Here is a 144,179-nt window from a genome sequence, read left to right on the forward strand (position 1 = left end):
ACCTATTTGCCGGCGTTCTGCGGCACTCAAACCGCCTTCGTTAACAATGTATTTTTCTAATTTGAGGCGTGAAGTACAAAATCACCACTGACTAGAATTTGAAAAGGACTAATTAAACATCTTCCCTTTCCCCATATGCGGTTCGGGCGATGCCATAACTGCTATAGTGCTGAAAAATTTGTGGTGCTTTTGTGAGCAGCTGCATAAAAAAAATTACCTCACCTTCCCGCGAGGGGAACCCTGTGGAGATGCGACGTATCTTGGGGTATCACTTGGTGTTTCCGTTGGATTGATTTTCTAATTGCGTGAAACGTGTGAGGAACGCGTATGATGTATTCTTTATTTAACACGCGGCGTAACGTCGATGAAGTTATGAAGTTCAGCATCGGCTGCTCTCTTCAACCGTTTGCGTTCGGTATCACGTTTACGAAGTCCGGAATCGGCTGCTCGCTTCAATCGTTTGCGTTCAGCATCACGTTCACGCCGCTTCGCAGCCTTGTCTTCAGTGGTGCTAGCATTCCTGTTATCACAGTGATCGGTGCTTGTTACGGTTGCGCGGGCGATAGCAGAATTGTTATGCTCCACTCAAGGTATTGATGGAAATCGGAACTCCGGTGCTGGAACGACCGCGGCTATGACGGAACGTGGCGCGGCTATGACGCAACACAATCCGACACAATCCACTTTAATCCAATCCAATCCAATCCAATCCAATCCAATCTAATCCCATCCAATCCAAGCCAAGCCAAACCAAGCCAAGCCAATCGAATCCAATCCAATGCCCCTCGCGAGCGAGTGTTCTCTATCGGAGAGGAGAGGGGGTGAGCGGCGGAGAGCGCAGCTCGCGTGGCGAGAAGAATGGGGGAGGGGTGTGGACGGACAACAACAACGCCGTATGGAGGGACAAGGCGAGTGAATGAGATGCAATTGCATCTAATACTTCTTGGGGTTTTTTTTTTTACATTTTATGCATTTGGTTTGCAAAGCTTCGCAGAAACGGCAGTTTTTGTTCAACGCTCAGTCATCATCTCGCTTTGGGGTAGTACGCGCACAATTTTAAGTACTTCATAGGAATGCATAGGTGGCTACATCCTGTGGTGGAATAGGTACCTAGTCCACGTTACTTATGCTGTTATGGGGTACATACATAATGTTAACCGACTGCGTCACATTTTACACCGCACACATCATGCTACGGATGTAGTTATATGCTTAGAAGTTTGTTTGTGTATTTCATTTGTCCCGGCTAATAAATTTCCACAAGCAAAAACGAAAGCCTTTTTGGAGGAGGAGAACGAAACAAAACTTGGAGAACTAAATCTATCACGCGGCATCTATATACATTAATATTTTATATATTATTAGTGAAATGGCATTCCTATTTCAAATTATACATTGCAGTTTCGGGATAATCCGCGCTGTTGCCTTTCTTTAAGTTGTGCCTTGTCATAGTTATTCAAGCTCATCGAATGACCTGCCTTCCCCTGCTGGTCCCCCGGTTGCTGTCTCCCGACAGTATTGGTGTTCAGGAGGAAAACCGACTGGGAAACGGGCAGATGTATTATTACTCGTTACTTAGCTATGTCACACTGTCTTCAGTATACGAAAGCAGTTTTGTATAATGTGGGCGTCAAAGAGCGTCGCAGTATATTTTATTGGTATTGGAAATGCTTGTTGTCACGAGAACGCAGTCCATAAACAACGTCGCTTTGTTTTCAATGCTAGCTAGATCCCTGTCATCCGCCGCTGGTGCGATATCGCGATGTCGCCCTTTTCTCCCAGAGCATATTAAGCTAAAAATTTACCACGCCCTATTTTCTACCCACATTAACTATTGCCACTTATTGTGGGGAACATCTACTATGCATAACCTAGATTTAATATTACGCCTGCAAAAGAGAGCTCTACGATTTATTTCAAATGTCCCTTTCAGAGATCCTAGTGCACCGCTGTTTTCCCGACATGAAATAGTTAGCTCGAGGGATTTCTATGATTTCCGTCTACTTAATTCCTATCTTTTTTCAAATGACGAGTTCAGAAACTTCATTACAACAAGTTCAAGCATTACTCTTCAAGCAAGCGAATCTCGCACACGCAGCGGTGACAGGTGGCTCGTTCCCCTTCGGCGCACCGGGTATTTTCTGCAGTCCTTGAAACATTAATTGCCCTCGATCCTTGACAAATTTCAAAAAGATGGTATCGACTACAGAAAGTGTACGAAGGTGAATCTGCGAAAATATTTTGTGGCGAAATAGTTATTGGTCTCAGTTTTGTGCACTTGTATAGGCTTTTATTGTTTATTCTGGTTTCTTTTTGTTTCACACAGTGAAGTGTGGCATGCCTTGGATAACGTATAACTGGTTCTGTCATATTTCAGAATTGTGTTTATTGTGTCTGTATTTTTTTTTCTTTGTTACTTAATGTATGTCATGAATAATATTATCTAAAAGTGTGTACACTTATGCATTGTTGTTCGTATATAGGTGTTTTTTTACATCGGTATATATCTGTTAATTTCACGTATATATTAGCATGTGTATGCTTTTTACCGTTGCCAAACAGCTGCTGTGTTTACGGGCTGCCAGGCACCCTTCAAGTGGTCACTGACCGCTTTTTCGCCTGGTGGACCCCCAACAGTGTAATGTTGGAAATAAACTTGAAATTTCAAACTTGAAACTTGAAAATCTGTCAGCAAAGTTGATGCACACGTATCGCACGCTCTCTAGGCCCACGTTGAGAAGCAACTTTAGCGCAACAAACGTGTTAAATTGGCATATAGCTGAGCTCTTTATTCCAGCCTCAGAGCGGCGTAGACGTCCGCTTAGAGGCCTATTCCAATTTTCCGAAGCAAATAAAAGCGATCAGGGGTGCCGAGTTTGTGATATCTCCCGCGGACTGGTCAGTGACCACGGAGTGCATTGCCCAAGCCACGGAGAAAGAAAAAGTTGGCTGAAACCATAGAGTTGGCCGAAATCATTACGAAACTACCGCCACTACAGTGCGGCATGCCGTGCGCATGGGTTGGCAGCCGCAAGGCAGTGCCGTTTGCGTTGATGCATGGTATAGTGGCACGGCAACGGGTACAACGACGATGAGGGAAAAACGGGACAGCGTGAACACTTTTAACGACAGCAGCGCCCCTATCTCTCAACGTTTACGCCGCTAGTTTTTTTGTCCTCCCGCATGCAGCACCGCTAGTGGTGTTCTAGAGCGGTTTTCTCCATTGCTCGCGTTATGCGCCTGATTATCGAGATTATCGGTCAGTCAGACTGGCTGGAACCGTTACCAGTTTGGTTGTACACTGAAGCTGCGGATTTCTTCATATTCTTGGGGTGTATTTACTGTTCGACGAAGTGTAGTTTTGACAAAAGGCGCAAAAAATGTCAGTGCTGCTTATTTATGTTCTGCTAACGGTTGTTGTTCATTGACTTGTTCACCACTGCTTCCGATAAACATGCCGCTCCGCTGCCTGTTGTTCGTGTGCGAAAAATGTTTTCTGCCTTTATTCACTTAAGCTTACGTGTTTGTGGTTCGGAGTCGGCTTGACATTACTGACTGCGTACGTTAGCTAGTGCTATTTAGAAAGTAGCTGCCGCACGCATTTCTCGAGTCTGCATGTCCCCCTAAGGTGTTGCGTTGCTTAGTTGTATTTTGACGGTTGCTGTACCTTTCATAGGTACTGAACCTTCTCGGGTTAGTCGCTCCATATAGGCACCGGACACTTGAGTTTGCGCGCGACTGCAGCGCCATCTCTCGCTGCCGCTTAGCAACTCTGGGTTATTGGATGTCACGACCGGGCGTTCAGCGCACGTGAAAACACGCGCGCTACGTGCGCTTCGACGTTGTGTGGCGGACGTTTTTTTAAGAAACGTAGTTATAAGTGCAAGTTTCACGGTCCGAAAGGATCAAAATGCTGCACGAAAAAAATATTGGCACGCCGCTACTGCTGGGTGAAGGACTGCCGCAATCGCGAAAGGCAGCCTGCCATCGTTCTGTACAGGTTTTTATGGCAGCCCTGTAGAATAAGCGTTGCAAGAAATGAATTTCAGCACTAAGAAAGCGATGACATTTTTTGTCAGTGGAAGGAGCAAAATTATGAGTGCTATGACTGTTTATGCGCAGCGCAGACATTCAGGGCCGTGAAACTAAAACGTTTGCTTTCAGTGTTCCATACACATCGCGCGCTGCGATGAATCGCATGCCATCGTAGTATTACGGCATCCGCCACTATTGTTTTATCAGCAGTAACTTTTTTTATCGACATTCACGGCACCGAATCGATGCCAAAAGGCGGCACAAGAATATGTTCACAGGACTTCGCGGGTGATGCCAAAAGCAATGCCAAGACGGTCAATGCGCATCCCGCTTACTGCTCTACTTTGTTCCCTGAACTGTAGAGTGTTCGGCCACGCATTCCACGCGAGAGCATGGGAAGCTATCAAAGGCAAGGTTGCATTCACTCGCGCTGACTTCTTTAATGCGTTTTGCGTACTCTGAAAGTTGAGGTTACTATTGTTTAAGCAGTGGATTTGGAGGAGGAGGAAATACTTTTTTGCAGAATTCTGAACGGCCTGAACAAACTGTATCACACTTAGCCGCTAAGACGCCTCTAACATTACTCACCAGAAAGAAGCCGAAACTAAACGGAATCTTCGTAAAGACAACCGCAGCTCCGCAGCAGATTTCAAACTGTGTGGAACTGTGTTTACTTTGTCATCAGCTAATAACGTTTGGAAGGCGTTGTTAATTAGTGACAGCACCAACCAGTCTGAAGAAAGGCAACCGAAAAAGTAACTGTAGTGTGGTTGCGCGAACCGAGTAAACAATCACAAACACGCTTCTGTCGTGGAGCGCCGTTCTATAAGATGGGGTCACTTTATTAGGCTATGATACAAGAAAAAATTGCTGCTGACCTGAATTGGCGCTGTAAATAAGATTCCCTTGCTGAGAATGGGACTTCGCAACGATGTCTGTCCCGTCAATTTCTTTCACGGCGTACACGCGCGCGGGAACGTACGCTCTCTGTAACTTCTCGCGCACGCAAGGCCGACAGGAGTAGTAGTTCAGCCCCGTAATTGTCCGGAAATCCCACAGAAGCACTTGAGACATGGGGAAGCTATTTGCGAGAATAGTTTTCAAGCACGAGACACCTTTGAAAAACAATCGCAGAATCGCAATAACAAACAACCGATATGTGCCGAATATATGAACGCGCGCCCGCCGTCTGGCTCTCACCGACCCTAAGTTAGCCAAGCTTCCGCGGGGCGGCGCTGGGTCTACTTATTCGTCGCGCACACTGAGCAGTGACCGGTCCCTATAGGCACCTACACGTAATAAGACCAGTTGCATTACTGTAAATATGAGCACTTGTAGAACCAAAAGCAGAAGTATATTTGCGAATGTACGTCAATTTTCCGCATTTTGTAATTATAGACGAACAAAAATGTCATTTATTCTTACTGGATACTCATTTTGTTCTCGATTATTACGACTTCTGTTAGATACGAAGTATCCAAATGAAGTGAAAACGCTGATCAAACAATTGACTTTTTCTTGTAAATTTTTCATTGTGTTTTTGGTCCGACAAAGGTGCGGTCGACCATTTGCAATCACACTAGCGAGTACAGTTGTCCGTACCCTGCTCAATGGGTACTTTTCCAGTTCCCGACTTCTTAGCAGCCGCCACGGCGATCTAAAAATAACAGTAGCCCCCCCCCCCCCCCCCCCCAACCAAAAGTCGAACTTTCCTAGAACTGGTGCACAGAATATTCTGGTCCTGCAGTCTCTCCCACACCCGCCTGTCCCCCGTTCCTTTCATATGAATGCCAAGGTAGCAGTCGCACGTTTCGACGACTAATCTGCAGTGGTCGAAGCGCCCCTTTTTCTTTACTTTTTTTTCATTTTCCTTAACTTCCTCACTGGCACCCATGGGCTTTTAGCGTGGTCAGCCTCAAACGTCTTTGCCCCTTTCCTTAGAAAGCCTTTTTTGTGTGCACGTATGAACCCCTCAAGAGCTGCCGAAAGAGAAAAAAGAAAGACCTGCAAGGATAGACAGCATAGCCGCTCCCCAAGCGTAAAGCTGAGGGGTGCCCCTTTGTTTATTTTGATCGAGACGCCTGTCAAGAATTGCGGACCCCCAGCCGGCGTTTGCGCAGATCGCTACTGGAAAAAAGTCCATTGCCTTTTATCTTCCAAGATGTCATGCGCTCTAGGGCTGGTTGAATAATTTGAATCACGCACCACTTACGTCGTGATCAAGCGACTGCGGCATTGGGTAGGCAGCAGGCGGCGCCGATTCGGCGCCGTGCTGTATGGCTAACCGATCTAGTTGCGTCACTGGAGGCGGGTCCGAACCGATCGCCCAACCACCCCCCTCCTTCGCTTCCCCAGAGCCAAATTACTATCCACCCCAACCCCGTTTTACAGCCTTCACACTGATTTGGCAGCACGTGTAAAGTTTTTTATACCGCAGCGTGGACCATAGCTGTCCACGGTGAGAAAAACACCTCTCATTCGAACTTTTTGTTACGCGTGATATTACTTAGCGCAACCTCCACCTTAGTGGAAGCGTGCTAATCGGTGTTTTTCTTACCGTTATTTTTTTCCCTTCAAAGAGTATCAACCTGGCTGCTCGGGGAGAGCCTATTTTTAAACTGGTCATGTGGTTGCCTGCGATACGTTGGCGAAAAAAAGCACTTTGTGGGCAACAGAGAACAAATCAAGACATTTTGTTGGGTGCACCTTCCACCTCTACCTTCCCATCAGCATTATAGAACCCCCCGCTTCCCCCTACCCATAATTTGCAACTGTAACCGCCGTTGTTCTTAGATTATTTTCGCGAGGAATCACAACATGAAAACGTTCCTGCAAGGTCTGGAAACACCTAATTGCACACGAATGTGTAAAGGGAAGTGCGTCGAAATACGGCAGCAACGTAAAACGAGCTTTCGCCCTCTAAACCTAATTTGAGCTATCGGACAATCGGCGGCGATAGTGATGGTGCTCTGGCGGCGAGATCAATTCCACTGCGAATTTGATTCGAGATTTGATACGAAATTCAACTAAAGCAAAACCTAGTAGGGGATTCGGCTTAATTACGTATAAAAAGGTCTATGTGGGTACGGTTTAACGAGATTTCACTGCATTGCTAAGGTAACTAAGCTATTCTCGCTCTCGCCTTGCATCCCGTGTGTATTCTTGCCCAATTTAGTTGTGGGCAAAAGGGGATGTGTGCGCCTTCTGCCAATCCGCATTGTCACGCGAATCTTTTTACTGGGTTATGCATAGTCAGTAAAAGCGTGACTTTACTACCTACAGTTACTAAGTACCTAGTGGGTGTGACGGCGCAGAGCAGCCGTCTGGGAAAAAAAGATCGGCCAGGGCCTCAGACACTATTCCACGCCTCCACAGTCACACAAGAACTGTTTATTTCTCGCTCCAAGCACACGAGGGGTGAACACCCCGCGGCCGCAGGCACGGCGTCGGGTGTCGGCGCGAAAACGAGACGAGGGAGGGAGCCACAATCGCGCGTAAATGCGCCGAAAAGCACGTACGTTATGTAAACACAGTGCGTCACGCCACATTCCCGGTTTCTGAAAAATGCCGTCCCGACATTTATGTTTAACACACCCCTGCGGGCTGTAGACAGGAAACACTTAGTTTTGAGAGTCACAACACGATTGCGAAATCTCCGCAATGGGCGACAAGTATGGCTGCAACTTTTCCACATGAACTATTTGAACTGTTATATGAACTGTCCATGAGTTCAATCTCATAGTTCACTGGAGAAAGACGACACACAATCCGATGAGGACCTGTGAACTTCCGCTGAGCTTTCATGCCGACGGGAGGTACCTTTAGGAGCACCAGCTAGTCTTTTTCAAACGTGATATCCTTGTGGCCCTTGTCGAAGTAGGCCTTCTGCCGTTCTTGCGCCAGTTTGATGTGTTTTTTGATGCCAATGTCCGCGTTTCATTCATTCGCTCACGTACTAGCGCGGCGTAATCTGATGATTCCCGGAGCTCGGCAAGTCCTTTGCAATTGAAGCTGACGTCGAGAGGCAATACTGGATCTCTGCCCTACACCAGAAGAAATGGTGTCTCCCGAATGGTGTCTTGGTAGCAGGTGTTGTAACAAAACACAACGTATGGCAATATATCAGCCCATTTTTCGCCTTCGGCAGTCAATCTGCTGTTCATTTGCTTCAGTGTCTTGTTGGCCCTCTCGCAGAGTCTGTTCGCAGCTAGCTGATAGGCTGTAGTAGGATAATGGTGAATTCCACGGTGCTGAGGGTGTGCTGCCGTAGATTTTGCCATCATCTGAGTGCGACGGTCGGACAGCCATGCTTGAGAATGATGCGATGTTGAATGAATTTTTAATAGTCACGGCTTCTTTGTTGCAAACAGGTTTCGCCTCTACGAACTTTGTTAAATAGTCGATAGCAACGATGATGTACTTGTATAACCGTGACGACTTGAATGGTCCAATAATGTCGACACTGATCATGTGGAATGGGGAATGCACTTCAATCGGCTGCAAGAGACCTAGCGGTGCAACTAGTGAAGTTTTCATTTGTTGAAAAATATCGCAATGGTTGGCAAAGCCTTTGATTTGCTGGTACATTTTCGGCTAGAAGTATTTCATGCGGATGGCTTCGAACGGGCGTCGGGTATCCATGTGAGCTCCGTACTTGCCTCCGTGAAATTCGTTAACAACTTCAGCCCTTTTGCTTGCAGGAAGGCACATCAGAAAGCGTTGGTGAATCAGGCCCTGATCTCTCTTGTAGAGAACGCCTTCGTGTATGACGAACTGAGGTCGTGCTCGCTTCTGCTGTTTTCTGGTACCGGATTCTCCCTCTAACAAGCTGAAGATGTCTTTGCAGAAAGCATCGGCATATTGTGCTTCATCAAAGTTTGCCAATGCTTGGCGTACTTAAAAAAAAATTTGGAAGAACTTGGTGGGAGTTTTCTTCAGAGTGAGAGATTCTAGACAAGCAATCAGGAGGACCGTGTAGTTTGCGGAATTTGTAGATTACTTGAAAATCGAACTCTTGCAGAACAAGACACCAACGGAGTAATCTTTGTAGCGCATCACCCAACAGAGCGCATGATGGTCAGTCACAACTTGAAACTTCCCTCCCATTAGAGAGGGGCGAAGTTGTTCCAATGACCCTTTCACAGCTAACGCTTCAAATTCTGTTGAGGTGTAGTTGTTTTCAGCGCCTTTGAGAGAACGGCTCAGGTAGACTGCAGGCCGTAACTTGCTACATTCTTCCTCTTGTAGAAGTAAAGCTCCTAGACCCAGCCGCGATGCGCCCGTATGCACTTCAACGTTTAACCGCAAATCGCCCGAAAATGGTTTCAGCGGCGGTGGCTCACAAAGGCAAGCCTTTGTGAGCCACCGTAAGCACCGTGAGCCACTTCGTAAGCATCTTGCTGTGGGTCTTCCCATCGGAATGGAGTGTCCTTTTCAACAGCGCGCGCATAGGGGTGGCATGAACGCTGTAGTTTGGTATAAACTTCCTGAAGTACAACGTCAGTCCTAAAAATCACTGAAGCTCCTGGACGTTCCTTGGTGGAGGGAAATTCTTCACAGCTGCCAGTTTCGTCGGATCCGGAGGAATTCCCTTTTCTGTAACGTGTCCAAGGTAAACAATTGATGCACAAAACCAAAAACGCTTCTTTAAGTCCAGCCTTGCGAAATCAGTCGAAGACTTCTTGCAGGCGGCTCAGGTGTTCTTAAAATGCTTTGCTTTAGAAGACAAATTAGTTCATGTAAACTAGAGCGTTGTCGTACTTGAGGTATCCAATCACTGAATTCACTGCGCGCTGACACGTGAAGGGCGCTCCTATCAATCTAAAAGGCACACGAAGAAATTCGTACAGTCCATATTGAGTCACAAATGCAGTTTTTTCAGTGTCGGCCGCATTCATTGGAATCTTGTAAAAGCCTGAAACCAAGTTCATCACTGAGAAGAATTTGCAACCAGTGAGTGCTTGCAATGCGTCTTCGATTCTTGGCATAGGATAGACTGTGTCTTCCGTAAGTGCATTGAGGCACCGGTTGTTGTGACGATTCAGTCTGAGAACGCGAAGAAGACAGAAACCCTGCAGAAGCGGGGAATGGACGAAGCAGAGCGCGCGCCGCCGCCGCCGGGGGCTGTCAACGTGGCCCCCTCTCCCTCGAAAGAAGGGACCGCGGTGGAGGGGAGCGGGGGGCCAGTTGGTTCGTTGAAAGCATGTACGACAGAACGCTGTAACCGTCTGTACTTCTGTATAAAGAAATCCAGTTGTTTTCCTTTGCACTCGAACGAGTAGTGGTGTTTATTGAACGTCGACAGCGACCGAAAGGACCTACACATATTCGCTACTACAATATTTTGGTGCCGAAACCCGGGAATCTTGAAAGATGACCGAACTGTGAGTACATCGGCGAGCAACAGGGATCGACTGCTCCGTTGAACGTGGACGACGATCGGAATGGAGCTACAGAAGAAGAAACGAAAGACTCTGCGGGCTCAAGTAAGTCGACTCGTTGGCGAGGCAGAAAAGCTGCTACCGCTGCCTGCGCCCAGTGTCGAAGAACTTGAAGTGCTGATAGAACGTCTTCTGCTTGTGGAGGCTCAACTGAAGGAAGTGAACGCGGAAATTGAGCCTTTACTGACCGATGAAGACGCAGAAGACGAGTTCACTCATGCCATCGAGTACAGTGACAAGATCGTAACCTGCCTGGCGAGACTGAAAGGCAGGGTCAAACGAAGTTGCAACAATAACTCAGGTGGTGGCAACTCCGAACAAGACAGCAACGCAACAAGAACAAGGACAGCAACGGCGGCAAAAGTCAAACTCCCAAAATTGGAGCTTCTAAAATTCAACGGAAACCGAAGGAATTGGCAGCCTTGTTGGGAGCAGTTCGAAACCGCCATTCATAAAAATTCGGACTTGGCGCCGTCGGAAAAGTTCAATTACCTGAGGGCTGCACTGATCGGAGATGGAGAGGCGGCAATTGGGGGTCTGCAGCCAACATCGGAGTGCTACGATGACGCCATCGACATCCTGCGGCAGAGGTTTGGAAACCAGGCGGCGCTCATCCAAGACCACATCGACAGCCTAATGAACCTAACACCGGTCTCGTCACCACGGAACGTCCGAGCACTGCGCCGCATGTACGACAACGTCCAAGCTCACCTCCGAGGCCTGAAGGCGTTGGGTGTGAGAGAGGAGTCGTACTGCGCCATGCTGTATCTCGGCCTACTTCGCGCACTTCCATCCGACCTCAGCCTGGATTACAACAGAAAGGTGACATCGAGAAATGCGGAAGAGGCCAGCCCTGCGGGAACATCGAGCAGCGATACCAGCTCCGAGACTTCAAAAAAGCCGTGCACCTCGGCCTGCTGAGCGACCTTTTGAACTTTCTCCGCATCGAGGTAGAGACCCTGGAAAATTCCATCATCGAGCGACCTGATGGAACTGGTAAGCCTCCATCTCGCTTCCCTACGCATGAACGTGACAAGAAGCCACAGCAGTTTGTGAAGTCACGACAACCATCAGCTGCCGCGCTGCACTGCACAGTTAAAGGGATGGAATGCTTTCTGTGCAACTCAAAAAGGCATGCCACAAAAGACTGCACCGAAGAAATCCCTCTGACAGAGAAGAAACGCATGTTGCAGCAAGGCAGGAGGTGTTTTAGGTGCACAATGCCGCATCATACAGCGAGAATGTGCACGTGCGTACTGAGTTGCGGCAAGTGTCACGGCCGGCACGCTACCAGCATGTGTGACCCGCATTACACTCCGCCTAAACGGATCTCTGACCGATCGGACGACACGAAAAAAGAGAAGAATCCGAACGAGCCTGTCAGTCTCCAGACTACAGAAAAGGGCAGCGTGAGACCAGCCGTTCTATTGCAAACCGTAACAGCATGGGTTGAGAGTGGCAGGCAGATGAAGTTGGCCAGGCTAATGTTTGAAACCGGCAGCCAACGCACCTTCATAACGGAAAAGCTGTCACGGGAACTCAACTGCAAACTCCTCGGAACGGCGATTCTGGCGGTTGGCGTGTTCGGAGGTGAAAGCAAAGAACGCACCTTTCGGAGGGTTCTGGTAACCTTGAGAAGCCGACTGAATGACAAAAAAATTGAGATCGACTCGCTAGAAACGCCCAAGATCTGTGAGCATGACCTTCCCAGCCCTGATGAAAACATTCTGATCAAGTTAGAGGAGATTGGCCTCTCAGTTGGGGACGATTTGAGTGGACAGAGCGATCGAGACGTTGACTTGCTGCTGGGATCCGACCACTACTGGACTGCGATGACCGGACGGATCCACCGACTGACGGAAAGTTTGACTGCGGTGGAATCCGTATTCGGATGGGCAGTCCAGGGACGAACGGGGTCACGCACAAGCAGAATGAATTGTTCCCAAGCGATCGTGCTGAAGGCAACGGCGCCAGATCTCGAGTCTTCCTCGCTTCTAAGGAGCTTTTGGGAACTCGAAAGTGCCGGAGTCATCGACGCCTTGGATAACGACCCTCCGGGGGAACATGTTAGGCGAAACTTTGAAGCCAGCATCACTCAGTCGAATGGCAGATACGAAGTTGCCCTCCCTTGGAAGGCTGACGTGAGGCTCGCCGACAACAAGCAGGTGGCGTTAAACAGAATGGAGAGCGTAAGGAAAAAACTGTCAAAAAACAAAGGTCTCCTCGAAGAGTACGATCAGGCAATTCGGTTCTATCAGAACAGTGGAATAGCAGAAAGGGTTGATGACGAAGGTAGCGATGAAGGAGCAGCGAAGGTGCTGTATTACATGCCCCACCAGGCTGTAGTACGAGAAAACCGCAGCAGCACAAAGCTAAGGATTGTATTTGACGCTTCATCCCACTGTGCAAACTCAAAATCTCTGAACGACAGCTTGGAAAGCGGCCCGAACCTTAATCCGGATCTGGTCGCCTTGTTCCTGAACTTCCGGACACATCCCATAGCTTTGGTCGCGGATGTGGAAAAGGCCTTCTTGCAAATCGGAGTGAAGGAAGAGGATCGTAACGCGCTCCGATTCCTCTGGTACAAAGACCCTCCGCGACCAAATGAACCAATTCCGGAAATCGAGACTTGGCGAATGACGAGGGTGACTTTTGGAACGACTGCAAGTCCGTTCTTGCTGGCCGCTACCCTTCAGCACCATTTCCAAGCTATGGAGAACGCCTACCCAGGCACTGCACGGACGCTAAGGAAATCGGTGTACGTTGACGATTTGTTGACTGGGGCGGCCAGCGAGGCAGAGGCGAAGCGACTGTATGCCGAAGCGAACGAAATATTCATGCTGGCAGGCATGAGGCTCCACAAGTGGGGCTCAATTAGTGCAGCTCTAACAGGAATGTTTGAAGAGAACGGCGGCGTTGAAAGAAACTTGGGCTAAGTAGCGAACGTGCTGAAAGTGCTGGGAATGACTTGGAAACCCAAGCAGGACTGCCTGATCTTTTCTCCGGACCAAGTGGTCGAGTTCGCACAGCGCGGAGGAGACACAAAACGTTTCGTTCTCCAGACGACAGCCAGATTATACGACCCTCTCGGACTCCTGTCACCATTTGTCGTGAAGGCCAAAATCCTCTTTCAGGAGATCTGGAAACGCAACCTTCGATGGGATGACGTGCTGCCAGAGCAGCTACTGAAGGAATGGATCGCTTGGTGCGATGAGCTTGCGAACCTGAAGGAAATCAGCGTGCCGAGGTATTACGCCACGGAGCTTTTGGGAAACGTGACCCATCGAGCGCTGCACATTTACGCAGATGCCAGCACGGTGGCCTACGGAGCTGTAGTCTACCTCTTAACTATCGACGACACTGGAGCCACAACGACGACACTGCTTCTGGCAAAAGGCCGAGTGGCGCCACTGAAAGAGGTCACCTTGCCCAGGCTTGAGCTGATGACCGGCTTGATAGCCGCGAGGCTGTATAAGTACGTCAAAACGTGCCTCGAGATCGAAGTGAACGAGGTTCACTTTTGGACCGATTCCTCGATTACCTTGCATTGGATAACGGGAGACCCGAGCAGATGGAAATTGTTCGTCCGAAACCGCGTGCAAGAAATCCAAAGCCATTCTCTGGACGCGACATGGCATCATTGCCCTGGGAAGGACAATCCTGCCGACTTGATGACACGAGGTTTGAGGGCATCGAAACTGGTGTCATCGGATCTTTGGTGGAGAGGGCCGGAATGGTTGTCATTGCTGGCGACGGATTGGCCGAAAGAAAAACGCACTGAGCTCCCACAAACCACCTTGAGGAGCGGCAACAACGGGCTGATGTGTTAGAGATTGCCACGGAGCCATCTGCGGAAATGCTCGACATTTCCAGATTCAGCTCGGCGTCCAAGGTCAACCGAACGACCGCTTGGATTTTCCGCTTCCTCTACAACCTGAAGTCCACGGAAAAAAGATCGGGACCCTTGACCGCGACGGAGATCCAAGCAGCGCGAACACACTGGCTGAGAAAGGCGCAGCAGTCGGCGTTCTCGGCTGACCTCAAATGTGTGACCGAAGAAACCAAGTGTCCACGTGATTCTCCCCTCCGAGACTTCATCACCTTCATCGACGACGAAGGAGTGCTTCGGATCAAGAGCCGCTTTCACTCGGCAAACATGACTTACGACGAGCGAAGCCCCGTCGTCTTGCCCAAACAGCACAGATATTCAGCGCTGCTGGCGATCGACGCCCACCGACAGGTTCTGCACGCAGGAGTGAGAGACACCGTCGTCCAGCTTCGTGAGAAATACTGGATTCTGCGAGGCAGAGAACTCCTGAAAAAGGTGGTGCGTGCATGTGCGACGTGTCAGCGTTTCAGTGCTACACCGGGGTGCGCGCCAACGGGACCTCTGCCGAATGATCGGACAACCAGAGCAGATCCTTTCGAAGTGATCGGCACTGACTTTGCGGGCCCACTTTATGTTAGAGACAATGGTGTCACGCGTAAGGGCTATATAGTGCTATTCACCTGTGCGGTTACGCGAGCTGTGCATTTAGAACTGGTACATGACATGACAACTGCGAGTTTTTTGTTAGCTCTCCGCAGATTTGTGTCCCGGAGAGGGCTGTGTAGCGTCGTGTACTCGGACAATGCCTTGACATTCAAGCGCGCCACCAAAGAACTGCTCGAACTGTGGAATGTGTTGCGACATCCAGACGTGATCGACCACTTTTCTAGCGCAGGGATAGAGTGGAAATTCATTGTCGAGCGGGCACCATGGTGGGGAGGCTTTTACGAAAGGCTGGTGCGTTCAGTGAAAGGGGCACTGAAGAAAGTGATCGGGAGGAAAGTTTTGGGCTGGCACGAAGTGGCCACCATTTTTACAGAAGTGGAGGCGGTGATAAATTCCCGTCCCCTCACGTATGTATACAGTGACGTGGGAGAGGGCACCCCCTCACACCGGCCAGCTTTCTCACTGGGAGGCGGCTAACTACACTGCCGACGGAAGTCGCGCAGCAGCCTGCTTCGACGCCCGAGGCACTCCGCGTGCTCTGGAGGCGCCGAAAACGCCGGTTGAACCAATTCTGGGTGGCATGGGGAGCCAAGTACATGCGAGAGCTAAAATCGGCCTATGCTACCGACAGGAAGGAGTCGCCACCTCCCAGAGTGGGCCAGCTCGTGCTCATTAAGGAGCCGGTACCACGCTTGCTATGGAAGCTTGGAAGGATCGAAAAGGTTTTTGAGGGACGGAATGGTAAAGTGCGCTCGTGCACAGTAAGAGTGCCACTCGGCGTAATGTTAACGCGCCCAATACAGCTCGTTTACCCGCTAGAGATGGAATGTGCTTGAGCCCATTCGGTGGGGAGTGTGTTGTGACGATTCAGTCTGAGAACGCGAAGAAGACAGAAACCTCGCAGAAGCGGGGAATGGACGAAGCAAAGCGCGCGCCACCGCCGCCTGGGGCTGTCAACTGGGACCACCGGCGGGGTCCGCGCGCGCGCCACATATGGTTCTTGTTTCACCGGGGAACGTGGCCCCCTCTCCCTCGAAAGAAGGGACCGCGGTGGAGGGGAGCGGGGGGCCAGTTGGTTCGTTGAAAGCATGTAAGACAGAACGCTGTAACCTTCTGTACTTCTCTATAAAGAAATCCAGTTGTTTTCCTTTGCACTCGAACGAGTAGTGGTGTTTATTGAACGACGACAGCGACCGAAAGGATCTACACATATTCGCTACTACACCGGTAACCGACACAAATGCGTATCCAGCCATCTCTTTTTGTTACCAATACCAACGGTGGTGCCCATCGACTTCTGGATGGTGCAATTATTTCGGCATCAATTAGGTCCTTGTTCCTTGCTTTCACGATGTCGCGTTGAACCGGAGATAGTGGGTGAGCGCCTTGTGCGATTGGTTTTGCGTCTCAGGTCGGTATTGTGTGTTCCTCAACAGAACAGTTCCCAACATCCGTACTGGTTGTGAAAAGCATTCAAAGATTTGCTGCGAGGAGCTCCTTGGCTTGTTCGAACTGGCTATGTGTCAGCGTTGAACCAAGGCTCAATGAAATGCATTCAAGTTTAAGGTCTGATGCTGAGCTTCACTGCAAGGGTCGAACGCTGGTTCCTCGATATCCTCCGGATACGGCAAAGTAGTACAGCGGAATATATTCTCTGCTTATTCAGCGCTGATGTCTAACTCTGTGATGTCGGAGACGACTTCAGCCAATCCCACTGTCATGCCAGGAGTCAGGATAACAGGTTGCGTTGAACAGTTCGTCAAGAGAACGTAGAATATTCGTTCCGTTGAGCTTAATACCGCTGGTTCGGGAAGAACGGTTTGTCGCTCAAATAGCAAGCGCGTTCCACCAACCTCCATCTGTACCTCTTCTTCCGATTGGGGTGAGCTAGAAAACTTGACCATTAGAAGCTTCCGCGATGTTGCTGCAATGTGGGTCTGCTTTACAAGGCTAATCTTCGAATGTCTCTGACGCTTAGGCACCTGAAAGGTGTTCGTACCCCTGCCAGTAATGGCTTTCGATGTGACCAGAAACTCATTCCAAAGGAGAATGCGTTCTCTCTCGAGGTGAGGGACAATGGAGGTTTGGCGGAATGCTAGGCCGTCAGCAACAATCAACGCAGTCACTTCTCCTAAATTGATCAGTGGCTGGCCATTTGCTACATCGCAAGCCACACCATGCTCAACCCGCTTCTGACTTTGCAGATGCTGGTGTGCTTCGCCGCCACCGGTGTGTGCCCGTCCCTTCAAGACAAGCCTGGAGCATCCTACCCCCCTGCACCCAGGAACTTAGCCTGGGAAGCTGGCCCCCCCCTTGACGCTCCGGATACCGCTGCTCCGCCAAAACCAGCCCAGTGGCCCACATACGGCTGGCAACCAATCCCATCGATGACATCACCGGTCACATGGCCGGTGTCGTCGCTACAAAACCGCTCCGCCGATGTCGTCAGCCTGGGGCACGACACCGCAAGCCACACCATGCTCAACCCGCTTCTGACTTTGCAGATGCTGGTGTGCTTCGCCGCCACCGGTGTGTGCCCGTCCCTTCAAGACAAGCCTGGAGCATCCTACCCCCCTTCACCCAGGAACTTAGCCTGGGAAACTGGCCCGCCCCTTGACGCTCCGGATCCCGCTGCTCTGCCAAAACCAGCCCAGTGGCCCACATACGGCTGGCAACCAATCCCATCGATGCCATCACCGGTCACATAGCCGGTGTCGTCGCTACAAAACCGCTCCGCCGATGTCGTCAGCCTGGGGCACGACACCGCAAGCCACACCATGCTCAACCCACTTCTGACTTTGCAGGTTAGTTATCTGAACAATTGTAAATCATGTAGAAGCAGTAATCGCTTCCTTATTGCTGTGTCGTGCCCCAGCGACTTTAAATTGCGTAGTATATTGAACTTGTGTGTTGACGCGATTGCTTTTGGTCTGTCTTCTCAATTAATTCTGCTGCTCTCTGGTGACGTGGAACTGAATCCTGGGCCAACAAGAAGCAGTGAAATAGTCGCAGTCTTAGATTCTATCAAACGCGTCGAGGACTATTTAGAAACTATTCGATCAGAGATAGACGGCCTTAAAACTGCCCAAGCTGCCCAGGAAAAACAAATTTCTTCAATTATCAACCGACTCGAAAACCTAGAAAAACCAGAGCCCCAAACCAACAACCCTAGTGATAATAACGATTCATCCCACATAAGCCGCGAAATTTCTGTGCTCAAAGCCGCAACTATTGACGCTAGCAACCGCCTACGACGCAACAACCTTCTCTTTCTTGGTATAAAAGACAACATAAAGGAAACATAGGAAGAGTCGGAGCAAAAGATATCCATGTTTTGCGCCGACAAGCTTAAACTTACTCTTGAACCGGGTGCGATGGAACGCGCGCACCGCATCGGGACCTTTTCAGAAAACAAAACTCAACCTATCATCGTTAAACTAGCCCACTACAAAACGAAGGAACGCATTTTGAGCTGCGGTCGCATGCTTAAAGACACAGACTTCGCCATTAGGGAGGACTTCGCAGCTGCCACCCGCATTGGCGGTCAAAGCTGTTGCAGTTCATCCGCCCCCAAAAATGCGCATTTAAACTGAATCTCGACAGACTTCACGTGGACAAAAAGTGCTACATGTACGACCAGAATGGCGACAAAATTGTAGAAATCAACCAAAAACAGACTGTGCATGCCATAGCTGATGAATCATCAGGTGTGAGCAATAAAACCACCGAATGACGCCCCTCTGTCCATTGTACCTCTAACTCTCGACCAATCCGATCATCAATGTTAAATATAAATGTTGCCTTCACTAATATACGAAGCGTGCTGCCTAAACTCGACAGACTACATAGTTTTATCGAAGCTGTAGAAGCCGACATTGTCGTTCTAACGGAAACGCGGTTACATGAAGGCGTACTAGACCACGAAATCTTCCCGCCTAACATGGGCTTCACTTTATATCGCCATGATCGCATTAATCGTCGGGGTGGAGGCGTGCTCATGGCTAATAGAAACAATCTATCATCTTCTCTTATCACTCATGACGACACATTAGAACTAACCAGGGTGCTAGTCTCAAACGTTGCCCTAAAGGCAATTTTTGGCATCTGTCACCGGCCGCCTGACTCTGAACCTGACTTTTCCATACTTCTTTCAAATTCACTCACCCGGATTAAAGAGAAGTTTTCGGAAGCCCCTAATTTTCTTTTCCATTAGCTGATGAATCATCAGGTGTGAGCAATAAAACCACCGAATGACGCCCCTCTGTCCATTGTACCTCTAACTCTCGACCAATCCGATCATCAACGTTAAATATAAATGTTGCCTTCACTAATATATGAAGCGTGCTGCCTAAACTCGACAGACTACATAGTTTTATCGAAGATGTAGAAGCCGACATTGTCGTTCTAACGGAAACGCGGTTACATGAAGGCGTACTAGACCACGAAATCTTCCCGCCTAACATGGGCTTCACTTTATATCGCCATGATCGCATTAATCGTCGGGGTGGAGGCGTGCTCATGGCTATTAGAAACAATCTATCATCTTCTCTTATCACTCATGACGACACATTAGAACTAACCAGGGTGCGAGTCTCAAACGTTGCCCTAAAGGCAATTTTTGGCATCTGTCACCGGCCGCCTGACTCTGAACCACGGTGTAGGAATATTCCTACACCGTGCTCTGAACCTGACTTTTCCATACTTCTTTCAAATTCACTCACCCGGATTAAAGAGAAGTTTTCGGAAGCCCCTATTTTTCTTTTCGGTGATTTTAATTTCCCTCAAATAAATTTGCCTTTACTATCAACCCCTAGTGCATCCCCGTCTAACGAATCCAAGCAATTCACCCGCCGCGGTGGCTCAGTGGCTAAGGCGTTGCGCTGCTGAGCACGAGGTGGCGGGTTCGATTCCCGGCCGCGGCGACCGCTTTTCTGATGGAGGCGAAAAGCAAAAACGCCCGTGTGTACGAGATTTCGGCTCACGTTAAAGATCCCCAGGTGGTCAAAATTAATCCGGAGCCCTCCACTACGGCGCGCCTCATCGCCTGCGTTGCGTCGGCGCGTTAAACCCTACAATCAATCAATCAATCCAAGCAATTCCTTGATCTGACGCTAAATTTTACCTACACCAAGCTATAACATGCCCCACAACAGGCGATATCACTTTCGATCTTCTTCTAACATCAAGCCCGGATGACATAAAGCGCACAACAGTACTCCCTCGGTTCAGCGACCATAACCTTATCCACAACTGCATATCTCTACCTCTGATTAGAAGGTCTCCAACTGAAAAATTCATAACTGATTACAAACGAGGAAATTTTGACGCTATCAATGACAAACTTAGTTCCTTTCTTGACAGTTTGCGCGGATCATATCAAACCCATTCAGTAAACGCCAACTGGCAGATGTTCAAAAACACGATACTAAACTTAGAAAAACAGTATATTCCGACCATCCGCGTAAAATCGGATTCCAATAATCACTGGTTCAACAAACAACTGAAAAGTCTCTTAAATCGAAAAAAAACGTCTTTACAGGACCGCCAGTCAATGCAATAACCTTTCAGCATGTGAAAAATATCACCTGTGCGCCAAAAAATATATTAAGGAACTACAAAAAGCCAAAGATAAATATTTTTCTTGTGACCTACTATCTGTCCTCCGCTCAAATCCTACTAAATTCTTGCGCATGCACTCTCCAAAAAATCAAAGTACTAACATAGATCTTCTAGACCCAGACGGAGAACCAATGGACGCAAAAAGGTTGCAACCGCCTTAAATGACTACTTTTCATCTGTATTTTCTACCCCTAACACTGCACAGTCCACACGACTACCTACCCGTTCCCCCGGCGCTGTATCCCCCGAAATAGCATTTAACCCTGAAGGAATCGTTAAACTAATCACTGGTCTTAAGATATCTTCAGCGCCAGGATGTGACCAAATAACCACCAAACTTTTAGTTAACACCGTCACAGTTGTTAGTCAGATTCTTTGCCTCATCTTCATGCAGTCTATTGGAACAAGCGAAAGATAGGCCGAATAGTAGCGATCTTTAAAACAGGAGAGCGAACTAATCCAGCAAACTACCGCCCGATTTCCCTGACTAGCATTCCTTCTAAATTACTGGAACACATTATATCTTCTCACATCGCGACTCACCTTGAATCAATAAATTTCTTGTATAACCACCAGCACGGTTTCCGAAAGAACTTCTCATGCGAGACCCAATTGGCCGAGTTTACCCACGACCTACTAAAAAGCATGGATGATAACCTTCAGATTGATGCCATATTCCTTGATTTTTCCAAAGCTTTTGATCGCGTACCACATAATCTATTACTTAGCAAAATTCATTCACTTGGCATTGCACCGAATATTGTCTCCTGGGTTGAACACTTCCTCTCTAACCGTAAACAATTCACCTCTGCCAATATACATTACTCCTCTTTAACTAACGTATCATCAGGCGTCCCTCAGGGCGCAGGCTTATCACCTCTTCTATTTTTAATATTTATAAACGACCTGCCCACAAATATTGAAACAAAACTACGACTATTTGCAGACGACTGTGTCATATACTACCCCATTCACAACATTGAAAACAGTACTATACTACAACAAGACCTCGACACAGTTGCGCTATGGTGCCAAGACTCATCAATGCCGTTAAACCTAAGCAAATGCTAATCGATGTCATTTTCCCGTAAGCGCGCCACTGTTCATCATACCTACTTTATCAATTCGCTTCCACTCGATTCGGCTTCCTCATACAAGTATCTCGGTGTGCACATGTACCCATCTCTTTCATTTGCGCCGCACGTGCAGTCCATCTACTCAGACGATCTGCGCACGCTTGGTTTTCTGCTCCGTAATCTAAAATCTGCACCTCCTGACGTTAAAAAACTAGCATACTTAACATACGTACGCCCAAACCTCGAATACGCATCGTCCATTTGGAATCCGTCCCAGGCATATCTCGCTAACGAACTAGAATCAGTCCAAAACCACGCAGCCCGCTTTATAACCTCACAGTTCTCCAGAGAAATCAGCGTCACCGCCCTAAAACAATCAATCGAACTGCCATCTCTCGCGTCACGCCGCCTCATCTCACGCGTATGCCTCCTGCGGTTTCTTTTTCCGCCCGAAATCAAGACACGAACTTTTACAGCCCCCTAACAGAACTTCTTCTCGCATTAACCATTCTAACCCTATTGCACGAATCAACGGCCGTACATCCGCAATGAACGACTCCTTTTCCCCCCAAGCAATTACACTCCGGAATCACCTCCCCGACACCATTGTTGCCACACCTGACCGCACATAATTCCGCGCAAAATTGGAATCCCACTTTGATTCCACCCAATAACCCGTGGCTGTAGATATATCCTACCAGCGTACTGTATGTATAATTTTTTTTTGCCAAGTTGTTTGTACTCTAATTCCCAGTCAAAACGTTTCTTTTGTTTGTTGTTTGATTCGTTTTTGTTGTCATTCTTGACCAAACTACCATATGCGTATTCAGAACTGTATTGTTTATAATAATTTATTCATATTGAATTGTACAGCCTCACAGCATATTTGTTGCCCCCCCTTATGTAATGCCCTCGGGCCTTTAAGGATGCAATAAAGGAAATGAAATGAAATGTGCGTGCAGGCGGAAACAATTCGAGCGGACTGCCGATGCGGCGAAAGTTTTTTGTTTGATGTTGGTTTTTAAAACACCGTATTGCATTATTTGAATACTGAACCACCTGTCATCTTTTTAATTTGGCAGCGCCGCCACCGGCTATCCACTTGCGACAGGCAAACGTTTGCACTTGTAAGCAGCGTGCCAAACTGAAAACAGATTGCGGTCCGTCTTGGGTCGCGTAATCTTTTTGTTCTAAATCAGAGGGTTCTGAAGCGAATTTATCATTGTTCCGGATTATCTCTGTTCTCGCCCATTGCGACGGAAAGTTCTACGGAACACTAGCAACCAACATCAATTGTTCCACATTAATCGCACGCACATACGTAGGTAATTCACTTCGCCTGTGAAAAGTGGCTTTATCAGTCGCTTAATCTGTGTGGGAGAGTTACAAGGGAAATCCCATTGCCTTGTAATCTGAACATCCCAATACGAAGAAGGTAGCCCATCTCAATGACACGTTATAACCAAATTATTTACGAAACTGCCAGCGTTGAGACAGAAAGTGGAATTTGCAGGTGCGGGAATAGGCTGTAGTACTTGAACATACAACACAGGCTATATAGAGCAAGAACGACAGATTCATAACAGCTAAACGAAAATAGGTTGCGGGTTCAATTCCCAGCCGCAGCGGTCGCTTTTCTGATGGAGGCGAAAAGCAAAAACGCCCGTGTGTACGAGATTTCGGCGCACGATAAAGATCCTCAGGTGGTCCAAATTAATCCGGAGCCCTCCACCACGGCGCGCCTCATCGCCTGCGTTGTGTCGGCGCGTTAAACCCTACAATCAATCAATAAACAAAAATAGGAATGCCAAGGAAAAGAGACAACCCTCACAATCCGCTTTTGCTGTCGCTCTTTTTCGCTTTTGTTCTATGTAGGCTTGTATGTTCGACTTAATTTTTCAAACCGGATCACTTCCACAAGTTTTGAAATGAGCAAAAATTCTTCCGTTAATAAAAAAAGGTGACGCGTGCTTTATGGATGATTTTCGGCCCATATCTATTCTTAAATTCTTGGATAAGGTTCCAGAAAATCTTATCGACACTCGTCTATCCCGCTGCGTTAAAACATTCAACTTACTCGTACATTCTCACTTCGTTTTGTGCTGCCCTATCACTAACATTGCGACTGCGTGCCTAACAGACGAAATTAAATCTTTCATTGATCGCTGCGACGTTGCTGCTGCTGTTTTCTAGTCATGTATTTCGAAATTAGGGGAATCTCAACAGAATTAACCATTCTTAGGGTGGTTTCGGACCTCGCCCATTACGAGGGAACGCGCTATGCATCTCTAGCAATCAACAGCAAAGGTACCGCATACAACGCACGTACCCGCATTGTTCATTTATTTAAGCAATGAAATGCGGGTTTATATTTCGCAATAACCCGCCGCGGTGGCTCAGTGGCTAAGGCGTTGCGCTGCTGAGCACGAGGTCGCGGGTTCGATTCCCGGCCGCGGCGGCCGCTTTTCTGATGGAGGCGAAAAGCAAAAACGCCCGTGTGTACGAGATTTCGGCGCACGTTAAAGATCCCCAGGTGGTCAAAATTAATCCGGAGCCCTCCACTACGGCGCGCCTCATCGCCTGCGTTGCGTCGGCGCGTTAAACCCTACAATCAATGAAATCAAAATTATATTTCGCAATAACCTGCGTAGGAGCGATACAGTCGGAATCATATTGCATGGTGATTGGATAACGAAGAAGGTAGCCCCTTCAAACGACACATTATAGCCAAGCTATTGATGATACTGCTGGGGCGTAGACAACATGTCAAAATTGCAAGTACATGAACAGGTCATAGTAGGAGGGTATTTAACAGCTGCTAGGTACATCAACAACGACTGATGCATAACGGCTCTGGTTAGGCGTGCTGAAATAGAGAAGAATGCCGTAGAAAACGTATTCCCAATTTCATTTATATAGAGGGGATTTGGATATTTAGTCTTGATTCCACGCCTTTGATATCTGCTGAAACAGCGCAGTTGACTACGTCCCGCCGGCGGTCAGCTGCCGCAGAGGGGGTTGCGTACCCGCGACTCGCCGCGGTGTTCACGGGCCCCCCAAAATTAAAACAGGCTAAGAGAGAAGTGCCCGAAAACCACCCGCCTGACACCATCCGGTCAGGGCTTGCTGTCGAGATAGCGCAGTAGCATGCAGGTCCTTCGGTTGTCAGCCACTGAAAATTAATTTTCGTAACTTAATTGACAGCGCTGAGTTTGTGTGGAACGACCGGCCCGGTGGCGTCTTGTGCCGCACGCCGAGTGAGCGCCACTAATATTTGAAGTAGCGGCAACTTTCCGCCCGTGTCGACGTCGCCTAAGAGTTCATAATAAACTTCAAGTTAGTACGGGCATTAGGATCTCGTTAATTAAAGTGAAGTTTTAGTGTTCGCACTGATGTCTGTATCGCGAATACGACCTGCAGGAAACCCAACGTTCTCACTGATGACCATGATGGTTGTGAATGAAGTGTAGCAAAATTAAGCCGCATCCCTGCGAAGCTTGACGAGAGCTCTGATACGTCCTCCGCTAAAGGTTTATGTGCAGCAGTGGTAGAACTGGCGTAGGCGCACCAGCGCGACGTAAGTAGGCCGAACGGGAGGTAGTGACGTGAAGATCAACAGCCGTTACCCATGCGATGACGAAGATATAAAGATACAAACTTTATTGGTTCAGGAATGGTGGGCATGAATCAGGCACATCGGTCAAGGCAGCCGCTGGGATGAGAATGGCCTTGCTCTGCATTTAAGCCTTACGTTATGCCTAGCGTGAGATCTTGGTCTTTAACACCCCAACAGGCATCCACTCAAAACCGTGCTCCCTTAACGCCAAATAGCAGGTACCGATTCGCGCTGGCCACCCGAAACCCAGATGTGAGGCCTACGGAGTGCAAACCCGAGAGTACTGTGACCACCGTATAAAAGTGGGGATTACGCCCAGAGCAGCACGTACTGGCAGTGTGAGATAGCCTAACCAAAGAATTTATCACTAGAAAGGTTCGCGTTCAACCGTCGTAGTCGTTAGAAGAAATGGTCTAGGACATTTATTGTTGTATTGGCTCTTGAGTAATTTTGCGCTGGAGCAACTCGACGATAAAGATTTGTGCGTGACTGAAATGGTTTCTGGTCGCTGTGCAACGGAAGGGATAATATCAACCATTGCTACGCTATCAATCATTACTGCGCCGCTAATTATAATTCTACCTTAGTTTACCTTACTAAGTATTGTACATTTTATAACAATATTAGAGCGACTAAACGTGTTAAATTTGCCAACTGTGCGTATTGGGCTACTGCAGGATGTTTCATATTCGGTTGGCTTCCATTATTTTTTATACCGCTTTCCGTTTGTTCCTTCAGTGAATATTTTTTCTTCGTCTCGTGATATCGATGTATAGGACAAGTTTTCATTTTTAGTTCGTGTTTATATATTATATTTTCTATCTCCTGTCTTTTCCGGTTTAACATTTGCTTTTATAATTTTATATATAAACGAATCAATGCGTTACTATGCCATTTCTGCATTGTTGTGCAGATTCAGATGTTAGTGAGTGAATGTTAAAGGTATCCGGCAAAAAATGCTTACCAATAAAAGACGCCTGACCAGCTTATATCGCAGCTGCAGGTACTACAGACTCAGCGAATGCCGCATGCTGCCACAAATCATGCGGCTCGCTCGTCGGATGCCTAAGGAACCGCACGGTGCAACATTTGAGAGAACCGAAGCATGGCAGCCAAAATCCAGAAAGTAAATACCTATAGTTAGGAGATGTACCCGAATACCCACATATCTATCTCAACAGCAGGCGCGGGTTGTCAGTTGTCGCACCGATAGTTCATCGGGCAGCTGACGTGATGCGTTTTATTTTGGGGCCGTCTTACATGTTACATCCATCTTACATAAATACATCTTACATCTTAACTGATTAACGAAAGATACTGCAGAGACAAGAGTTTTATTCAAGCAGCTGAAATAGGCCTCTCCATGAATCGTTCGTGGAAACATGGCAGGTGGTAATTCAGCAGTAATTAGAACAGCATTCTCAAATACGTAATTACGACGAGTAGTTGGTACGAGAAGTATTTTCGAAGTCTATTTTAGAGGCTAATTGTAGCCCAATTTCTTTCGCTATATAGTACTGCTTTTTCTAACCGTACTCCATCTGCACATGGCTATGTGTAGACGGCAAGCGAGAATTCTGTAACTTTTGGAACTACAGTGTGAACTCAATAATTATTACGACGAAATAAATGTCGGCGTAATGATAGCCTTTATTAGCGGCACATTCCTATTGATCGTTAACAGCAGAGGTTTTAAGCTTTTAGTTCTGCCATCTAGAGTTACCAGAAAACAAGCACAGCCGAGCACACGTGAGGAGCGCCTAGCGTGGTTAAAATATATGCCTTGCCTTTCGATGCGTGAGGACCTCGCATAAAATACCGAAGAAAATACCGACCCCCCGTGAGCATGCGCGTCATGAAAGCGACCGGCTTCCGGCAGCTCTACTTTCCAGAACACTCTACCCAGCAATTGTGGGTGATCTGTCGCGTGCTGTCCTCCTCTGCATTTCATGTGCGTTTGCGCCTGCGTTTGAGAGAAAGTACGCCAAGTTAGAGCTAAGGACGCCGAGTTTGGGAAGCCGGTTACAGCTGATTCTGGCGTGTTTTCACGTGGTTTATTTTGAGAGACACGTGAACGCGAGCGGACAAAACAATCCGGGCATCCCAGTAACAGAGAACCTCAAGGCAAGTTTGAAAATCCATGTGAGGTGTAATGGCCGAGTTACAAATACAAGCTGCAGAAATGACTCCTACGTTAAACTGCGACCTGAGGACCACTGCCAACAATCTGCTACGAAGATAATTTATTTGTGGGTGTGTGCTAACAGGACGCTAGATGCACCATGCACACGCATCAGTACACCATCGCAGTAGTGTCGCATTCAACCCTTAGTTTTAAAACGTACACAATTTTTTTGTTTGACTAACTCACTGCCCTGAGAGATGCACATACCGCATTATCGATGCATTGTTCTATTTGGCACAGAGCTGACTGTGCAAAATATTACTGTATGTGGCCCCCTTCATGAAATTCCTAATTGTGAGGTTGTGGCTTATAGGTGAAGTAAAAGCACTGAGACTTCGATTAACAAGAATATTTTTTCACTCATTTTTTGCCAGCTTTTTTACTTAAATTTGCTGTACCATTCAATCTAACACATTTATTTGAAAATACCCGCATAATATTTTTTCCTATTCACAAGTAAATATAGACATTACCGCGTCAATATTTCTTTGTTGTACGATTCCTTGCAATAAAAATCCGTACAACTGTTTTAACATTAGGACGCACACGAGCAACAATAAAATTTTTACAGTATTCCTCCGCCTTATTTTTCTCTATTAACCAAACTAAGACCCCAGATGTAGTGTGGATCACTAGTGCTCTAGCGTTAGGGCAACGTTTTAGGTTACAAGAAAGACGGTAGTTTTTCCTATATATTGTGCCTTAAAACTTGACGGGCGCGTCAGCAGATCCCATGATAGTTTTTGGCCGGTCATGAAAGAACTTACGCGTACGTCAACCCATACACTAAACTTCATCAGGCAGACCGACCAACCGCACTGCCAACCCGTCGTCTTAACTTTTTTTACCTAATTTTCAAGGTTACTGCTCCTACTTGCTCGCATTCTACACCTTGTATTCACCTATGGTTTCAGCCAGCTTAAAAATCTGAGCTTTTTTTAATGAGGCAGAAGTATTATGAAACAATGAAGACAAAAGCGAAGTTCATATAGAAAGGGGGTTTGTTGGTGCGAACTTGTGCTCTGCAGCAAATCAAAAAAATAACAAGCATGAAGGAACAAGCAACAAAGAGACAAGCACAGATGAGCCAAGACTGAACGATTGCCGCCGTATTTTGCCTACGAAGTCATGTCTCAGTACTATGCTTTCAGAACCATCTAGTTAGATCTGCACATTTCACAAGAGTGTATGAGACTAACGACGTGGTAGAACCTAGTCCCTATCGAAGAATTTTGCCGGGCGCTACAATAGCTGCTCACAAAACATTAAGAAGCTATGTTTGTGTTAAATTTCAGGATTGTAGAGTGTTCGATTTCCCTGCCTGCGGCATTATTCTTACTAAACAGTGCACAAGTATGTAGAGTTGGACTGAAGCACAATGATTTCAACCAAAGTTGAGTCGTCATCCACAAACAACTTGGTTGAGACGTGGCATCGGTCCTTTCAAATGTGCGGTAATGAAGATGTCGAATGCTAGAGAAAAGATCCCAACAGCCACACAAACATTGTTTACTGCTGCTTTCCACAGCACACTAGGGAAAACTGGTGGCCGAAATAGCTGTACGTCTGTGAGCCCAAAACATGTTGCACGCCTGTCATCGCAAGTTGAAATCTCTCAGTGTTGAGGTAGAAGTAGGAACAAACAAGCAATAGGGTGACTTACCTTATCCAGTGTTCAGTTCATCTCTCACCATAACATCCGTTATATTGAAGTATGCGAGCTTGTGCATCTATCCCCGAAGTCTACGCATGCCTAAAACGGAACATTTCAGCGATAAACGCCTCCATATTCGCCTGCAAACAGAGAAGAGCTGCAAGACGCCTGGCTTGAAACGTCCACCTGGCTTGAAAACAAATTACGTCCACCTCCTCTCGCGGGAACCCTGGTGTGATGCTACGCTGAAGGGGGTTCCATTGTGCGTTTTCGTTGGGTCGATTACTCGAATTGCGTGAGCAATCGTCGGGTAATGCGAGAGAGAGAGAGAGAGAGAGAGAGCGTTACGCGGACGACCGTCGACTGAGAGACCGGCCGGAGCGCGGCACTCCGCTTATATGCGCAGCGCGCCCGAAGGAGAGGAGACGGCGGAGAGAGAGGGCGCTGCACATGCTCAAAGCGCGCTTTGGCCGCGCGCAGCGTTGCCCACCGGAGGAGAGTGCGCTGCGCCACGCGCCCGCAGATGTTGGGCGAGAATGTTCGCTATCGGAGAGAGGAGAGGGGGTGAGCGGAGGAGAGACGCAGCTGTGCGGACGCGGACGACGACGACGCAGGAAGGACAGGAGGGCCGCCGGGAAGAGATGCTCTTCTCAGCGTCGCATCCAATAAAAAGGGGGCAAACCAGGTTTAATTATTAACATTGGAAGTTTTCTAAGAACGTCTGAGCAACCTGTCCTTAACAAAATTGCGTTATTGTAGACGGTACCTGGTTGCGGGCATAACAGCTAATGCCGCAGATTGCGCTCATCATTTCTTAGCCGCAGCATGCCGCTATTGTATAATTATCATATCTACGGCTACCCCTGGAACGCTTCAGTATAAAAGAGTTCGGTCGTACTTTTGCTAGAGAGGATGAAAGCGTAATAATGCCAAGAAGCTTTAGTCCTTCTCCTTCGTAACTTCCCATAAAAGAACGCGGGTGTTTCTAATACGCCTGTTTTGAAGCTCGCCAACGCAAGCATTTTTCTAAAGAACGGGATTTTGGCATTAGAGGTGTTTTCCGTTAAAAGTAAACATTGCATAATGGGAAATGCCTTCTTCCGACCTTCAATGGAAACAAAGTGATGTTCAGATTTTTATCACTTCCATACTTTTCTGAACGTGTAAAAAAGCTTTCCACAAGGTGATACTTCAAGTATTATTACTGTATAAAATTAACAATTTTATTACCTAAAAATAAATTATGTTAGTAAGTACTTTTTTGAAATAAAAATCATTACAAAAAATTAAGACGCTGTTATACATCTTTTAAGAATTTTAACTTTCTAAAAAGCTTTGTTGCATACTTTTGTGGCTTTCTTTCGGTTTTTTTTCTTTTGTTAGTAGCAACGGCCAGATAAATCAATTGAAAATATGATTTTGGGCATACACTCCTTCCGAGGACTACCCCCTGTTAAGTACGTTTTGAATCTTTGACGGCCAACTTCTAGCCCTCCAAAAGGTTGGCTCGGTCCGATACACCTAAGGCCTAGCCCACACAAACTTGTAAGTAAAAAAACTCGTTTACTAAGTTGCACCTGTTTCGGTTTCTGTTTCACAGCCCTGGGTATTCGCTGCGAACTATTGCGAGACTTTATTGGTTCCGGTAGTTCACTCATTTTGCCACCAAGGGTCGAGAAATCGCACATTACAAACGGCGCCCCAGCCGGCGCGACCACGCTAGCCGCCTTCAAGAAGAAAACCGATATTTGTTTTTGCTATTGTTGTAATTTGTGAATAAAAAGCCTAAGACACTTCTTGCAGGACTTGGAAAAACGCGATCGTCTAAAAAATACAACCGTTCCCTTCGTGCGCGTTCCGTGGTCACGCTTGAACAATTCAGCCACACATATGAATGGTTGGGCCTTCGTCGTCACTAAAATTTTGATGGGATGTACAGGGTGGCGGGCTCGCGCGCTGCAGCGCTAGCAATAAATATTTTTTCTTGCTTTCTTGGTGTCTCATTCATTCCCGGTTTTGTGCTGCCTCGAAGGTAATGTTTTCTTGCGCCTTAATCCTGCACTAGTTCCGTAATTACAGGTGATAATAATATTATTATAATTATATTTATAATATTAAAAGTTCTTAATTTTTATTTTCAAAAAATCTTATTTATAATATAAGTACTCCTAGAAACAGTATAAAATTTATAAATAGCACGTAAAAATTAGGTTTTTCTGCGCCTGACGCCGTTTTTTTTTTGTATTCTTACTACCCGCTGATCATACGAATAGGAACCCAGTCCACACATACGTGTGGGTTTTTTTTCTGTGTAAAATACTATGAGCTTTCCATTTTTACTTGCCGAAGCATCATTACGAAGGGGTAAATACACAAAATTTATTACTTGTGGCCATTTTTTCTAAAATCTTTGTGCTTGGCACGAAAGGGATACAGGAATATTTTATCGGCACTTAGCCTAACTCGATCTATACTAGCTCATACGCACCAACCTGGTATTGCCGGCCTGTGTGTCTCTTTAGACCAAGACAAGCATATGATAGGGTCAATCATCCATACCTGCTTGCCATATATCAGGCATATGGGTGTCCTTCTGATTTTGTTCAGCTTCTCCAAAATTGTATAATAATTTATTCAATAACCTGGTCATTAATGGTGTGGTACAGGGTGTAATTGCAATTCATAGAGGCGTCAGGCAAGAATGCCCATTGTAGCCGCTTTTTTGTCTTATGGCTAGACCTCTTCATCAGAAAACTCGTCGACAACCCCAAAATTAAGAGACTCCCCTTGCCAGGCACATTTATTCGCGGTCACTAAGGAGAACGTAAGAAGGTCGGATCACAAGAATACGTTCCTCGAGAAAAATAGTTACCCTCGATGCGCAGCCGGTTCAGAAGAACGCAGATTCGGTATACGGGGTGAAATGGTCCAACATAGTAACCATCATCGGCAACTTGTTCATACTCAGATAAACGTACTTACAAGTCTATCACACCCACGTTGAATACAGAGGATTGACATGGAATGGTTTGTAGTAGACCTGTGGGCACGGTTGCCTTCGTTTTACGTGTCAGAAAACAGAACAGGACGCAACGCACTTGGGGACACTCATGGAGAGTCGAGGCCAGATGTACCGACTCATGATACAGTCGTACTGTTTTATTAACCCCAGAAGGCCAGTGGTAGTGCGGTCATTCAAAGATGCTGTGATTGGATTTTGAAGTGAACTAAGAACGCCGAAATGATTTGTCGCTGGTTGGATAACAGCTAAAGTGTTATAGAGTACAATAGCTAGGCGAAATTCTTCCAGTTTTTATCTATAGGGATTGTCGGTAGGCTGCAATATCCCGTCAACGTTATCTATTTTATCACAGTACTTTGCATTCTCTCGTCCGAGGGAGCCAGTTTGTTAACTCGTTCGAGAAAGGTCAGAAGGACGCATTGCCAAAACTTGTTGGTGGAGACCAGGATACTTCAAAACGGGATTCACATGCTTTCTTCAAGACTTGTACACAATGGGGAAATCATACGCCTGTAGCCGGTGCACCGAGAAAACGATGCCACCCGACAAATTATTCATTTCCAAGAACCCGCAAGGGGTGTTATGCTCAGTCACATGCGAGAAATGACGCCAATACAGGTACGACCGAATTTTCGGGGACGGACCGCGCAATGGCTACACATTCTATTTCAGATGACGTGTTGCTCCTATCGTCAGGTTTTCGAAGCCAACATATTCACGATAAAAAGAGTCGGAAGCCAACGAACAACTGAATGACTGGAATTCACCTTGGCACTCATCCGCTCATGTAAATATGGGTGAAGATGCTTTTAGCCGGTTACGTCGTGACGCAATTTTGGTGAACTAAGACACGGACCTAAGAAAGAATTCCGACAAGCCAAGGAAACTTAGGAGGTTTTTCTGCCGAAGAGACAGGGAAAATTTGATTGCGGCGTAATTTTGTCAATATCTAGGAGAATGTAATGATTTGCTTGGGAAACGACACTTTTCGTGTTTAGCTGAAACCTAGCGTTGCCAAAGCTCCCCAAATCTTTATCGGGATTGTGAAGAGGTTTGTCAAAACTCGAAGGGAATACAATGCGGTGGAGATATCACAAACAAGTCTTCCAATTTATTCCGGCTCTAAAATATCCTAAATAACGCTATCAAAGGAAGCAACACATTGGATTTTCCAAATAACATCAAGTTAGGTTTAATAAACCATACGTGAAACGAAGGTGGACTTTACTTTGTCGCCCTAGCGCCTAGAAATTTTTACTATCATCACCGGTGCTCAAGACGAAAGAAATCCAGGGCTCCTTGCAAGGTATTGAGAGCTTCGGCAGTAGGTTGGCTGGGGTAGGCCTTTTCAGGAGTTCTCACGTTACGAGCTCTATAGTCGACGCAAAAAGCCATCCGTAAGTCTTGGTTGCGATGCAGAACAGGTGACGACCGATATCTCGAAGAAGGCCTGATGATATCCCGCTTGATCATATCAAAGACGTTTTATGGGTGGTGGTGGTGGTGGTGATGATGTTTATGGACGGGTGGACCTAGCCTTGCGTGGTATGCCGGCAATTGCTCACCCGATCAGCACCTTTTTACCGCTATGCGCGGGAATTCACCATGACTGGCTGAGGCTTGTGACACGTAAAAATTGCAGGATCAAACGAAAGATGTCCCTCCTCGTGATCCAATGGCCTTCCGGGAAAATTAAATTGTTCAAAGAGGCATGCGGAGCGGCCATCCTTCAATTTTTGTTCATAAGGGGACACACCAAAATGGGGGCGACAAAGGACAGGGCATCGCCGTTATCATGCGATGGCTTGCAAGCACGTATCTCTAAGAGAACAGGAGAAAGAGAGAAATGATGATTGGTGCTTAGTAAACGCGGTTCATAGCTCGTATTCTAGATCTGGGGAGGCAGAAATGAGTGTATTAGTGAATAAAAAGCGCAAAGGCTTTCATTCGTGGTTATGTGTGCCTGAGGAGAGAAAACAGAGTGAGAACTGCAACGGCCTTATCGCGGGAAATAGAAGCGTCAGCAACGCTTTGAGATAGGACAGTGGGCTTAGTGGCCACGTTTACGGTGGCTTGAAAGGCTGTTCAGGAAGAGAAAGAGACAAGGCATACCGGTACTATAAGACTTTTACGAATGAATTTTGCTGCCGGCGTTATAAGTGCATATCCATCGGGAATGCTGTCAGAGGCAATGAAAATGAAAGCTTCTATCGAAGAGGCAGAAAGTTATCCGAACTGCAAAATAGTCTATGCATTGGTTCCTGCAATAAAGACTCAGGCAACAGCCCTGTCAGTTACATAAACGTAGTCGTTTCAGCTGGAAATTGTTGCAGTAGCCAATGAGCGTCTCAAGCTAAAATTATGCGATTAGCACATCGGGCTAGTACCACGGCTGGGATATGGTGACTAATGCCTTAGGTGACAACGCCTCTGTAAAGTGTCCGGTAGTGTTGTACTCATTCCTCTAAAACAGGAACGATAGCTCGTTCCTCGTTCCTTCCTGTAGCCAGAGTCTTTCAATGCTTTACTGGTCACGAAACTTCGGCGCTCGCTTCATATAGGGACCGCGCGCGCCACTACAGGCGCCACCGCCGCACGAAGGTCATCCAGCCGCCGCGCGTGCGGCGTATTGGCCAGCTCTTGGCGTGCAAACACTCGCTGCTTTTGGTGTCTGCGCGCTGATTAAGTGTGTTTTTTTTTCGTAGTAGTTAGCGATGAATAGTCCAGTTATTGTGTTTATCATCTGCCTTCAATATGGTTTTATTTTTCAAAGTGTATTACCGTAGACTTCGGCCGTGAACGGCAACGGCTTCTGTGTGCTCTGGCACAAACGCTCCGCCGTTGTGTTTACGGATTTTTAAATCTGTATTGCTTCTTTTCTTAAAGCATAGTTGTAAATACCACCCATACGGTAGCTGTGTAGTCACGGATTGCTGCGGGCCTATCGATAATACAATTAAAAAAAACTGAAAGGAACCAAGTACGCGTCGTTCAGACTACGCTTAAAGAATTCGTTGATATCTCTGGAATGCACAGAGCACTAAAAGAGATAGCCCAATAGTAGTGTCGTTTCGATGAGTGGGTACATACTTGAGAACATCTAAAAACGCTGCAGAAACGCGAAGGATCAAAACACGAAGAGATATATGTTGCACCATGTGTCTTTCTGCTTCCAGGCTTTGTAATCCTTGCAAAAACAGGAAGCGAAAAAAGAACAATGCAACTGATTTTATCACACATAACCAAAAATTTTAATTTTACGAAGGGAGACAATAGACCGTGGTCCAGCGTACAAAAATTTATTTTTTCGCGCTGCGATGTGAATATTGCCATGTAGCCAAGAACGACGCAAAGCTTTCCTGAACGCAGCGAGAGAGCGATCTCCTGAACTACAAAAGACTAGAATGAAATACAAACGTGGTAGAAGCAGTCCGCAGTATGAAGTGAACAGATGAACGTCGATGAAGAGAGTTGCGCGGCGTTTGCTATGCATGCATTACTCTTGAAACGTTATTAATTTCAGATCCATGGAAATAGGATCGAGAACATTGTCGAAGAAACAAAAAATCAAGTTAGCGACAAGGTGGCACCCTTTCCATATCAAACAATATTGCCCGACGGGACGTACGACAAAAAGAGCAAACGGGCGCTCCGGTTGAAACGCCAGATAAGAAACAGGAATCGGCCACGCGCGGTTAAAAAACAAACAAAACGAACCCTAAGGGATAATTCGCAGAAGTATGAAAAGTAAAAGCACAAGGACGTCCCAAAGCTTTTTTTACACGCGAGCCTGAGCGCAAGGTAATTCAAGTTTGCAAACAGGTAATGAAGCACCGCTACAACCTGACTGATATGACAGAAATCCGGCTTTACGTTAGCCTTGTACAATTCTAGGTCCACGATGCTCTCAAAAGGGTACATTCTTTTTTCCATTCTCACACACAGTGCATTTCCACACACTGTCGCACACTTATAATCGAAGTTGAAATCTCCCGTTGCTTGCCTTGGAATGGCACCCCTCCATTTCTCACACAGCTGCCAGTCGCTCGGTCAACAGAACAAGGAAGCATTTTCTGTGGTATCGTTGTACAAGGAACGACATCCCGGGACGCAACACATGTTCGGAATCGTCGTTGCACTACTTAAGTCGCATCACAAGAGCGCGATATGCACGTTACATTTTTGTCCCGCACAAAACAAACACAACTCGCCGCGGCTCCGCAGTTCGAGCCAGCGCAACGCCGCCCGAGGAGTGACCTTAGTGAGAGGGTGGCTCCAACGCGCGGCGGCCAAACGCAGCATATCAAGCTATCCCATTGAGTTACGGAGCAGTTTCGTGACCAGTAAAGCATTGAAGGACTCTGCTGTAGCTTAGCAAACCCCGGCGCACTTGGCCATAACATCGCGCTTGCTGCGGTCGCCTAAGCATGGCTCCGCCGATCCTCACCTGCAACTGTAGAGCCATGACGTCACTGCGCAACACATGGTCTATAAATGCTCGTGTACAGCGGCTTCATCCACAAAGGGACCGTCAGGTCCGCCTTGTACCACTAGTGGGAGGCGGACCAATTTTCTGATAGCTGAAAAGTAATTAAGTGCATGTGTTTTTGAAGCGCGAGGTTTTCACAAGCATCATTTTAACCCAGTATTAGCCAAGTCGAAGCACTACTGGCGGAATGCCTAAAGAGACATTAGGTAAAATGGCAAAGGTGGCGGCCAGTCAGATGTTTTAAAGCGGTTTAAATTAAAATAAAATAAAAAGTAACAAATCGGTCTGAAAAATCGAGGAAAGAAAAGACAAAATAAAGGTACTAAAAAAAGAAGAACCAAATATAGGCTTAAGAAAGGCGAGATTTCCAGTGGAGCTTGAAACAGCGATGGGGTAGCGAGAGCAGATCGGTGCGAGTGAGGAGTACAAGCAAATGAAAAATTTACTGGCCCGGAACCATGAGACCCAGGGAGGGGCCAGACAAAATGCTCCCTTTATTGAAGCGACCAATCGGAAGTGTACAAGTGCAGTGTTGACTACATAAATGGCATCTAAATTTAATGCACGTTTCCAGTTAACTGGGCATAACAGCTTATATCGAATATTCAAAAACCTTGCCTTCCTCTTCTGGCTTGGCTTCAAACAACCCCACTGTGATAGGTCTGGTCTGGTCAGCTCCCGACCAGTATAATTCAGGGCACCGAAGTCTTCAAGGTCTTGATCTTAATTCGGGCTGTCATTGAGGCGGACTCTTTCTCTTGCTCTTTCAGTTGGTTCAGAGATGCAGAGGACTGGTAGATAATAGTGCTTTCTGCCAAGCCTCGCAAGTTGTCTGTCATGCCTGCACGGGCACTTGTAAGTCCGCAGTGAGATCTCCAGGAAATGCTGTCATCCCGTCTTCCCCAGCAGGATCGCACCGGTGTGCAGCCGACTAATCGGCCCCCCTTGAGAATTCACCAATTCAAGTAAAGAAAACAATTGTAAATTAATGTAGTCCCCAAAAACACATACCAAAATAGAGTGAATACACAAACGTTAACCGTAATACGTTACTCGAGAAAAGGAAATAAAGAAACAGGAGAAATTCAACAAAAATTATAGCTAACAAAGCAAATGTAAATAAATTCGAACAGAAAATATAACAATATATCAGTCAGGTGTAAAAAAAAAAAAAATTAACTCATCAATTAAAGCTGCATAAAAATACTAAAACATATACAATAAATGAACACCTTTTAGACATATTACATTAATAAATCCGGTAAACTGAAAAACAGTATATGTAATGGGAAAGCAAGAAGGAAGATAGACATATGCGTATGCAAGACAGAAACAGTAAAAAATTGGCCGCGTATCTGCTCCTTTCGTTGCAAATGCCGTCAAAAGACGGTAGTCTTTATCGGCTTTTGCGAAGTAAATGCCTCCTTTCGCTTTCCCGCTCACCTCTCATGTTGTTCCTCTTGCGTCGCGCTCCTCCCAAGGTAAAGACGCCAAAGGTTTGCATAAATCATTTTAAATTTCCCGCGTTCCACTGCTCCAAACCGGGTGACTCGATGCGAACGCTGCCGTACGGCGAAGACGCGCGTTAATCGAGGCGCCCTACTTCAGCGTTTATAGAACCGCGTTTCCCTACTCCACGTGTGTTGCAAGCAGAACGTGGAACCTACCTTGTGGAACCTTGCGTAACTGTTGCCGGTTGATTTCTTAAAATGGCCCCAGAAGCTATAGTGGCGCGGGCGACAGCAGGCGACGGCGGAGTGAATTCTTTTTCTGCAGTTGACAAAGTATTTAATTTCGCAAATTCAAGCATGTTTGATTTTTTTATAAAGGAACACTGCAAATATCACTTCTGTATTGATTTGTTGTCTCATATTTGCGTAATGTCTTGTTCTTCTTCAACAATGTTGCAAGTATGAACATTCCACCGGACATAGACGGGTAGATTTAGCTGTGACTATATAAGACTATTGCGCAGGCGTCGTTTTGCTTTGGCCGGGTGGCTGAATCGGGTCACAGACATACAGACATACAGACATACAGACAGACCAAAATTTCTGGGTTTAAGTAGCCCAAGAAAGACTATCGTCTTTAAAATTTCCTCCTCAAGACCAGTACTCATATAAGACATGAAATGTGTTTATGCTAGCACATAAAAACATGCGATATGATTGCAATATACAACAGCATGCATCCCTGCCCATCAGGCAAGCTCAAGGGCAGTGTATGCCTCTTCTTTCATGATACACTACAGAGCACGCCCACCCAAAGAGCATGTTGCATAATGTGTCGAAGTTCCCACCCAGCCTACGTAGGCGCCCGTCAGTGGTCAGATGTCGATGTGGCCGCACCCGCTCTCCGCGTACCAGGCAGGCCGTGGGCCATCGGCCGTGGAAGTTGGGGCTGGTGCCCTCCGCGTTCTGCTAAATCAACAATTCTGAGTGACAGCTATGTGGGAGTAAGTGTTCTATGGTCAGTGCATGTTAGCTTTGCAGGGGCGTTTCCAATATTCGAGGGATGTTCGCTCATCCGGAACCAACGGCGTCTGGCCATTTGCTTGATGTGACGGACGTACGTTTGAAAAAGTACTTCTGATGTGGCCACGCTCGCTTGCCGACCGCCGTCTCGTCGTGCAGCATCAACAAATTTTCCGAGAACCAATTTCTACACAATTTCTGCTACGAATGGGCTGTAGTGTATCAAGAAAATGCTTTATTGTTGCGTTTCGTGTGGGTCTTTCTAGCGTGATTTGTACATCAGGAAGTTGCCATCGTCTGTTTTTTTGCACAATAGCGGACCGATCACCCGAGAACATCAAGTTTGCGTGTATTGATTGAGTGGTTCAAGAAAGTGGGTCTGGGTAGCATATCCTTTCTTACGGAATATAATGAGTGGTTTTTTTCGACAGTAGCGGTGACAGGTTGAAAAATGCTGTTTCTTGTTGTGAACTTTGGGAGATCCCGATGTTGAATTTTAGATATAGTTGGTGCCCGTTCGGCCGGAGTTTATGTCAATTGTGCGCGCTGTGTGGCATTTTGTTATTGTCGCATAGGGCCGCCGGTTCGTACATTTTCACGCGTCTTAGTGCCTCGTTTATACTTTATTGAAAACATCGGAAGATTCCGTACTTTACTGATTCGCATCACCTGCGCATGTTGCTGTGGCTGGTCGCCGTGCGACCTGAGTGACAATGTTTTTTTATGACGCAAACAGGCATGATGACAGCATAATTGGAGAGAAGTGAGGAGCACTATGCGACGGCGCACAGTCGTGTGAGACAACGTAGCATTACCGACATAAAAGCAGTATGAACGAGCTCCAATACCGATCAGGAATTTAAACGCAGTGACTGGTTTCTGGTTGTTTGTAAGAGGGTAGCCCAACACGTGGGCAGTAGTATTGCTCAATCTTGAACCCCATCACTGTAGAACGCTGGAACTGTGTGGACCCGTGGCGTCACTTCTCAATTTTGTTATATGTTGGAAACAATGCTCGTGCGCGCACCGTGGTATGCACTGTAGGTTTGTATTTTGCCATTCCTAATCGTGGGCCATGAGCGAAACAAACTGCGAGGACTGACAGGAAAATATCTTGTATTGAATCGGCAGAGGTGCAACTTTTCATGTCTGTAAGCTAATAAACTTGTTTAAAATTGCTCAATGCATTTCGCATTTCCGATAAATAAACCAACCGTTTACCTTGCCGTTGTCTTTTTGCAGAGTTTGTGCGATGGCCTTTTTCGTGATAAAAATTTGTTAGACTGTCCTGTGGGATAGTAATGGCTGTAATTTAAAGCTTGCATTACGGGGCCCTGCCATTAAGAATTTACAGAGTTCAACAACCGAGTTTACATTTTAGTAAAAAGCCTTTACAATACATAGTGGCAGACATTCACATTTTCAGAGTCGCTTATTCGTGATACACCAATGTTATTCACCAGAGTAGGAAAATGCTGAAGACACTTTTCATAGCGCTTTAGTTTATTTTGATTCAACACCACCTACGCACATTTGCATGTTGTTATTTCTCCGAAAATGGTGACAAGAGCTAGACAGGGTAAGTGTGCGGCTGATAGTTGTTTAGGATGAAGAGCTCTAGTAATAATTGCAAACACATCTGTAGCAGATAAATATAGTTTTCGTCGCTTCTCAGGGCTTCCATGTCGCTAATTACTGAGTACGCACTGTTACTTTTGCCTTCACAGCCGTCGTGAAAATAGGAATCGACCAGGCGGCATATTATCAGAACGCAAAGACAGCGTGTTCGACTAATGTGCTTTAGCTCGCGGGGATTCTCAATGCAGCAGTTTAGCATTTTTTGCTGTACAGAATTTGCCATTTAGTTTTAGAATCGGAGCGCGTCTCTGACACGAGCTCTCATCCGAAGATATTTCCACGTGAGAGCTAAATCCACAACGAATGCTAATACTTGTCTTGGACATGAACTCAGTGATGTAGTAAGCGATGTAATGAGGAGACTGCTACTGGATTCATGGACTGCTACCATTTCGCAGTATCGCTGTTCAGTTTGGATCACAGATTAGTCTTGCACATATCCAATCAATTATTATTACTCCACTTTAAAACTGGGTGCAGTATCTATTTATTAGTTATTCAAAAGGCGAAAGAAGGATCTACAAAAGCTTCATGTTATCTCCCAACCTAAGAACAGGCGTAAGCAGGCGAAGATATAGCAAAGGCATATTCGCATCCGTGTACATGTTATGCTTATGTATTTTAAAGTGATATTGCATGCAAGCGGGACCATTATTTTGCATTCACTGGTGTTCTCTATAAATACGCGGTGAGTAATTGTAGTCATGCTTGAAGAATTGTTTCGCCAAGACCAAATTTCAAAGGTACCGTCGCCATAGAAAATCTTTCTAGAGCACAAATCTTTCAAAGTAGCCCTGATTAGAATAGATAATCGCTCGGACATCGCACCTACACTGCGCCGACAGTGAAATAAAAACCGGCTTTGTATTCCGCATTCCCCATATCTGTTCTTGCTCTCGCCCTAGTTCGCGGAAAGTTATACATCTTATTTATCGTAACGAGATCCCATAAACGCCTTCCCAAGCCATACATCGCCAACCATAAAGTAGAAGATCATAGTGGCTCCAGCTAGTTCCTTATCGCCAAAAAATAAATGCACTTCATCTCTTTGTTTATGGCAGAACCGCGATGGAAAACAGTGATCCGGAGTAGTAGGTCTACGGCGACAAAGACACCAGCACCACCAGAGAAATCAACGGTGACAGTACGGTCTTTACAAATGTCGAGGACTTGAAGGATGTATCTTGCGTCGATACTGATAAGGTGGAACCTGTAGGGGAAGAGATGTTCGTGCAAGCCAGGGAAGGCCACGTGCCTGAAGACATTTTCCAGGATACAGCTTCGTCTTCCGAGCCTGACACGCTAATGCCCGTAACAACCTATACAACAAAAATCTGCTTTCGGCGATGGCGTATCAGCCATGTCCGGATGACTGATTTGTCGTCAACTAAACTACACACAATGCTGCTGTGATCTCCTGCAGTTCCTCCTCTTCGACATCTACAACCGCGCAAAACAAAGAAAGAGACTTTGCAAGTTCGTGTCACGATCTTCTTACTTTGATATCGTGGGTGGAAAAGATGGCCGTAAACATTAGCTGCCCCTGCGCAAACACAACGGACCTTTTGACAAGCATGCGTACAGTCAGTCTGGTAAGTGTGACCATTTCTTGAAGCTAATTATGCAATTTGGGGTAACGGTTTCTGTAAAAGCACAATCTCAAATCAACATAAATATTTACCTAGGTGTCCAATAGAAGGTTATGGGCTTGAAGTGTGATTGTAAACTAAAAGTTGCGTTTTACATATTTTGGCGATAAATACATCGGCCTTGTATCCATTCAATGTCCCTATACGGCTTGGCAAGCACCACACCATCTTCATTTGTAGCTAAGAAATGGCGCGTGAACGTGATCACGACGCGTGCATAAGGCTGTATAGTGTTGCGTGTAAGGAGTGTATTTACGAAAAATGTTTGCCTTGCTATCAATAGCCTCGATATTTGCAAGAAACTAATATCTCCTGGATACAGTAACATATTGAACATCAATTTTGTTCTGAAAGAATTTTACACATGGTAGTTTCGCGGTGCAATGTTGTCACGTACACTGAAGTCAACATGAGAGATGTTTTTGCACCACCTTGATATTTTGAAATCTTCATTATCTGACTCTATTTTTCGAGGACCGTGATTATGTGGCGCCCCACAATGTTTTTATACCAAGTGGTTATTCTTTGAAACCCTTAGAACGCTTATCAGTATTTGGGAGTTATTTATCCAATCTATTGCTCCGACACAAAACAAACTTGCTCCAGAGAAAATAAACTTGGATACCTTAGCGTTAGGCGTACCAATAGCATAAAACACTTACATGGCCACAAGGAATATATGAACCCATTTCTTCGGTTGCAGCAATCACTTAGGCATATAATCAGAAGCCCCTCAATAAATGTTTCGGTACTTGCTTTATGCAACAAGATGTACCATGGGAAATAACCCCATCATTCCTAATAAGCACTATTCCGCTATAATGGTTACATGAACTACTCACAACGAACTTAATCTTTCCACTGGTCATGATATCTTTGATAAAGATAGGCTAAATGCTGGGCAGATATGCTGGTGAATTTATGCCTAACAGAATTTATTTATCGGTGGGCCCCATCAACCAGAAAAATAGTGGAGCTCTACATACATATGCTGGCGCACTCGAAAATTTCTGCAAAATGAAGCCTCGCAGCAGTAACATTGCAAGCCATCTGAACCAAACGTAGGTTATTGTAAAGAAAGAGAATATATTTTTGTTGCGTGTCGTAGCCTTTCCAAGTTGTTTTCATACAAATAAATGCACACACCGGGCCCCTGTTTAATTTGATATTTCAACTTGAAGAGGTTTGGATTCAGGAACAAATATTGCGGAGTAAGATAATATTACATGAGATTTCTTAGTAATGACGGTGGTGTGAACAAGTTGAAAAGTCGCTATTTCTAGTATTTTACTAGCGCCTAAGCTACCCTGGTCTGTGACGTGCTATAGCGGTTTGCTAGAGATGCATTTCCATCTGCTTGGTGTCTTTGGTTCAATAGATACGTGAAGAATATTTTCGCTAGCGCTGGGTTACGAGACTTGCATACTTTATATTTCAGGCGAATTTTTACCAATGAACGTCCGAGGTTCATCTACGTGTCCCGCGACCATTTTGCTTGTTGCACCTCCTTCTACGCGTACGTGAAGAGCTTTCCTATTTCACTTCACGGAGCAGCCAGCTTCGACGCGTTCGATGACGTCATCCCAGGGAGGGATATTTACGGTGGCTGCTTGGACCACCGTCATTCAATATTAGGTGGCACTAACTAATATATTCTCCCATTCATCTATACGACCAGTTAGTGGCGGCATTCCTCTCATTTTTTCCATCGATTGCATTTGTGCGTTCTGGATGGTGTTGGTTGGAGGCCTGCTCCCAAGATTCGCGTAATTTGCACACATATGCCCTACCGCACAAAGGTACCACTGATGGTAAAAATGATTGGTATGAAAACGATAACAATATACCTTCTGTCGACGAAACACAAGTTTATCGAAATAATAATAAAAAACTCCCACCTCCCCTCGCGGGAACCCCTGTGTAGATGCGACGCATAGGCGGAGCGGCGAAGGGATCACGTTTTGTAGCGCGCATAACGTTGAGGGGACTGCGTAAGCCGGTCCCAGTCGATGATGACGTTGGCGTACTTGTAAAGCGGTGTGGACTCAAGTAGTTTGAGCCAAACGTGGATGTTGCTTCCCCGGAGAAGGGCACACCGGTTATATGCGCAGCGCGCCCAAAGGAGAGGAAACCGCGGAAGAGAGAGTACTGCCCATGCGCCGGCCTCAGCGCGTCTGCCGCGGCTATGACGCAACGTGCCGCGGCTATGACCCAACTCAATCCAACACAATCCACTTTAATCCAATCCAATCCAAATTCAATCCAATCCAAGCCAATCCAATGCCCCTAGAGAGAGTGTTCGCTATCGGAGAGGAGAGGGGGTGAGCGGCGGAGAGCGCAGCTGGCGCGGCGAGGAGAATGGGGGAGGGGTGGACAACGCCAACGACGACGACGACGATGACGCCGGAAAGACAAAGCGAGTGAATCAGATGCTCTGCATCTAAAAATAACAGTGAAATCAACCTGCGTATTTTGCGCTTTAGGTAAAATTTGGGTGCAGCCAAAATGGCTTTTTTTGCTAGTAGGGCAGTTTCTTCTATTTGCAATGGTAAGACAGGAACCATGGATGCATAAATTACTTTCTTATCAAAGCCGTTATCATCCACTGTGAAGCTCAATTTGCGAACGCTTCAGGGAGAAGAAAATTACGTTAATGTCTTCTGCACAGACCAGAAATATATAAACGAAAATGCCTCTAAAGCGTGTGCATTTCTTCTTAAGTACAATAAGGACATGTTTTTTCTTGTTTAGTTTTTGGGTAGAAGCATGGCATCACGTGGCGGCACGGCACAAACAATCCAAAAGGTAAGCATTTAAATTGACGATTTTTAAAAACGTTCTCCAACATTGGTGTAAATGTCCAAAAACATGTGTTATAGCGTCAACAGTGCTATTCCCACGGCTGCGGATTGAAGTGCCATAGTGACAAAAAGCGGAGTTTGTTTTAAAGGGACACTGAAGTGATATGTAAACATTGCGGGATTACTAGCGCAAATTGTAGTCCGGAGTCCCCAGGCCATGTTTCGACCACTCTAGGCGCATTTACGCGATTTTATTTAGTAGAAAAACTAATTCGAAAATGCTGTCCTCCTCTCTTTACGCTCGCCCATTTTCTGTGGCGTTTTCGTGTGACATCAGGAGGGGATGAGCTGGCAATTGGCTGCGCGCTACTGCACGGCTCGCCGACCTTCCGCGACCCCGAGTCAGTCGGCCCACTGTTTAGTCCGCCGTCCACTGACGGGTCGTCGCAATTCGCTCGATCAGTTGAAACTAAGCCACAACACGTTCGGGAATGGAAGAATGCGCCTTACTTTACTTCGTTAGTTTGTACTCTGTATCTAGCTCCAAGTCAAGGTCGCTTCACTCAAGCGCTGCAGAAGCGCACATGCGACGGTTCGCTGACTGGTACGCCAGTAGGAAAATATAAGGCCTCTTGAAGGCGGGAGAAGAGTCAGCGAAGTCAATATAGGTACTAAGGAAATTAAATCAACTGATATTTTTACCGTACAGCGTAAAACTAGGGCGCGGGAAGCACTTTTTTGCGCTGGGCGAACAAGCACAGCGGTCAGGAGCACGACTACGCATCTGCGAACGCATTTCCGTCTACGAAATGCAATTGCTAGACGTGAGCTACTGTGGAAACTCGGGCGACGCTTACTGCACGAGCGCAGTACAACAAATAGTCACCTAAGCTGCTTGGAATGCCAAAACTAAATAAAAATGTAAACCGGTTGTACAATATATACCCTATATTAGCAAGGTCTTCCAATCCCGCTTCGTGGCTAAGTGGTCTGGGGTGCTAGGTATGTCCCCGCAAGTGTTTTGCAAGTCACGAGTTGGAATCCCCGCGGGTACGTGCTTTTTATTTTTTTGTAGCTTCACTTTTCTGTTTTCCGCCGATGTTTTCTATATTGAGTTCACCTTTTTTTGGGCCGCAACGTTCATGGCTACACGAACTAGTTCACAAAACGCGCGCAGGCTGGCACTGGCGCGCTAGCGAGTTCTCGTTGGCGTGCTGTTGCCATAAGCACCGACTGCTTGCAGGCAGTGGGCACAGGCCAGAATGAACAGACCCTTGGTCTGGTGCGAACACGCTTTTTACGATACAGGCATGAGGGAGGCAAGCTCCAAATATGGGGGAAAAGCGCATGACATTTGGGCGTCTGCGGGTACGCGGAGGGCGTCCATGCACTGCGTAGGCCTCGGCTAGTGAATGCTACGATTCCAAGCTGTCCTGGGAGGCTTATCTTGTGCGTTTTACAGCCGACAACATGGCAGAAGCGCGGTACGATGATTACTGAGATATTGAGAATGCCCATCCAACAACGCCAGTGGTTATGTTTTACAGAACCGAAACCGAAACCGAAACTTGTTTGATTGCTAACCTTGGGCATTGTCCAATCACGGCGCCCCTAATCCCAACGTCACAGCCTTAGTTGGTGCGGCCGCCGCAAACCGCGCATGGTAGTTTTTCTTCTTTCGCGCTTTGTAAAATAATTACCGATTTTTCAACCGGATAAACGTTGAAAAGTGTGCTAATTTGAGCCAGTCTACGCAGTGCAAGCAAAAACGGGAGTTTGACAAATTCACTTCAGTGTCCCTTTAAACCATTTTCCAGGGAAGTTTATTGAAAGAAACTCAAGCAGATTTGGGCCAACAGTCTGCAAAGTGATAGGCCGCCGTAACATAACAGCACAAAAACTTAGACGTGGAGATGTAAGTAAATGTCCCAATGTACTTTGCTATGTTGATGTTTTCCAACACGGTAATTTGAGGGGACGCCAATCGTAAAATATAGGAAGTGGTTGCTGCACAAAAAACACCCAGTGGATGCGTGGGGGCTCGCACGATACCACGGATACTGCCTGCGTCTACCGGCCGCTGCGAAAGCACTGCTCTGGCGGTAACCGAAAGCAACACAGGTACAACCACACAGCGCCTATTAGCAAAAATGGAACTTATGTGGCAAACTAGGCTGACGACGCTATGCCAATAATACATTGCTTGAAAACGGCTTCACCAATCTTTATCACCCCCGTTGGGGAAACCGTCAGTGCTTTTGTACTCTTCTACTATGTTACGTTTCTACTATTATGTATAATTTTTTGTAAGTTGTCAAACTTAATTTTTTTGCTCGCACTGTGAATGACGCGGCTGAGGACTCTTTCAAGTCACCTTCACCTTTCGTCTCAGCCTTCCCTTGGTTTCGCCGAGAAATAAAATAACTCATCAATCTCAAGGGTAGGGAGATTTGCGGGTTTTACGTTTTTCAAATTGAAATCGCAAAAATGAAAACTACGCCGCCTACTCGGTGCTAAACGAAGCAGTGGCAGCGCTGGTTTTTTTCTCGTCTCCATTTTATATAGCACACCTGAGAGACTAGATCACCTTTCCGCAGAGTTCAACACTAAGGATAACTGGCGTAAAGGGTGTAGGCAATGTTCTTGCTGCACTGACTACTCGTGGCGCTGGACGGCCGGTTTTCTGCTGACGCCCGAACGCTAGCCCAATTGAGCGCTTGTATATTGGGTAATAACACGCTTTGAGAAGAAATAGTTTACATTCACTCGCGCACGAAGCATTGTTAAGTCAAAATTTCGCAAATATAACAAATTTCAATAAATCGTTGAAAAACGTGGCACACGGGAGAAATGAACGCTAATTTGTTGTGTGCTTTGTGCATGAGGGGTTTCGTTATGTAAACTAGGTTATGTCATGCATTGGTTGTATAGCTGCTGAATTGTTTCGAAGATCTACGGTAACCTGAACCTTGCGCTTTTTTGTCTCGCGAGCGACATGCCTGCTGAGCACTAACACATGAAGCTAAATGAGTCGAAGTGAAGCACAATGAGAGGGTAGAAGGTAAGTGGTTCAACCTTTCAGAAAATGAGGACGCAAAATTGGGCGGCTCTATGTAATTTAAAATAAGCTAATCAAATACAGCGCAGTTAAGTGAATTACGTCCTCTGTAAGGAAATTTTTATTCAGTGCAAATAGCCCGTTTAAATAGTCGAGTGTTTGTGGCAGAACCTTCAGTAACGTTTCGGGCTTCCGTGAGCTCTCTTTCCAGTATCTAAATAACTCTGACTTCTCCAAGCGAGCTTTCTACACCCTGTAATAAAACACCGTCCCTGGAGAAGAAAATGTACGACAGCTTCATTTTACAAGTACTCACCTACAGGACAGAACCTTGGAGGCTCATTAAGGGGATTCAACTTAGATTGAGGACGACTCAGCGAGCATTGGAACGCAGCATGACAGGTTTAACATTAAGAGAGAAGAAGAGAGTGGAGTAGGTCAGGGAACAGAAGGGTGTTACGGTCATATTATTAAAAATTATTCAGATGGAATAGATGCAGACAGGGCATGTAATGCGAGGGCATTACATGCACTGCATGTAATGCGAAGAACGTAGACGTAGAGGCTCATAAAACTAAAATATTAGCCGCCTAATAACACTATTTCCTGCTGCCAAACAGGGGCAACTTATTTCATACACCAAGATTTCACAGCCGTTTGCTTGCTTAGAAGAACTTGAGCATTTCAGCGGCGAGTGGCAACCCCGAACAGCCATTTCCTGACACGACCGGGCGTTCTCTGCCACCTCGACGCTTTTATTTCGCTTTCGGCTCAAATTTTTCGCATACCCGAGCTGCAGCATCGGTGTGCGAATGATTTTTGTCAGCTTCCCGTCGATGATTTGAACAGAACATACCTCTAGAGAACAAAAACGTGTGATAGGGATTGAACATGAGGGTGAATAAGCAGTGCTTCCGGAATCAGCGTATGACCGTACGTATTCTGGTAAATTTGCTTCTTTCGAAGTCTTTCCGATTCAGCGCGGCGACCATTTAGCGGCGCCACTGAAGCTGCGCAGGAAATTTGTGCAGCTAATAGATTCCGCACAGGCAGACACTTCTTTTGTGGTGGCCCACTTCACACGTTTGTTGCACGAGCCCTTCGCCCTAACGCTGATTGCTAGTGCAGCTAACAATTGCGTAATCACGCCCGGACGAGTAACTCCTACACATTCCCAACTAAAGGCAATGACGGCAATCTGCCCCAATTATTAAAATGAACATCAATTGGGGATTAAAATTCGGGCGTCTCGCTTGCATGGTTAACCGTAGCCTCACAGGCAACCCCCGTCAAGACAAAGCGCTTGTGCGGTGGCCCGCCGCCTTAGCCGGTTGGGGAGAGAATTTATTGGCAAATGTGAGAGCTCTGGGACGCTTTGAACGTTATCTAAAGTCCTGTTGAACTTGGCGCTGCTAAAGACCGAATCACCGATTTTCGATGCCGCTTGCACGTCTGATATCCTCGCGCGGCATGGAGCAAAAGCGTGAAACTGCGACGTCGTCTGCTCACCGCGCAATCCCCAAGAAGTGCCCGCCAGGCGGTGCTTCGATCGTTAGAAAATGGCCGACCCGGAAACATTCTAATGTATACCAGTTATAAAAGCGGGGCACAGTGAGCACTGGGTTGCTGCGGATGTTCGCTCATCCCAACATTTAAAAAATTTTCCCCGATTTCCATTTCCATCTTGCGGATATGGCTGTTCACCAGCATTGTTTTGGTGGCAACAAGGGCTTTTGTCAAGACATTGCGAGCCGCAGGGTGTCCACCAAGACAAGTTTTAAAGATGGCCTGTCAAATGCCGCAAGCACAATTGATCCCTCTGAAGTACCAGATGAGCGTTTTTGAATTGTAAGGGCCTTGGGTACTTGATGAAGTAGAAAGTTTATTCTACGACACAGCCGTCTCCGAACACCGGTCCAGGAACCAACGATGACGATGGTCAGTCCAAAAGAAGGCCAAGTGTTCCTCAAAGTGTTTGATGATGGGGATAATGTGGAAGTCAAAATAATGAATTTTCACGCTTTGGAGCTTCGCGCTTACAATATTGCCTTCCTTCAAAACTAAAATTGACATTAATAAGTAGCTTGTGTTCGCTTTAGCTACACGCGAATCCCGACATGGAAACCAATAATTGTACAACCCCCATAAACTTACATCACAACTCCGAATTTTTACTTATTATGTGAGTGCACAGAATAACCTTACAATGCCGTCATTTCCTGGTTTAAATTGTCTCCCTCAAACCCTTTCCTTTGACACCACAATACCTTTTGTTCTACCGTTCTAGCCTCTGCGATGAATTTGCGCAGTTTACTCTTAACTAGTAAGGATCTGCGCAATACGATTTTTATGTGCCCCACACGATTTTATTCATCGAAACCTTTAATTTCATACCTCAACACTCTGCCGAAGTTTTTTGCATTTTAACCTATTTTGTGACTTATCATGACTATCGCATGAGGATAGCGAGGGAGTATCTGTTATTTGTCCCAAGTGATTCCCCTCATCAAGACTTTCAATTTGATACCCCATACTTTGCGGTGGCATCACTTTCATTTTTAACCCAATCTATGACTCACCATGACTATGTCAGGATTATGACCGGGAGTAATTTTTATTTGTCTCACGTGATTTTGCTCATTGAGAACTTCAATTTGACTCCCCACGCCCTACTGCACATCACTTTGAATGTTAACCATATCTATGACTCACCATGACTGTGTCACGATAATGACCAGGAAGCATTTTTTGTCCCACGCAAATCCCCGCTACGAGATCTTCAATTCGGTGCGTGGGGACACACTAGCGACATCCCAATCAATTTTAAATAATTGCATGATTCACAGTGACAATGTCAATATTAATACCAGGATTTATTTCTTATTTGTCCAACGTTATTTCCCTAATCGAAACATTTATTTTAAGACCCCATACGCCTACGGGTCATCATTATGAAGTCCAACCTTTATTATTACTCATGACTACGAAGTCATGATTATGACCACGAAGCATTTTTATTTGACCCACATGACTTCCCTCTTCGTGAACTTTCATTTGATATCCGAGATGCCCTAGCGGCACATCACTTTGAATTTTAACCCAATCGGTTGCTGTCCATGGCTTCCGTGTTACACGTTTCGCCATTTTCGATATTTTAGATGCAGAGCATCTCTTAGTCCACCATCCGTCGCCCGGCGTCCGCACCTCTCCTCCGCGTCCCCCTCTCCACGCCAGCTGTGATAACGACGCTCGGCTCGTCTCGTGCCGGCTCAGGAAGACACCGGCAACACTGTAGCTCCAGGAGCTCTAACCAGCTTTGATAACGTCGCTCTTCTCCAGGCCGCTCCTGGCCGCGCGTCTCTCCTCCATTGTCATCTCCTCCAGCTGTATAAAAGCAGATGCACGCGCTGCGCGGCTTTCAGTCTGCCCCGAGACGCCGCCTCCGCCGGTTCTGCTCCGGTGTGGAACCTACACGGAACCCCCATGCTTCGCATCACCACATAGTTCCCTTCGGGGAGATGGTGTAATTTTATCGTATTATTTCTTTTTTTGTTTTGTTTTTTTTTACTTTCGTTTGATGAATTATCTGCAGTTACGCTTTTATAATGAATATAGGTTGAACTTCCGTGATAACTGCTTTTTTGTGGAAATGCAGGGCGTTACACGATCCTGGCCTGGAGAGGAGGAGGGAAAAAAATGCTACGTATCAAAAAGCAAAGGCATATACATCAAATCTTCGCGCTTCAGCGATTCCCAGGGATAGTTCGCTTTGACTCAAGGCGTTTTTTCAGGATGCAGAGCAAGAATGCCCGGAACCGTAACCCTAAACAGCTTCGACGTAAATGAACTGAGCAGTGAGCGCACGTCCCCTCACCCTATCTTGTTTGTTTCGTCATAGGGCCCCGGCACACTAACGAGTCTGGACCGCCTCAGGCATGAACACGAACACGGAGCCTACATCAAGAGTTTGGTATCCAATATATACGTACCATTTCTTGCAACCAGCTGTAATCATCATGTCCAGCAGGTATAGCTGCATTAAATCTGGAACTACAATTGTTTCCTACCTCACAGGAGTTACGGTGTCGTGTCGTACCGAAAGCAAGACTTTGAGCTCGCGAATTTGCCCCCGTAAGATTTTGACCTCACTTAAGTTTTAAAACTCCGAATGCTAATGAAATCAGAGTCCACCTCAGCCCGAGTAAATTCCTAGCACGAGAGAGTTGTGAGTCCATTTTAGTTCTGAATTGATGGTGAGTTTTCATGCAATTTTGAGTTTTGAGTACATTTTGAGTTTGAGCACATTTTGAGTTTTGAGTACATTTTGAGTACTATGTACATTTTGAGTTTGAGCCCATTCTGAGTTCTAACAACACATTACCAAGCCATGTTAGCGGTAATATGCAGTCGCATCGAATACTCAACGCCCTTATCTCCAGCATTACTCTTATTAAACAGGTCCTCAAGTAAGTGAAGCTCACCTAAAACAAAATTATTGGTATTAAAATTGCGCCGCCTTCGACAAACAACCCGGAGCAGACGTCGCATCGATCATTTGCGAAGTAATAAAGATGTCAAATGTTACCCAAACGAGCCCAACAGCTCCTTCATCATTGTTGATAACCGCTTGTGACCGCACATTATGGGAAGAACTGGTGGCTGAGGTATCTGTACTCCAGAAAGCCCAAAACCTGCAGCACGCTTGTCATTGGAAAAGTAAAATGTCTCTCTCTGGAGTCTGACGTAGGAGCGCACCGGCAATCGGTTGATGTAGTTGCATACCGAGGTTCAGTTAATATCTAACAATACCAAGTCTAACAATAACACTGCTCGCATACCAAGTATGCGAGCAATGTGTGTATTTCCGATAGCTACACCTGCTGAAAAAGGGACATTTCATCCAGAAATTTATCAATATTGCCTGCATCCACAGAAGTGTAGCAAGACGGCGCGCTTCCAATCTGCTTTTCGTAAGGGGAAAGAAGGGCGCAAGCTCTGTTGAAATTATTACCATTCCAAGCATTATGAGTTGGTCTGAGCTTTCTGCCGTTATAATAATTGCGATTTTCTTGAAGGGACCAGGTTCCGAGCAAGACAGCAATACAGCAAAGAGCGCTGACCATTTCTGAGCCTTAGTACGCCGTTCTCTGTATAATAAACATGTATACGCCTACCCTCGAACGCTTCAATGAGGACCAGTTCGGTCGTATCTTTGCTAAATAATATAACTGATTATCAATTTCAGCAAGCTTTTATTATTTATCCTTAATAACCGTATATAATTTAACACGGGCTTTTCTAAACATTTGCTTGTTAATATTCGTGAACGCAAGCGTTTCTGTAAAGAATGGCACTTAATATTTAGGGTGTAGGATGATGGAATACATCTAAAACTGTTGAAGAGGCCTTCTTCCGACGTTCGACCTAAAGAATGTGTCTTCCGCATCTCTATCAACCTCCGTAATTGTCCCAAACTGTACCGATCAGGCCAAAAGTCAAATATAAAATAAATACTTCACGAAGGCATGGCATTATTTTTTAATATAGTGAGCGTGAGATTAAAATGCTTTTCTAAAAAAAACTAGAACGCAAGAACAGCTGTTATGACACTGCTTGACAGAAAGCCTCTTTTGTGAAATGCTGGTGCTTATTTTGTTTGTTGCTTTGCCTTTACTTAGATTTGCGTTGTATGCCTCTCCAAAAAATATTGACACTAACTCACAAGGCTAAACTCTCTCTGGCCTTCTCTGTTCCTTAAATTGCGTAAAGATAAACTGAATAGTTCTGTTACCTGGCGGTAAGGTTGTATAGGCGGAAAGTTTATTGAGGTGGTAAAATGTCACTTTGCAAGGTAACAAGAGGCTCTGGTTTTCTTCTTATTATTTCTTGACTTCGAAATAAACAGATTACAAGGCTTATGTACCCGCATACTTCGGCGCATGTATATTTTTGTGAGTGCGAATTTACAATGGCTTATATGGGCATGTCGTAAGCATACAACAGGAGCCCAGTAATAACGCCTCACTAGGAAATGCGAGAGCAGAGGTCTCGCAAAATAGGACAATGTCAACGCCACCGAAAGTGGCTTTTCACTTCTCTCGGTTGATATCAGAACTTCATACGGAAACTGTTTAGGCAACGGTCGGCAAATGCGTTCATTACGAGGGAAAAAATCGCCCCTGCTGTACGCGCTGCACCCCGGCTTACATTTACGATTGTATTTGGAGCTTCCGCGAAATACAGAACACGAGTTCCATAGCATGCCACACGGAGCTTCCCATAGCAATTCGTTTCTGTTCAGAATTGCCATGTGAACTCTGAGAACTCCCCATCCTCTGCATGAGGAGCGGAAGGATGTTTCCATGTATTGTTAAATTTCCCATTGTACTCCCTGCACACACGTGACTGTGCCTCAAACTGCCAGTATCCAATTTTCGTAACGTGTCTAGCATACCTCTACCTAAGCTTCTGGTCTTCAAAATACGGTTGTCCGTGCCTTAAATTCATTCATTATTGGGACAGGTGTTGGCTAAAAAATAGCAACCCAATGTTTTTGTAATCATTTCTCTGCCATGCCATGAATACGAATCGAGAATGGCATTTTATGGGCACCAACTTGACGTCGCGAACATTTTGTCTGTGTACTTCTGATTTGCCAAACACTTCAATCACGTTCAACCAGTGCAACTGTGCAATGGAGTCACCAGAGCCATATTGGCATCCAACCTCTTCGCTGAAGGTGCCAGTAAGTGTGCTACTTCTTCGCACCGACGTCACGTTTTTCCAATCAGAGAGAGTTGAGCGAATCTGAACCTTCGGAAGAGATAGCACAACAACGGCAGTGAAGGAGTTTTTAGCGGCACAAAGTAGCATTCGTTCAGCCAAGGTTTAAATATGTCAACTAATCCATGGTTACGGAAAACTACTGGCGGCGCTGCTAATGTTTATTATTTGTGCTTACAGGTTTTCGAATATTGCTGCATTGATGCCAGAGGCCCTTCCAACTACGACACTTTGAGCCTGGTGGGTGATGTGTGTATTCCTTCCAAAAATGTGCTCTGGGCCCTCTCCTTTGTTTCGATGGGTTCGTTGTGCACGTGGCGCAGAGAATTTGTGGCCGTTATTACTGTTTCTTGAAGACACTGTTACTAGATGGGAAATTTTGCAAGTACTCATTCCATCACTTCCATTAGTTGCTTCGTTTATATGTAACGGCCATTCCAACAGTACATTTTTACTCGATAGAGCAACAAAATTCTAATGACTCAGTTAGATCACTGCTTATAATGACTGCTGATGCAGAAGTATATCTGAAAATTCATAAGCCCTTTAACTCCGTTGGCGAGAAAGACTAGCGATGCCGTTTTTTGTTGTCCTAGAAAGAAAAAAATCTATCAATTCTGAGCAGCAGCATAATCGGTTGTCACAGAATAATAATTATGAACCGGTCAATTCCGCCCCGCTACTCAACATCGTATTTTCATAAGCAAGCACTACGCCATCAGCTTTGTCGCATCTGTTTTGTGCCTTAATCATCATCGTTTTTGGCAGCGGCTTCTCGGCGAGCCTGCGTCCACGTGAAACGAACCCTCGAAGTCGCCGGGTGCCCTGTGCGCCAGCATCGCTCAAGGATTACATAAAACGAAAAGGTATCGAATCGGGTGCGGTGAAATCGTGTCGCGAAGGACCTTCTTTGGCGATTATAGCTTGACATGTTTTATCGTGGGTACTAGCTGCGCAAAGAGCATCAGCGAACAATGGTGACTGGGATGGTTTCTTGTGGTCCCTAAGGAGAATGCAAGGGAGGTAGTGTCGCAAGAATGGGGTTTTTCAACGAAACTCGCTTTCCTTGATGCGCAGCTGGTACGCACGACCGCAGAGTCGGCATACCGTGTGAAATGGTCAGCTGCGGTAACTATTCATCGGCAAGTTGTTCCAATCTCAGATAAACGTCCATACAAGTTCTCTCCGACCACGTCGAATGAAGCGGATTGACATAGAATGGTTTGTACTAGACCTGAATGCTCTGTTGTCTTCTTTTTTAGGTGTTAGAAAAGAGCACGGGACGCAAGGTATTGGCGACACTAGGGTAGAGTCCAGGCCAGAAGTACCGACTCATGGCGCGGACGTACGGTTCGTGGAATGCTAGATCGCCACTGGTAGCGCGGTAGTTTAACTCTTCTGAGATTGGCTTTCCCGGAGAACTGGGCATTTTTCCCAACTCTTCAATGTGAAGAGATAGGGAAAAATTTGCTGACGGCGTTAATATTGTGAACATCGGGATGAACTATGATTTCCTAGCCAAAGGACACTTTTTTGTTTAGCCATGAGCCAGCCTTGCCAAAGCTCCCTACCTTTGTCGACAGGTTGAACGGGCTCGTCAAAAGTTGAAGGGAGTACAGCGATGTCGTGAAGATAGCAGAGTCAAGACTTGAAGTTTTATTCGCGAAAAATAGGGTTGATCATGCGGTAAAGGAGGCAGCGCATCGCATAGTCCAACTTTTGTCGCTAACTGTAATAGATTATATGCTGGAAAGAAGGCGCTTTTTTGTCTTGCACATCCAAATAAATTTATTAGAATTCTGGTTGTTGCTCAGGAGTGAAGAAATATTGCACGCCTCGCTATGTGTTGGGAGCATCATGCATGGCTTGCATGGAGTATGCATCTTTTGCGGTTATTATGATTACAGCCTAAGGATCGGCCCAAAAACGCATGCTTCCATGTTTTTTGCAAACCAGAAAAGCAGGTGACGAACAAGACCTAGACGAAGGCTTTATTGTAACTCGGTCGATTATATCAAAGACGTTTTATTGGTATTCCCGGGCTCAGACTAGAACTGGGCATATTTGTGAAGAGAGAGGACGAAAGTTTTCATCGGTGGTGATTTTTTTCCGAGGAAAGAAATCAGAAAGTAAGAAAAGCTATACGCTTATCGAGGGAAATGGAAGCAACAGCCACGTTGTGAGGTAGCAGAGCGCGTTTAGTGGCTGTGTTCAAGGTGGTTTGAAAGGCAGATGCGGAAGAGAAAGGAACAAGACAAGCTAATACTACAACCCCTTCACCAATGAATTTTATATTACCCATTAAAACACATCTCCATCGGCTATGCTGTGAGACGTAATGCAAATCAAAGCTTCTATTCGAAAAAGTACAAGAAAATCAGAACTCCGCAACAGTCGATGAATTGGTTCTTGCATAAAAGAGGAAGGCAACATCCGTATCAGGAACATGAAAGTAGTGTTTGCAAAAGGAAATAGTAGCAGTGGCCTAAGAGTGTCTGAAAATAAGTTCATGCGATGAGAACCACGAAGATGATATGATGACCAATTTCTTTGGCGACAACCCCTCCTGTAGAGCGTCCGGAAGTTTTAATCATGGTTCTGTTGACACCGTGCAAAGCACAACCACAAGAAGGAGTTCTCCCAATCTCTAGCCGTGACCACACCTTTACATGAATAAAGGATACTGTGCTACCAGTGTCCCCGAACGGTTCAACCGGAATCACATCAACAATAAATTTTAATACATTGCATTGTTGGTATCAAGGTCTAGTCATGTGTATCTACAACGCAGTTCTTGTTCCCAGCACTTCGGATCGACTTTTTCCACATGGTGGTCAACGTTAAGAGAGGCGTGGCTAAACAGGGACACATATCCATAGAGAAGGCTAGGATGATCAGGGCCGCGTAGAACTCAAAGTGTGGCGCTGGTCAGTGCAATTAGAATGACAGCCGGATCGAGAATAAGTGAGTGGCTGCGATAGATAGTCGTAAAGAATCGATTGCCCTCTCGTGGCGGAGAATAATATGCTTACCTCACGTCGTGCTACTCTGTCGACAAAGAATAGAAATATGGCCTGGGCTGCCGCAGTTGTAGAACTTTGGGCTGGGCGGTGGGCAGGATATGTACCGTGTCTAGGGAAAGTGATTAGGGGATACGACGTGGAGATGGAGGCCAGATTAGCACGTGCCGCCTCCGGAAGGGAGACTGGGACATTGTATGTTTTAGAGTCAAACCCGACTGAGTTGGTCCAGCGCAACCATAGACCTTCGGATACGGAAAGCACGTGACCGATGCCAATTCCTCAGTTTTATTTGACATGGGCGAGGGACGAGTTTTGGTGCCTCTGCATCCGCGGTAATATCACTGACAACACCTATTCGAGAATGAACGCCCGTATCACGGAACGCCGCTCGCCATTTTTAGATGCAAGTGAGTCATCCAACGACGTCTGCAGGCTTTGAGCTGGGAAATCTTCCAGTGGTTAATAGCATGACGTGATATCCCGCATGGTAGTCATGTTCTGGGGGCTTTGTGCGTTGAATTCAAGGGGGGAATGGCTATTAGATGTTCTGAACTCAGATTCTCCTTTTTTGAGTGTCCAGAAAGAGCAAAAACGTCTTCAATGTAAAACATGTGCGATTAAGCGCAGCTGAACACGTTTTTAAGCTTTGTCTTTCTGGGTCGGAATGCTGATTTAACATTTAAAATATCTTCGGCAACTGTCCCGTGGACCGAAACTTGCCAGCTAATCATTTCCATGGATCATAAACGATGTTTTAACGACATCCGTGAAGAGATTAAAAACAACGTTCAGTAGTGTGAGCTTCTCGTCTAATCATTTGAAAGAGATCACCCGGTTATATTGCCCACTGTTTCCTCAGTCATCTCTCTTCGGTGATCTCCCACTAATCTTCCAGTCCAGAGCAAGTGGGCTGCTATGTGCTAGGCGCCGTCTCAAGGTTGCTGAGATTACTCTGCGGCTTGCTGATTGGTGAACTACGCGCACGAGGGCCCGAACGGAGCTGCATAGAGAAGCCGGGGAAGGTGTGCTTGGACTGAGGGACAACCATACCACGTGGCAGGCCCAGGAGACGTGGAGGAGGTGTGGGCTGAGAAAGATACCCGTCGACAAGCCGTAGCCAAAAACATGACAATAAACGCGCCATACACGCTTGTTAAAAAAACTATCATTCTTCCATCTCAAAAGATGAGTATTATTTCTGGGGCAGAAGTGGCCAGTTTAGAAGCAGTTTTTAAACGCGTAAGTTGCTGGCACTCACGTTATGTATGATCATAGCGAGAATGTGCGCGCCGACGGCGAGATGCTGCTGACGCATACTGCGGGTCTGTCGAACACCCTGCTCAGTGTCAGGAACTATGGCCTCTTCAATTGCCCGCTGGGTAAACGCACATGCTACCTGCTGCAGTTGCTGAATGGCTAGGGCCTGGTGTGATTCGGAATTTGGTGTGATTCGCAGACGCAGTGGTTGATGTTCTGATTGATTACAGATGCTACTACCTGCGGCTGCCTATTTGCAAGGGTCCGGTTTGATCCGATATTAACGCCTATTTGACGACAGAAGCATTGGCTGTTTTGCTGAATGATTCAAAAAGCGAGAAAGCTACCGTTTACAGATTTTGCCGCACAATAATGATACATCCATTGTCAAAATAATCAGGAAGACTTTACTAAGGCGCGCCTGACAGCCCAGGCGTAGCTTCGGCACGTTGTCTTACAACCAATCAACCAATCAAATCAAAATCCCTGCTCGGCACCACTAAGCAGTTCCTGTTCATGTTGAAGATTTTGCCGCGAGCTTAAAATGAGATAGTCTGTAGAAGATAATGACCAATCATGTATTTCTGGCTGGAGCCACGTTTGTGACTAGGCAGTTATTTCCACTTCTAAAAGGAAACTTTCTCTAGCTGCGTTGGTTTACTGCATCCGCTATCAGCATTTGGGCATATAAATCCTCGAGGGCCTTGCACAAGCTCCGGTCCATTTTATTACCCCCCCCCCCCACTTTCTGCTAAGAAAATATAGGTTTTACACCCTTTCAGTACAAAGCATAATGGTGTTAAAACACTTATCGTGCAACAATTGCACCTCATTGCACGAGCGCCTGTTGAGAAACAAGGCTGCCTCAACTTATTTCTTATTAGAAGCATGTCTTTTGAATATTCTCGTAGCTGACACTTGTGAATCTTTCAGCTTCCAAGATTTCATTTCCCTTATAAACGTAAAGCGCACGATGGCTGTCGTAGAATGTTCCTCTGTGCCGTTGTTATTCTGCAATGTTTGAAAATACCTAAGGGAAACACCAAGTTTTTCTCGGTATTGTCCAGAGAGTTGTCTTCTAGATTCTCTCTGGTTTTTTGTGTAACCCACAGCAATATCTATGGCCAATAAAATATTTTTGTACTAGCGATTTTTGTACTCGTTTAGAATTCTTCACTGCCCAATCACATGTTTCACTAGTTGTGTTCCTGTTACTTCAGTCTTCAGCCTTTGTATCCCTTTGCCTTGAGCGTTGTTACAGTGTTACTAACATTACAACCTAGTACACAGCCCCAAGCGTTGCGGACATGTGCTAAGGCTGAGCTGGAAAGAAGAAGATGCTAGGCAGGCTGTGTCCTCGAGGAGTCTTTGGAGAAGGAAAAAGAGGTTACTGCTAGGGCCAAGATGGTGCTCGCTTCCCTTTAAATACGCGTGTGAAATACACCTTAATTTTTATGTATTTCCCACCGTAACATCTTGGAGGTGGTTTCCAGGCATCCTTTCCCCCCGTCTGGAATCCCAGATCCTGGAGTGTTCGTGACCGTTTATCACGTTACTCTGCAGCAACAACCTTGCTGAGAAACACACATCTGTACATGATTTGTGCTACGAATGTCCCGTAGTGCACTAAGAAGGTGATTTATCGTTGTTTGTTCCGTGTGAGTCTTTCTAGTCGGAATTTCTACATCAGGAAATTTCGGATGTCTGTTTTTGTGCGCAATATTCTCACCGATCAACCGAGAACATCGACACTGCAGCTCTGGCTGGAGGGGTTGCGGAAAGTGTGTCTGCTAACGTAACCTCTATGAGAACAAATTAAGGCTGCCTCGGTGAAAAATTCCGAGACTTCATTTTTGTGTTGTGAACGTAGGCAGCGCCCGATGTTGCAGTGGCGTTGTTGCAGTGGTGATGTTGCAGTGACGTTAGCCGGCCTAGGTATAGTAAAGGCATATTCGGCTTCGGTTACGTGTGCTGCTTTGGTGTTTTACATAATATCAGGTACAAGCGAGATTAATTATTGACGTTCATGGGGATTCTTGACACAATACACGGCCAGTAATTCGTAATCCTGATTAAACTATTCATTCGCCACAACAGAATATCAAAAGTATAGCTCTTAGAAACGTTTACTACAGCATAAATATCTTACATAGCCGGAATTAGAAATGGAACATTGCTTCCATATCGCACCTTCTTCGTGCAGACCAGGAACAAGAATCCGGCTGTTTATTATTAGGGCGTGGTCCTTCCAAATTTTATTTATTTATTTATTGATACTGTCACCCTCACTTGAAGGTCATTACAGGGAGGAATACAAACAAACAAAAAAACAACACACAAGGAAAAAACAGACATTAGGTTTCGTGCTGCCGGTAGTACAATTCTAGCGAACACTCAAACGCTTTGACATTTGAACTAGTAACAGCGTACTCTGGAAGTCTATTCCACACTTCTATGCTATATGGAAAAAAAGAATTCTTAAAGCCATCTAGACCATGCTTATCGTAGAAAGCATGGTCTTATCGTAGAAAGCATGGTCTAGATGAAAGAAAGCATGAAAGAATTCTTAAAGCCACGCTTATCGTAGAAACCGATCTGTGTTTCTCTCGTACTGGCTAGCTGAAACAAATACCAGTTATTTATCTTAACAAAATCCCATAAGGTGTTTGACAAACCTGAAAATGGAAACCAGATAGTATAAGAGGACAGTGGCTCCACCCAGTTCTGTATCGCATGCAGAAATTAATCCTCTTCTCTTCTTTGCCTCTGGCAGAACGGGGATGGAAAGCCATCATCCGGAGCACGACTGTGTCCGTGACCCGGATGACTGCGTCATTTATCGCCCCATTGTTGATCCCACCGATAAGTTAGCACTCCAACAAGATCTAAGGAAGATAGAAGAATGTTGATACAAATGGGGTGTATTTCTGAACGTTCACAAATCACCCATCATGTCATTACACAGGCGTCACTCCTATTCCACGTGCAAATATTTCCTAAGTATCTACGCATTTCTCCTGTCTCGTCCACTACATATCTAGGTCTTCACATTTCTCATGACCTCACATGATCCTCCCACATAAATCACATTCACAGGGACACAAACCATGCGCTCGGCTTCCTACGACGCAACATAAACCTGGCTCATCCACCATCAAATTACTGGCCTTCGAAACGCTTGTTCGCCTTATGCTGGAATTGGCGTTTGGAGTCGGGGACTTGCCGCAAGCTAACTACTGTATTGCCCACGAACCCGTTCAGAACCATGCGGCCAGATTCATCTTTTCCGATTATTAATACCATGCCAGCATAACCCATCTTAAATCTAAAGCGGAATTTCCCAGTCTCAAAATACGGCTATGTACCATAGCAACGCCCACAAATTCTACAACTTGTTATCGTACGACAGCCGCCCCATAAAAACTGCTCACCACCCATCGAATCGCGTCAACCACTCAAAAGCAGTATACCAATCTCACGTACGCACAACCGCCTATCTTAATTCATTTCCCGTCTTCACCGCCATCGAATGGAACGGCCTTGCCGATAGCGTTGTAATTCAAACAAATCCGGCGCATTTCAAAGCTGCCACCGAAAAACGTTTGCACTGATTATTGTTTGTGTCATGCATGCGAATATTTTTACGAGTGTTGTCTATTTTCTTGGTTTGCATTCAATGCCCTTTGTGAACATAGCGTGCTTGAAATCCTCTGTATTCGTGATATGCTTGTTTCGTTTTTTTTTCTTGTTTGTTTTTCGTTGTTCAGTATTTTTGTGCTTCCCCACCCATTGGGCCCTTTCAGGTATCTGTATATAAATAAATAAATAAAAAAATCCGTAAGGCGTGTCGGCAAGGGGCTTGCTCCACTGACTACTCGTGGCTATGAGCTTCCGGTTCACAGCTTACGCCTTACGGCTAGTACTTCGAGACATACTACACATTAGGAAGCAGTAGTTCCTACTGAGTCGTCTAGAAAACATTGTTACGTAGAAATTTCGCCAATATTACTGTGTTAAATATGTGTTAGAAAAACGTGGCATGTAGGAAAAATAAAACGCTAATTTTATTTTGTATATCAGGGGTTTGCTTACGTAAAATTCATTATATCATGCTTTGGCTGTGTAGCTGCAGAAATGTTTTGCAGATATAGGGTAGCTTTGTGATTGGGACTTTCTTTGTCTCGCGAGTGACATGCCTGACAGAGCACTGATGCGTAAAGCGAATACAAGTCAAAATCAATACCAAGGTGGAATGACAAGTGAGTTGTTTCATTTTTTTGGAAGTTAAGGTCACAAGATTGGGTGAGCGCGAGTATTTAAAGAAAACGCGAATTGAGTAGTGTGCAAATCCGTTACTTACGTCTTTTGTACAGAAATTTTAAACAAGGCAAACGATCAGTTTCAATACCACACTTTGAATGGCAGAATCTACAGTATCGTTCGGTTCGTTCGTCACCTCGCTTTCTTGTATCTAAATAACTAATGTCACAACGTTTGACCTCACCAGACGTGCTTTTATGCGCCCTATAATGAATACACAAAACGTAACCTATAACTAATACCATCATGATGAAACTATACACCTCTACGCCTCCAGTAGTGTGACTGTGTGCTTCAATCATCATGGTGGTGATTGCTTTCCCCTTGAGCCTTCTCCTTTCTGTATCGAAAGTTCTCCCTCTTTTCTTTTATAATTTGTCTCGTACTCACCCAGGACTATTTTCACCCGCCGCGGTGACTCACTGACTAAGGCGTTGTTACGCACAGTCCAAGGACACGGGTTCGATTTCCGGCCGCGGCGGTTGCTCTTCGGTTGAGGAGAAGGCGAAAACGCCCCTGTGTTCGAGGTTTTCCTGCGCGTTATTGACCCCTACGGGGTCGATTATCATTCGGAACCCTCCCTTACCGCGACCCTCATCGCTTGTGAAGCGTCAGCGTGGTAAGCCTTATAACCAATCGGTCACGACTGTTGTTTTAGTGTTCTCAGGTGTGTCTCTTTCCGCCCTTGTAAATCCCGAACATTCAGTACGTCTGTAAACGGTATTTGCTTCTGAGTGTAATAAGCATGCTCGTATTACTTCTGTAAGACCGGACAGGGGTATTTCACAAACGTTTATGATTTGAAGGCTGCAGAGAATTCACTAGGCTAAGATTTTGACTTATGTTGCTAACGATCGATGAAGGCGCAAGCGGTAGATATTGAGCTGGCAATCTATAGGACCCTGGTTGGAAACAAGGACCCAATAAATTTTTATTTTTATCTGTTTGCGCTTTCTTGAACTTTCCGGCCTTCTTTCTGTCGGGCAAACTCCAAACTCCGAAGTTTCGCCAACGAGGCATTTTGTACATTTGTAATAACGTATTTTGTACTGGCAGGTATGTTATCTTGGCAGAGAAAAGTTTCATAAACCAATTTATAAGCAGTGTAAGTGAAGAAACTCTCTTTCTTTCGAAAAGAAAAAGCACGATCTCACCTAAAATCTAAATTTTCCAGGACAATTTTGAACAAACTTGGCCCACAAGCGTTACAAATTATGTGTAAAGTATTGTCACCAAGCCAGAGACGCCGTTGTATTCAAGTTAAACACGTTTATTAGACCAAACTTCTGCTCCCCAAACAACTCAAAGAATACACAGGCGGCGAAGCAGCGGTCCACAAAGTGACGTGCGCATACGAGCGTCGGCGAGTCGAATGCCGCGAATCTGCTCTGCGGAAATTCATCCCTCGGCACGAGGGTTCCTCGAATTGTCAAATTGGATCCAGAATACTGTAGATCAACGAAAATTATTCTAGGCTGTTGACTCTAGTTCGAAGCACTGTCCCTATGAAAGGAGATAACACGTCTGGCATAAAGAATGGGACTTCCGCTTCACTTGGCCCACGAATAACCCAGATAACAGCCCGGCGCAGATGGGCGGCAAAAGCAAAGCATAAACAAACAAACCCAAAACATGGTCCCCTATACGAGGGCATCGACCTGATGCTACAATATGAGTCCGAACAAATGACAAACAAAAAAAGGTCTGTCATTCTGCGTAGTAAGGATTTAAGTTTACCACGTGGACGACTTAGGGTCGTGTGCATCGTCGTGATATGCCGGAATCACCATCGGGGATGACTTCGTAGGTAAGTTTGCCAACAGGTCGTAGAATTTGGTAGGGTACGAAATACTGTCGCAAAAGCTTCTGACTGTCCGCATCGTCTGATGGGACTCCAAACCCATACACGATCCTCTGGGTGGTACTCGGCGCCTCACCGTCGGAGGTTGTATCCAGCTGAGGTTCGGCATCCACCAGCTGCTGGTACGTTGTACGAACTTTAGCGACCTGTCGTTCCTCTTCCGCACGCTGAAGGTATCCTTGGACGTTGGCGTTGAGGTCGTCGTCTTCCACGTGGGGAAGCATGGCGTCAAGCATCGAGGTCGGCCGTCTTCCGTAGAAGCTCGAACGGTGTCATCTGCGTAGCTTCTTGGATAGCCGTGTTGTACGCAAAAGTTACATCCCGGGGACTTCGTCCCAAGTCTTATGTTGAATGCCAACGTACATATACAGCATATCTGCGATCGCCATGCTCAGACGTTCCGTTATTCCGTTCGGTTGGGGGTAGTACGCAGTCGTTCTTCGGTGATCCGTTTTGCTATAGTGTAATATTCCTTGCATAAGCTCCGCAGTGAAGGCCGTTCCGCGATCTTTGATTAGGAATTGAGGTGCTCCGTGTCACAGCACAACTTGGTTTTTGAAGAACTTGCGGACTTCTTGTGCTGTCTCTCTCGTGCGAGCTGCGGTCTCTGCGTAGCGCATTATGTAGTCTGTTGCTACGACAATCCTCTTGTTCTCGGATCGTGATGTAGGGAACTGGCCTAGAAGGTCCATTCCAATCTATTGGAAGGGCTCGGATGGAATGGCGATGGGCTAAAGAAGTCCGGCGTGTCTCGACCGTGGCGTTTCTCATCGCTGGCAGTCACGGCAGCTCCGAACGTAGTGGGTGACGTCGGATGTAAGGCGGCCCCAGTAGTACGTCGTCTTCATTTCTCCAATAGTGCGAGCTGTGCCGAGATGTCCGGAAGACGTGTCGTTGCATACTTCCAAAATTTCTTCACGAAAGTGTGAGGGGATGACATGAAGGTAATTCGTTTTCTTTCCGGGGCTGAAATTGTTCAGGACGACAGAGTATTTCAGGCTGAATGCTGGTAAGTTTCGTTTGAACGCCCTAGGCACGGACAAATTGCGACGTCCGAGGTAGTCGTCGAGGTCGGCACGCTGCGGGGCGGCAAGACACTCTCCGTCACGACTCCGCAGAACGCGTTCCCTTCATCAGTCTTGCGGTGGTGGGTCGACGGGGCGCGGGACAGGCAGTCGGCGCGGGAGTGTTTCCTGCCGGTCTTGTAGACGATTGTGACGTCGAACTCCTGCTGGCGCAAGCTCCACTGCCGAAGACAGACCGAGGGGTCCTTCAAATTGGTGAGCCTACACAGCGTATGGTTGTCTGTCGCCAACTTGAACGGTTTTGCATACACGTATGGGGAAATTTTGAAATCGCCTACATAATAGCGAGGCACTCTTTCTCAGAGGCTGAGTAGTTTTTCTCCTTCTTCGACAGACCACGCCGGGCATAGGTGATTACTTTTTCGCAACCGCTTTGCTTTTGCACAAGGACGGCAGCCAAGCCTATATCACTGGCGTCCGTGTGCATTTCCGTTTCGGCATTTTCTTCGAAATGCGCGAGCACGGGCGGGCTATGCAGGCAGTGTTGCAGCTCGCAGAATGCTTTTCCTTTTGTGTTTTCCCAGCTGTAAGGGTTGCTATCTTTCGTCAAGCGCGTGAGTAGCTCTGAAATACGTGCGAAGTTTTCGACCAAGTGTCCGTTGTATGCGCCCAGTCCGAGAAATCGTCGCACGCCCTTGTTATCTTTCGGGCTTGGGAAGTTCGCTGTGGCTGAAGTTTTCACCGGGTCAGGCAGGGCTCCCGCGGCGTTGACGACGTGGCCCAAAAGCTGGAGTTCCTCGTACGCGAAGCGGCACTTTTGAGGCTTCAGGGTTAGCCCCGACGAGCAAATAACCTCAAGTACAAACTCCAACCTTGCAAAGTGTTCGTCGAAAGTTCTGGCGAGTACCACATCGTCGTCGAGGTAATCGAGACAGGTGTGCTACTTCTGGCCAGCTAGCAGGGTCCATGACTCTGAAGCGTTGCTGGTGCTGTGCACAGCCTAAACGGCATCACGTTGAACCCGTTAAGGCCCTCCAGTGTTGTGAATGCAGTCTTCTATCGGTGTCTCTCGTCCACTTCTATTTGCGAGTTGCCTGTCTTTAGATCCATCGGTGAGAAGTGCTCCGCGTGGCAGGGGTGGTAGAGGGCGTCGTCGATTCGGGCAGGGTGTACACGTCTCTTTTGGTGATTTTGTTCAGTCGCCGGTGGACAACTTAAAACCTTAATATGCCGTCTTTTTTCTTCACAAGTACGACCGGCGCAACTCAGGGCCTTTTTGATGGCTGTATAATGTCGTCGCTGAGCATGTCTTCCACTTGTGTCCGCATGGCTTCCCGCTTGTGATAAGACACGCGGTACGTTGAGTGTAGGGTAGGTCGGGCTCCATCTTCGGTTATATTGTGCTTCGCTAGATGTGTCTGACTTAATTTTGATTTCGACGAAAAACATTCGCTGTAGTGATGCAGCAAAGCCAATAATTTGTTCCGTTGTTCTTGCGGTAGCGCCGGATTCACCTCGAAAAGATTCGGAAACTTGAAGGTATCTTTGGGTGCACGTTTAAAGTCGGCGACCGCGATCACGTCACTTGTTTCTTGCGTTTATTCGAGGAACACAATTGCAGCGCCCTTGTTGAAATTCTTGTACTCCTCGGTGAAATTAGTGACCAAAACATTGGATTGGCATTGTTTAACTCCACAATGCCTCTTGCTACAGACACGTCACGGTCGAAAAGCAACCTTTGGTCACTCTCTACGATAGCGTCGACGTCGGGAGCAGCATCTTCGCAGAAGACGGTGATCATCAAGCTTGCGCGCGCCCGCAGCGTGACGTGATCATCGGCAAATCGTTCAACAGCACGGAGTTCGGGGTTCGGTTTTGGAGTCATGGAGCGATCAGAGGAAAAAGTTTCCTACTTATTCTGTAGATCAATTATTGCACCGTCGTCCACCAAAAAGTCCATTCCAAGGATTACGTCGCGGGAGCAGTTAGGCAAAATGACGCACGCGGCAGGGTACGTGTTGCTGTCTACGGTTGCGCGTGATGAGCACGTCCCACTTGGCGTTACGAGGTGGCCTCCTACTGTGCGGACCGTCCCATCTCTTGGTAACTTTCTTCAGCTAGACGCAAATGATTCGCTCATTACTGAGTAGTCAGCTCCGGTGTCTGTGAGGGCGACTACGTCAAAGCCGTCGATGGACAACTGGACGTCGGATTCCGCTTTCCTGGATTTCCGGATCGTCGGTGTGGTGTATTTCGGCTTGTACGTGTTGCCGATCGGGAACTGTGCGTCGTTGTTGTCATCGGTTTTTCACCAGCAGGACCGGTCATGTCCGGTATGTGTCGTACTGTTGGGCTGTCATCGTGTTCGGGAGTCAAGTCAGGGTTAAATCGGGTCTTCGGGCTGCGGGTACGGTGTTCGGTGCGCCCTTCCATCATTGGAGAATTTTCATTTTTCTAACATTGTGTAACTTCACCTCCAGAAGTTGCTGCTTTTATTTTCGCCTCCGTGGGCTGGGGGACCTTCCACGTGAGAAGTCAGCAGTGCTATGGCGCTTCGGTGACTGATGCGGGTAGGGCGACGCCGAACGGTTAAAGCAGGCTTGTTCTCGGTTGGTCTTCCACTGGTATTCTTCGATCTCGGTAGGGCGCTGGCCAGGTCGCCGGCGTGGTGCATCGACGGAGAATCCTCACGAATCCAGCCTCTTCAAGGGCGGCGACGGTAGATGTTTTCGGCCTCTCCGTAGTTGTAGCACAGTGGACGATTGTCGGGCATTCGCCACACTTCTGTCGACCTCGGCGTCTGGTATTAGACTACAGGGGGTCGGGCGGGCGGCAGTGAACGGTGTTATGGCGGGGCCTCTTGACGACGGATTAGAGCAGGGCGGCGTCGACGAAGAGCTGCGGAGTAGATTGTCGCTTGGGGCTCACGGGGTGCTTCGTATGGCGTATAAGTCCACCGTACCTGTTGAACCTCTTCTCGGATGACGTCAGTCAGGGACGTTGCTGCGTGGTTGAGAAAAGCTTCCGAAACTGCTCCCTGACCACTGCTCGGGTGGTCTCGCACAATATATCGGAGCTTACAGTTGCGGCACCGATGCTCTCCGAGAACGGTGCGTTGACCTGGCGGTCGTACTGCCTCGTTTGAATTTCGAGCGTCTTATTCATCACGGCAGTTTCAGACGCGAATTCGGACACTGTTTTAGGCGGGTTGCGGTCATGGTAAACGGAGAGTTCCTGCTTTACTCCTCGCATAAGAAACATCAGTTTCTTTCCTTCCGTCATTTCCGGGTCCGGGCGGCGAAATAGTCGCTGCATTTCTTAAACGAAAATCACGACTGCTTCGTTTGGGTGTTGCCATCGAGTGTCACGCAATCGCGCAGCTCGTTCTTTTCTTACCACCATAGTGAAGGTGTTAAGGAACTGGCTTTTGAATTGAGTCCGGTTGGTCAAAGAGCTCTCATGGTTCTCGAACCATGCTCGAGCTGCATCTCTAAAGAAAAAGAAGACATGCCGAAGTTTCATCATCATCCCACCTGTTGAAGTTGTGGACGTGCTCCAGCTTCTCCAACCATTCTTCTGGATCTTCAGCGGTGGCTCCCTGGCACGATGCCGTCTCCTGGAGCTGCTGCAGGACGATTGGCGATGTTGCATCTCGCACCATCCTGGTGGCTGCAGCGGTAGTTCATTTAGGCCCTTCTGGTAGAAGACCGAACTCGGGTGGTAAACCTTGCAGACGACGGCTGGCTTTTGTTGGACTGGCTTGGCGGCTTGCAGAGGTCGTAGGGAGCATAAAGGGTGCGTACCCAGCACCTCCACCAGTAGTCACGAAGCCAGAGACGACGCAGTTGTCTTCAAAGAAAACACGTTTATTAGATTGAACGTTTGCTCGCCTAACAACTCAAAGTATACACAGGTGGCGAAGCAGCAGTCAATAAAGTGACGTGCGCATGCGAGCATTGGCTAGTCGAATGGCGCGGCATCTCCTCTGCGGAAATTTCTCACTCGGTGCGACGGTTTCTCGAATATTCGAATTGTATCCAGAACACTGTAGATTAACGAAGAATATTCTAGGCTGGTGAGGCTAGTTCGAAGCGCTCTCCCTATGGAAGGAGATAAACCGTGTGGCATAAAGAATGGAACATGCGCTTCACTTGACCCACGAATAGCACAGATAACACAGCCCGGTGCAGCCGTTCCGCACAAACAAAACATAAACAAACAAGCCCAAAACCTGGTTCATGGCTATATGGGCTAGTACCTCCATTAGATAGGTATACAACGAAAGCGCTGCTACTAAAACGTTTGCCGATTTGGTGAGATTTCTAAAGCTCTGTAGAGAAGCTTGCATTAATTAACCCTTCTTATGAAGCCTGCTTCGTTAAGGCTTCTATATTTTGAATTTCATAGCTCGCATGCCCAATGGTTGATCCGCAGCGGAAAGGGTACGGCGTTACTGAGGAGGGTGACGGGCAGCCAATGAAATTGCGCCGCGCTTTGCGGTCAAAACAGTGAAAAAGTAAATCGTACTAGGCATAAAACGAGTATGATTGTTATGAATGGGCCAAAAATCGCGCAGGCAGAGACGAAGGCTCATTAATACGTTGAAGACTATATTTAATAGGATGAAAGACAAGCGGAAGACGTGAGCGTAATACACGACGTGGAAAAGCACACGTCAGTCTGGCAGAAGGGAAAGTCAAACAACGATCGCAGTGACAAATAAGTAAACGTTCTCACGCTTTTGGGAAACGTTTCTAGCAGGCCGGACGAGAAGAGAGACGGCGACGAAGGTTGTAGTCCGCGTAAGCTTCGAGCGCGGTGATGCTTAACCAAGAATGGAAGCACGCAACAGTATGAACGGAGCGTCAGCAATCGGCACAGCAGCGCTCATTTCCACGTAACCAACCCCTGATCCCCCGCTTGTCTTCCAGCCGTCTTCGTTCCAGCTTCCCCGATCACTCACGCGCGCAGCCCCACTTTATTCTCGTCGTAGGTACAGTTCCCGCTGCCTCAGTTGAAGGGTCAATCGCTCGCGTAACGATTCGTCACATTCCCTCCACCTTAAGAAACTTGTTAGAAGACCAAACAACTATTCTAATAGTAACTAATCAGGCGCCGCAATTGCCCACGGGCTACAGCACACTCACGCACAGCTTGCAGTCAGTTAAAAATACATTAAGTGCAAAATGGCTTGTCACCCCTATAGCACATCGCTAGAGTATGGAAGTGGAAGCAAGGTTTATTCTAAAGGTATCGAAGTCAGTTGCTTGTTATATTTCCTCTCGTTGAGGGTATATGCAGCGGGAACTTTGGCATTGTTCCTTCTCGGGCTGAAGATGTCACACCAGCGCACGAACCGCTTAGCGTCCTTTTGCGATTCCGGCCATTCTAATTCCTCTAAAATTCGCTTAGTAGTCTTGCGAATGCCCGCTTCTCGAGCCGTGACGCTCTCATGTGCAGCTCGGAGGATTGCCTCCCTGAAAATCTTCGGCACTACCATCTGCTGTTACGTCTTTATCGTTGCAAATTGACACCCTCTTTATAGAGTCCTCGCTTTAGAGGAAAGTGTAACGGTGACTTAGCGCAGAGCGAGAATCCCTGAGAGTGCGGTCTTTGCGCTACTGTCGGGGTAGTGTAAGACGATGGTAGCGCGTTTAAACATGTGGTCTACAGTATTTCAGTTCTTGCAGCGGCGGAAATGAGATCAACTCCGAAGTCAGTGTTTCTCCCATCTGCTGGAACCCGTTTCATTGGTGCCGACGCCGTCGTATGCCCAGTCAGTATCTCGGTAGTCAGGTTCCCTGACGTCTGGGATATTGCCGAGAATCAGGTCGTAGAGGGGACGACTCATGCAGGCTGCGATAATCTCGCTCACCAAATACCGCGTGTTGACCTGGGTTTTTGCTTGTGGGAGTTCCTCGATGGACCGTCTAGAACAACACGGCCTGCATTTCGAGTGAAACTGTCGTCGCCCCCCAGAGCACAGCTGACGATGGTTCAGTGGCTTCCAGCGTCTGGGAGCACGCTAGGGAATTATCCTAGCATTCGTCCAGGAACAAGTGGCATTCGCTTGGCCAGAACCGGTGAATGGTCACAGCTGGTGTCATCAGAATTTGAATTTCTTCCGACGTCGGGCTTCTGTGGGATTTCGTTATCGGTGCTCTCTTTGGAGGCTCATAAATGGCGCATGCAATAACTTTGTCTTTGTCTCCTGATCCGCTTCGACAATTATCGGAAGAGAGACCGGGCACTCTACACTTATAGCACTTTGCATGCTCTTTCATTACCGTGCGGCATTCTTGCGCGCGGTGTCCGTGACGATCGCATAAAAAACATATAGGTGTTAACTTTCACGGTGTGTTGGCTGCACCCTTCCTAACGGCCGGGTTGTCATTTCGAGGCTTCTCTAAATTCACAAGGATTGGCGCCTCCAGGAAATGGTCCGTGACGTCTGCCAGTACACTCAGGGTGGCAAACTTGCGTTTTTTAAGGGAGACCACTGGTTTTGAGTGGAAGCAGCAGTAAAACTGCTCCGAGATTACCAAATTGCGGAGACCATTGTTGGTTTTGGAAATGTTCGCCATTACACTCCATGGTAGAGGCATACTGCTCGAAAGCCTCACTGCAAACTTCCTTGCCGACTCGCTGTCATCGGGCCGGGCTTTCCAAAAATTCTCCTTGTACCCCGTTGCCTTGAATATGAACCGCTGCAATAACGCTTTCTGGACCTTGATGCATTCAAGCAAGAACTGTGCAGTCATGCGGCCAATCATGATCCGCGCTTCCCCAGACAAGCACATACCGAAGCAGACAGCCTATTTGTCCTGCGGCCACCCCTACCCAGTTTTCAGGCACTCGAAACGCTCCAAGTACGCGTGTATATCGTCTCATCCTTCATCAAACAGTAGAAGGGCCATCCCGGGATTCCCGAACACTACATTTCAGTTGGTTTCGTTCTCGGAAGTAATGGTTGTGGTGTGTTTCTACCTTTCAGGTAGACCCATCTTGAACTCCAGGATTCGCATTTCTCTCTCGGCAGCTTCCTTGGCCCTCTCAGATTCTTTCGTAGGTCCTTCTGCAGCTTCACGCCACTCGTCTTTTTCCCGTTCGGCAGCTTCTCGGGGAGTTACTCCGCTCCGCCCGCTGGTTATCGATCCACTGGCGAAGTTCCAGTCCTCAGAGACCTAGCTGCGTCCTGATCGCCAGCAGCTTCTCGACATGCATTTTAGAGTCTTCAATTACGTATCCTCAAAAGGTTCACTTTTCTGCAAATGTTGCGAGTGGGATCCTGCCAGGCGCTCAATTTATGGTATGAATTGGCAAAGGGTTACGCAGACAGAAACAAACACTGAGTTGCATGTTGAAGACTGTATTTAACAGGATCAAGGACAAGCTCAGCACGAGAGTATAACAGATGACGGGGAAAGACACAACACAGTCTGGCAGATGCGAAAGTCAAAGAACGGTTCGCAGTGACCAATAAGTAAACAGTCTTACGTTCGCTGGTATACATTTCTAGCAGACCGGACTAGTAGACAGACGTCGACAACGCTTGTAGTCCGCGAAAGGCTCGAGCACAGGCATGCTGAACCAGGATCGGCACCACTGAACAACAAAAACCGAGCGCCTGCGGTCGCCGCACAAGCGCCACGATGATGGTGCCCAGATGTGCTCTCGAGCCTTGGCAGAAAGTAGCGACGGTCTTGGTCAAGGTGGCCTGTGGAACAGGCGTCCCACGGTGTCGTATCTAACTAACCGCGCCTTCTTCCGCCACATGGATCCCACCCGTCGTCGTTCCAGCTTCCGCGATTACTGACGTGCGCGGCCCCACTTCGTTCGCCTCGACGCTGCAGTTCCCGCTGGCTCGATTGCGCGGTCAATCGCTGGCGTGGCCACAATGATGTTCCTTGACAAGTCTTAAGCATGAACTTTGATAATACTCAACGTTAAATGTAAGCGTAACATCTCGAGTTCAAATTCCGGACACCGGCACCGGTCCCGGTGTCAAACACCATTACCTTGGGCACAGCTCTCGCTGTGCTCGAGGGCGTGAAAGGGCTGCCCCCCCTGCATTCCACGCGCGAACCTTGCAAGTCGGTTTCGGGTTCCTGCGGACCTATCCCACGTTGTAACTTCCGCATTATTGTTTAAACCGTGCGTCTTATTGGTTAGCAGACTATAACCTGCAGGTGTGGACTTTGGGACGCCCGGAGGGAGTCTGTGATCCTCTGTGCGGTCCAGTGCCATGTGTCTCCCACCTCGGGGAATTCTCTCTTGGTTTCCCACTTGAGGCCGGGGGATGAGGTGCAGGCCCACCGTTCTCAATGACGGCACGTGCAGCGGACCGATGAGGCAGCTGGTGCACGCTCCTCGTACTCCTGGCGAGGGGAACCTCTGACTATAAGCCAGTTGCCCCGCCAGACTCTGCTTGCCCAGGTGCTAACCAGCAGCAAACCACACGTCCGGGTTTCTGCAAAACCAACACAGCAACAATACCATCGTGGTACCCGGAAAGGCAACAGAGTACTCTTTTTATTCAGTGCTCCGGGAAGTGGTTGGTATTTTAAAGCAAAACGTTATGCATCAGTGGCCGCAATCTTCTCTACGTGGCTGGTGGGCTATCAAGAAAGTAATAAATAGTGGCCTAGTTCCCCATACCACCCATAATTTGTTTCTCATCGCATTTTATCTTGATGACACGGGGGCATGGAGACACCAATAAACAAATTAGGCAGTAAAAACCTAATGGCAGCCATTTATAACACCGGTCGCTTGAAATATGTGTTGTTCTGGATATCTTGTGTGCGTATTCTTATGCCTTTCGAAGCGCGGAGAGACTAATCAAGTCTTTTTGAATATATTGAATGCGAAGCATCTCATGTTTGGGTCTGTGTCCTTCCCTCCCTCGTTGTCATTGTTGTTGTCCGCCGTCCGCACTTTACTGCGCATGCGCGTCTCTTCAGCCCTGTGAGCGTTTGGGCTGACGTCAGCGCAGTCCACTATAAAAAGAAATAGTTAGGCGGCGCCCGCTTTCGATCACACGACTCTCTGGCCGCAACGGCAGGTACGTGGCGCTCTTCCCACAGCGCTACAAACCAAGACGGGAGCTTGTGCTGCGAACGCGCCTTATGTCCTTCACTCATTCAAACTACGTCAAGAAGCTACTGATACAAGGAAGGTGCGCGAAGCTGAACGTCAACGGAAACGACGAACTGAAAACTAATGGGAACCTCAGTCGACCCCATGGCTGCTTCGCATACTACTCAGGCTTCCCCTATGGGAAGTTGATGTAATTTATTCGACAATCCTTTACAAAAACAATAGGCAGCGGTCACAGTATATACGCTTTTTTTCTAGCGAGTGGGTCTATTTTTGTCACGTGTCTTGGGGAAAAGGCGTGTACGTAAAGTTATGATGCCAGCTCTGTCGTATGTTCAAGTTGCTGACGCGGTACGCCGGCCATTGCTGGCATGTGCACCTCTCGTGTTAGTATCGCCGGCCACAACACCACTGTAGTTTTCTTTGTTTTGGAAAAATGCCCTCATGACATTATCCTTGGCCGCGATTTCCTGTGTGAACATGCCGCGCTCATCGATTGTTCAGCGGGACTTCTGCATCTGGAGTTACCGGCTTTTGATAGCGACGCACCCCCGTAGCGCATATGCTCCGGCGAATACGTTCGCCTGCCGAGTCAAGCAGCGACCTATGTTCCTCTCGCTACTTCCACGGCGGTTCCTGATGGAGACTACCTTGCCGCTCCCATCGTAGACGTTCTCCTGATGGGTGGTGTTGCCCTCCCACACACTATTGTTACCATCAAGCACAACAGCGTTAACTTGCCTCTCATCAACTTTGGATTTCACACTCAAGTTATTCCCGGAGGACTCACCATCACCACCCTTGCTCCTTTCTGTGCACCGGACGTTTCTGCTTTTGCTTTGAACCATCCGTCAATTCCCCATGAAGTCTCCGATCCGCTCCTTACCACTCCAGATACATTTTCACCAATGATCAGCCTAAAGCTATTACCCGCACAAACCAACCAACTGTGCTGTCTTCTCACATCATTTGCTGACGTCTTTGACTTGAGCGACAAAGCTTTGGGGCAGGTCACCCATCGGATCGACACAGGTGATGTGCTACCCATCCATCGGCGTCCGTACCGTGTGTCCCACAGTGAACGAGGCATCATCCAGAAAGAGGTTGACACAATGCTCGCCAATGACATTATCGAACCTTCCTGCAGTCCCTGGGCTTCCCCATTAGTTTTGGTAAAGAATAAAGATGGCACTTGGCGATTCTGTGTAGACTACCGCCACCTGAACAAAGTAACCAAGAAGGACGTCTACCCTCTTCCCAGGATCGACGACGCTTAGATTGTCTACACGGTGCCAAGTACTTTTCGTCCATTGACCTACGCTCAGGTTACTGGCAGATTGCAGTCGACGAGATGGACCGAGAAAAGACCGCCTTTGTCACCCCGGACGGTTTCTATTAGTTCAAGGTTATGCCTTTCGGTCTCTGCAACGCACCAGCTACCTTCGAACGCATGATGGACTCTCTCCTGCGGGGATTCAAATGGTCCACATGCCTGTGCTACCTCGATGACGTCATTATTTTTTCTCCATCGCCCGAGGCTCATCTCCATCACCTGTCCGAAATACTTGCCATTTTCCGTCAAGCGAACCGAGAACTCAACTCCGCGAAATGTCGATTCGCCAGGCGCGAACTAACTATCTTGGGCCACCTTGTCCACGCAAATGGAGTGCAGCCTGACCCCGACAAAATCAAGGCGGTTAGAGATTTTCCGGTGCCCCGGTCATCGAAAGACGTTAGAAGTTTTGTAGGCCTGTGCTCCTATTTGCGTCGCTTCATCCGAGGCTTCGCTGATATCGCCCGCCTTCTCACCGACCTTCTCAAAAAGGATTCCTTCTTTTCGTGGGGAAGTGAGCAAGCTCAGGCTTTCAAGAGCCTGATCTCTCTCTTAACAACTTCGCCCATTTTAGCTGACTTCGATGTTGCCGCTCGAACAGAAGTACGGACTGACGCTAGTGGTTACGGCATTGGAGCCGTCTTAGCTCAACGCCAAACCGGCCACGACTGCGTTATTGCCTACGCCAGCCGCCTGCTGACACCAGCTGAACGAAATTATTCTATTACTGAACGGGAATGCCTTGCCCTAGTGTGGGCTGTCGCCAAATTTCGTCCATACCTCTACGGTCGACAATTTTCCGTCGTGACAGATCACCACGCGCTATGCTGGCTTGCGTTCCTGAAAGACCCGACCGGACGCCTCGGGCGCTGGGCTCTGCGGCTGCAGGAGTACTCCTGTTCTGTAGTCTATATATCCGGCCGTCTCCATCAAGACGCTGACTGTCTATCGCGGTACCCAGTCGAGCCTCCCGATCCTACAATTTGCGACTCACTCGCCACCTCGGTCTTGTCTATTTCCTCCTTTCAACACCTTGCTGTTGAGCAGCGCCTCGACGTCTCCTTGAGCAGGATCATCAACCGCTTAACCGCTGCCCCCTCCGACCCTTCACTGCGGTTGTTCCGAATGAAAGATGGCGTCCTCTATCGCCGCAATATCTGCCCCGATGGTCCTGATCTGCTTCCTGTAGTACCTGAGCACCTTCGTACAGATGTACTGCGGCAGCTCCACGACCTTCCAAAAGCTGGCCATCTGGGGGTTTCCCGGACCTATGACCGCGTGCGACGCCGTTTCTTCTGGCAGGGGCTCTACCGCTCGGTTTGCCGTTACGTCGGCGCCTGTGACATGTGCCAACGCAAAAAAGTGCCTACCACGCTACCCGCCGGTCTTCTTCAGCCGCTCTATATACCTATTGAGCCATGCTTCCGAGTTGATTTCGATCTCCTCGGTCGGTTTCCCCGGTCTGCGAACGACAGCAAGTGGATTGCCGTGGCCACCGATTATGCGACACGATACGCAATCACGCGGGCTCTTCCAACCAGCTGTGCAACCGATGTAGCCGATTTCCTCCTGCACGACATCATCTTACACCAAGGTGCTCCTCGCCAGCTCCTGACAGACCGCGGACAATACTTCCTTTCCCGAGTAGTCGACGACATCCTCCGCTCATGCGCAACTGTTCACAAGGTTACTACCGCCTACCACCCTCAAACCAACGGCCTCACAGAGCGCCTTAACCGGACTTTAACAGATATGCTGTCAATGTACGTTTCTGACGACCATGGTGATTGAGACATTGCCTTGCCTTGCATAACGTTTGCCTAGAATTCGTCGCGCCTTGATACTGCCGGATTCTCTCCCTTCTACCTACTATTCGTCCGAGAGCAGACGTTACCACTGGACACTCTATTTCAACACCCTCTACCACCTTCCGTATATGCACAAGACGCCATCGCCCGCGCTGACTTTGCCCGCAACATTGCTCGCGTCAGGCTCGCTTCGTCCAAGCGCTCTCAAAAGGATTGCTACGACTCCCGCCACAGCGCCCGCCACTTTGCACGTGGATCCCTGGTGCTGCTCTGGTGTCCTGCACGCCGTGTAGGGCGTTCGGAAAAGCTTCTAGCTAAGTACTACGGGCCCTACCGGGTCGTACGCCAAGTGACTGAGGTCAATTACAAAATCATCCCGCTGGTTCCGTCAGACTCATCCCGCTCTCCACAAACAGACGTCGTCCACGTCGTGCGTCTTAAGCCATACCGCTTGCAACCTACAGCTTTACCCTGACAAGCACCCAGACGGCGCTCCTACCACCGGGGGGTTGTGTTACGAGGCATTAATTAGATTCCCCACAAATAGGACGGCATTCATGTACTGTGCTAGCGGGCATCATCATCAAGGAGAGAGATGAAGAGGACGCTGACGGTGAAGCGCATTCGCTCCCTGGCTTGCGCGGTGCTCTCTTCCATCGTGGTTTGTTATAACTAGCCTCAGAATGAGTATCGTAAATACACCATTTTAAACACAGCTTTACCTTGTGTCAGTATTTTATTGCTCTCCTTATGGAGGATGATGGTAGCTGTGAACCCATTGTAGATATCCTCTAGTATTGTTACTTAATGCTCATCTACCTCCTGGTTCCGTAATGCCTGAATGACTGCTAGGGTTTCGACCGAGTCAAATGCTTTCTCATAATCTATGAAGGCTACATATAGGGGTTCAGTATATTCAGCTCACTTCTCTGTCACCTCGCTGATCGTGTGAATATGGTCCATTTTTGAATAACGTTTACGGAACGCTGCTTGTATATAAGGTTGACTGAAATATAAGCTGCAGAAATTCTGCCCACAAATGGCCGCGGTAACCTCCCATGAATGGCCGCGGAGAGATCCTCGTCAGAAGCTTGTTTTGGGCGCCGGTGTAGGGGGGCAATGGCTCTGACGGTTGCGCAGGGAAGTACCGGACTTTGAGAGGCAAAAGGACATTCGCTTCATAGCCAACTCTCGCCATGTTGTGGTGGCATTCCGTACTACTGCCTCTCGGACTTATCAAATACCGGAGCAGTCTCCAAGTTTTGGAGGTGCTTAGTCTGCCTCGAAGCCCGTCGCAAAGGGTCAGCCGGTTTTCTTTCGCTAGCTTATTCGGGTATTCTACCGCGTTGGCAGTGAGCAGAGAAATTCGTTTCTTGAGTTTGCGCTTCATGTGCTGCTTTTTACACCTGTTCAACAAATTTTGAACAAGGGGCAGAAGAGGAGAAACCAAAATGTCGAGAAGTTTATTAAGAAAAATCCGAAGAAAAGGCAGCCAATACTTTTTTCCACCGAAGAATGGTCTTTCACCAAGCGATTAAGTTATGCTACACACCGTAGAGTGACTGTACAGACCAAGAGGATTGGCAGTAGAAAATTTGATGGAGAAGAAACAGTGCTTGACTTGCAGTACTGATGTCAGCTGCTTCACATCCGACCAAACAGAAAGCAAGACAACGCAGTGCTATTCGTCGAAAGGCACAACCCAAGATAGTTGTGTTGTTTAGCAACTCCTCATAGGCGGGCGCTATGAGTATCGTTAGGGTCTTCTCACCTTTTGTCGTGCGACACGAAGGTCAAGGCTCGTACCGTCACCGGTCGGCGCGGGAGACTGTTGTGAATTCCTTTGTCACAACTCATAGCAGACAACGCTGATCATCATCATTTTCATTATGCTCTTCACGAGCTGTCGCATGCTCTCGTGGCTGCACCGGTTCGCACCCGCTTTCTAGCAGATTCCTTAGAAGCGTCATCCCAAACAAACGTGTCGCTCAACTTTCTGAACACGGAGCCGCATCTGGAGGACCCAGAGTTCCAACAACACCGTTTCTTTATGTAGGTAATTGTATTTTATGGGTACTGGCGACCAGTTGAATACTGTACGATTCTCACTTTCCTTTGCAGGTACGGATGGAGGCATCTCACCAACGTGCTTTTCTTGGCTTATGAGCACTATTATGGGACAGGCGCATTATCGAGTTCCTCGACAATATATTGCGCGGGAACACCTCGAAGACCCCAGCTTATTCGGTCCCGCGCTGAGCGTTGCCACCGCCGACACCATGACGAACATCTGCAAACACGGCGCGGGTCCGTACGTGACCGCTCAGCTATCCCTTGCCCCTCCTAAAGAGGGTGACTTCGCTGCACTTGAATTTTCCTAGGGCTTCTTCTACGAGTTCCTGGACGTGCATGCAGCATCCAAATTCCTGCGGAGGCAAGCCTACGGCAACTGCAAAGATAGGCGTCAACATCAGCATGTGCATAGTATGAAGGAATGGATGACGCGAAAGACAGCTGGCAGTGCCGTTCTCATTATATGAAACAAAAACGAGCATCCTTATTTTTGCCATCAAGTTCTTTGAAATTTATAAATATTGGAAGATCATCAGTACACCCGATATCCAGGGATTTCCAGCGAAAATGTATTTATCCGCATACCTAAGGGCTGATTTCTTCCGTCCTCTGGACGCGCGCAACTCGAACTCAAGGTGTGCTGCACCCATCCGCTGTAACCCAGCCGTAGCTTTATCATGTCTCGAACGAAAAGTAGCGCGGCGTACCGGTGGTTTGAGCAGTTATTAGTGACGTCAAACCGGGGCTATAGCTTCGCAGCGCTTTTAGGCAGCCGAGCTCCAGATGGATGCGCCCGGAGAGCTGAAGTACTCAGCCCATAGGTATACCGGCGATTACATTTTCGCAAACCGAAGGCTCAATATCGAATTGACAGATCATCCTTTAAAATTTCAATATTCCCATCGCACGCATAAGAGCAATATTTAAAATAGTCAATATTAGACGTAATAATTAACTGCCACTCAAATAAGCAATGGAAACTCGTTTTATTGCGCCCGGAATGGCTATTGATGGTTTGGCACAAGCAAAACAATTTTACCTGCGAAAACGTTTTTTTTACAAAATTACTTAGTCTTCCCTGAAACACCATGTATGGTGGGAAGCACGCAATAATGAAACGTCCAAGCATAGCGGATTCTGTTAAAACACACAGGGAGTTGTGATACTGCTGTTCCGCTGAGTTAACGACGAAGGAAACTCCCACCAATTATAACACATAACATTGTTGCAAAGCACAATTTGTTGCCCCAGGTTCGCAACCAAAACCGCCAGTATGCTCAGCATTTCTTGCAGTACATAGCGACTAACTTTGGCATGATCGACACATCTGCATGCGTTGTTTTGGCGGTGCCACTGCGGAACGCAGGGTCCACGCCAGGTTTTTAGAAATTCTCCTTTCCTGAACGCACAATTTCATACAGAGCTCCCAGACGACACTTGCGACTGTTTGCAAATCTGGGTGGCCGAGCCAACCTTTCGTTCCGTTTTTCTCCTTTGTTTGAACAATAAGTGCTGGAATATCCTGGTGTAAGGCCACACTTAGCCCAGTGTTCTTAGATATGAGAACTTACCTGTCCTTTCGTAAAATTTAGGTGTTAACCGAGCACACTGATCTCGCGCCTACATACACTTATAAACGCGACTACAAACAATGGGATCGGGTATAAGAGTGAGAATTGGCAAAGTTCCTTATCGAAGACCTCCCCCACAATGCAATATCCTGCAGTGAAAGCTTGAGATAGTATTCTTCAGCTGGCAGTATGTGTTTGTCCACATTCTCGCCACCTTACAACGCGTAGAATTCGGAACCTGTTAATTAGCATGATAAGAAAGATTTCTAAGCTGTACGTGTATTGCATCTAATATGGATGTACAAAACTTCTGGTTAGGTCTAACCGGAAGCGTGTTCAAGCTGCTCTTTCGGAGAGCACTGATGCCTAAGTTATTTGCAGTGACACTGCACGCGCCCCGAGTAGCAGGTAACAGCAATAATTTTATTATGCTGGGCAGACGCCTATCACACCAAAATAGTTCAGGCTGAAGATTCCTTAGAGTAAAATGACCAGCCAAGAGTACCACGTAACTTAAAAAAGGTCTTTGCCTTGTGATGTAGAGGATGCAATTGACAACAACACAGGTGCTCTAGAACTAGAATCATATTGACGGGTGATCATCGCGGAGCGGACAGTGGCTTCTGTGCCAGCCTAGGAAAAGTTTTTGGGTCATGTCTGTTCTGACAAGTACATGCCCCATTTGACACATCATCTTTGTTCTCCTCTGCTCCTCAGGGCCTTCAACGTCCCGCCTCTCCGTCTACTGCTGATTCAATTTCAGGGAATCACGCCACACATCCCGAGGGCGCCTTTTATTGTATGGTTTACTACACTACTGCTTGTTAGGAGAGGAGATAATTTTAAAACAGTCTATAAGCAAAATAGCAAACTTCGTGAGTGCGGAAGCAGCCCCATCCTTTTAATGGAATATAATCTTCTTTTGGAGGTAGTACCACAACATAATAGAATGTGTAATTACGTTACACAGTAGGGGGCAACATTCAGCCAAATGTGCTTGCTCTTTTGTCTCCACCCCCCAAGGGGGTTCACCGTTAAGGTTGTGTGCTGCTGAGAGCAATGGCGCGGGTTGCATGACGACTCGGTCTGGCCTTGTTGAACTTGAGTCATGAAATGAAAACAGTCGTGTGTAGGTATTTTCGTACACTACTACTACTACTATGTGGTTTGGGTGAAAAGGAAAGGAAGTGCACTGAGGATATTATTGAACCCAACTGGGGGCTCACCTGCATACAACCCAGTGCGGTGGGGAGGAGGAGAAGGGGGATATAAAGATTAGAGAGGAGAAAGGCGGTGATAAAGAGATAGGTGGGCGAGTAAGCTTAAACGTCCCCAGGCAGTCAAATGTATTCCCAAGCCATTCACTACGGAGAGCCTCATTGGTTAGGAGTATTTTCGTCACAAACAAAGCGAAGAATTTCTATTGTTTTCTTTCTGCAGAATTTTTATCTTACTGTATTAGCACATTGTGCGCAATCAAGGGGTGGTGGTAATAAAAGGCCCGCCCTACTAGCGTTTTCTTGGGTCTGTCGACAGCTTCGCACTGTATATGCAAGCAAGAACAATACGAAGGGAGAGCCGACGCGTCAAATGTTTTTTGCAAGATGTGCCCGACAAAAAAAGGATTCAGTCATCGAAACAAAATGGCAGACGCTTGCGAGGGCATATATGGCAGCGTAAACGTTAATCATTTCGCATAGGCTGCTTTAATGCGCCACACAAAAGTTTTGAAATTGTGAATGGCTTTAATGGCCGCCTAGTAAAGACCACTACGTTCTTTAAGCGGAAGGCTGGAGACCAATACGCTGCCTTTAATGTCTTTCAAAAATTTTATTATTGCTCGCAGTTTAGGCGGTCATTCAAAACATTGATTGCAAGCAATGATTATGTGATAGCTCGAGGGTGAAGGTGTTCCATGTTCGGGAAATCCCAGGATAGTTGATTTCGCAATCTGTTTGGTGGAGTATCAATCCGATGATACTGAAATAAGGCATGCGCACCCATTAGGGTGCTCCTTTGGAGTGCAGTAGCAACGGTCATTTCTTTTATTAGGGAGCGCCGCCACCGGCTAGCCACTTGCGGCAGGCCAGCTCTTGCACTTATAAGTAGTGTGCCAACAAGGGAAAGGATTGCCCGTCGTGTTGGTTTCCGTGGTCGTTTACATCCAAATCAAGGGCATCTCCACCGAATCAATCATTCTTTCGGATGGTCTATGTTCTCGCCTATTACGAGGGAAAGCCTACTTATCTCTAACAAACAACAACAATGGGTTCGCAGGAAACGTAAAAATTGCGTTGTTCGTTCCTTTAGGCGATAAAAAGCGGCTTTATCTCTTGCCTAATCTTCCTAGGAGCAATACAAGGAGAGTTACACTGCATGCAATTTGAATGCGAAGACGGTAGTACACCTCAACAACACGCTATAGCCAAGCTATTTACGAAAGTGTTTTTTGGAGACAGGAAAGTTTGAATTTCAGGTGCGTGAATGGGTCATATTGCCACAATATAAATAGATTATATTAGTTTAGGTTATATTCGGTTACATATTACATTGTATTATAATTGGTTATATTGCTAGAACTGAACCATAATATGAATGCTGTGAAACACATTCCCAACTCAATTTTTATTCTGCGCATTTGGATATTTACTCTTCATTCAAACACCTGGTTCTAGGCGTTTCAAATCTGGCAAAACTGCGGAGGCGAGTGCGGTACGCCGGCTGCCATCTCCCGCAGAGGGAGGGGCGGGGTTCTGGGGTGTGATAATCCCGACGCCCTATAGTATGCATAGGGCCCACAAAAATAAAACATTCCAGGGGTTCCGTGCCCGACAACTACCCGCATGGCATCTTAATGGGCAGCGTCTGCTGTTGAGATATCTTAGTGCGCTTGCACGTCCTTCGCTAGCCACCCTCTGGAAGTCAATGTTCCTAATTTAGGCTCAGCGCCTTTTTTCTGTGGAATAAGTGACCTTGCGACGTAAGTACAGCACGCCGAGGGAGCGGCAAGATTATTCGAAGCGGCCGGCAGCCTTCGACATGAGTCTAAGCCACGTAAGGGTTCGTTATCAACTTTGAGATTGTATCTGCATCAGAAGCTCCGTTATTACAGCGAAGGTTTACTGTTGTCACTGATGGCGTCTGTAACCCTGCAGGAAAACTAACTTTCTCTGATGATGATTGCGGGTGAACTGTAGAAAATTTAAAACGCATGTCTTCCGAGCATGGCGACGGCTCCGTTACGCCCTTTCCTCTAACGGTTAATGGGCAGCAGGTGGAGGAAGTGTCGTAGGCGTGTGACAGCGCGACGTAAATAGGCCAAACGTCATGTTGTGAGAAAACATCGACAGCCGGTAACAACAGGCCGAGGTGGGATGAGAATGGCGTTTGGATTTCGTTAAGTCCAACGTTAAGGCTAACGTCATATTTTTGTGTTTAACATCCCAAACCGCGCCCACTAAAAAGGGCTTACTGAACGGCAAGAAGCAGGTGCCGCTGTCGGCCGTACAGCCCAACCTAAACTGTTGTCCTACTGAGTTCGCACCTGAGAGTTGCAGTAATATTTTAAGAACGGGGTGTACATCTCCATAGTAGCAGATATTTACACTGTAGAATTTCGCAATCAAAGAATCCATCACGAGAAACGTTTGCGTACAACCATCGTTGTTTCTAGACGAAGGGGTGCAAGATCATCATTTCTTTATTGGCTCGACAAGACTTTGGCATTGGAGTAACAGGACGATAAAGCTTCGTCCGTGACCGAATGCTTGAGGTTAATATGCAACGGAAGAGGTAATTTCAAGCATTACACCACCGCTTCAGTTTATTCTTCCTTTGTTTACTTTTCGGAACATTGTAGGTTTAATTACATTATTAGAAGAAACGTCCGTTTTCACTAGATTTGGGCGCACGTGAATGATACCCCCCCCCATGGATTTAGCAATGCCGAAGAGGTAGAACACCCGTATCGCGTGCAGAAGGACCGTGGTTCGAATCCCGGTGCCGGACAATTCCCGCCGGATTTAAAAAAATCCGCGTATTGATGGAATTTCACAAAGGGGCTTGGGGTGCGGCCTGACCCCGGCGACCATTGCCGGTAATGCACTCCCCTCACCCGAGCAGGATTGGCCACCCTGGTGTAGTAATGGCTACAACCTCCCAAGAATACGCCAAATAACCCTTGGCCCTCAGTCCCCAGCGGCTGCGAAGCAATTGACCACGGCGGCGGTCAGACCTGTGACGCATCAGAGGGTGCTAAGAAGCCCTGGATACGGACAGGCCGCCAATGGAATCTGAACCTGGCAACGTTTAACGCGCGAACCTTATCTAGTGAAGCAAGTCTCGAGGTGTTGTTCGAGGAATTAGAGGGCATTAAATGGGATGTAATAGGGATTAGCGAGGTTAGGAGGGCAGGCGAAGCCTATACGGTGCTGAAAAATGGACACGTCCTATGTTACCGTGGTATAGAGGACAGAAGAGAACTGGGAGTGGGATTTCTAGTCAATAAAAGCATAGCTGGCAACATAGACGAATACTATAGCATTAACGAAAGGGCAGCAGGTCTTGTAATTAGGCTAAATAAGAGGTACAAGCTCAAGGTGGTGCAGGGCTACTCGCCTACATCCAGCCACGACGACCAAGTAGTGGAACGCTTCTATGAAGATATGGAATCGGCGATGGCTAAAGTAAAAACACAGTATACCGTAGTTATGGGGGACTTCAAGGCAAGAATCAGGCTGGAGACAAGGTAGTTGAGAACTATGGTCTGGGCTGTAGAAATAGCAGGGGGGACCTACTAGTTGAGTTTGCAGAACGGAATAACCTACGCATAATGAATACCTTCTTCTGTAAACGGGAGAGTCGGAAGTGGACCTGGAGGAGCCCGAATGGGGAGCACAAAAATGAAATAGACTTCATATTATGCGATAACCCTGGCGTCGTGCAGGATGTGGAAGTGCTCGGAAGGGTAAGGTGTAGTGACCACCGTATGGTAAGATCTCGAATTAGGCTAGATTTGAGGAGGGACCGCAACAGGCTAGTACGAAAGAAGCCGATAAATGAGCTAGCAGTACGTCGTAAAGTAGAATAATTCAGGATCGCGCTGCAGAACCGATATTCCGCTCTTAACGAGGAAGCCGAGTTTACGACACAGGAAGCCAGCGACAACCTTACACGCATTATCACAGAGTGTGCAGTAGAAGTCGGGGGCACTATGGCTAGACAGGATACCGGTAAACTTTCACAGGAGACTAATGATCTAATCAGGAAACGGCAAACCATGAGAATCTCCACCGCAGCTGACAGAATAGAACTAGCGGAGCTCTCGAAGTTAATCAATAAGCGTAAGACAGCTGACAAACGGAAGTATAATATGGAGAGGATCGAATACGCTGTAAAGAACGGAGGTAGCCTGAAAGCAGTGAAGAGAAGTCTTGGCGTGGGGAAAAATCAGATGTATGCGCTTAAGGATAAGCAAGGCAATGTCATCAGAAATAGGGATAAAATAGTCACAGTGGCCGAGGAGTTCTATAGGGATCTGTACAGTAGCCAGGACATACAGGATAATGCCCAAAGAGACAGTAGTTCACAGGAGATAGACATCCCACCAGTAACGACCAAAGAAGTAAGGAAGGCTTTGAAAGAAATGAAAGGGGGCAAAGCACCTGGTGAGGATCAGATAACAGCAGACCTCTTGAAGGATGGCGGAGAAATTGTCCTTGGAAAACTGGCAAACCTGTATAGGCAATGCCTAATGACCGCAATGGTACCGGAATCTTGGAAGAACGCGAACATCATCCTAATTCATAAGAAAGGCGACATGAAGGACTTAAAAAATTACAGGCCGATCAGCTTACTGTCAGTCGTCTACAAGGTATTTACCAAGGTAATCGCTAACCGAATTTCTGCAACCTTAGGTTTCAGTCACCCTAAAGAACAAGCAGGGTTCTGTAAAGGTTATTCAACAATGGACCATATTCACACGATCAATAAGGTGATAGAGAAGTGCGCTGAGTATACTGAACCCCTATATATAACCTTCATAGATTATGAGAAAGCATTTGACTCGGTCGAAACCCTAGCAGTCATTCAGGCATTACGGAACCAAGGGGTAGATGAGCATTATGTAAGAATACTAGAGGATATCTACAATGGGTGTACAGCTACCATCATCCTCCATAGGGAGAACAGTAAAATACCTATAAGGAAGGGTGTCAGACAAGGAGACACAATCTCTCCAATGTTATTCACAGCATGCTTACAAGAAGTATTCAGAACGTTGGATTGGGAACAGGTGGGAGTGGTGAGAGTTAATGGAGAATACCTCGGTAACCTCAGATTTGCTGATGACGTTGCCTTGCTAAGTAACTCGGGGACGAGTTGCAAAGCATGCTTTCCGCACTGGGCGAACAGAGTAGAACCGTGTGCCTGAAAATTAATATGCAGAAAACTAAAATAATGATCAATAACCTCGGGACAACACAGCGGTTTGAGATAGGTGGCGAGGCAGTGGAAGTGGTAAGCGAATATATCTACTTAGGCCAAGTTGTGACCCCAGATCCCAACCATGAGGCAGAGATAATTAGAAGGATCAGAATGGGGTGGGGTGCATATGGCAGACATTCTCAGATAATGAATAGGAGCCTACCATTGTCGCTGAAGAAGAAAGTGTATGACATCTGCATCTTACCGGTACTGACCTACGGGGCAGAAACTTGGAGGCTCACTAAGAGGGTTCAACTTAAATTGAGAACGACTCAGCGGGCAATGGAGCGGAAAATGATAGGTGTAACATTAAGGGACAAGAAGAGGGCGGAGTGGGTCAGGGAGCAAACTGGTGTTAAAGACATATTAGTGGAAATTAAGAAGAAGAAATGGACGTGGGTAGAGCATGTAATGCGAAGGCAAGATAACCGCTGGTCATTAAGGGTAACAGAGTGGATCCCTAGAGAAGGCAAGCGTTGCAGGGGGCGGCAGAAAGTTAGATGGGCAGATGAGATCAAGAAGTTTGCGGGAATAAATTGGTCACAGTTTGCACAGGACCGAGGCAATTGGAGAATAATGGGAGAGGCATTTGCCCTGCAGTGGGCGTAGATAGGCTGGTGATGATGATGATGATGATGAATGATACTCAACTGCTCAAAAAATTCCCCCGCACCTCCCCGAAGGGAATCGTGCAGAAATGCGAATGCATTGGGTGCACCGATGAGTGTGTTGCGAGTAATGGCGTAATTAATGACGAGAGTGGGTATAGCTTGATGGGTGACATTGTCAAACACGCTTTTGACGTCAAGTGCGAGAATGTCGCTCTTGTGGCTGCTGAAATACATAGTATGCACTGCCGTTTGGCCTCACGGGGCCGCTGCGGTGCTGCGAGGCCGATCTCCATGTTTGTGGTGTTGAGTGTGTTGCCGGTAATAGCGTAATTAATGACGAGAGTGTGAACGTAATCATTTATTCATCAGCACCTGTTTGTGTTATCGTTGTACCTGACGGCCACAATCACTGCCTGGTGATCGCTAAAGTGCATGGTCAAAGGGTCTTTGAGAAGCGTACGCGCGTCACAGTTCCGCGTAAAGGCCAGATCAATGCAACTCCCGTGAATGGTAGTGGGGCACGTGTCGAAGCCGGCAGAGAGACAATGCATAGAGTGCCTGGTCTGCATGTACTCGACCAGCCACTCGCCATTCTTCTTGCGCACGTCAACGTTGAAGTCGCCAACCAAGACTATGGGGTCAGAGGGTTTGGAGCACACGCGCACACTTTCCATAGCCGCGTCCAGCTGCGCGGCAACGGCGTCTCGAGCGAGGTTGGGCGCGAGGTACACGGTCGCCACAAAGACTCCATCTCCAGTGTAGGCAAGGGTGTACAAGTCCTTGTGCGGAGACGTGTCTCGAACGGGAGACGTGGCAACGGCGTGCGATATCAAGTTCCCTCGGGCGCGTCCTCTCCCCTTGCCCTGCGCTACTCCCGCCCGAGCTACCACCTGCTCCGGTTGCTAGGCGCGCCACAGCTGTTGCTAGGGGCGAGGAGGAGCGCGGAGAGATAACACCTGCGGGCGCACGCCGACGGAGCACGACAACCCCCGACTAAGAAATGCATTCGCATTTACGACGACGACGACGACGAAGGCAGAACTACGAGGCGCGCGCTCACGTGCGCTCGCGCTGGAGGAATGCCGGTGCACGCCGGCCAACGGAGCAAGACAACCCCCGGCAAATAAATGCATTCGCATTTAAAATCATCCGGAGCCCTCCACTACGTCGCGTCTCATCCCCGGCGTTGCGTCGGCGCGTTCAACCTACCAATCAATCAACACGTTATTACAACGAATAAACGTGTTCAATTCGCTAACTATGGATATTTACGCGTGCGCCGGGCCTCACATGATCGCTGGATTTTCATTGTATTTTTATTCCTTTTCGGTCTCTTTCGTCAATGTATTTCATCTTGTATTTGCACCGTGACAGCCGTTCATAGGACACATTTTTATTTTGTTAGTTCATTGTTCGTTTATTTTTATGTCATTGTGTTTTTCAGTTTAAAAACTCTCTTTCCTAAAAAACGAATAAATTCGTTAATACGACAATTTTGCATATTTGTGCAGATTCACGGGCATAATACGTTTGCTGTGTCTGGTATTCGGCAAAGAATGTTTAGTAGTTATAAAGGCGCCTGACAGGCACCTGTCTGATCAGCGGGTACTACAGCCTCAACGCAGACCGCACGCTGTCACAACTCGTGCCGCTCCCTCATCCTGCTGCGTAAGGCGCCGCCAAAGGCAACATTGGAGACAAACCAGTCATTGAGGCCGAAATAGCGGAAGTTGACAAACAGTTAATAGAGATGTATCTGAATGCTCACTCAGCTATCTGGCCATCAGGCGCTCAGGCCAGCGGTGTCACGCCGATAGTTCTTCGGCACCGCTAACTTTATCCTTTTTTTGTAGCCATCTGTACATGCTCAAAGCTGAGACCCTGAGGTCTCTTAGTTTATCGTGCAGATATTTGGGGTAGTGGTGCCCCACGTGACCTGGCGCAGGAGCTTAGTCGTTCACCGGATGGCCGTCGTAGCATCTTCTTGGGGACATTTCTGGTCCCGTGGTAGGGATTCAAACGTGGAAGGACACTACGGGCTAGCACCGGTCATGTAAAAAGTGGTTTTTAGGAAGATAAGTAAGCAGAATCCTCAATATCAGTGAGTAACACTAGTAGCGCCACCAGAGGGAATATCAAGAAATGACAGGATCGTTGTAGCCATGTTTCTCTGCATAGTACACAGCGTGTCCTACAAAGAAACTCGCAATATTTTTGCTACCTTCTTCAAGCACGGTAGCCATCTCGATGAGAATTCCAGGGGGTATTCGAAGCTGCTTATAATTTTGGAGTCGAGGTAAGCAAGAAATTGCATGTTTCTAACACCCCTGAGGAATATAGTGCCTTAACACCGAAATTTTTATCAACCAAGCTTCTCAGTTGCCGACACATTCTATGCTTTCTAAGAAAGTATTTACCAAAGCAACATAATCGGAGCAAGTGTGACGTTGTTATTTTTCCCTCTTAAGATCTTTTGTGAAGGCACAGCTCTCACCGTCACTTGCGAATTTGCTGAAAGCACGTGTACAACTGTCAGTGATTTAAATGTCAACCATCATCAGATGCTTCACCAATAACAAAAATACACGTCCAAATGGTCTCTAATGTCTCTTCCATTATGATTACATCAACGTTCTGAAGGCATTTCATGAAACGAACGAGTACGCGGTACTTAAAAACGGATGGCAACAGGAATCTGACCCTACCGATTGAATCTCCATGACCACAATTTGCACCGGTTTCGAAGTAACGGCGCTATCTTGCCTTCAAACTACTACGTTCTCTTGCCTTGTTGAACAATGCCAATAAAGACGTGTGGTATGAGCTCCAAATGTTACGAGAGACTAAAGTATTCTACAAAAAGTTGGGGTGCTGCCGACCCTTTGGCGGATGAGCACAACGAACTGAATCACCTGTTCTGTCTCTGGTCATATTTCTACTCTTATGGGTTTACGTTGTGCACCTTACTAAACGATGAGAACCGTATCGGCCTTCACCCTCAAATCAAGGGACACATCGAAAGCCTAAAGAAGTATTGTGCGGTTTCCTACCACTGCGCTGAACGTGTTCTAAACCGAATCTGTGTCTTAAATTAGCTGTATACAGAGGCGTATTATAATACGCATCGACAAGATAGAATATTTTGACTCTTCGCGAAAATACAATTGCTGCTTTGCTGCATTCCACCAATATCTACATGAAACAAAGCACGTTCGCTTCTGATGTGCAATCAACCGTATATCTTAATTGGTTAGCTGAAAAACATTGGAAATGAAGAGTTTTATTTAGGTATAAAATAGGCCTGTCCATTCCTATTTTATGGACGCAAAGCTGGTGGGAATACCAAAGTAGTTCCAACAACGCTGTAGTAGGTTATGCTGGGCGTATATTTGGAGTCGTTTTTGAGGCTCTTTGTGACATGTGTTGCGGAATATAGTACATAAATCAAAAGTTAAACCTGTTTTTGGTACCATAACCCATCTGTATTGACGGCAATGTATTGACGGCAAACAAAGAGAATTCTCTATCGGCGTGAACTAAATCAATCATTGCGACAAAGAATTGTAAAAAGGGGCAATAATACGCCTTTTTAGCTGGCAATTCGAGACAGGTTTACAGCATGTCTTTCTACGCTTTTTTTTCCGCCGTTGACCGTTACCAGAAAGCTTAGTCCAGCAGAGCGCACGTTAGGAGCGCACAGCGTCGTCAAGTCTTCCGTCTGGCCTTATGCAAGCGAGGAGGTCGCAGAAAAGATGGCAAGGAAAAATACCAAGCCAAGTGAACGTACGACTCGTGAGGGGGGCCTCGCATCCGCCAGCTCCACTATTCACACCCCTCTGCCCGGAATTCGTGGAGTGGCATCCGCTTGTCCAGTTCGCGTCCTTTCGTGCCTGCAGTGGAGAGCCCACGCACCGATTTCGCGGTATCGAAGCCAAGTTTGCGATGCCGCTTAGCGTGGGTTCTAGTGCTTGCGAACGCGGTTTATTTTGAGAAAGATGTGAAAGCCTGCGGACAAAACGATTTGGACTTCCCAGTAATGAAGGATTTTAAGGCAAGTTTTGATATTCATGTAAGGTGCAAAAGCCGAGTCCTCGACAGAGGGTGCAGGGCCACCGGTTCGGCTATTTCTCCAGCCTTTGCAGAACTAGAGCAGCTGGGCAAATGACACCATTATTAAATTGTGAGCTAAGGGCCATTCACGAGAAACTGCTAGCAACACGATTCTTGTGAGTGCTCTGAACCTACGCAAGACGAACGGACAGCATCCTCCGCCGCCGAGTAGGCATCAACAGTAAATTTTAGTACGTGCCCAACTTCTATTTCTACGACACGTCGACAAAGGATACCTTACTGAGTTTACTGACTAGGGGGGTACAATATGAAAGTTACGTGTACCTATAAAACGAAATTTCTTGTTGTTAGCTTGCAGTTTGTATCGGAATAAAAGCATTTAAAGCGTTTTTAATAAATCTTTTTCTTCACTTTGTTATTACAAGAATTTCAGGGGGGGTTATTTTCTTTCGTAACCTCTACTCTTTTCTAAATTGATAAAAAAGTTATTCGCTAACACGTATGTAAACAAATTTGTTTTGCTTCAATATTTTTTTACATATGGTCTTACAATAAAACTCAATAAAACGTATTTAACAATGTCGCCCACATGCGGAAATAAATTTTGCTTGTATTTCTCGACTTTATTCATCTCTATATAAAAAATTCATTCCGCGATCTCTTAAATCTGCACCTAAAGTGCGCCCATGGTGTTTCAGCGTTAGGGCGAGGGCTAATATTACCCGGCAAGCATTATTTTTTGCTTTATCTCAATCCTAATTACTTGACAACCATGTCAATTGACACGATGATACTTTTGGGCGTTTCATAGAACTGACTTGCAGACCAACCAAGCCGACTGCCGGCGCGTCGTACTAACTTGGTTTACCTAAATTTGGAATGTTACTGCTCCCACTCACATGGCGTCTGTTACTTGTAGTTCCCTATTTTATCATCCAATTTGAATTTTAGGTTCTTCAAACAGAGGCAGAAATATTGTGGCATAGTAAGGAAGGAAGCAATGCTCCTGTAGAAATGGCGTTTAGGGAACCAAAATTGTGCTCCGCAATTACAAAGAACAAGGGTTAAGAAACAACCAAACATTGACAATCCTAAATGATCCAAGGGGAATCGAATGCCGCCGCGTTTTGCCTGCCAGTACTTATCTGTCAGCCTTATTTTTTCAGAATCATCGAATTTGTTTTAGAACATTTACGAAGAGTCTGCGTGTAACAAGGCGATAAAAACCACTCGCTATCACTGGATGTTTCCGGGTGCTCAGACTCACTCAGGAGCTTGTAACAAACATCACCAGACTGTGTTAGCGGTAATATGCAGTTACTTCTACTGTACGATTTCCCGGTCTGCAGCATTACTCTCATTAAACAGGTCTACAAGTAGGTGAAGTTTGCCTCAAGCCCAAGTACGCGTATTAAAATGGAGCCGTGGACGTTAAATAACACTGGGCCTGTTCGATTTTCCACTTCTGCCTGCCTGAGGCTGCCCGAGAGCTGCCAGAGGCGAGAGCTGGTCATTCGTTTTTTTCTCGGGCAGCCCAAAACGTCATTTCCGGCGGCGCCAGACCGTCTTCGATTTTTTCGGGTAGGCCACTTCTGGCTCCCCGCAAGCTGCCAGAGCCGCCCGGGCGTTCGTGGTCTTCGGCGAGAGGGCCCAGATCTGGCAGATAGCAGACGACGCTGCTAGCAGACGACAAAAGGAAAGCGACTCGGCGAGTTTCGCAATAAAATTGCGAATATATTTGTTCTTTCAAATTTGATGGTTTGTAGTTTATTTAATTGATATGATAAATCACTTTTTCACACATTTAAGTTCATTTTTCGCATTGCAACACCCGTTTTTGTTTTAACGAGAAGAGAGATGACATAATTCGCAACTAAATGGTCATTTGTGGTTCGCCTTCTTAAAGCCATGGAGGGCCTATTTGAGCTCGTGGGCGAGGGCGGCGTCACAATTCTAGATGAAGCCACGTCTGTGTTTATTACTTCAGCGAGTACATTGGTTGTCGGAATCCGCGGGTCTAGAACTGCGGCACCCATAAATCGTGCAGATCATGTCCGACAGCCTTCCGCTTCCTCACCCGCTTGTTTAGCTCCAATACTGCTCAGTCGGGCCGAAATATTTCCTGTCCGCTGATAGAAATGTACAAATCCTATTACTCGGTAGGCTGCGGCGTGAACAGATGACTCGCTCACGCAGAATTCACGATCATGTGCATGGTACATTGTGTACCGATTTAAGACAGGGCAATCAGATCTGTCTTCTGGGCAAGCATTTCGGGGCGTCCTCACAGGCCTTCGGGCTAGAATTTGGAGTGTTGAAATTCGGCGACCAGGGCTGCCACTGTACGCCACTACAGTCGAGTCTCCTGAACTCGAACTCCGTGTAGGTCGGCACAACGTTCTCTAAGTAGAGGGTTAACGCGGTGCCGTTCTTCCCGCTGGGCCATCGCGAGGGTGACGCACACATTGAAAACGTTCGCTTCGCAATCATAGTCTTCACGTTGAAGATGACGGCGATCCGCAAGCAACGCGTCGGGGAGAGCACCGAGCGCACTTCTTTCACCGTCCGACATTTTGCCGCTGAAACTGTAGCAGACGGCCGAAAAAAAAAAAAAGTTGTTCCGCATCGCTCGGTCCCGGCTTCCGGTGTATCACGAGGCGCTTGAACAACGTAATCGTGACGGAACTTCCTGCCCCAGAGCAAGCTTCTGGCAGCCCGCGGTCTGCCAGAACGCCCGTAAATCGAACAGGCCCACTGTTCACACGTCACGTAAACCATTTAAATTATGCGGCAATAAGGATGCTAAATGTTACCAAAAGAAGGCGAACAGCCCCTTGACCATTGCTTATAGCCGCTTGTCACCGCAAATCTGGGGAAACCGTGGTGGCTGAAATAGCAGTACTCAAGTGAGCGCAAAACGTGTAACACGCATCTGATCTGAAATTGAAATGTTTCTCCCTCCCTGGAGGCTGAAGTAGGGCGCACCAGCATTTGGGTGACGCACTTGTTTCCTTCCGTTAAGTTCACGTCTAACAAAGCCAACCTCGAGCTTGTCCGTGTATCTCCGAAAGCAATTGAGCCCTTAAAAGATACATTTAATCCAAAAGTTTATTGATATTGGCCTGCTTAAAGGGACTGTGAAGTGTATTTATCGAGCTTCCGGTTTTGCTTGCACTGCGTAGACTGGCACAAATTACCACACTTTTGTTCGTTTATCCGGTTTATAAGTCGGTAATTGTTTTATAAAGCGGGAAAGAAGAAAAAAAATTCCCCCGCATTTCCCCGAAGGGGAGTATGAGGAAGTGCGAAGCACGGGGTGATGCTATGAGGGGGAGTTTGTTGAAGTTTGGTGGCATTTTGCCCGTTAGTTACATTAACACCCCCTCGTGATCACGTTCGGCTTAACATGCCTCGTTTGTCCCTCTGCGGAAATCTTGGTGAATTAACGTGTATGTGCGAGAGATGTTCGAGAGGGAATGTAATCACGCACACACACACGCACGACGAAGACGCGCGCGCGACTACAGGAGCCGAGCGAGAGAGCACGCGCGAGCCGACCCACGGAGGTCTGGCCGACCCACGGAGGTCTGACCGCGGCCAATATGGCCGCGAGGCCCACCACTGGAGAGGCCGGCGCTGCGATCGTTTTGACGTCACTTGTAGGATCACCGTTCCTATCTTGCTGCGTAGTTGGCTTACGGCGCGTGACACTTCGCTTAGGAAGCTCGTCTAAAAGTATTTTCGTGTCAATTTCCTTCATTTGAAGTTAATTCTCAGTGCGTCAAGCGCAGTTCAACCTCATGGGGACTTTATAACCGTATAAGCTGTGGTAGATTATCCGCAAACACCATGAGCGTGGTGGTGCATTTCGTATGCGACCGAAGCGTAAGCAGCGGCTTGTTTCCCCGTTCAACAATGTGGACTACGACGATCGCCGAGTGAAGTTTCTAGATTTCCCTTGTTTGCAAGAAATGTATAAAGCAGGAAATCGTGAAGCGTTAACTGCTCGCAGAAGCACACGCACCCGCCGTGCCTGCCCGCACGGCCGACGGTGCGGCTCGAACCGACGCAGGTCGCGGCAGCAACAACTTGTCGCCGCTTTTTAAAATCACATAAGTCGTGGAAAAGAAGTTCTAGATTGGTGAAAGTGGATGTTAGTGTGATGAAAAATTCTGATAGGTAGTGTCATCAGATGTGGTTTTCAAAGCGATGTTCAAATATCTGCCGCGATTTACGCCGACCGGCCGCGGAGGTCGGTCCCGGCAGCGCCGGCCCGTTCACGCACGGTGCGGCGAGCGGCCGAAGGATGGCTATGCTTGCGCGCAAGAATCGGCCGAGGCCGTGCAGGTATCTTGATCGTCGATCGCTTCAACGGAAATCACCGCGCTTACAGAGTTCCCAGCGCGGTGAAACGTTCTGTTAGGGACTGTCACTTGCAACTCTAACGGCGATTAAATATCTGTTGCGACGCCAAGCCTACAGTTCCCAACATCCGATTACGTGCCGGCTGCGAGCTGTTGGCGAAGGCCCTCCCGTCGCGCACGCGCGTGTTGCGTTTCGGTTCCTCTAACTTCTTGGGGGCCCCCAACGCTCGGTTCTCCTATTCTAAATATCCCCATTACCCGAAATCATTAACGACGTGTTTCGCCTCGTATACGCAGCCTCACCTTCTGTGAGAAGTCGTGAGTTTCGAAATTGATGCTTGAGAAATGCCGGCTTACTGTAAACATACAAAACACGCTGCAATTATAAATTACCACGCCGAGCACCCAATGAAAACTAAGTATAGCCTTGTCCGAATCCGCTCGAAGGCGTTAACTCGCGTTCATACCGTTCATACATTGCGGACAAGTCGCGAAAAGTAAACATCAGCCGTGCAGAGTACAGGCTACGGCAGTGATCATTAATAAAATCCGGGCATGACTATAAAAACATCGTAGGGGAAATAGGCACTGATTAAGCCAAACTGCAGACCATAACAATACTTTTAAGCATGTGCGGCGAAGCAATCTGATCACCGTTCTCGCGTCATTCATTTACCAGGCAATACGAGCAGTTCGCGCGGTGAGATCATAAGTGAGCGACGCGTTTCCGTCGCTGTTAAGAGGTGTTTGCTTGCACACACATGTACCGTCACAAGTATTTCATAATAAATTTACAGCGTACTTTTCTCGGCATCAGTTGCATTGTCCTTGGCGTTAGCTGGCTGCGTATGTAAGAGCTGTGGGCCGCGATGGTAGCAACTACCTAAACGCGGCGGTGTCACCGGGAACAAGCGAGTCACTGATTGCTTACCAAAATTATTTGGTTTACAGACAACTTTTTTTGGTAATTTGCATCAAATCCACAAGGAGCGGGCGAGACGGTGGCCACAAAAAAAAAAAAAAAAAAAACACGCTTCCGCATATGCACGGGAAAGGTGTTGTAGCAGACGACAGCACGATTCGGCGTCCTACTAGTGACGTCACTCGTAGGTGGCGCCACGGTATGTCCTCGAGGCCAATATAGGGGAGTGTGCCGCGCCGAGCCAGGCGACTGAGAGAGAGTAGGCGCGGGGCGAGCGCGGCGAGCGAAGGGGAGAGGGCAGCGAACGCGCGCAACGGCGCAGCGGCAGCCGAGCGAGGGGAGAGGAGGCGCGAGCGCGGGACGTCACGGCGCGCGGAAGGGGAGGGAGGCGCGAGCGCGTGATGTCACGGCGAGAGCGCGCGCCATCACATGGTGTAGTGACGTTACTGCGCCGTTGCTATGGACGCCTTCCCTCCGCTACCGCGCCGTCGCTAAGGAGAGGAGGGCGCGATAACACCTGCGGGCGACGGACGGCGGTGGAAGGAGTAGGTCCGACTAAGAAGTGCTTCGCACTTAAAACTACCATGCGTGGTCTGTGCCGGCCGCACCAACTAAAGGCTGTGACGTCGGGAGGAGGTGGCACCGTAATTGGACGATGTCCAAGGTTGGCATTCAAACAAGTTTCGTTTTCGGTTCTATAAAACAACATGCTTGACATCCGACGGCAGCGTTGCATGGGCATTCTCGATATCTCAGTAATCCTCGTACCGCGCTTCTGCCATGTTGTCGGCTGTAATATGCCTAAGAGAACCCTCTCAGGACGGCTTGTCATCGTAGAAATCACTAGCCCAGGCCTACGCCCTGGACGAAAGCCCTCCGCGTCACCGCAGACGCTCAAATGCCATGCGCTTTTCCCACATATTTGGAGCTTGCCTCACTCATGCCTGTATCGCAAAAAGCGGGTTCGCACCAGGCCAAGGGTGTGCTGATTCTGGCCTGTGCCCACATCCCGCAAGCAGTCGGTGCTTGTGGCAACAGCACGCCAAAGAGGACTGGCTAGTGCGTCACTAAGTCTGCGCGCGTCCTGCGAACTCGCTCGTGGAGCAGTGAACGTTACGGCTCAAATATGGTGAACTCAGGTTAGAAAACATCGGCTGTAAACGAAAAAAATCAACTTATAAAAAACGCATGCACCCTCGGGGATTCGAACTTGCGACTTGCAAAACAAGAATCCTAGCGCTTCAGACCACACGGCCACAGCCCCGGCAATGCCCCTTGTGGAAATATGGGGTATATAATGTACAACCAGTTTACACTTTTATTTAGTTTTAGCATTGTAAGTACCTTAGGCGACTACTTGTTGTATAGCGCTCGTTCAGTAAGTGTCCCCTAAACTTCCACAATATCTCACGTCTAGCAATTGCATTTCTTAAGTCGAAAAGATTTCGAAGATGTGTGGTTGTGCTGCTGACCGCGGTGCTTGTTCACCAAGCGCAAAAAAGTGCTTCCGGCTCTCTGGTTTTGTGCTGTACGGTAAAAGTTTCAGTTGATTTTATTTCCTTAGTACCTATATTGACTTCGCCGACTCCTCTCCCGCCTTTAAGTGGCATTAGATTTTCCTAATAGCGTAGAGTCAGCGAAGCGTCGCATATGCACCGCTTGCGTGGAGCGACCCGGACTGGGAGCTTGATACAGTGTACAAACTAACAAAGTAAAGAAAGGCACATTCTTCCATTTACAATCGTCTTGTGGCTTAGTTTCAACTGAGCGAGCGAATTGCGACGTCCCGTGGGCGGCCGGCGGACTAAACCCTAGGCCGGCTGACTCGGTCTGAAGTTCGGTGATCCGTGCAGTAACGTAGCCAATTGCCAGCTCATCTCCTCCTCACGTCACACGAAAACGCCACAGAAAATGGGCGAGGGTGCAGAGAGGAGGACAGCATTCTCGAATTGATTTTTCTACAAAATAAATTCGCGTAAACGCCCTCAGAGTGGTCGAGACATGGTCTATGGACTCCGGACTACAATTTGCGCTAGTAATCCCGCAATGTTTACAAATCGCTTCAGTGTCCCTTTAAAGCAAAGTGTAGCCAGACGACGGGCACAAAACCTCCGTTTGGGTTAACAAAAAATGGGTGCAGTAGTCGCCCGCTATGATGGTTGTTAATAGCGGGATTGCTTTTACCTTCGGTAATATGTCGTGCCTGAGCTCCTGCTACGGCGCACCCTATAATTTATTTATTTATTTATATTCAAATACCCTCAAGGTCACTCCGACATTACTGAGGGGAGTGTAGAAAAATGTATAATGCATAAGCCACACAGCATTTGATGCAGACATAAGACGATGTCCAACAACATTCAACAAAATATTCACCATTTTAAACATGAATACTAGACCTACGAAAAATCAGAAAAATGCGCAAGTGGGGCAGCTTTATTAGACGATTTATTCGAAGTAAAGCATTTTTAATTTCTTCACTATGCTAAGCCCTTCAAATTTTGTTAAGTTATTTATGAATTCTTTCCAAGGCAAGGAATGCAGTAGAGGTGGATTGACAAGTTTCACAGTTATTTTCGCAGTCAGGTAGAGTACAACAAAGCCAGAAACAAAACAAACATTTGTTAGACATCACAACGACACTTCGGCGGTACCTACGATACTACCTACATTACGATACCTCGCACCTACTCTCACACGCACTCCCCTCATGGTCTCCCCTCGCAAGCGAGTGTATGAAACAGACCCTCCATGAGTCATTAAATCGAACAGTATTAGGGCATTACGACATCAGAACGCCATCCAAATTATAATCTTTAATCAATACGCCACCAAAGGCCTAATTCTGGGGTGCGGCAAAGCAGGAGCTCAGTAACGACATATTCCCGGGTGAAAAACCAATCCCGCCATTAAGAACCATCATAGGATGTGGCCCCAGCGGCGAATAGCCAAAAGAAAGAACAAGCGCAACAGTGGCGCTTACTGCGGTAAACCCCGCAAATGGCGCGAGTAGCGCGAGTGCACTCGCAATTGCTGGGCGGGGCTCGCAGCGAGTGGCATTGGAACCCCAAAGTGGTGAGTGGGAAACGCCACAGATCGCTCTCGCACTCGCGGGTGGTTTGTGGGGCCCGCCGGGAGTGGCGCTCGAACTTGCGAGTGGTGAGCGGAGCTGGCAGCGCGTGGGGCTCGCACTCACTCCAAAACGACTCCACTCCAGTCCAAAATGATGGCGAGGCTCACTTATGAGCGGTGAATGGGACGTCTGTGAGTGCAATCTTGAGAGAGTCTACCGGCCTATCGACACAACGGGCTACAAATGAATTGTTCGTGGGACAAATGGATGATTTCGCTATTTTCTTTTTTTTCAAATCTATTTGTATTTGACAAATAATCACTTTTTCATTTTTCCCAATTCCTGATATAGCCTCTTCCAATTCCTCTTATTCCATTGCTTTACCTGACGTTAGGCCTGCTCTGTCAAGTTCTCTGACAGTTCGTAGAAAGGAAGTAGATAGATAAAGATGGTAACATCACTGTGTCTGTATCCAATGTAGGAAGAATGGCTCTCCCAATAAGAGATGTTTACTCCAGCATACTGCACCTTGGTTGCCATAAGCAGTTCTTTGAAGCCACAGTTGCGCTCACGGCTTCCAAAAATATGTGTATTAGAACGGCCCTGTTAATTAATATACGATTAATAATGATCAGGACTTCAAGCATGTGTCATTATTATGCGATATTATTCTTTGCCACTAGTATCATTTAAGTAATTTGTGTGAAAGCCTATGAGAATTCGGCGCAGCCGTATTTATAATACAAGAACGACCTTCTGGGGCTCAGAAATGGCGCGCACATACTGCTGTAATGCTGTCCTGATCGCTACCTGGTGCCTTCAACAATATCGCAACCATTTTAACGACGTGAAGGTCAGACTTCCTTACAAAGATTCCAATAGCAATTATTGAAACACAGTTTCTCCCGTTTTTTTCTTTACCCAACATGAGGTTTCGAGCCCGCCGTCTGGCTACACTTCTCTTTAAGCAGGCCAATATGAATGAACTTTTGGATTAAATGTCCCTTTCAAGACCTGAACTTCTTTCGGGGATACGTGGACAAGTACGCATAATCCAAGCAAAAGGTTCGCTTTGTTAGGCGTAAACTTCACGGAGGGATACAAGTACGTCACCCCAATGGTGGTGCACCCCTACTTCAGCCTCCAGGGAGGAAGAAGCATTTCAATTTTAGATCACAAGCGTGTTGCACGTTTGGCGCTCGCTTGATTACTTCTATTTCAGCCACCACGTTCAGCCAAACTTCACCTACTTGTAGACCTGTTTAACGAGAGTAATGCTGCAGACCGGGAAATCGCATAGTCGATGTACTGCATATTTCCTTTATCATGGTCCGTTAATGTTTTGCTACAAGCTCTTGCGGCAAGCGGCTAGCCTATCCTGTTCCAGATGAGCACCTGTGTGCTGTTTGAGCGCCCGGAAACATTCTTTGACCGGGAGTGGGTTTTACCCCTTCGTTACTCGCAGAGACTCTTCGCAAATGTTCTAAAACTAATTCGATGATTCTTAAAATATAAATAATGCTGAGAGGTAACTTCTGGCAGGCAAAATGCGGGGCATTCGATTCCCCTTGGCTCATGTAGGATTGTCACTTGATTGGTTGTTTCTTAGCACTTCTTATTTGTTGTTCGTTCGGGAGCACAAGTTTGCTTCCCTAAACCCCCGTTTCTACAGGACCCTCGGTTCCTTCCTTACTATGCTAACGTAATTCTTCCTTTAGTTTGAGAACCTAAATTTTAAATTGTATCATAAAATAGGGGACTACAAGTAGCAGAGGCCGTGTGCGTAGGAGCAGTAAAATTGCAAGTTTAGGTTAACCAAGTTAGGACGACGCGCGGGCAGTGCGGTTGGTCCGTCTGGTGATGAATGTTGGTGTATTGACTAAAACGCAAATCAGTTCTATGAAATGCCCAAAAGCATCATCGTGTCTGTTGACTTAACTGCAAAGTTATTAGGGATGACATAAAGCAAAACAAAAACTAATGTTTGACGGCTAACTTTAGCCCTCGCCCTCGCTTTGAAACACTATGGGCGCACCTTTAGTGCTGGTTTAATAGATCGCGGTATAATTTTTTTATAAATAAAGATGAATAAAGACAAGAAATATAATAAAAATTTATTTCCGCATCTTCGCGGCATTGTTAAATCTGTTTTAACGGGTTTTAATGTAAGACTCTAAGTAAAACAAATATTGAAGCAATACAACTACGGTTACATGTGCTTTAGAGAGAAACTTTCCTCTAGATTTAGAAGAGGGTGGCGGTCGTAAAAAAAAATAAACATTGTTGAAATTCTTGCGATAACATATCGGCAAAAAAAGTTGATTGAAAACTTTTTTAATGTTTTTATTCCAGTATAAACTACAAGGTAACAAAAAAAATTTGGTTTTAGATATAAGCAACTTTACATTTCGCACGTCAGTTGCATTAAATTGCGTGAGGGCGTAGTTATGCCTTGTAGTCCTGTCGTGCGGACGTGGCATCAAAAAAGAAGTTGGGCACGTATTAAAACTAACTGTTGATACCCACTCGGCGGCGAAGGAAACTGTCCGTTCGTCTTCCGTAGATTCAGAGCACACACAAAATCGTGTTGCTAGCAGTTTCTCGTGAATGGCCCTTAGCTCACAATTTATTTCAGGTGTCATTTGCCAAGCTGCTCTAGAGAAATAGCAGATCCGGCGGCACTGCCCCCTCTGTCGAGGACCCGGCTGTTGCTCCTTACATGAATATCAAAACTTGACTTAAAATTTTCCATTACTGGGAAGTCCAAATCGTTTTGTCCGCAGGCTTTCACATCTTTCTCAAAATAAACGGCGTTCGCAAGCGCTAGAACGCACGCTAATCGGCATCGGAAACTTGGCTTCGATACCGCGAAATCGGTGCGTGGGCTCTCCAATGCAGGCACGAAAGCACGCGCTGGCATGCTGGAAAGCACTGCAGGCACACACTGGACAGAGGAACAAGCGAATGCCACTCCACGAATGCCGGAAAGAGGGGTGTGAATAGTGGAGCTAGCGGATACGAGGCCCTCCTCACTAGACGCACGCTCACTTGGCTGGTTTTTTTTTTTTCAGCCATCTTTTTTTGCGAGCTCCGAACTTGCATAATGTCAGGCGGAACGCTTAACAACGCTGTGCGCTCCAAACCTGCGCTCTGTTGGGCTAGGCTTTTTGGTAACGCTCAGCGGCGGAACAAAAAGCGTAAAAAGACAAGCCGTTGTAGAATTCTCGCTGTTTGCCGTCGGTACATTGCCGTCTATACAGATGGGTTATTGTCACAAAAAACAGGTTTAACTCTTGCTTTATGCACAATATTCCGCAACACATGCCACAAAGCGCCTCACAAACGGCGCCAAATATACGCCTACCATTAATCTACTACCCGCAATTAAGTCTTTCACAGCGTTTTGGGGGCTACTTTGGTATTCCCGCCAGCTTTGCGTCCATAAAATAGGAATTGACAGGCCTATTTCGCCCTTAAATAAACCTTGTCTCTTCCCAGTATCTTTCAGCTAACCAATTAAGATATACGGTAAATTGGAAATCCCAGACAAACGTGCTTTGTATCCTTTGTAGATGCGTGGAACGCAGCTAAGCAGAAATTGTGTGTTCATGAAGAGTCAGAATATTCTATCTAATCGATACATGTTATATTGCGCCTTATGACCTACATTCGGGTTAGGGTACCTTAAGCGTAGTGGTACTGCACAATACTTCTTTAAGTTTTCTATGCATCGTTTGATTTCATGGTTAAAGCTGATGCGGTTCTCATAAAACGTAAACCCAGAAGCGTAGAAGTATAACTAGAGATGAAGAAGTGATTCAGTTCGTTGTTGTCGCCCTTCCATTGGGCGGCAGCACCCGCAACGTTCCGTAGAATACCTCCTTCGCTCTTATATGATCGCTGGGTTTTCATTGTAATTTCATTGCATTTTTTCGGTTCGTTTCTTCACGGCTTTTTATTTTTGTCTTTGCATCATGATAGCGGTGTATAGGTGTCACAGAATTGCGCGAGGTAGTAATTTAGTGGCCGATGCCTCGGACGGGAGGAGCGACAAACAACTCCCCCCTGGGTACGAATTTAGGACGTGGTTCGGACCTGCTAACGGGCGATAGGTCCACGCCTGATTGGCCACTGGCGTGAGGCACGAGACGGGGCACGGGAAAACAGTTTCAAAACAACGGGCATTTACTTCACATTCACAGGAAATTCAAAACAGACAAAGAGAAGGTTTCACGAGTTAATAACACACCGCAGCTGACACCCCGTTGGGGTCAGAGCTGCCAAGAAACCGACACGAAGTACGTTAATCCCAATGAAAGAAACGGTGCATGCCGTTACGAGCCCGAGGAGGAGGCGACAGTAAATGAAGGGGACAGTAGAGTGTACAATAGGCGGGGTTGGAGGTATCCCCCAACTACTAACAATAGGCCCGCTAGGAACACATACAGCGTGGTGCACTGAACGAGGCGGATAAGAAGCCCGTGCAGTCCGCTTAGAGAAATACAACAGAGAAGATGATTCGGAAGAGTCCGAGGAAAGGTGGAGAAGGCGAGAACATCTTAGCTGCGGTCCGGCTGATGGTCTCGCCCGGGGGACGGAGGCTGTCGGTCGTCTGTGGTGGGGCGCCGCTCATCAGCGACGCAATTTGGGTGAACTCCAGCCGCGCACTTTCGACTCCTTGAGGAATCTTTGGGGGCCCGAAGTTCACCGCCGTCGTCGCTCGGCCTCTCCAGCACAGCCCTCAAGGCCGACGCCGCGTCCTGGCCGTACGTCCGGCCACCACCAGTTCTCAGCCCATTCTCCCCGCAAGCCCCGCGCTGCACCACGCACACAGTCCACCGGGTCATGCGTCTTCCGAGAATTCGCGGGGTGCAGCCTTCCGTAGGCCGCGGCACTCTCTCCCACCTCTCTCCCCGAAACACATGGCCAGCCGACCCGGGTGCGACAATGGCGGCGAAAACATTCCTTCGCTACGCGATATGCCTCCTCTCGGCCCAAAAATGGCGAGCGGCAAGAAAACCCGTCAAGGAGGGACATGAATTTCGCGACAATAGGACACATTTTAATTTTGCTAGTTCGTTGTTTCTTTATTTTCATTTCCTTGGACTTCCTAGTTGATAATTTGCTTTGCTAATGAACGAACAAATTCGTTACTTCGACAATTCTGCATCTTTGTGCAGATTCATTGCGTTTATAGGCTGGTGGTGCGGTGTTCCAAGAAAAGAATGCTTGCCAGTTAATAGGGCGCCAAGCATTTGTCGGAGATGCAGGTACTACAGCTTTAGCGCCTGCCGCGCACTGCCACGAATCGTGCCGCAAGGTCGTCCTGCCCCGTTAGGGCCCACCCGCCGCAACTCTGGATACAAACGAGGCATCGCGGCCGAAATCCAGAGAGTTAGCACATATTGAGTAGGGATGGATCTGAATACGCACCCAGCTATGTGGCCATCAATCGCTGGACCGGGAGGTGTCGCGCCGATAGTTCTTCCGCGCAGCTTACTTGATCCCTTTTATTTTATGGCCTCCTGTGCGTTCTCGAAGCTGATCCTGATAGTTCTGGTAGTTTATCGGTGCAGATATGTGGCGTCGTTGTACGCCGCGTGCCCTGGCGCAGGAGCTTGTCGTACACTGTGTGGCCCTCGTCGTATCCTCTCGAAGGATTTCTAGCCGCATACTAGGGGTTCAACCCTGGCACGACACTACGTGCTGGCGCCGGTCGCAATATAGAGTGCTTTTGGAAGTAGAACAAGAAGCAGTATCTTCTCTATCAGTGAGTAACACTTTTGGTGGCACCCGAGGGAATATCAAGAAATGACACAATCGTTTAAGGCCTGTTTCTTCGCATTGTACACTGCATGCCCTACAAAGAAACTCGCAATATTTTTTTTTACCTGATTCAAGCAGGGTGGCATCTCGACAAGATTTCAGTGGTGTAGTCGGAGCAGCTTACTATTTCGGTGTCTACATATACAAGAAATGCGATCGTTCTAACACCATTACGAATTTATTATGGAAACACCGAAAAATAAATCAACCAAGCTTCTCAGTTGCCCGCACATAGCACACTTTCGAAGAAAGTACTTACATACCAAAGCAATATAATGGGAGCAAGCTTGACGTGGTTTCTTTGACGCTTAAGGACCGGGACTACGCTCAGCTTTCACTCCGACTTGCCAAATTGTTGAAAGCACGTGTATGATCCCTCGCAATGTTTTCAATGTCAACAGCTACCACATGCTTCACCGATAACAATAATACTCGTCCAAACGATTTCGAATGTTTCTGCTGTTATGATTACAGACACTTTCTGAAGGCATTTCATGAAACGAACGAGTACCCGGTGCTAAAAACGGACCGCAACAGTAATCGCACCCTACCGATTGAATCTCAGTGGCCACAGTTGGCACCAGTTTTCAAATCACTGCGTCCTCTTGCCTTGTTGAACTGAACGACAATAACAACGCGTGGTACGAGCGGATGATGGTAAGAGAGAAGGTATTCTCCCAAACGGGGGGTTCTGCCATCGATTGAGTGGGGCGAAACTAACGAACTCATTCACTTGTCCCGTCTGTAGTCATATTTCTACTCTGGTTGGCCTGCGTTTTTCACCTCAATAAATGATGTCAACCGTCCGGTGTTCACTCTGAAAACAACCGCTGCATCCTAAGCTTGAGGATGTATTGTGCGTTTTGCTACGGCTACACTGAAGGTACCCTAAACAGATTCTATGATATTAATTGACGTGTATATACAGCCCTGATATAAAACGTAGCGACAATAAATGCTCGGAGAAAAATATTCCGACTCTTCATGAGCAAATATTTTCTGCTTTGCTTCATTCAACAAATCTATACAGGCAACAAAGCACGCTTGTTTATGATCTGCAATTTGCCGTACATGTTAATTGGTTAGCTGAAAGATATTGGAAAGAGAAGAGTGTTATTTCAGGGGGCGAAATAGGCCTGTTCATTCCTATTTCGTGGAAGTAAAGCAGGCGGCAATACCGAAGTACTCCTAACAGCACTGCGAAACACTTAACAGCGAATGTGTGTACATTGCAGGCGTCCATTCGGAGTCATTTTGAGGCTTATTGTGATATATGTTATTACGGGATATAATGCATACCGTAAGAGTTAAACTTGCTTTTGCGATCATAATCTATCCGTAGCCGGCCTTGTATTGACGGCACACGACAACTCCGTAACGGTTGTAACTACAGTGTGAAAAAATTCACTGAAAAAGACGTGAAACCGGGTGCGATTATCGGCCGAATAGGCCTTTTAAGTGGCTAATTTCAGATTGTTTTCAACAACAGAGTCTGAAGCATTTTCTTCCGCCATCGAGTCTAACGAGAAAACGTAACCCACCAGAGCGCACATGAGCAGCGCGCAGCGTCGTTAATGCTTTCGCCTGGCCTTGCGCACGTGAGGAGCTCCCCAAAATATGGCTAGAAAAATACCCAGCCAAGTGAGCGTGCAACTCGTGAGCAGTGCCCCACATCCACTAGTTCCACTATCCAGAATATTCTGCCCCAACGTGCGTGGCGTGACCTCCGGCATGCTGTTCCCCACGCCAATTCACGTGCGTTCATGTGTGCAGTGGAGAGCACACACGCCGATTTTGCGCTATCGAAGCCGAATTCGCTAAGCCAGTGATCGTGGGTTCTAGCGCTTGCTTGGGCGGTCTACTTTTGGACAGATGTGAAAGCCTTCGGAAAAAATGACCTGTGCCTGCCAGTAATGGTGAACGTAAAGCAAGTTTTGAAAACCATGCTTTGAAATCGAGACGGTGCGGTGCCGCCATGTCTCCTGGACGGCAGTTTAAAACGGAGGGGGTTGGAGGGCAAACCCATTAGGTTAAGTAAGGGTAGGGCAAATAAGTAGAATAACTCAGGCAAGTCGTTTGGTGACGACCAACGTACCGATACAGAAGGAGGTCTGTAATCATCATCATGGTGCTCTTTCCCCAGCCTTTGCGCCCCTGGCGTAGCTGCGCAAATGACTCCTGCATTAATTAGTGAGCTGAGGACCATTAGTGAAAAAGCGCTAGGAACATGATATTTTTCGTGGGTCTACCTCCGCCGCAGGGTAGTCTTAATCCCTTATTTATTTATTCAATTATTTATTGAATACTGCCAACCTGTGTGCCAGGCCCTATGCAGGAGTGGGAATACAAGTTTACATTCACAAGGACACAACAGTTAACTGGATACATATCAGTACAACAAAGAAATAACACCAAACACGTTGACAATATGTGTCAAAGAAAAAAAGAAAACAAAGCACACAACACAGAAAGCGCATACCTGCACATAGATATTTATTGAATACTGCCAGCCTGTGTGCCAGGCCCTATGCAGGAGTGGGAATGCAAGTTTACATTAACAAGGACACAACAGTTAACTGGATACATATCAGTACAACATAGAAATAACACCAAACACGTTGACAATATTTGTCAAAGAAAAAAAAAATTCTCCCGCATTTCCCCGAGGGGGAGAATGTGAAAGTGCGAATGCACGGTTGTCGGCCCGCTTGCGGCGCTTGCGCTCGGCCCCCGCAGCCAACCGCCTCGCCGCCTTCTCTTCCATCTCTTCCATCGGGTTTGTAGTATCACGTGTACACCACGCAGTTCGCCAACGCACGCCGCTGACGACGTAGTTTGAATGCGTTAAAGATATACGGCGCGTCACTAACACTGATATCAGCGTCGTGTCCGTGGCTTGGTCGGTAGAGCGTCGCGCTGCGGCCGCAAAGTCCTCGGATCGAAACCTGGCGCCGGATGCTGTTTCTTTTTTAAATATAGAGGAGCACTGCGGACGCCGCCGCCGCCGGCGGTGGATGGTTTGGGGTCGCTTATAAAGTGCATTCGCACTTAAAAATAAAACAAAGCACACAACACAGAAAGCGCATACCTGCACATAGTTCTAACCTCCAACACTAGTTTCGAGGCCCCCACGATTAAATGCGTAAGGTACACAGTCTCGCATTTAAGGCTGAAAAGATATTCCGGTACGGAACTGCGCATGTTTGTTCCGGAGATATTAGATCCGGCCAGATGGATCTCATGCGAGCAACCAGGAGGGAAGCAAAGATCTTATAATCAGCGTTTAAAACCGTTATCGGACGATAGGATTTTGGGAGGAGCGGATCCTTGCCGCTTTTATGTATAAGGACGAGTCGGCCCTGCTTAAAGGTGTCTGGGACTACATTCGTCTCAAGAATACTATTGAAAAGGGATACTATGGTATCGGCTAACTCAGGCCAAAAGGTTGTGTAAAATTCTGTCGGCAGCCCGTCAGGGCCTGGAGCTGAACCAGTTTTCATTCCCTTTAGTACGTTAAAGACTTCTGTCGTAGAAGTCGCCGACAGTAAGCTTTCTCCTACGTCCTGTGGCACCTGGGGTAGGTCTCCACAGAAATCTTTGATGTGTTCTGTTGTATAGTTGGTGGACGGTTGTTGTGTGGGAGCTTCAAAAAGTTGAGAAAAAAACGACAGAAAAGTGGTTCGGATATCTGTAGGGTTTGATGATATTGTGTTGGACGGTGTACGTACTGCGGTGATTGTTGTAGGCGTTTCTCGTGTTTTAAGAAACCGGTTAATCTCTATACTACCATTACACGGTCCGTACTTATTAAACGCAGCCGCCGATGGAGAGGAGCGGCTTAATTGCAGCTGGTACCTGTCTCTTAGGACACCGAGAACCTCGTTCATTGGAGCCGACAAAGGCTCCCCGCGTTTGATGATACGAATCCGACTGATGGTATCATTAAGTTCAGTGGTGAATCTTGATTTTAACCGTTTGCTTTCCTCTTGTGCAATGACGCGCCACGAGGTTTTAAGGTTGTCCCATGATAGATTACTTGTTGTACTTAAAGTTTCTGTGATTCTATTTTTAAAGTTGTGGAGTGTTTGAGGATCGTGGAGGACTCGGGTGTCTAACCTCCAATGTCGTACCCCATTAAAACGGTTATCGTCAATCCTAAGATACAGAATAACCGGCGAGTGATCTGAGACATAAGAGGCCTGGCTGGGAAAGGTTTCTGTACGGATATCTACTACCGCAGGCACTAACTCCTGTGTCACATAAAACCTGTCCAACCGGCTTTGTGAACAACCCCTCCTCCAAGTGGGGGAGAAGTTGTCACCATGCTTGAGGGTCCAAGCATCTTGCAGGTGGTAGTCGTTAATTAGTGTTTCCAGTTCAGCAGCGTTCCAGTTTGGTCGCCCCTGACCAGGTCCTCTAACATCTCTTACACTATCCGTAACGCAGTTGAAGTCCCCACACAGGATTGTGGGGGCCGAATCCAGAAAGTACACACCGACCGCACGAAAAAAGGCATTTGTGAAAGATACACTCGCTGGAGCATAGATGTTAATTATCTTGAATCGGCTACTGCCCACAGTGAAGTTGTACAGCAACACTCTGCCATCCCCGTCGGTGGACGAGAAACCAGACCAGCAGAGGGAGGGATTAAGAATCAGGACCCCCACGCCACAAGCCCGAGACGTGGCTAAGGAAAAATAGGAGGGGATGCCAAAGGCATCCTGAAACCGTTTTACATCAAGTTGCGTAAAGAAATTCACCTCCTGTAAAAAAACTAAGTCGGCTCCCCTTGCTCTCGAGAAATGAACCACCTCCCTCTGTTTGTCTAGGTTTCTGAATCCTTGAACGTTCAGTGTAAGAACGCTTAACATTAAATAAGTCTTAAGAACTAGAGACATACCGTACTGCTAGTATTACGGAAGCAAAGGCAACACCACTACTCCTGATTTGAACCCTGTTCACAACACCGAAGCACACGGCACTAACAGTGTTGCTCTGATTATCAAACCAGGCCCTGGTGAAAACATGTTCTACAGTGACAGACTTAATGGCTAGACATGGAAAGAGCTCGTACACTAAACCTCGCGCTAACACTCTACAACGAGGAACACCATGATGGGGGCTTACATTGGACCAGGCGTGACATCCGGCGGTGAAGTCCGAAGACTGAAGCACCGAGCCAGGCGAAGGAGCCCAACGTTCAGTGTAGCACACACACACTACATGTTCACATCCTGACACGACCTTAGTCCACCGGTCTTTCGTCTTGTTGTTGTGGGAAAGTTCCATTGTCTATTTACTTTTCTTCCCCGTTGACCTATTCTTCTTCTTTTTGGGGACTGCCGCAACACTAGCCGAAGAAGGTGTAATGCCGTCGTCACTTGAGCGTGTTCTTTTCCCGTCTACCGTAGGCGCATCTGTTTCCTTGTCTGTCATCTCTTCGTCAGCGGGATCTTCTTCACTGGAACCCTCCCATCGTGGCCACGCTGGAGAGTTTGGTGATGACCCGTCTCCTGTTGCATCATCTTCCGCTTCTTTGAGGATTTGTGCCGAGTGCTCCAGGTTGCGCACTAGGGACTGAACGTCTGGGGACAGAGGTGCCTGCTGGGGGCTTGGTGTACTTGTCTTGAGTTCGCCTTCTTCCTTCGAGGGGACCTTCTGGCTTTGTGTTCCTTGTGGTGGTGGTGTTGTACGGGCTTAAGGGGTCATGGTGTCTTCGGAGTCTTTTGGAGAATCGTGTAGGGCTGGAGGGGAGCTGCCGGGTTGTTTACTGGTGTTCACTGGATTCGCTGATGCCAAGGGTGGAAAGGCGTCTGAGTTGACGATTGGCGCTGCCTGGGCACTGGCTTGTGAACCACCCGCCACCGCGCTATATAGGGGAGGTGTCGGGCAGCTCGTTGTGGCATGGGGTGCAGAACATCGACGGCAGGGAAGGTCACAGGGTTCTGTGGGGTGGCCATAGATCCCGCACCGTTCGCAAAAGGGGGCTGCGCACTCTGCCCCTATGTGTCCTTCCTGTTTGCAGCGACGACACACTCGCTTGACCCCCGGGTAGTCAAAGACTGCCCGGTGGCCTCCGACGCGGATGTAGTTCTGCAGCCTAGGACCCCTTGATTCGCGATCCGCCGTACAGGGTAGAGACATATAGGCCTCCTGCGCTGCCCAGGGGGCGCTGCGCAAGCGGCTTCCGGGCAGTAATTCCGGGTAGTACAAACAGGCCTCTCAAGCTTGGACGTTCCCTGGTTTCCCTATTGGCGGTGAGCGCGACCACGGGCGGCGCTGCGAAGGGCGTCTTAGTGACGTCGGCTTAGGGATTCTCGCATTTGTCGTCTGCTTCACTCGGGCTCGCTCTACCTGCTGTTTCTTTGCGCTCCGTTGATTATTTATGTTCGACCGCACCTGATTTTGCGTATGCGCAACTTTTTATCCTAATAGAAGGCCTAAAATCGCATACACTAGCTCAAGGCGTGATTTACAGATAGTTTTCGACACCGCTTCGGAAGAAACATTGCCGGCGTGGCCCCATTCCTGCGAGCCGGTCCTGTGCGGAGAGTTGGAGCCAGGCGTTAGCTTCTGTATTCAGCAATCTTTCGAACAAAGGGAACATCAAGAGTCTAAAAACCGACAACAGCGAAAATGCAAGACCAAAACAAATTCCAGGACTTCGAGGCTATCGGCTCTGGCAGAAGGCACTACGATTCCTGGTAATCGTATGTAAGGTAAAACAGTTTTTGCCACCTTGCCGAACGCTCGAAAGTATTGTATCACATCACTTTACGTTGTCATAGCATGAAAGTGGGCCGACATGCACTGTGGGGCGCAAAAATGTAAGTTGAGTTCGAAATAACCTACGGTTTGTATAGGCGCGTGCTGGTGCAGGCTTCTAACAAGTATGGAGGCTTATTGAACAAAACGGGTAACGTGTACGGTAAAATACAGTAACAATATATTTGTTCAAACCTTGAGGGACATTCCGGAACATTTCCGACAGCCATGCCTTCACAATATTCAGATATGCGTTATAGTAACACTGCACTCAAGAGTACGAGGAGGCGGAGGAGAAGGAGAAAACTTTAGCAGTAAAACCGAGCTTGTTAGTGGGCGGGTTCCTCAGTCCGGGATAGAGAGTAAGAGTCATTTTCTTCAGTTCGTGGAAGATCGTCCCGAGTAGGCCAGGATTTGTTCTTTACGCCTGAAGGGGTTGGAAAACCATAAATAGCTGCTTGGAGATATTCATCGGTCATGATTCTTCATAATACTGAAAACCGGCACGTACACTATTTCTTGCGTTTTTAGCGAGTATATCAGGCCTTCAACACTGTAATCATGTCATAACTGTTTGGGTTGAGATTGGGTTGAGACTGTTTGGGTTCGTTATTTACGATAGCAATTCGGGGCGGAAAAGTTGCCTTCGAATACTCTGGACAACGTCGTCTGCGCCGTTTCGCGGTGGTGTAGCACAAACCTTCTCATTGCATTTGCATGTGAATAAGCAACGCACGCTGCGGACATGCCCATTGTTGTACGCGGCCATAACGACAGCCAATTTGTGAAGAAGGGAATGTATGCCTTACAGCGTGAAGAAAATATCCACACGAATTATGTGCGCCTCTCAAACATCCCCAAACCTCCTAATAAGACGTGTGTGGTGGTGCAGAAAAATTAATGCGTCGGACACACAAAAAAACATTCACCTGATACAAGTCGACAACAACGAAAGAAAAAGAAACCAACCGCTTTGTTTCCCGCTTTGCGATGCGCGTGAAAGGACGCGCTGCTTGGTGCGTAGCATTACACTGTTGGGTCTTCATAAGAGTATCTCGAAAATACTTTAGGGGAGCCTACGCATTTTGCATACTCATCGAGGAGCTCTGAGCACTGAACCTCGCAAATAAGCTAGAAAGGACGAGCTACAGACGATTATCGACTGATGCTCTGAAGAAAGTTGGTCTCTCTCTCCTCGTTCGTTGCAAACTTGTGCGGTATACAGCTTGGTGTTATTAAGAGTTGTCAGAAGCTGGAAAATAACTGAATTACTGGAAATAGGCGTTTTAATGCCCTAAAAGATCAAAGCGGGTGATTTTTCGCTTAGGCGTTGCTGCCCCTCACAAGCGGACCACAGCGGAGCGAGTTTAGCAGCGGAGCAAGTGTAGCAGACGACCGCGGCGCGAGTCTCTAAGCTGACGTCAGAGCCAGGGGGCGCCACTCACACATCTCACCGCCAATAGGCGGCGTAAAAATCGACGCACCACGTTACTAACCTACAACGCAGTTTTCGACCATCAAGTCCACTATACGGCGCAAGCGAAAGGTTACTTTTGGTATAGAATACAGGACGTTCATTCCGTGACTCAAAGAGCCCACACGGTTCGCTTACAATATCTTATTTAAAAATATTATTAACAAGTTCCGCATCAAACATCCGTTGTGCAAAAATGTACGCAACTTTTTACGAACAGCCGACTGGTGCACCACCTCGTTTCTGAATTCACAACCACAAAGCCGCCAATTCAAATTGAAACCGCTGCAATGGCCCACCGTTTCTGTGTGCGCGGAGCACTGGTTTCCTGACTGTACTGCTGTTATGTGCTTTTGCGTCCATCAGTTGTTGAGACGACTGGCAAAACATGGGAATTAAGTGCTTGTGGAGTGAGAAATGTGGGAAATTCCGCATCGGACGGCAGCTGTCGAGGCCAGAATATTTGATTCTCCCAACAGAAGGTGAGTGCTATGCACTCCGCTAGAAAGACGGTGCACACGAAACCGTTGTCGTCGTCAATACCTCATTTGTGCCCTTCGTTCGAAATCTTAGCGCAAGTGAACGCGTTTTTATGGCAAAAAAAATGTCACGAAAGCGACGTACAATTGCAGCGATCGAAATGAAATGATATCCTGGGCTCTGTAAACTTGCGGATGTCAATAAACGATTTGTTCTCACTTGCTGCTCACTGTGGCCTGTGCCAGTCGAGGACATATGGTCACCTGGCTTCATATCACTGCACCAGCGCGGCGCAAGTAAACACGCTGCCAGCGTGCCAGCCAGGAAGCAGCAGGAGCAGCCACGGCCGGACTCGACGCTCCTTTCGCGCGCGGGAGGAGAGACGAGTCCGGCCGTGGAGACCTGCCCTTCAGGAGAGGAATTAACCAACCTTTTGGGCGGGTGAGGAGCATCGCTAGGCGGATGTGACGTCACGTTTGCTTGCAGCGTTCCCGCGCGGTATGTTTACATTTTTTCGAGTGCTGCCTACACGGCGTACGTGCCGTAGCGATTCAAGTAGTGGCATTCGACTTATGCGGTCGACGCAAGAATTCATAAACTGGCGATGGTTGTCGCCCTGTCAGTCGTCGTCACGACCGGCTTTATAAGTAGTGGTCGTCGTTCAACAGCTCCAGCGTCTTCTGGCACTACAGCTTTGCAGTTATCTGTGGGCGTTCAACTGTCCACCATCGGCCGACCAGGTGAGTGTTTTTTGGCGGGTTTGCAATCAGTTCGCATATCTCCTACTGCAAAGCTTGCTTTCTGCTCGCGGCAGTTATATTAGCGACGTTTACGAAATTGTTAACGGCGCTTTCTCACCGTCTTGCATTATTGTTGCTGTTTATGCTGCTCTGTTCGCGTCTGTCGGCGATCGCGAGCTGTTGGCGGTTTGTTGCACGGCTCGGAAACTCGCTCGCATTGCAAACCCGTCTCGCCCATGACGTTTCCTTGTCTCTTTAATGTGGCGTCTTAACATCACTTGTTTTCCTCGACGCTTTTTCTAGACAACGTGCCAATTGTGCTAACCGATCTTAATATTGTAACGAAAATGAACTTGCAGTACGATCTGTTGGTGAAGTGAGGAGCGTGACAGGTCCCTGTTGGCAAGGTTTTCGTGTGTGCGTGTGGTTCGTGAGGGCGTTGTAACACGCTACTTTAGCCTGTTGCACTCGTTGCTGCATCCAGCACTTTTGCTGCCAGGAGTGCCTGCCAAGGGATGCTTACGTCGTTATGTGTTTTCATCTTTAATAGTGGGGCCAATCGGCGTTCAATAACCGATGGAAATTCAGCGGGAACGACCCGGATAACGCAGGGCGGGCAAGAGCACTGCTTGTGTGGTCTTCGATTTCGTTTGCCCTTTTTTTAGTCATCCTAGATTGTTTATTTACTGCTGCCACAACGGTGCTTCATTCCTCATGTTCCATTTCTTTCTCTTGCAGCATCTCCTGACTGCAGTCACGGTGCCCCTAGCCTGCCTGCAGCACTCATCCTGCCATTCTAGTGGGAACTGCCATTCTAGTGCAGGCCACTTGTCACAACCAAACGGGTTCCCGACTTTTCCTGGCTTCTATTTGATGGTATACTTTAGATCCACCAGTGCGTTCTCACTCCGTGTACATTTCAAGCGAGGGTTTACAGTAACACGGTAGTTGATAGCCATGAAGACAGCAGCGTGTGTACTAAAAATCAAGTTTAGTTATTTATGCCAATGTCAAAAAACCAACATGGTCTATGCATCCATTCCAGCCTGACATTTTCAAATACAAGTCTTTTAGTAACTAGTGAAACAATGAAGAGGTAGGGATAGCTCATGCACTGCTTAATTACTACCTTCATGTTTTTACTGTTGAAAATTTATGGATGATGCTATATGTACCACCTAGTGAAGTCCCACCAGAAATTGTTATGTGCACTACCGATATAGCACAATCTATGAGGTGGGCTGGCGTGACCTTCGTGCAAACAGCACCGTACGTGGTTTCCGTCACGACAAAGTTTGCACTGTAGTCTTGGGCGTGTAATGGGTTATGGCTGACCACAGGGCTGTTTACAGTGCTTTACAGCTTCCAGTGGAGGCAGGAACATAAATTACGTGGTCGGCCAGGGCACAGTACATGGTGTTAGTCAACACCATAGATATACCGTGCCTCGGATGCCCACGTCATATATATATATTTTTTAATTTTACTTTTGAGTTTTGTGTAAGCAAGGATGTATCTAGTGCCCCTATGCTGTCTATCCTTGGTTTTTGTAAACACTAAGTAATATCGCACGGTAGCTTTATTCATCGTAATGTGATTTCTCAGGTGCCAGATTGCTCAGATCTCACATGGTTTCCTATGGCTGCAGGGATGTACAATGTCTCGGGTTCGATTCTTGGCTGCCGGGGCTGCATTGAATTTATAAAGCCAAAAAAATTAACCTTCTGTACACGATGTCTTGGTTTATGCTAAAGATCCTTGAGTGAGAGGTCTACCACACTGCCCTGTGCCTCATAGTGCGAAGTGACCTCAGTTTACTCGATTATGATGCAATTACTTAATGCCTTCTCATGTAAACTCTTGAGTGCAAACGGGAGAAGGTGCACCTACCTCGCCTTGAGCTGTTACACTAAGTTGTCTTTTTCGCACGACATCTAAGCTGTGTGAGAAAGCCATACAGGGCTAAGAATGTTGTACGAAATGCCTCTTACGCGAGGCAGCTCATACATAATGTTTAAAAAAAGTGTGTCACATTATTTTGCAGTGCGCTCTTTAAACATTTTACACCCCTCCTACTGCCCTGCTTTTATTGTTAATAAAGGCACTTTGCATATGTAGACACAGGAAAATGAAGCAGAAAGACATATAGATATTTTTTTCAGCTGCACAGTTTCGCAGGCTATGCACATGACGCAATGCTGTTTGTTCATCACGGTTTGCACTGTGCTTTGAAACAGTTTGTTACCAAGGTCCAAAGATTCACTTGGCTATTTCATGTCAGGAATGATACAAAGGGATCATCTGTGGCAGCAATGCCCATCTTATTCTTGTCATTTTGTAATTTATGAGAGCTGCTGCAGCCAAGCATTCTATGGTGTATTTATGAACTAGAAAATACATGGAAAAGGCAGTCTCTAAGCTGGAGGGAAACTATCGAGTAGCATATGCCTTTAGTTTAAATAGTGGCGTGTTGCCCAACTGCTGGGCAACCGCATCAAGTTTATGCCGTGCTTGTGATTTGCTCAAGTATGTGAACTAGTCTTAGGCATTTACGTGTTGATAAAAGAATTCCGTGCTATCTTCATTCCTTCACTGCAACTCGTTTGTGCTCATGGGGAGCATTCGGAATATGACCCTTAGCATGATAAAAATCAGAATACGCTTTACTCAGTTGGACTCAAGATATACCTGATCAGGACACGTCTACTCCTGAATGCTTAAATACCTGATCACATAAAAAATGGCCAACTTAACAAGCTGCAGGAAAAGAAGCAGCCCCATTCCTTCACTATAAAATAAAAAGAAGACAAGAAGAAACTATTTTACATTTGCAAAAGGTCCAGGCGAGGCTGTTGTTTCTTACGCTTTCAAGAATACATTAATACTGTTGTTGTTTTACAATATAAAGTGAATTTTCCTTACACTACTGCCTCGACTTCAGTTGTTTTCCTTTCTGGGTGACCTATGAGACCAAAGGTGCAATGTAATTAACAGTACGGCTATGTTGGTTGTAAACATGATAGAAAAGGAGCACAAAAATATGCATGTCAAAACTCAGGACTTTTGTTGTGTTGTTTTTTATTTATAGTTAATTTTGTTTTGTCCTATGGCACAATGCCATTCTCGAAGCCAGCTTTCCTCAGAAACCTATTGAGCACAATTTTTCATACTAGGCAACATTACATGCAATGGCTGCACAAGACTTTCTGCCTGAATATAAGTGTGGCTAAAAAATGTCTTTGTTATTTTGAAGCAGGCAGTTTTCATTGCCAGTCAGACAAAATGGGGCCAGATGCCATCTGTGCAGAACCGCATGTGACCGCACCATGGGAGAGGAGGACAAACATTTTATTGAGCCTTTAAAGGCCCCTTAGGGGACGGGGTGACCAGCGTACCGGTGTCTGCAGCAGCCCTCGCCGGGACCACCCGTTGGGTAGACAGGTCGGAGCTGCCCAGTGCCTCAGCCCAGTGCCCACCGTCTGCTAAGAGAGGATAGGGGTTTTGGGGACAGTTACAAAGAAGATGGTCCAGTGTTTCCACTGCTCCACAGGCCGTGCAGTTGGTGGAGGGGTAGACGGAAGGATAAATACGGTGCAGGTGGTAGCGACATGGGAGGGTATGGGTTTGCACCAGTCGCCATAGCCGTTCTTCCCTGTTGGATAAATCTCAGTGTGTGGGGGGGAGCTGGCGGCGTGAGAGGTGTTAATGTGCCGTAATGTCTTGGAAGGTCAAGAGACTGTCCCGAGCTGATAGGGCTCCGTGAAAGGGTTCGAGGCTAGGGCCTGCTCGGACGGTGAGCTCTCGTGCGGCCCTATGTGCTGCCTCATTTCCCCCCACGCCCATGTGGGCCGGAGTCCAAATCAGCTTTATTTGTATGGTAGGAGGATTTTTGAGGAGAATTCTGAGCACCAGGGGCGAGATCATGCCTCTGGCGTAATTTCGAATGGCCGTTTTCGAATCCGAGATGATAGTGTTAGGGGGCGGCCTATGTGTAAGGGCTAGCGCGATAGGTGACCGGTAAAAAGTGCAAAGGCTCATGGGTACGTTGTCTGCTCCAGCCACTTCCGGTTCGAGATCTCGCCTGGCCTCCCATACGCCGGCGGCTTTCACGCGCGTGTGTGCGTGTTGTTTATTTGTCACAGAGTGCTAACCTTTCAGAGAAGCCCCTAGTAGAATTCATTGTTGTTACACATTGAATGTGCAATGCATGAGCGGTTTTTTTTTTTCAGTGGAAACAGATAAACAACAAGCACAAGCGAGCGTGAAAGCCATCGGCGTATCGGAGTCCAGGAGAGCTCTCGAACCGGAAGTAACAGAACTCAGCGGGAGCAGACAATGCACCCATGAGCATTTGCGCTTTTTACCGGTCACCTATTGCCGCCTCAGCGGGTCAGTTGGTGCGGTCTGTTTGGGATATAAGAGGAGGAGTGTTGGGATGGTTGATTACTACTGCGACAGCGTATACATCCTGCCATCGATAGCAAGCTGCGTCCACGTAAACCGTAGTGGGATGGACGGGGTATTTCTCTGCAAGTGTTTGTGCTCGTAGTTCCCTACGCTGCTTGTTGAAAACAGGGTGATATTGCGCGGTAAAGGGTGGATAGTGAGGGAGCCATGAATGTCGGCTGGTACCGGGAGCCTGTCATCACAGAGGATAGGGGCTTTAAGGTTAAGAGTAACAAGGAGAGTGTGACCGGGGGGGGTGGATGAGAGCCTATTTAGCTGACCGATAAGGTGGGCTTCAATGAGTTCCTCCGCAGTATTGTAAATGCCGAGTTTCTCGAGTCTGGCAGTGGTAGTGCTCTGAGGGATTTGTAGCGCCGTTTTTTAGGTCTTTCGAATGAGGCAGTTGACTTTAGAGAGTTCGGTACGCGAGGGCAAGAGATACGGGAGGGAGTAAGTGAGAAGGCTGAGCCCAAATGCCTGTATCAGCCGGATACGCTCCGTTTCTTTGAGCCCCTTGTTGCGGGCAGCAATCCTGCGGATGAGGGCGATCGTCTGATTCACCTGAGAAGTCAGCTGTGCTAGGTACTTAATGTTTGCGCAATTGCGCTGTGTAGAGCCCAAGTATTTTCAGGACTTCCACTTGGGGAACATCCCTACCATCAATCCGGACCTCAATGGTGGATGTCTGGGCTGGGTTGCCGGTTGATTTGGCGGGGAGGATTAAAAGCTCAGATTTTTCAGGTGAGCATCCCAGCCCAACTTGCGCGGCGGCGGTAACTAAGTCAGCTCCCTGTTAGAGAACCTCCTCGATTTGAAAGTCGCTGCCTCTGGTGGTCCACAGCGTAATATTATCGCCGTATATGCTGTGGAGTAAGCGAGGGATCGCGGCGAGCTTACTGGGAAGGTGGATTAGGGCAATGTTAAATAGGAGTGGGGATAATACTGCGCCTTGAGGCGTGCCAATGGTTGGGAAATGGATAGTGTCGGATTGTAGGTCACCGAGCTGAATAACAGCCGTGCGGTTCGAAAGGAAGTTACGGATATAGTTGTATGTGCGGCGACCCGGAGTGAAAGTGGCAACGTTACACAAAATAGCCTGGTGTGATACGCGATCAAAGCTTTCTAAAGATCAAGTGCCAAAATGGCTCAATTATCTACCTTTGAAGGGGCAGCGATAATTCCGTGTTTTAATTGCAGGAGTACATCTTCGGTTTCCGCACCATGGGAAGTGTTGTCCAGTTTTTTGCAAATCGCTTGTTAGCCCTACGGGAACCGCAGAACGTGTAGTGACTGCCATAATCTTTGTCTCAGCCTTATAAATTGACGTAAACCTTTTTCCTCCTTACTTAAAAAAGATTTCCTTTTTTGTTGTTTGATGCTGTTTACAGCAAGCACTTTTTTGTAGAGAAAAGGAACTGCCACCTGAAGAAAACCACCTCTGCTTCAAAAATGCACTGATCAAGATTAGTATCATCACAGAACAGGGAGGATTTTAGAGAAGCAAAGGTCTAGCTTTGCCTGTAGTGCCAGAAAAAGCGTAGTGGCGGCGTCGTGAACTACCCAGTACGCCCGCTTGATGGCGCTGTAAACACGGCTTTGTAAACATGGCGGATGCTTTTTGCACAGGCCGCTTGAGCTCCTTAATAACATGGCTGCCCTCGCACGGCGGCCGCCGGCTCGCTGCTCCACGGCCGGACTCGACATCCTCCCTGTTCTGTGACTCGACTCTCCTCCTCCCGCGCGCGAAAGGGGCGTCGAGTCCGGCCGTGGCTGCTCCTGCTGGCTCCTGGCTGGCACGCTGGTCGCGTGTTTACTTGCGCCGCGCTAGTGAAGTGATGTTACGCCAGGTGACCAGATGGCCTCGACTGGCACAGACCACAGTGAGCAGCAAGTGAGAACAAATCGTTTATTGACATCCGCAAGTTTACAGAGGCCAGGACATCATTTCATTTCGATCGCTGCAATTGTACGTCGCTTTCGTGACAACATTTTTTTTTTTGCCATAACAACTCGTTAAATTGCGCTAAGATTTCGAACGAAGGGCACAAATGAAGTATTGACGGCGACAACGGTTTCCTTTGCACCGTCTTTCTAGCGGAGTGCATAACACTCACCTTCTGTTGGAAGAATCGAATATTCTGGCCTCGACAGCTGCCTTCCGATGCGGAATTTCCCACATTTGTCATTCCACAAGCACTCAATTCCCGTGTTTTGCCAGTCCTCTCAACAACTGATGGACGCAAAAGCACATAACAGCAATAACAGTCACGAAACCGGTGCTCCGCGCACATTGAAACGGTCGGCCGTTGCAGCGGTTTCAATTTGAATTGGCGGCTTTGTGGTTGCGAATTCAGAAACGAGGTGGTGCACCAGTCGGCTGTTCGTAAAAAGTTGCGTACATTTTTGCTCAACGGATGTTTGATGCGGAACTTGTTAATAGTATTTTTAAATAACACATTGTAAGCGAACTGTGTGGGCTCTTTGAGTCACGGAATGAATGTTTTGTATTCTATACCAAAAGTAACATTTTGCCTGCGCCGTCTGGTGGGCTTGATGGTCGAAAACAGCGCTTTAGGTTGGTCCAGGTTGGTCACGTGGGGCGTCGATTTTTACGCCGCCTATAGGGAAGACAGGGAACGTCCAAGCTTGAGAGGCCTGGTATCATACTACAATGAGAACATATAAATGTTAAACTGTAAAAAATTAGCCATATACACAAATAACTAATGAAGTGTGCGCTGCACAAATTGGTTTTCAATACATAAACAAAGGAGTGCTTCAAAGAGAAAGGACAAGAAAAAGGGCAGGGGTGTTTTCTGGTCTGTTTCACTACAACCTAAAATGATGCTTTGGCTCTCGGGAAGATTAAGTACACTATTTATATGGTACTAGGAAGTGTCCAAGCAGCATTTCTGACTCGCCCCGTCTTTCTACGAGCATTACTGACAGTTTCTCTCTTGTTGATCGAAGAAAGAAGTGAAACGCGCTGAAAGCATCAAATCTGCATTCGCACCGTTCAGTTGCATGGTCTGGCTCTTTAACAAGGAACCACACGACAAACAGACATGCTCACACATCAGCTCAGAGTTGCGTATCGAGAAATTCTGGGCGAGATAGAGAAGCTTGCCAGGTCTTGCACGTAAACATCAGTAAAGCATGCGTTATGCGACAAACTGTTGTGGCCGTCTGCCAGCGCCCCCTACCCTGTGTTAAGTGGACGTTCAGGGACAGCCCTAGGCGGTCGGTGCCCGCCCGCCATGGAGCCGGCTGTCACATGTATCCTGTACCCTACTCTCATGTCTTAATTATTAAAGGTTATCACCTACCAAAACGTGAACATGGTGTCAGAAGTTGAGGACTAGTACCCGCACCCAAACTTCGCCAGGCCAGCCGCTGGAAACCCGGACTCATCAGAAGTTCGGCGTCTTCGTCAAGCGTCGTCGCTAGGCCTACGCCGCCCGCGCATCGAAACAATGGACGGGGCTTCCCCAGCTACTCGCCCAGTGCCGCCAACGCCGTCGCCGTACCAGATTTCACCGCCGGAGCCTTTCACGTTCCTACCGGAGCATTGGACGACATGGAAGAGGCGTTGGGAACGGTTCCGCACCGCATCGGGACTGAACGGCAAGCCGGAAGATGCGCAAGTAAACTCTCTCGTCTACTTAATGGGTCCAAAGGCTGAGGAAATTTTCCCCACTCTCCCCATCCCGGCCGACAAGCAAGAGTCCTACGCCGACGTGTTGGCTGCGTTCGAGGCGTTTTTCATCGTAAAAAGAAACGTCGTTTACGAGCGCGCTGTATTCAACAGACGCTCACAGCGTGAGGGAGAATCGGCGGCGGAATTCATAACTGCGCTGTACGCGCTAGTTGAAACCTGTGACTATGGGAACCTCAAAGAAGAGCTGCTCAGGGATCGGATCGTAGTCGGGGTCCGGGACAAGAAGCTGTCTACGAAACTCCAGATGGAAGGTGATCTCACGCTCGAGAGGGCAGTATTGTTGACTAAGCAAACAGAAACCGTCGGTCGGCAGCAAGAGAACCTGAAGCAGCCGGTCGACCCTTCATCTGCCGAAGCGGCCTACGTGGATAGCCTGAAAGTGAAGCCACACAAGGGAAGAAAACCCAAGCAGGGAGGTCCGCCAAAACAGGGGACTGAGCCAGCGCTGAAACAACCCTGCTACTGGTGTGGCAACGCAGTACAGCATCCCAGGCAACAGTGCCCTGCTTCGAAAGCCCAGTGTCACAAGTGCGGCAAGCAGGGTCATTTTGCATCGGTCTGCAAAGCCAAGCGACTACGACAGATCATCCAGCAACGTGAGAGCACGCAAACAAATGATGAACAGTTCTTTGCCGGAACAGTCAACGCTACGATGAAAAAGAAACCGTGGAAAGTTTCAGTTGCCGTCAACGGTCACAGTGTTGACTTTCGTCTGGATACAGGGGCAGACGTCACGGTTGTGCCAACAGGTCTGCTATCAAGGCTGGAAAAGCAGATCACTCTTCTCAAACCCGACAAGCTCATTCTTGGACCAGCAAAGCAGCGTCTAGACATCGTTGGAGTCCTGAATGCGACAGTCTCATACAAGGGAACGAGTGTCGCAGCAGACCTGCACGTCACAAGGGGCCTGGACGAACCACTCCTTGGGCTAGACCTGATAGAGAGCTTTGGCATCTTGCAACGAGTAAACGGAGCCTGTTCTACGCAGTGTCTAGACCCAGTCAGCGAGTACCCAGAACTATTTCAGGGCTTGGGGAAAGCGCCTTGCGCGTACAAAATCAAGCTGAAGCCAGAGGCAGAGCCCGTGGCAGTTGCATCCCCAAGACGCGTACCAGTTCCCCTGCTAAAGCCAGTTGAGTGCCAACTCCAGAAGATGGAAAAGGAAGGAGTCATCACCAGAGTGAGTGAGCCAACAGACTGGTGCTCGCCAATTGTGGTCGTGCCAAAGAAGAACGGTGAAGTGCGCATATGTGTAGACTACACAGCGCTGAACAAGAGCATACAACGAGAGTATCACCCAATCCCTAGCGTAGAGCCGATTTTGGCTACCTTGGGACAAGCCAAGTACTTCTCTCGTCTCGATGCATACTCGGGGTTCTACCAAGTGGAACTGCATCCCGAATCAACGCTGCTCACAACATTCATCACTCCATTTGGTCGGTTCAAGTTCAACCGCCTTCCCTTTGGCATTTCTTCGGCTCCTGAACATTTTCAGAGAATGGTTCATCAGCTTTTAGAAGGCCAGGAGGGAGTGGCGTGCCTCATCGACGACATTCTCGTGTGGGGCAGGACGAAAACCGAGCATGACAGTCGTCTCCTTGAAGTCCTGGACAGACTAAAACAGAAGGGACTTACACTGAACCGTGACAAGTGTGTGTTCGCTCAGGAAACCGTCCAGTTCTTGGGCCATGTGATCAACAAAGATGGCGTGACTCCAGACCCAGACAAGATTGCGACCATCGTTAACATGCCTCCTCCAACAGACGTGACCGAACTAAAGAGATTCTTGGGCATGGTGAACTTTGTCGCACGGTTCATACCAAATCTAGCTGTCAAGGCAGCTCCTCTGAGAGACCTACTGCACAAGGACGTCCCATTCAGCTGGGACAGCGCTCAGCAACGTGCATTCGAAGATCTTAAAGCTTCTCTCACATCGCAACCACTGCTTGCTCTCTACCACCCTACAAAGGAGACGGTCTTGTCTGCAGACGCGTCCAGCTACGGGCTGGGTGCTGTTCTTCTGCAGCGTCAGGAAGACAACAGCCTGCGAGCCGTTGCCTACGCTTCAAAATCGTTGACAGAGGCAGAGAAGAGCTACTCCCAGAAAGAAAAGGAGGCCCTCGCCATCACATGGGCATCGGACAAGTTCAAGGACTATCTTCTTGGTTTGAAGTTTCATATTGAAACTGATCACAAGCCTCTCATCCCTCTGTTCACTCGGAAGCCAGGGGATGACCTCACACCAAGACTGCAACGCCTGCGTCTTAGGATGATGCGATACGACTATACGATGCAGCACGTACCAGGCAAGGACCTGGTTGTTGCTGATGCATTATCCCGGCAGCCACTTGCAGCACATGGAAGCACAGACCTTGCTGACGAGGTTAGAGAGTTCGAGCAAGCCCTCATCTGTCATGTGCACGTCCCCGACGTGAGCTTACAGACTCTTGCGAAGGCACAAGGTGGAGACCTCGTTTCCAAAGCCATCGTGGACTACCTTCAAACAGCCTGGCCGAAGGTGAAGTCCCAAGTGCGGCAGGAGTGTTTGCCATACTGGCAGTTCAAGGATGAACTTACACTACATGACGGAATCATCATGAGAGGCCAGCGCTACTTCATACCTGCAGCCCTAAGAGCTTCTGTGCTCGGCTCTCTCCACGACGGGCATGAAGGCATCACGAAGTGCAAAAGGCGAGCCAAACTGTCCTGCTGGTGGCCAGGTATAGCGAGAGACATTGCTGACACCGTGGAGAAGTGTGTCAGCTGCATGGAGCAAAGACTAACTCCAGTCCAGCCGCTCATGACCACCCCCTTCCCAGACAGACCGTGGCAAAGGTTAGCCATGGACTTGTTCTATGCCAACGGGAAGTGGTACCTGTGTGTGACGGACTATTACTCGCGCTACATTGAGATAGCACTACTGGAAAACCAGAGACCCGAAACTGTCATCCAGAAGACAAAGTCTATCTTTGCAAGGCATGGCATTCCTGAGGAAGTGGTCACGGACAACGGGCCGCAGTTCCGTTCGGAGTTTCTGGCTTTTGCCAAAGACTGGGGCTTTCGACACATCACTTCAAGCCCTAAGTATGCACAAAGCAATGGCTGTGCTGAAGCTGCGGTCAAGATCGCCAAAAAGAAAATAACGAAGGCATCGGATCCGTACAGGGCTCTCTTGGCGTATCGAGCAACACCACTGGACAACGGGTACAGCCCGGCCGAGCTGTTGTTCAGCCGTCGGCTGCGAACGCACATCCCTTTGGCACCAGAACTGCTGAAGCCTTCAGTTGCAGACGCAGCAGCCCTCAAGGCTTCAGAGCACAAAGCCAGAAGTCGTCAAGAGTTAAACTACAACAGAAGGCATGCTGCCAGAGAGCGACCGGAGTTTCAACCTGCCCAGAAGGTTTGGATCAAGGACCTGAAACGCACTGGAACAGTGCTTGCGAAGGCGGATGCGCCCCGCTCCTACATCATTGGCACGGACCAGGGCACCGTTCGCCGAAACGCTAAGTTCTTGGTTGTCGATCGTCGTGAGAGTGCCGAGGAAGATCAAGTCTCCGTTGACAGCTTGCCTCCCCCGCGTGACACACTCACCGACACACCCAGCAACGCGGCTCCCTTGGCACCACCATCTCCGCAAGCAGCTGGACCTGGGACAAGGTCGCGATCTGGGAGACTGATCCGTCCACCGCGCCGTTATGGCTATACTTAAAGGGGGAGATGTTGTGGCCGTCTGCCAGCGCCCCCTACCCTGTGTTAAGTGGACGTTCAGGGACAGCCCTAGGCGGTCGGTGCCCGCCCGCCATGGAGCCGGCTGTCACATGTATCCTGTACCCTACTCTCATGTCTTAATTATTAAAGGTTATCACCTACCAAAACGTGAACACAAACCAACGACGACAGAAATAGCTACCTTCATACTGGGCAAGTGTTCGAACCACTGTGGCGTGTTAACGCCGCGATCAGAAAGTTGCCACGCCAGCTTGACAGCCCTGGCGCGAATCGTGTGTGTCAGTCCGGCCCACAATTGAAGACTTCCGCGTTATTAATGTGATTTGTGGCAGCCAGATTGGTGGGATCGACCCATGGATGATCGGTCAGAAGCAGTGACAAGCAGCCATGTTGACCCTCCGAACGCTTGAAAGTACGTGTAAACATATAAAAAAGTGTCTGTGACTGCACCTAGATAATGCTATATCGGTGGTGGGTATAGCACTTCATAGGTTGTATTCACTGGTGTGGCCCACAAGTGGGCGACCCTGTGTGTGCGCCGCCATGTATGTGCCGCAGCATCTGTGATACGTCGGACTCCATGAGATTGCGGTAATGGACCTTTTTCTGCTAGCAATCTGTACATGTGCGGGCTGGTAATCCGCCATTCTAGGCAGTCGCCTCGGGCAAAACAAACAAAAGGGTGCCCCCTCCACTTGTTGCTGGGGTAGCAGCTATGCTTTCTAGTGCTGCACGTTTTTATTTCTTCTTTTTCGACAGCATGTGGTGAGTTGTGCGTGCACACAAAGGATTTCAAAGGAAAGGGGTGAAGACGAGGTTGGTCACGGTGCGAGCACATGGCTACCAGCAAGGGGGTGAGCGGTGCAAGCATGGCACAACTCGGGAGATGGCATCACGTGCACTGGCTTCATTTATTATAAATATAGAATATAAATATAAATCGGCGTGTGTATAAAGCATTTCTTCGAAAGCAATATTTGGTTTTTGTTTTCAACTGTGCATTAAACGGCACATGTGTCAACATCGGTAGTCGCAGGCGACTGCAGCGTTGCCTCTGGCATGCCGTGTCGCTTTCGTTCATAGCCGCAGTTTCACTCTGCAGTGATGCAAAGTTCTTGAGGGCAAGGAGCACCACCACGTAAGTAATTTGAGTGCAATTAATAGGTCTTCTCTTAATACTAAGGCCGACAATCGGGTTGAAGTGGTGCAGACGATATGCACTGAGGTTTTCTTTTTTCTGCGAGGTGTGGGCACAATGCGCAGGCACAGACGTGGTGGTTTCCAGTGTTGTCGGGTGAAGAAATCTCCCTCTGAAATTTTCAGTGAATACCATCTATTGGGTTGCAGCCCAGTATTTCTGAAAGGTTCACTGCTATTGTGACAAATTTTTTAGAGCAGTCATGGTCACTAAGATGGTAGTCATGAGAAGCTGAATCACTGTTCCAGAGGAGGCTTGAACAACTGCGCTATTGCTCGGCTTGTGCCCAGGCTTGGGTTGCGACATCAGTGTCCTGACAGCACCACACCTAGCTTGCTCATCCCAGAGCTTGCAGTCTCCTCCTGATGCATTTTTCTTGCTCTTTGCTCCGCCTCCTTTCCATCTTGAGGTTCGTGCTTAAATACTCTCCTCATGTCTTTGCAGCACCTGCTGACTGGGCTCCAGCCTGTGCCTGCTGGTGAAGAGAAGACTGCTGTGAGACGAGGGTCTTGACTAGCACGTAACTCCTGTTGTTAAAGTGAAGCTTTCAGGACCTCACTGATTGCATTCAATGTGGCTACATAATGCACTGCAGGAAAGCTAACTTTACACAGTGAGTTTCACAAAGCGATGACGATGATAAGCAAAAGCACATCAAGCACCTCAAGAAAAAACGCTTTCCATGGTCATAATGGAACCAGTGTCTGTCAGACTGCGCCCTTCTGATACGGTCGAAGCAGTTTAGATTTTGGACTTTGACTCAAGTCGCAAGAGAGAGAGAGAATAAACTTTAATTAAATGCGCAAAATGCTTCAGAGAGGTGTCCTCATTCCAGGATGCCTTGAGCTCAAGCCGCGTTGACAGTCCTTTTGATCAGGCGCAGCTGACCTTCGAGGCCGGAGCTGGCCAGAAAGCTTCGAGTTAGAAAGGAACATCAGTTTTTGATCAAAAACTTTATTTTTACAGTTATGATGATAAGAATCGGGGGATGCATGTGGTTTTTCATCGAAACTGTAGATATGAAATTTGTTTCTGTGTAATACGACTCTATTCACATTTATTTGGATTTTTATGTTTTATTTTTGACAGCCTTTATAAAAAACTGCTGGAGGGGCGCAGCTGAATAAAGTACCAGCTAACTGTGCACAAGTCAAGGAGTGCAATAATACTAGCATTATCATTCTATCTGGTCTGTAGCAGAAGTTACAGCCATGTGAAGTTTGGGCCTAGAAAATGGGAACCAGGAAAACTGGTGTTGCCGTCCAGGCCCAAACTTCAAACAGCTGTCACTTCTGCTACAGACCATATATAATGATAATGTTAGTCTTATGGCAGTCAGTCCTTGATTTGTACACAGTTCACCGGCACCTTGTTCAGCTGCATCCCTCAAGCAGTTTTTTTACAAAGGCTGTCAAAAAATCAAACATAAAAGCCAAATAAAGTTTGTTTTACAGAGAAACAAACTTCATATATACAACCATATCTACAAAAACCACATGCATCACCCAATTTTTATCGACCTAACTGTAAAAACCATGTTTTTTTTTTTGTTTAAGACCAGGGTTCCCCCTTAGAAAAAAAGAATTTGAGTTTTTTGGTAGACAGCCTGGTAAAAGACCTCCCAAAAGCAAAGATTGTGGTGTGTTTCCACCATACTACCCTAGGGTGCTGGTGGCAACTGCCCTGGATGAACTGCTTTTAAACTTTATTTCAGGAAATGAGTGAAGATCAATCCCCTTTTACGGTGGGCTGCTACATGAATGGTTCATTTTTAGCCACTAGATTCAAATGTCATGTCTTCATCCTCTCTCTAAGGGGTTTTGGCACCTCCCCTTAAGGGTGATTGACCTTGACTTGTGACAGCCACGCAGCACTTTTTTCATTTGTAACATCATGGCAATTCGCAGTCCCACTTCCAGTTTGTTTCCTCCTGTGTACTGTGGAGTACAGACTACTGGGTGGTAGTAGTGTCGCCAGCAAGCAGTCCTCTAGCTCCCACGTTGCTGTTCATCTATACCATCCAGCCACACGCCTGGTTGATAAGAAAGTACAGTGGCTACTAAGACTCCGAACCCTTAATTTTGTCCATTTGCCGTATTCTTCGTCTCTGTTCAGCTGCGTGGGAAGGTTCAGCCGCAGCTGCTGTGCTCTTCTATTGCTCAGTCTCCTATCCAGAGAGTTCCTCTCCACAGTTATGTGCAAATCTGTGGTTGTCAGTTTCATCATTGCTCTCTGTTACTTGTTCTGTCATGTGTTCATTAGTTGCTGTAATTGCAAGAAAAAAAAACGTGCACGCTTTTGTCTTACGGCAATAATGGCTTTTTTTAACGTTTATTGAAATGTAAAAAAAAACACCCGGGGGCCTCTTGCTAGTGCATCAGACCCCCTTAGAAATACCGATTAGTTAAAGTTCACGACGGGTATGGGTGAGAAATAGCAAGGGAAAATAGTGGGTCGGGATATGAAATGCAGGAGTGTGTCCCACACTGCCTTTGCTAAATTAGGTGGGTAGGAGGGACGCAAGAGATCATTTAAGGAATTTGGTTGTAAGTTAGTGGGAAGGGTGTCTAGGAGAACCTGCCTTTCAGTTTAACTCAGTTTTCTCGTGAGTAATTCCTTGCTTGATTGTCATCTGAGCTTGGACGTTGCCTGTTTGAGCTATCACTTTTACTTGCATGCTGTTTGGACTTTTGATCGCAGTGGCTTTGAAACTTCGCCGCTTGATGAAAGCTTCGCGTTCAACTGTCGTCGTCATTAGAATGTGAGGTGCACCATTTTTGTCTAATTTTGCATCTCGATGCACCGCTATCCAGATTCAAACTACTTCGACCATCTTGCAATGGTGTCACGGAATAGATGTTGGTTTCACACCGCGAGGGTCCTGATTTGTTTCTGACTGCAGGAAGCGTTTTTTTTCTGCACTTCTTTACCCACGATCATTATCATTGTCAGAGAAAGTTGGCTTTTCTGCAATGCCTTTTTGGCATGGCATATTCCACTGGTGAGACATAGAAAGTTTTGCTTTAAAATCAGGGGTCTTCAAGCACTTTTGGTCCAGTGAGTAGCAATCTGCACGTATTTGTAACCATACAATACTGAGTTAGCACCCTTCGATCCTTCCTGTCTTGTGCCAGCAGTCTCGTCATCCAACACATGAAAGTGCCCTCGACTTTTGTCCGCACTTTTCACTTATCCCTGACCCAATAACTTTTGTTGTTTTCCAGTGTTGCGCATGTCACATTTTCATTCAGGGTCACCCTGGGGCAGATAAGTGCGTGTGTGTATTTTTATCAAGTGGTTTTAGCCACGGAGCATGCTTCGCACTCTTGTGTGAGCAGCATTATGGTGCCTTGTTGCTTTTCCAGCAAGTGATGTGATGCCATGTCAATAAACATTCTTCAGTGTTTGTGACGACTTTGGTGTTTTCTTGGCTTCACTTTCATATAGTGAGAGTTGCTATCCATCAAGAAACATACACTTACAAATGCTAGGTATTCTTATTTTTTCTTGGGAAGACATTTACAAAGTTTCCTTGGCAACACAGCATAACATCAAAACAAATAAAACCAACTAAAATGGCAAATGTGGCATATTTTTAAAATTAATAAACGGTGGAACAACAACACAGCACGAGAGAGAGAGCACGAAAAGTGACAGCACTGCCTGTTTGTACCATTCTGTTGTTTTCGTGCTAAATATTTTCAAATAAATAAATATGCAAGGAATGCAGTTGAAGTAGGGTAACTTTTTATTTGAGCTTGTCTCTTGGACATACAAGTACATTTCTTGAATCGATTGCTGGATGCAATTTTTGATATTAGGCAAGCACTGGATTTCCGAATGGACACAACAGTACATTTATTCAATTCTTATTTGCAATTGCATTGTGCAGTTTAACCCGTACAAAACATTTGGCCAAAGTCCAAAGCATTGGTTTAGGTAGAACAAAAAAAAAATGCCTGTGCGCCAAGATTTCGAAGCATGTCGAAGATTTATAGGTGGCCTGACTCAACCTATAGCCCTCCACTGCAGTTACCTTTCATAGCTGGCCCAAGTTATGCTGAGCTTTTCCTCGTGAAACCTAAAAAGTTGAATTTGATGTTTACAGCTACGCTGTGCAATGTATAAGCCTAGCATAATTTACTCTTCAGTATTTTTACTCTATCCAGGTTTTCTGTTTATTACACCACAACCAAAGTTTGCAGCCAGTGTTGAATTGACGAGCAACAACCAATTCAGGTTGAAAGCACAAAATGCTCTAACAAATCGCAGTCTTCACGTGATCAAATACGTAGTTCTTTAACACTAAACAAGGCTACTGCAGAATGCTAGGAGCGTAAAATATACTCGATGAGGTGCAGTTGGCCAGTGTGTAATTTAAGCAGCATTGTTTTAATACAAACGGGAATTGGTGAAACAGCCATGAGCTGACAGCAGCTATCATCGTGACTGGCCAATTCACCTGAGTGGGGATGTTACGGCTATGTGCTGTAGCTTAAGCGTGTGGCCTAATGAATTGCCAAGAAATTTAAAACTCATTGTATGTTGGGTCGCTTGTACCTGTGGACTTTTTTCAGTTTAAGGTCATAATGCGCTCCCTGGGTCCACCTTTAGTCAGCTAGACCCACTGAGCTATAGTGGTGTCAAGGATGTGGTGCTGGACTTCCACTAGGGATGTCCTGGGTTTGATTCCCATGTGGTTTGAACTCTTCCCAAAGTTTTGAACTCAATCCACTCTTTGCTCTCTTTGTACTGCCGGCCGGTTTAGGAGCTGTTGTGCTAGTACAGACAGCGGATAGTGGCTTCTTAGTCAATGGGCCACTTATTGCTTTCGCATTGATAAGGTAGAGTTTTCAAGATTGTGTGTTACGGTCGGTTACACTTGCCACATTTAGGGTGCTTAAATCCGACCATGTGGAAATTGTAGGCCTGTGATAAATGGGTACAGGTGATTATCTGATGCATAAAACTGTGCCTACTGTCAAGGCATGCCGTGAATTTGTTGGTGGAATGGACATTTACAAACATGCATTCGCATGATTTCCACTGCAGCATAAAAAATTGAGGTAAAAAAGGTGCATTGTAATTTTGCAGCTCCAAAGTAGTACACTACATAAGACCAGCACTGCTTCCCCTTGTGGCGCTTTGGACGGCTCACAGCAAAGTCCACTAAGCATCAGAATCAGCTAGTGCTTGATGTAGTTGCTACATCTATTCCCTTTGAAACGCAAGCTGCTGGACACCAGATTTCCCTACACTAACAACATTAGAATTGAGTTAGAAAAGTGAAATGAACTGGAAAGCTGTGGGTGAAAAGTATGATCAACATGACAATTCCAACAGGGACAAGACCACCTTGTTTTGGGAACTTTACCCAAAAAGACCAAGGCCCTTGGCAACGAAAGGAGCCCCAGCTGAAAACAGAGCAAGGCCTCACGGCTTGTGGAGGGTGCTTCTCATGGTAGAATATAACTGCCTGTCATCATGCGATTTCGACTTCCCAGGAGTCTTCACCACCACTGTGTTGACATTGAAGGAAGGTGACAGGAAAGTGTACGCAAAGTCGCGCATCAAGGCTACTATTCCTGTTGACACTGGACAGATAAGAGCCAAAATTACAACTAAACTAGTTTTCTGCACAAGAAAGAGGTCACTTTCTTGTTTTGCCAAAGCTAATAACATGCCCTTAAATAATCCATGCATGACATATGTTCATCACAGATGGGCTTGGGTGCACCAAATTATTTGTTATACGGAACCTTTTTTCCCCGCACTGAGCAGTGTGAATTCTCGCAGGAAGCAGTTTTATTTCATGTAAAGCATTTCTAAGAGCAACGCAATCACTTTGTTCTCTGTCTACTTTACTCATACTATCAATTCGTAAATTTATATCAGCAAATAGAAAACAAACAGAAAGAAGAACACAATTTAGCACACGAGATATCCCCAGCTGTCCATTGCTTTGACACTCGCTGAAAGATTTGTAATGGTCAAGCTGACATAGATCTGTAGATCGTTTGGTTCTGTTTTCACTGGCATTTCCAGTACACACGCTGCTGTCTTCATGGCTATCCACTGCTGTGTTAGTGTAAACACACCCTTTAAATGTATGCAGAGAGAGAACGCAGCAGTGTTTCTGAAGTATGCCACCAATTATAAGCCAAGCAAGGGCGGGAACCCGTTAGGTCGTGACAAGTGGCCTGCGAAAATCAGTTCCCACTAGAATGGCAGGATGAGTGCTGCATGCAGGCTAGGGGCACCGTGACTGCAGTCAGGAGATGCTGCAAGAGAAAAATGAAACGTGAAGAATCAAACAACGTTCACGCAACAGTAAATAATCTACGACGACTGAAAAGAAGGGCAAACGACAGACAAGACCACACAAGCACTGCCCCTGCCCTGCGTTGTTATCGGGGTCGTTCCGCCTGCATTTGCATCAGTTATAGAACGCTGAGTGGTTCACTATTAAATATGAAAACACATAACGAAGTAACCATCCCTTGGCAGGCACTCCTGGCAAGCAAGAGTACTAGATGCAGGAAAGAGGTGCAAGAGGCTAAAGCAGCGTGTTACAACGCCCTCACGAACCACACGCGCACACGAAAACCTTGCCAACAGCGTTCTGTCACGCTCTAACTTCACGTATGGATCGCACAGCAAGTTCATTTTCGTTACAACATTAAGATAGGTTATCACAAGGCACGTTGCCTAGAAAAATCGTATAGAATAACAAGCGATGTTATTGACGCCACATTGAAGAAGAGACAAAGAAGCGCCACGGGCGAGACGGGTTTCCGCGCCGTGCAACAAACCGCCAACAGCTCGCGATCGCCGACAGACGCGAACAGAGCAGCATAAACAGCAACAATAATGCAAGACGGTGAGAACGCGCCGTTAACAATTTCGTAAACGTCGCTAATATAACTGCCGCGAGCAGAAAGCAAGCTTTGCAGTAGGAGATATGCGAACTGATTGCAAACCCGCCAAAAAACACTCACCTGGTCGGCCGATGGTGGACAGTTGAACGCCCACAGATAACTGCAAAGCTGTAGTGCCAGAAGACGCTGGAGCTGTTGAACGACGACCACTACTTATAAAGCCGGTCGTGACGACGACTGACAGGGCGACAACCATCGCCAGTTTATGAATTCTTGCGTCGACCGCATAAGTCGAACGCCACTACTTGAATCGCTACGGCACGTACGCCGTGTAGGCAGCACTCGAAAAAATGTAAACATACCGCGCGCGAACGCTGCAAGCAAACGTGACGTCACATCCGCCTAGAGATGCTCCTCACCCGCCCAAGAGGTTGGTTAATTCCTCTCCTGAAGGGCAGGTGCCGTGGAGCAGCAAGCCACGAGAGCTTCGCCGCTGCGACATTCCACAATAAAACACAATAAAAACAACACAGTCTACTCTCGCTACCAGACCACTGCTCGGTCGTGATCTCTGCGCTCTCAAGCGTACTTTTTTTTTCTTTTTTTTTGTCTCTCGCGTGATGGCGGCTTTGTTGTAGCGTGCGGTGGTCGTTTTTCAGCAGCGGCCGGTTGACCAACGGATCGCCAGCGATGCGACATGGTGAGTGTGGTGAATACATACGACCAGTCTGTTACGGTTCAATGCTTTTAATACCTCTACGCTTCCTTCTTTGCTGTCCCGCCCCGAGACTGTTGTCGCGAGGTTTCACACTCGATCCGCGAGGACAAATTAAACGAACGATCCTTGGACTAATACGAGGAAGCGTCTACAGACTATGCACAATCGAGGAGCCCCAATAATATTCCATGTCCTGCTTCTTCCGCACAGTGCATCACATTCGTTGTGGTGTTGCAATGCATTCAGAGGCTGTTAAATATTACTGTTTATGTCTCTGCCAAATATAAACACGTGACAAATTTGTTGTCAAGGTTCGTGCGTATGACCAGCGTACCAAGCAGGTCCAATAATCACACCAGCAAACGAAGAAAAGCAATTATTTATTTATGCATCAAAACATAGAAGCTGTGAATTGTTCAGGAATTTTTGCAGTATTAAATAGCGGCAACCCTGTTGCATGTTCTCCATATGAACATCTCATCATGATACAAGCACGTGATATTTTTCGAAAGTAATGGTGGAAGCGAGCGCCTGAATGAAAAATGTGCCGGCAATTTTTTCCTCCCTAAATCCTCCAGAGAGAAAAAAAAACATCAGTAAAATAATGGCTGTGCCTTCCTAAAATATCGTTTTTCTGTTCACTATTTATCTACCTGACAATTAATATGTTCTTACACATATAATTCAGTTCCTCCTCCGTCGGTTATCTTTGGGAAAATGCAGCAAGTATAAAGCGAGCGACACGTTGAACAAGATCCCCAGCGCGCCCCAGAACTATCGCCCCGTCCGGCCTAAGATGTGAGCGAAACGGCTCTTGAAACCCAACGGGCAAGCCGACAGACACACGTCATAGAAGTGGGTGCAGCGTTCGCGACTCCAGAGCAGTGACGTAAGGCGAAATGTCCGCCGGCGCGCACCATATAGCGGATGAGTGGCTGAACTAAGCGCCCCTACCCTTCCTATTGAAAAGCACGCGACGTGTCAGGCAATGTTTGTACAGGCGGCGTTGGGTGGTACTTACTACAAATTGATAAATCTGGCCGAGCTGAAGTGTGAGTACCGTTGGCCTTTAATGAGCAACCCTGACCATTCCTTGATTTTTACAGGCGCCATTTTGTCACGGGGCATGATGGACGAAAATTCCCATGGCTGACCATTGATGACAATGACGAAGGAGAAGCTGTGTGGGGGCGAAGCCAGCACTGACTCTCTCGTGGCCATTTTGGAAATGTTGTAAATAGATCGCTCATAACCTTCAACCATGGTTCGTCTTATCTGCTGTGCCACAACATTACAGTTCTTTGCTAAGTTTCACAGTTGCTACAAATCCTGCTGTAGAGAAAACCTTTTATTTGCCTTAAAGGGGCCATTAGGACAAAATACCAGTTTCACTCACAACATTGGGTGTCTTATAGTGCCCCTACTGCTTGCCAAGCAGCGAGTGATGCCTTATTCATTGAGAGATTACACAATTTAAGCCAAAGTTTCAATCCTCTCGCTAAATAGTGTCTTGTGATGTCAGCGATGATATATCCAGGGCAGGTATTTGAAATGAATGTTGAGCACGTTAACTAGGGCTGCAGCGGATAGGGAAACCTTGCCTTGCATCCAACAAGGATGCAACATCTTGCGGTGACAGGCCTCCGCGTAGGCGACGCAACTGCGTACACTTCATGGATACATGGGCCTCATCATCATTCCCTCTTGGACTTCATCTGCGAAGTGAACATTTTCATGTTCAATTAACTTTGGTCATCAACTCCTACTCCCTCATCTATGCCCTGTGGCAAAATAAATGCCTTATAATTTCATTGCTTCGTTTACCACCCATCCTCTAGATGGCGCATGAATAGCACTCAGGCCCACTGTCCATACTCACTTTGTTTTTGAGCGTATTTGCACCTCGCTTGTATTTCTGGCTTGTCTTTGTTACAGCATGTAGTAATCGTTTCGTGAAATATAGGGTATGCTCAAGAAATAGGGTCATGTAAGATGATGTCGTTTACGCCAATCGGCCAGTGTTGTGAGAAAACTCCAAAGCGCCATACTGCTGAGCAGCTCTAACAAGCATAGTGTGCACAGTACAACAGTGCACACTGGTACTTTTGTTTAGTTTACATAAGTTTTTCAAGTTCCACTGTTCACCCGATTCTTACTATTATAAAATGAAAAAAAAACCTTGTTTTTCAAGCTCATAAGCCCTGCCTAACAACTTGCGTTTGCTTTTGCTGGCCTCAGCCAGTTGCACTGCGTCCCATAATGCGTGCCAGTGTCATACTAATGAGGCAGTCATTCCAATGAACCAAACATTCATTTTTTCTTCATGAAAAAATGAAGAGTAACAGGGATTTACTTTTTCGTGGCATTTACAGTGAAATTTCATAAGAACTGAAAAGGTAGCTTTGTTATAGGTAGTCTACTAATAGTAACGTGATGAAAACAAACAACTTGCAACTCCTGTCGTATCCCTTACTCCATTATGGCTCATTTTGTCGCCTCGCATGACCTTGTCACACTTGCTGAGGAAGTGACACGGCAACACCAAAATGGTCAGAAATGGAAAGACATTTATTCTGCACTTCAGCCAGACAAATGATGACCAGCCAGGGATCACGGCATGTGTAACTTTGCCTATGTAATTTGCTTGTGTACAACTGCTCATCCGTTATACTGCTCCTTGCGCGTCGTTTTAAATTGTAACCGGACAATGGTGGCGGTGGTCAATCCCACAGGATATGTCCCAGGGGAAGACGAAGATGTGGCACGACATGGCCTGGATTAGAACATGGCCAACAGTGCTGGACTAGGTGTGCACAGCGTGACCTGCTGATGATCGGACCTTGGGGGAACGGGACTTCCAGTAAAGGTGTGGTTTTCCAGGGACTCCGTGTCTTTCTTGGGAACCACGGTCGGGTGAAAGGACCCTGGTACTAGAAAATAATGCCCTGCAATTACCTCTATGTGATGAATTTTGATCGGCCCATAAATCTCAAAGAAAAGTTTTCTGGTAGCACAGGTAACCATTCAACAGAAGTATTTCGTTATTAAAGTGTACAAATTTATTGCTCCATTTTTCTGCACATCCAAAGATGGCCCAGTGTGTCGCAGTCACCGTGGCCATGGTCAGCTGCAAAAGAAGCAAAGTTTCACTTCAGACGATGGTCAGCTGAACTCTGAATTACATGCAGTAGCTACAGGGCCGTACCCAGAGGGGGGGGGGGGTTGGGGGTTTGAACACCTCCTGAAACCTTTTCCAGGCAGCATGTAAGCAATACTTAGTGTTGCCTTCGGGAAAACTACCCCCTTCCCAAAATCCATACCCCCCCCCCCAAAAAAAAAATATGGCTATGGTCCTGAGTAGCTATAATGGGAAGCACAAATTGGGTGCCACATGAAGACAGCACCAAAGAATGGTTGATAAACCGGAAGGATAAGCAGTCTAATTTCGGGTTTAACACACCAAATAACACTTTCACCTGCCTGCCTAACTGATTTGCATGACTTGCACACACGCACACACTACTTCTCAAGCAGCTCTTAGGAAGACAACAGGGGCCTTAGCAGTTGGCCAACAATCACTGAGCAGAAGGCTGTACAAGATGTTCTCCAAGCTGCGGGTGGGTCTGGTGGCCAGCACACAGCATTTGATAACACGTACTAAAGGGAGCACTAGTACCAGAGGCCTTCATACCAAAAAACTGAACCCTGAAATTTCTGTTATGACCAGCAGCATGTTTAACTTATTTGCATGAACGGAAAACAATCCAAACTTATTTACCTTTTTACATTATTTTTTCTTCACCTGGTACAATGCTTGAATAATTGTTTGTGGGGTTTGTGCCAAAGCTACACCTTCGCTAAAGGCACACTGTAGTGGAGGGCTCGGGATTAATTTTGACCACCTGGGCACCTTTAGCGTGCACCGAATCTTGACCACACGGGCGTTTTTGCTTTCCGCCTCCATCAGAAAAGCAGCCGCCATGGCCGGGAATCGAACCTGCATCCTTGGTCTCAGCAGCACAACACTATAGCCACTGCAGTGGATCCCAGGTACATTGCAATGATGCCTGAATGGTTTACCCAATCTCAGCTCCACCCGCTGCAGTCGATCGAGCGATCTGCACAATAGGGAGGTAGTTTTTATGCCGATTAGCAAACTTCAACAATGAAAAAATAAAAAGTAGAAGCAGCAAATACTCAAGACTGCATAAGACAGGTGTATTGGCGTGCATCACTTGCACCATCAGGCAGAGAAATTGAACTGAAATTCAATGTTGCAATGGCGCATGGGTTGATGGGTGTCTGAGCGTGCAGAATTAATCACACGTGATTACCCCTTTATTTGTTCTTTTTCTTTCTGCACAGTTTTATTTGTCCTTAGCTTGTTTTTAAAAAAGAGTGCCTGTATAATAAACTGCAGTTGTAGTAGCGCACTTGTGTTGTCCTTTCACAGTCCCTGTCCATTTTATTGCCCTCCACTGTTCGAGCAATGGAATATCAAATAGGCCAACCCGTCACGTTACTAAATCATGCAGGGTTCTCAGTTTTGGTGAGACTGCCCTTGTACTTTCAAAAATGTTGCGGGTACCTTAAAGTCACTTGTCAAAAATGATAGCTAACTTACAGTTTTCCTTTCCCTCTTTGTCACTCCTTTATCCCTAGCTCCTTAACCACCGGTGATATAGTATGTACAGAGAGCAACACACTTATCTATAACACAACTGTCATACTTCTAGCCTCATCCTTCCTCGCCCGAAAAGGATATAAAGAAAACTACTATGGCATGGCGTTCTTAAATCTTACCCACCACTTTTGGCCTTACAGTTTTTGTAAAAGCTTGTTTCCGCCGTTTTCAGAGGTAGTTCAATGAAGATGAACTCGCTGTTATAGACAAGTGTGTGGCACGTGCACTGTACTCTTTTTTATTGTGTGCTGGTGGGTATAGCAACGCCCCAACATTATTTCCGAGTAAGAGCCAAAGGGGTTGCGAAGTCTTTCATCGCGTGAAAATCCGTAGGCTTGACTTTAGCCGTACGAGTGCATACTAAACTAATGCCGCGACAATATGCCCTGCGTGAGACTGAAAAAAGCTGCGAAAGTGAGACGAAACAGCGTCGCGAACAATGTACAAAGCAACGTTTGTACCTTTCAGTTAAGGAACACAGATTGCGAGAATGTGGTTTTAACGTGATGGATGGCGATCGCTATAGCTCATCAATTTTCTTGGTGCAAACATTTTGCTGTAATTAAATGCCAAGGCAGCCAGTTGTCTCATCCGCGTCGCTGGCTTCCTACCTACCTAATGTGTGCTGCGTTTTCATTCGTTTGCATTCAGGTTGAGCAACCAGCTTGTCTGCGAAACACCAAAGACTGGCACTATTAACAGCTAATGCCAACGGATTCCAACAGTCATTAGATGCTGCGGTAAATTTACAATGATCGTCCGTTTAATTTGCCCTCGCGGATCGAGTGTGAAACCTCGCGACAACAGTTTAGGGCGGGAATTCAAAGAAGGAAGCGTAGAGGTATTAAAAGCATTGAATCGTAAAAACTGGTCGTATGTACTCACCACACTCACCATGTCGCATCGCTGGCGATCCGTTGTTTAACCCGCCGCTGCTGAAAAGCGACGACCGCACATCCGCTACAACAAATCCGCCATCGCGGGAAAGACAAAAAATAAAAAGAAAGAAAAAAAATACGCTTGACGGCGCAGAGATCACCACTGAGCAGTGGTCTGGTAGCGAGAGTAGAGTACGTTGTTTTTATTGTGTTTTATTGTGGAATGTCGCAGCGGCGAAGCTCTCGTCAGCAAGCCGGCGGCCGCCGTGCGAGGGCAGCCATGTTATTAAGGAGCTCAAGCGGCCTGTGCAAAAAGCATCCGCCATGTTTACAAAGCCGTGTTTACAGCGCCACCAAGCTGGCGTCCTCGGTAGTTCACGACGCCCCCAATACGCTTTTTCTGGCACTACAGGCAAAGTTAGACCTTTGCTTCTCTAAAGTCTTCCCTGTTCAGTGGTACAAAGCTGCGTGGGTCCCATAGGATCCCGTGTTGACAGAAGCAAAATGAGCTCGACGCTCCCGATTATTTTGCGACGTGGTGACCAGCTCATCCCCGACGCGTCCGATCTATTTCAGCGATCAACTTGGCATTACGGGAAAAAGCTTTGTAGCGCTAAACACGTTTACAGCGCCGACGAAAGTGCCGGGACCGTGACGGCATATGCTACTCGCAGGTACACCGATCGATGGTAGTATGAAGAGAAATTTTAAGTGAAA

At 47.2% G+C, this 144,179-nt stretch overlaps 2 protein-coding genes across 2 annotated transcripts; both read left to right on the plus strand.

The window, feature by feature from the left end:
* The first annotated feature begins 11,770 nt into the window (after positions 1-11,770).
* On the plus strand, positions 11,771-13,411 carry LOC144148381 (uncharacterized). Its single transcript, XM_077679923.1, has one exon. It carries the CDS (start codon positions 11,771-11,773, stop codon positions 13,409-13,411), a length of 1,641 nt encoding a protein of 546 aa, XP_077536049.1.
* A 27-nt stretch (positions 13,412-13,438) lies between these two features.
* Positions 13,439-113,868, plus strand: LOC144148382 (uncharacterized). The gene is made up of 3 exons (XM_077679924.1): positions 13,439-13,950; positions 14,349-14,755; positions 113,780-113,868. Exons 1-3 carry the CDS (start codon positions 13,439-13,441, stop codon positions 113,866-113,868), a joined length of 1,008 nt encoding a protein of 335 aa, XP_077536050.1.
* Positions 113,869-144,179: the final 30,311 nt, after the last annotated feature.

The sequence above is a fragment of the Haemaphysalis longicornis genome, unplaced genomic scaffold (assembly GCF_048455015.1).
Source record: "Haemaphysalis longicornis isolate Haplotype H1 unplaced genomic scaffold, Haemaphysalis longicornis Haplotype H1 scaffold_8, whole genome shotgun sequence".
In the NCBI taxonomy this organism is placed as follows: Eukaryota; Metazoa; Arthropoda; class Arachnida; order Ixodida; family Ixodidae; genus Haemaphysalis; species Haemaphysalis longicornis.

Coding starts and splice junctions, on each gene's coding strand:
- LOC144148381 (XM_077679923.1), top strand. CDS start 11,771: ATGTGTGACCCGCATTACACTCCGCCTAAACGGATCTCTGACCGATCG.
- LOC144148382 (XM_077679924.1), top strand. CDS start 13,439: ATGACTTGGAAACCCAAGCAGGACTGCCTGATCTTTTCTCCGGACCAA. Junction 13,951..14,348: donor ATAGCCGCGAGGCTGTATAA/GTACGTCAAAAC, acceptor CGACATTTCCAG/ATTCAGCTCGGCGTCCAAGG. Junction 14,756..113,779: donor AGACACCGTCGTCCAGCTTC/GTGAGAAATACT, acceptor TCCTGTTTGCAG/CGACGACACACTCGCTTGAC.